Genomic DNA, 133,642 nt, shown 5'->3' on the forward strand with positions numbered 1-133,642 from the left:
TCTTACTTTTACGAAACAAAGAATAAGGGATGCGAACCAATTCCCATCAACATGATAAGAAGATTTGCGCGACTTTATCGAACCGTTCGGAAGAAGAAACCCATTCTCTTCCGGTCGTCGCAGACGTAATATGCTGATCCATTAAGTATTCCACCGCGTCTTTCACCCCCGTCATGGTTTCCACTTTGTCCTTCGTCCCACCTAGATCACGAACCTCCACCGGATGCTGGGAATAAATCTTCCTTCACATTTGACTTGCAAATTTCGTTTCGTTTGAAATCCGAATGAAAGCTGAAGTATTTCCCGGAAGCATTACTTCCCTCTTTTTTTTCGCTCATCAAAAAAATCTCCCTTCGTCGTCAGCGAGCTGGGCAGAATAAATGGAGTGCATCTGAGTGCAGCGAAAGTTTTCATCGAGGTATGGTGCATTGATTCATCAAGTTGCCATGGTTTGCGGTTCCGAAGCAAAAGTTCAAGCGCGAACGAGTACGCAAAACGCACTGCATCGGTTTGCAAATTGGAACGCAATGGGAAGCAGGAGGCAAATGACCGAGTAAACTCCACTGGGACGCAGACAAACGACAAGCAAGTGCACTCCCAGCCATTAATTAAATTGGATTAATTGAGATCATAAGAGACGCATAAATAATGCTGCACACAAACGGTGGCGGCTTCGCCGTTTGCATTTCATTTCCCGAGCGCCATTAAACGGTTGGGAAAGCCGGTGGTGCGCCGGCAACCACGCATCGCACGGGGCGTCTCCCGTGGCGTGAATTTTATGTTCCTATTTTAAATGAAGAGCTCAGTTTGTCACACCTTGCCGGATTCACGCGGCACGGTCCGTGAGTGGGGGAAAAAGTCGGTATGAAAATGAGAAGAAGACGATGGAAAACACCCTTCGAGTGCACCGGCCACGACTACAACGACCGACAAAGCCGACCTGGGTTGGAGACCACCAGAAACTGGTGGTCACAGTCAACATACCGTGACCGTGTGCTGGCGCGCCATTGCTATTCCCACGTGCACCACGGGTTGCCATCGCCTCTGGGGAAATTCGCAACTAACACACACTCATATGCGCGCTCATTTTCCTACCCGTTGGGAAGATGCTGCCGCCCTGAAGGGCTGGCCATGCGGTATGGTTCAACGACACGGTCACGCTGTCCGTTATAAAATCGCACCCCTCAGAAGCGAAGAGCGTGTGACGCTCGCTCCGTCTGTCTGACAAGTCTGGACGGGCGATGTCGCGATTGACTGCACATTTTGCACCTTTGGCCGGCGGCCAACCGCTTTTTTTTGCGAAACGCGTATCCAAAGATGCTGAAACACACTAATGCGTATTAAAAGGAACGTTCAGAAACATTTAGTGAGGCACCAGGCGTCTCCATTAGATTGTCACACATTTTCACAAACGTTGTAAATAATTACCACTTGTGTTCATATTTTTAATTTAACCTTCCATCCTGTTACACGAAAACTATAAATTGTTGTCTCAATTACAAAATGGGTAAAACGATATTTTTCAAATAAATAACATCGTCTATTAGAAAATCATTCAACCGAAGATTGATGCGTTTATCCACTCGGGCGCTAACTCGGGCCCCGTACAACCTTAAACAGCTGAGGACTTTTACTTTATTTCTATATTTACTGCACCTATAAATAGGAGCCATCATTTCGGACAAATTGAACTTGAAGCGCCCGAGCGGCCCGACGTCTTGGCGTGGTTGAAAACAACGTACGGTGGCGGAATATTTTCCTTCTCGGTACACTCCCCGGGCTGGGTGTGGTGAGTGAGGGAGGGAGTGGGAGGATGGCGAGCACGGCACGGCAATTGCACTGCGAAACGGCCAAGGTGCTTGCTTTCGTTCCAAACTCACTTTACATTTACTTTACAGCCGCTGCGCGCCAACGACGGATTGTTTATTGTCGGACCGTAACCGGATTTTCACGATCAAACTGTTAAACGATTTGTTTCTCACCCACTCCGTCGGGGCCCTCTAGGGGACCTACTTTACGCTTCTCGCGTGAATGTTATGAATTTTTTCCCTTTTCCTAGCGTGGATGTTTTTTTCCCTTCGCTCCTTTTGAGTTCCATTTCAGAGTTGCCGTTGCGAGGAGTGATTGGAAAGAGAAACAGCGGATGCTGACTCTAGTTGCCACTCGCCACCGATGGGTTCTAGTGTGCTGCAAACTGTCGTCACTTGAAAGCACCAGAATGCAGTACCCGACGGGATTGCAAACGGAAGGAAAACGATGGCAAAGTGCATTCCGGCAAAATCGAATTACGACGTGAAGCTGTTTGTTCAAATGTTTCACTTTTACCGCGGGCGCCAACGAAAGTCATTGCATCGCGACGCGTTCCGGGAGCGTAAATAGAAGTGAGCAAATTTTCGAAATGCAATGAGCAGCATTTCACCATTTTCACCATTACATTGCTATTATTACAGGGTGGAAATAAGAAATTCCAACGCGAAAGTGCTTCAAATGCTGCAGAGCGTTTTTCCCCAAAAAGGTCGCTTTAAGCTAAGAGAAGAGAGAATCATAACAAAAAAATAAGACATAAAGAAATCATAGATAAATAAAACTGTTACGGATACGTCATAACATAAATAAACTGATTCATCAAATATGCTTATCGAACGACTTAGTCACTGTGATTAAATAAACTGTGACTGTGAAATTTATGTTTGACTACAAATAATGAACCCGTATCGTAAACGGAACAAACATTATCTTTCAATTTGATGACTCATAGCTTTGGAAAGTAAACGAACCAACAAAATAATTGTTATCTGAAATTTGTTTTCCATTAGTTTGCGTGTAAAAAGGGAATTAGAGCGCTATCAAAACAACTCTACGCAGAATGATCCAAACACGCGACAGCTAAACAAACACCCCGGAATAGAATCACATCAACAAACGGCCACTAACAAGCTGGCTGCAGCAAATTGATTTAAACTGACACTTAATTGAATCAATAAACCAAACGGACCGACGCCCTCCGACCCTCCCGGGACTGCTTTTCCATATGTTTCGTTGTTGTTTGGCGGCAGCCGGTTGAGTGGTGCAATAAGGTAGTGCGCGCGTAAACGAATCCAATCCAATTCATTCCAAACAACCCCTAATTTCGATCCCGCGTTGACATTCCGAACGCACTATTTGTGGAACCGGGCATTAAGCAACAGCACGTGGGAAGCGGTCATTTAGTGAAAAATGCGGCGTTTGTTCCCTTTTTTTTCGTTGCGACACGGTGCCAAAAGTTGAAATAGGAACTGTCATCGGATGCATTCAAATGAGCACGCTGACACGTGACAACAATTTCGAACGCTCCGAAGCGTTGCTGAAAGATTGATGATGTGCTCTCGTTTGGAGCTATCGGGTTAACGGAGCCAGGTACAATTATTTTTCTTTGAAAAGAGTGACGTTTTATCAACTCGACCCTTTTCATAGAAGCTAAAAATATATTGAAAACTAGTCAATTGTTATCCCGTTCGGAACAGAAATTGTACTCAACAGTCAAATTTTATATTCATTTAACATTTCAAGACCATTTAGGTATCAAATTTTGAATACAAACACAGTTCACCCACCTATACCAATTTCACATGGCCAACTTTCTCAAAATGAGCCAATCTTAAAATGATTTATCTGTCTCTGCGCTCGAAAACCCAGATTCTCTTGCATCAACTCGCCGTTGGTTCGAATTTTATTGGCACAATCAGAAAATCCACTTTGGAACTAAGTTCCTAAAGCCAACATGCAAAACTGAGGAGAACTTTTATTTGGGCCAACAACCAATTTGTCGAGCCGACCCAGACAGCGGAGACAATTAGGTGACACATTCTAGGCCGAGAGAAAAGATGGATTAAGGAAGAAAAGAGTGGTCATCGACCCCGTTGTGCCAAAGATCGAAACGTTTCGCTGTTGAACGATAATTCAAACAGTTAGCCAACGGGACTAGCCGAATCGATAAATAATCATTGAAACCATCTCCTGGGTTGATATTTTTACAAGTTGATGAAATGAAAACCACTTCCATCCAAAGGCGGGAGTTTACCTGACCGATATTCTCTGGAAAATATTTACAGACCACCCAGCCTCAAGTAAAGTGACTGCACTTGGGTTGATGAAAGAAAAACCACTCCGATCTATTTACCCTACATAGGTTTTCCCGTTTTTCTTCCTCAACATTTCATTTTGCACCATTCCCGAAACCACACCTTGGCGGGGCCGCGTACTTCCGGTGCGCAGGGAAAAAAAGGAATGTTAAATAAACAAACACTTAAGAAATCCGATTCCGTTCCTCGCACGGTTGATCTACAATTTATCGACGAGGTGAGCTGAAGTAAAATCGAACGAAAAATTTATCCCCCCGACGATGAGAAACACGACGATATTTATTTTCGTTTGTTAACCACTTTCCATTTAAAAAAAAAGAGTTTTAACACAGTGTGTAAAGGAAAAATGGCAGCGAACAAGAGTAACAAATGCCGCGAGCATAAACGAGTGCTACATTTCATCCGGCATTTTTCTGGAAATAGCCGACGATGCGGTGATCGCGTAGAAGGAAAAACATAGCGTTCCTGTAGGTGGGCGATGGAAAGTCCGCCATTTACCTTCCCGGCCTAACCGAGCGATGGTAAATATTTCGAAATTTATCGACCTTTCGGTGGGAACAGGTGCGGGTTGAAGTTTCGGTTGGTAGATTTGGCCCCAATTCTAGGGATTTAGCTTAATCAGAATTTTGTCATGGGAGAAGAACCCGAAAGGCACTCAGTAGTAAGAAACCTTCCGTCTGCGTTAGGTCTCGGGGATTGCGGCCATGCATCAAGAAGATAGGGCAAATAATTGCTTCCTAATCCCTGGCGAGAGGATAAAGGCAACGTATCTCCTAAGCGGCCCTCCTCCTTTCGTAACGAAACAGTAACACCATCCACCATAGAGGAGACACGACGGAACGAAAGTGTCATTTCTGCACGTGACGGGAATCGTGATGGCGCTAGTGCGAATCTGGTCTCTTGCTTCGTTTAGCATCGTCTCGTATTGACAAACAACACAAGGGAAGATTATATCACTCGCCCCAGTGAAACAGAATGTAAGCCGAAGGCGTATTCTTATCGGAGTGGTATTAAAATTGTAAGCAAGATGGAGATTGAATCCACGCTAGGGGCTAGTTTGATGATCTGATAGGTAAATAATCCACATTTTCTTTAACTTCTTTTTCTATGCGATAGTATTTATTAAAATTGAAAATGAAGAAACAACTAAAATAAAGTTGTACTTTTAATTGGAATGTTCCACACTTTATAACGGCAATTATTGTAACACTTTTTCATCAATTTGTCGAACAGAAAGAAAACAAACATACTCGAATATAGAGAACATCCAATCGACTTACCTCTTCACTGTGAAGATAACATTTCTTTCAACATGTATTTTAGTAATAATCTCGACCAACTTTCACCATCCATCATTTCATCCTCTGTTCGAACCGCAGCACATAACCGCAAAGCTGACCACAAAGTGCTTCATGGAGATCACCGTTGGAATAACTCTTTTGCTCGCCATAAACAATAGTTTCACCTTTTACTTGTGTGGAGTATGTTGTTTGTCGTGGCAATTTAAAAACGATACCGTGGAAAAAAAACATTAAATTAAAAATGAAAATCATTCTCAAAAGCACGAACCGAAAGAGAGAGGGGTTGAAGTTGTAAAGTTCAAATTGCACATTCGACATGCACTGCAACGTAATAAGAAAGTCAGACACTGATGCAGAACCGAACGAGTGTGACTCATTCGACGAAGGTAACTTTCACCGATCACGTTTGGAAAAATTCAATTTATTCACCACCACTACTCGGCCGTATCGAATTGAATTTCAACAAACTACCGACATAATGTTTGTTCATCATAGTTGTACGTTCGTGACTTTATCCTTACACTACGTCGGCCCTTGCGTGCCGCGGTCAGAACGTCGAACGCTTCATCAAAAACCCTTCACTCTATAATTCATACGAGGATCCACCGGAAAAAACGCACCCGAACACGGAACACTCTGGTCGCCAACTGACCGGATCTCACAGCAACAACGTCGACGGCAACGCGATGCAACGACGGCGAGTGGTCGCTCTCTCGCGGTCCCGATAGATGAACGTTGGGATCTGAACCAAAACGCTGCACGCGCTCGCAACGACCGCCCGATGCTGACTGACGGCACGGTTTTGAAAAACTCATCGCCGTTTGCACGGTGCCGTCTTCCGGGAGTCTCCCGGCGGAACGGAACTGATGACGTCGACCGACTCACGACCGACACGAACACCGAACCGACTCGGGCCTCGCACAAGGCGGTCAACGGTACAGTCAAAACAAATATCATATGGGACGCGCCGACGCAACCAACCAGCAAACCCTCGAACCAACCCCGTTGTGTTCTAGAAGCGAGTGATTCGCGAAAACGTCGAGAGCGAAATCGGTATCTGCTCCGGGAAAGAATCCTTCAGACAGTTCACCGTGTTTCCACAGCATCGTAAGAACGTTGCACGTTACGAGCAAGTGAGAAAGAGAGCAGTTCAAACTGAAAAACATCTCGCAACGGAAGAAACCTAAGCAAAGTGTCTTATTCAACAAACGTTTGTTACCTCGACGATCGCCAAGGAAGTGTGGAAAATTCGTTCACTACCGATGCCAACCACAGGAATGAACTCACGGTTGGCTGTGCTTCGTAAAACTTTCTACTTCCATGGTGAGGGCGAATGACAGATTGTCACCGGTACGGGAACTACTTCAACTAAGGGAAGTAGACAACTTTCGTCGTGCTTGATTGGGTTGGTTTTTAACGCTTGGAAAGTTGAAAAATAGACTCGGTTCTATCAGCACTTGATTGATGCTGAGGAAGGGTTTATGCCGGAAAGAACCGAACATTGATTGAGTCACTTTTGCAAAAGTTTCATAAACACAAAGTACGGCCCTTTCGGATATAAAATTAATTAAAAGTTGCTTTTACCAGGGGTAGAAATTCAATTGTGTCATTTCACATTACGGTACTGGTGGGATATTTATGTTCTTCGAATTATTTTTTATCGATTCAAATAATGCCCTTCGAGAGTCTTTTTCTTATAATTGGCGTCGAAACCACCGGTTTAAAGGTTTAATTTCCTTTCGCTGCACGCCAACAACACGTGTGCGTGCACGCGTTTCCAGTTACACCTTCCCTTGCGAGCGATGATCAGCCCCTCTTCTTCATGTACCGGAAGGATACTCTATGTATTCATGAGCCACCTTTGTCCTTATGCTTGCGAAACTACTTTATTTTCACCAACTTTCCACCGGAACCCCACGTAGCCGCGTGCTCCGTCACATGTTTGCACTCACACTCGTCGAGTTTGTTCGTCATTTCGACGCCTTTTCCATCCGTTTCCATCGTGTTGTCGTCGCCGCTGGGGATGGAAGATAAATTGTTTACTTAACCAAACCTTCGTTTACACTCGCCGTCTCAGCCATTCGGCGGAGGAAGGAAATTGCTAAAACTCTACTTTGTAATGATGCCCGACAGCTTTGAAGGTGCGCACTACTCCACCACACACACACACACAAAAGGGGGTACGCATTGCAAACACCACCTACAAAGAGGTCCTTTTTGGCGCCACACGATCTTCAGGTTTGCCTTGCAAACACACAAATATGATGTTTAAAGGGTAAAATGACAGCTTTGAGGTGGTTAATCCGAGGGCCGACATCGAGCTTTTCTGCAAACAGCCTGTTTTACTCTACAACCACGTAAAGCGGTTGCTTGTCCCCGCACGCTACTGTTAAAAGTATTTTAGATTATTTTAGGAGAATTGCAATAACTCGAAGCTTCCTTTATAGCATGTTATCTGCCCAAAACAGTATTTATACTAAAGCTTTATACATTTCCCAAAACTGTATAACATTAAATAGGATGGAGACTGATTGAATATAGAAAGATGGTTGATTCAAAATAAAAAGATAAAAAATATTTAAATAAACATTTGTAAACACCAGTTTGCTTCTTGAAATCCAACGTCCTTGAAAAGACACATCCTAGAAACAAGTGTCCTCTAGTATTATAAATGATAATTCAAAAAAAAACGAATAAAAATATTTCAGTGCATCGTTGCATTCCTTAATTCAAGTTTCAAAAATCTCCTCAAAAGTAGATTGCTATACTTTATTGTATCAATACCAATACAATGGAATCCGATTTTCCACAAATTAACAAAAAATGTGCAATAAAATATAGTGCGATAATGGAAGTATATTAATCATTAGTTGAACAAAAACAATAGTTCACACCGATAAACTAATAAACTCTTCATTAATGTTGATTGCCTTATAACAATAAGCAAGCTGGAACAAAGAGTTGTTATTAAAAGTTTGTCGAAAAAAAAATCCAATAATATAATACAAAGGAAGAACAACCGATGACTGAGAGAATGAGAACGGTTTTCTCGTTGCTTTCCATCATACATATCGGGGGATCAATCGGTAGAGGATCTGGCTGGTTATCCCTGCGGGCCCAACGCGCCCCGCAAACCATCTAATTTATCATCCGTCAAGGACGTGGCGGAGAAAGAAGGAACAAACAAAAGGTTGGCGGCGAGATAAAGAAAACATGGGACGATTAATTTTCTACCCATTGAATGAGCCCGCATTGTAGGAGTAAAACAGAAAACGAAAAAAAGGCACACGCATCCAAAGTGAACTACTTCACGTGAGTGCGTAGAAATTGTAGTGTGCGCCCCGAGCGAAGGAAAGCATCGAGATGCAGACCGTTCCGGGGGAGTTCATGGAGCATTTGTCAACGTCAAGCGATTAAGAGGCAAGCACACTTCTTCCCTGGAGTCTGGTGGGAGGGAAAGACACTCTAAAGGTCTGAAAATCGATGGATCGGATGGATTTCCATCTCACCGTGACCTTGCGAATCTTTGTCACTAATCATGGTTCACATCCCAACCGTGCAGGAAAGCAGAACTCGCTCAGCCGCCGGCAACATTAGTGCGTCCCCCGTCATCCTCGGGATTTGTGTTGATCTGAACTTTTGCTTCATCCCTAAGGAGCTCGACGAGGTCAAACACGAACCGGGAAGCGTAACACATCGATGTTTACTGTTACTTCCCACGGATCTCGCCGCCCCTAGAGTCTGCACCGGTCCTTGCTAGTAAAAGTCCACTTTAGAAGTTATCTCAATTTGTCACGTTATCGTTTCGTCTATTGTTTCTCATTGCCCATTTCGCCACGGCAAGGAGTCCACACCAAGGTTCGCCGCATCAACCGTGGAACGCGAAGCAAGAAAAGTTGTGCTATATTCCGGGCACTGCGATACCATCAAACATGCTTCCTCCGGGACGCGATAAGAACTTCTTTTTCTTTCACCCCCCGAAAACGGTCGCTATAGTGAAGGAAACTAAGGAAAACTTTAAAGCGGATAAGAAGTGGAAAAGTTTCAACCGTACCTCGATTATTTACTTCCGGCCAGTTAAGATGAAACGATAACATTACAAGTGCGAAGTTAAAAGCGGTTTAAAATATTCTTTATACAGAGCTTTTGCGCTGGGGTAAATCGTAGAGTTTCTTTGATTGGCTTTACTTTTTGAATACAAATTACTCAGAATAACAATATTTTGTCAATGCCATTCAACATGATTAATTGTTGAAAATATGATATGAACAGATGTTGAAGAAAACAGTAAAATTCCATTATGTTGACGCCTGTTGAATGCCAAGAGCCCAATTCAGTTTAAAACAACGCACGGCATAGTCATCTGACATGATGTAAAACATAGCTGATCGAAGACTCTCAAACCAACGTGAGAATGATTTGAGAGTCCCTAATCAAAACATGACATGACAAGTGCACAATGGAAGGATGGAACGTTGAGACTGATGTTACCGGTCAGTCGACAGCTGAGCTGTGGCATAGCGAGAATCCGATAAGAACAGCTTCCTAAACCACCTGGTTTTGTCACAGTACGATTTGATTGTATAATTAGGTAAACCGTGACCAGTTCTAGTGTACTGTAAATATGGATGGACTACCCTTAAACCAACTATCCACTCTACGGCGACAAATTGTCTGGAACTATGATGATCCCATCCGGTAACCTTCACACCGAAAATCCCAACGGATCACGAGCAAACTGTTGGGCGCGTCCTTCAATGTCCTATGCGACTAGTAAGTCAACACTCGCTCACGTGTTCAGGGAGCTGCTACTACCCCTTACAAAGTACCAAAGTCTGAACTAGAGAATAGAAAACACCGAATGAGAATCGACCAATTCATCGTTGAGTCCAGAAAAACGTTTTCGGGATATTTCAAAATCAACCATTACAGGACTCTTCCCGTTTTCACCGTCATCATCCACTCCTAACCTCAAACCTACCTAACCGACTTGCAACCAGTAACATTGAACTCTTTCCTGGTTCGTTTTGTATGTCATCGGAACACTGGGAGCGTCTGTTGCCGACGATACTTCATATCCTAATTCAATTATCAATGGTAGTACATAGACCACACAAAAACCGAAAGAAAATCGATACAACTATCGATTTTTCAGCAGCTCATCTGCTACCCCGATGACGATAGCTTCCCACTATGTTTATGTCATTCACGGTAACCACAATTGAAAACTGTTCAAATAACAAAAATTCGATGTTTTAGATTCAATATTTCGAGATTAGCAATAAAAAGATTTAATCATCTTCTTTTGTGTTATATGCTTTTGAAAATAAATTGTGAAAACTGCTATTGCTTACAAGAACACTTTCCCTCGAAGCATGTATGACGCACCGGGAAAACTTCAGGTAGCGTTCCTCCTTCATGGTAACAGGTGGTACCGCAACGCCAAAGTTCATCAACCGCACATTATGAAACGAATAAATTAGCGATCCAAGTTCCGCCGAGCAGCACCTGCATCTTCGCGTGTGTTCGATTCCGTTCACAGCGAAAAAGGTTACGAACCATTTTCCCGGCAGGCAGCACATTACAACCGGTTCGCTAAACTCCAACCTCCGACTCAAAGAACACGGCGCCCGTTGATCGTGTGTGCACCGGTTGGAATAATTTGAATCAACTCGAGCACTCCACGTTGGACCGTAATCGTTGGCCCAGGATACAGTCTACAATTTCTTTCAAACAACCCTGCTCATCCCATCCCATCGCCGGTGGATTCCACAGCAGTCCAGGAGGGGTGGGGGGATTATAGATTTATGGGCATTTTGCGCCATCCCCCGCTGGTGTGTGGCAAATTATTCCCCTGCTTATGACACTTGCGATAATGGCACCAGGACGATTTCAAATCCAACGTTCTCGGAAGAAACACCACTAGAGATCCGATTTGCTTGGCAAATATCTTACGGTTTTACACGGGAATTCTGTTTAAAGGAGACACCAGAAAGGGGGGGGGGGGGGGGGTTTGTAGGAGGATTACAAGCTTTACATTCGCTATTGAAATACACGGCAAGGTGCGCCGATTTGCGTTTCTTCTTAGCATTCACCCAATAGGAAAAACTCCTCAATCTCTGAAATTCGAAGAATTTAATTAGTTGTTAGGCGCAAGACGGTTTGTTGTAGTTGAGTAAAGTAGATTTTTAAAGTGTATTAAATTTTGATAATGAAAACAAATCACTTCACGTTCTCAGATGGAATTCTTCATAACTATAATATTAATAACCTTGTGAGAGATTTTAAAATATCAAGCATGTGCAGAATTCAATGTAACAAACGTGTTGTTCATCATCGTTCATCGATTCATGATTTTTCAAGGACCTTAGTCATCGATCTGAAATAGATACCACGCATCCAGTGCTTGGTACGTCTAGCGGAAGGTATGTCTATGCCTTACTTCCGCACTGACTGCCTGTATGGCTTCGTCAGGTCGGGAGAAAGTCACTGTCGTTGTTTTCACTGGCAATTACAATGCCCAAGGTTGTTGCATAACTTTCGCGGTCAGCCTTTGTGTGTCTTCACGACCTTCCCTTCATGCAATGCGGTTTCGCTTCACTAAGCGAAACAACGTGTTTGTCCATCGGGCTTGGCTATAATAAAGATTGTGTTCACAACGTCGGGAAACGACATTGTTCAGGAGTGCCACAAAGTTTTATTCAAAATTTGTCTCTTTTTGAGTAGATAAATTAAATGGTTACCAATCAAAGTGGTAAAACTATCATTGCAAACAAAAAACCACCGCCATTAGCAATCGGAACTCCAGACGCTATCTGTCTGTCTTGCTGGGAAAACTGAATTTGAGCTGTTAATCTGATCAGATCTACTTCACCCGACAAACAAATCAAATAACGACCAGTTTGGCACCAGTTTTTCGTGAGCATTGTGTTGGCTGTGGCAACCCGGAAAACAGCTTCACGAACCGGAATCGCACGACGTCGGTCGCCCTGAGGCATCGAATGGAAACTTTTCCATTGCACACACCTTTGGAGGCCGACGGGTGGCTCCAGCTTCCCATGCTGCATTCCTTCCGGCACTCCGCTAACGAACTAATGAAGACAAATTGCGTACCATTTATTGCCGTTAGCATCGCCCATGGACCCGGTTCGATTGCACCACAACTCTATTGATTGCGGATTGCTTCCGTTTCCAGTCGCTTTTTGGCGGCAACGAAACACGCACACGAACGATAAAACTGTGCCCATTGGCGTCCTATCGATGCAGGTGCAACAAAGGCACTGGCGACTGCATCGAAACACGAATCCAAGAAAGCTACACAAATGTGTACTCGGCATGAACACATAGTCTGGCGAATTTAATTTCATTGTTCATGATTAACTAAATCATGTTACCGTCGAATCAGAAACTGTTTTAAATAATGAAAGAACTCATATGAAACTACACTTTCAAGATAATTAATTAGAAAAAAATTTAAATAACTACTCAATTGAAAGGGCAACTAAATTAAATTGGAAGCAACGGAAAATTAAAGCCTGATACATTGAAAATTGTTTGGTTTATCATATAGCCATATTCAAAACTCTACGGTCCAGTTCTACTAAAAGATAAAAATCTACTGATTTATTTTAGCCCCTCCTACTGTATAACTAAACCATAAATTAATAATGGCATTTCACCTTTGACCTATTCCATGCTCAAACGTCTTCGAACGAACCATGAGCACACTTTTTATGCTGAATGTGCCATTTTACTTTTTTTTTTTTTAATTTTACTCATCTCCCATATTTTGCCAAACTTCCCGCTTTTATCTCCCTTGTTGCAGCTTGGGTTTCTTCAGCTTTAAAGCACTCTAACATCAGCACTGTCTGTTTCAATCAAAATCCAATCTCCAATAAAATCTTCAACAACCGCCGCCAAACAACAACACACCAGATTGAAGAAGCAAGGAAATAAGAGGTGGAAGAAAATTTACTTTTCCGCCTGTTTCACCTCTGGAGCACATCTGTTCTGCCGGCATGATTCGTGCACAGGATGAATTTTAATCATTTATTCGCTTCGTCAACATATGCGGAAACTTTGCCTTTGAATGCGATTCATCTCCTTCCAACTTAAACGATCTTTTTTCTTATGGCATGAAATGCGTCAAACAGGGTTGGAAAGTTCATTCAACAAAAAAACGACAATTTTGTTTGACAACGAAAGATCTGGTCGAATCTATTTTAACACACATAAAAGATTCTGTGCTGAATGTTTCTGGTGACTCGTATTTTTAAACATCAAAAGCTTGCGAAAAGGAAATTCGATGTTTCCTTCAGCTCCCCTTTACTTTTTTGGACAAATGCCGGGTATTACAAGAGTATAGCAGAAAATTGTACATGAAATCGATACAGAAAATTTATAACTCATCCATCAATTATCATTGATAGAAACATGCTAATCATTCTTACACTACATGACAACCAATTAGTACTCGATTGTACATCCAATTTTAAACTTTTTTCAATGTTATTTCTAAAAATAGACAACAAGCCATGCATTGCCAATCATCGCCAAAGAAGTAACCCAACTTCGCACCTAACACCACCATCTTCCACCGAAACTCGAACGCCAAACTGCCATGCGGGAAAACGGGCTTCAGATGCTTAAAATTAATCACTTGAGTCGAATCCAACACCACCAGGCGAAGGTCGATGAATCTCGAAATCAGCAATCAATCACCGCACTGCGGCACCGTTATCACGCAGTGTGATCATAAATATTGAAAAATGAAGATTCTCCTCGGTGCGTTGTTCTTATGTTACACCTCACATAAACGAGTGGGAACTTTAATGTGGAAGTAGGAAAAATGTTCTCCCAAAGCATAGTCCCATCAGCTTTAAACATAACCCTCGGCATGGCGAGGAATTGACGCCGCGAAGCCACAAATTTGAGTGTGATTGATCCTTCCCGTTGCTTTATCAACATTATTGCACCCATCCCAAAGTTGGCCGACACCGAGCCATGTCTCTACACTACTCCCGCTATAATTGCTTCCTGTTCGATTGACGAGCGGAATATCTAATGCCGCCACTAAGGGCAACCCAGACCCTCCCAACGCAGGGGTTGGGCAGAGAAAGGCGGATGTTTCTTGTAACCGAACTTGGCAACTCACGCAATGTATGTCACGATTTGACACCTCACGCCCTGCCGAAGGAAACGACTGGGACCGGAAATTGAAAAAGAGCTAGAACCTTTCCGACGCCAAGACAACGGGGGAGTCACCTTTCACTGCGAGCCTCCCTCTCCCCACCGTTCTTGGCGGAAGACTAAAAAGCCCACCAAAGCAGCCAATATGCGGTGCCGCTTGTGGAGTACCGTAAGAGCTCCACCGGGATTGAAGATTAAAGAGAAAAGTTTTCCGTTCGGCACCCTGCTCCATTCGTGTGGGAAAGAAAAACCACAAGTGGCGCAGGAATGATTTGGCTGCTGAACAAGTTACGCAAATATTTGCACAACTTTTCACCTCGAAGGTGGATTTAAGCCTTCGCTTACAATGCGTTCTTCAAACGATCACATGAACATTATTTGACAAATGACCAATCGAAGGGCATTAAGAAGTGACCATCAATATTCAATCGAAGATATACTATATAGTGACCGAAAGTTAGTTAATAGAGACAGGGGTCTGGTAGCACCGATTTCCAATTTCATGGTCCGATCGAACCAGCTATGGGAAGTTGTGCTACTTCTGGTAAACAATATGGACAGAGAATTTTCAGAGCTTTCACTGCTATTTCCCAACAACTATTTCCCAAAGAACAAAAAATAATGGAGACGCCTGGTGTTCGGTAGGGAGTTAAATGGCAACACACGGTAGAACAATGTCCCAAATAATTTACGTTCCAAATGGTATGGTCGTCATCGTCTTTAAAAACCATTCTCTAGAGAATGGCTCACTCATCAATCCATTCATCCAACTGTTTTCCTTCCCTGGAAAGTGTTTCTTTCGTTTCAACCACGACCATATCATCCTTCTAAACACTATCGTTTTCTCTTTAACTTTTAATATGCTAGTAGGAGCAGCAACCAAATTTAATTACAGTCGGAAGTTGGAGAAGGGACACTAGAAGGGTTTTACAGGAACAAAGTAAGGTTAAGGAGACTATTTAAACCAACCATACAACCAGGATGTTGAAATTATCAGCTTTTGGAAACGGATGACAAATAGATACAAAGTGATAAAAATTCAATTTAGAGTGAAATGTTTCAGCTCAAAACGAAGTTACTGATCGACACAGGAAAGCCATTAGCGAAATGGTTAGTTGTCGAGTTCCGTTATGCACAACTGAAAGTGCATTACAAATACACGAGGTACCGTCGATAGGGCTTACTTGTATCTCCCACTCGCGTGGATCCTCGGGAATGCCTACGTGGAATAATAACAATCTAGCATGACTATTATATGGTAAAGGTGTATGGTACGGTAAAGCTATACCCGACTAGCAAAATATTTACGATGATATCAACATAACTGTGGTATCATGCAAAAATGTTTGGGATATAAAACAAAATTATTTCTCTTTGTTATACAACCATGTTTCGACTAATTGTTGACAATTTTATTTTATATTTTTCGCCCCTCACACGTCACATCACTTTTCACGAGTCATTGAAATAAACGCTTTAAACCTAATTCTACTTTCTCCCACACCGCCGCGAAACCACCAGCTCACCAGCTGCAATGGTTTCCCATCTTCAAACCAACGACACGACGGAAAACACTCTGTACATTCTGTATTCCCGAATACAACCAGCCGGTGATGCGGTGTAGATGGTTTCTTGATGAAGGCATATCCCAGGGACTGCCACCACACCAACTCAGACATCCAACTGCTGCCACCACGCAAACGAGAAAAAGGGGGTACAGTGTACGCCGCCGTTTATACGCGTATCGCCTTCCGGGTCCCATTCATCCGGTCCGTCCATCCGTCCTTCTATCCATCCATCATGTCGTTTATCGTTCCGGTTTACCTGCAAGAAATAGTGTGATCTAAACCTCAAGTTCACAAACCCATTCGATGGAAAGATGGAAAGAGCAAAGGGCAACCACAAAATCGCACACGCTTCCCATGGAATTGGTTGCGAAACGTGATCGTTAAGTGAGGAGAGAATGTAAATTCGTACTGTTGCTGTTATTCGCGCTGCTACCCGTGGTCGTGTTGCTGCTGGTGTTGCCCGTACCGGCACCGGAGGAGCCGCCGCCTACGCCACTGCCGCCAGTTGCACTGTTGCCACCACCGGTACCCCCGCTGCCACCACCTCCGCCACTGCTACCCGTGTTCGTGCTGTTACCGTTCGCAACGAACGGCGTGCCGAGACCGTACAGGTGACCAGAATATTTCGCATTATCGATATTATCCTCAAAGAACATCTAGGGCGTACAACCGAGCGCGGCACACGGTGATGGGGCACAAGAAAGAAAGAGAAAAATCAGAATCAGAATGAACGCGATCAAGTAATTAGAGACGGCTCCGATAATCTCGACAGTTGTCACTCGTGTTGTTTTCACGAACATTCGATGCGTGTATCGTTCTTTGGTCAGTAGATGGATTTAGGGTGAGGCAGGAAAAACACTGTTTGCATATGCTTCTTCGCTTTTCAGCTGATAATAATTCTATTCTACCGTTCCAAAATTCAAATAAATCTACGATGGAATAATTGCGCAAAACGTTATTTTAAATAGGTGTAAAATCCCTCGGAATTACGCGTTTCCACTACGGTTTTGTACTAATTGTATAGATATATCACATTTTTAAACGACCCTCTCTCCTTTGGTAGAGTATCGGTTTTTCTTGTGGAAAAGACAGCTAAATGAATGGACTGCCAGTACGCGATGCCGTCACGATGTGCAAATTCATCTGGCAGTAATGTATGTAATGACATGAGGCAAGAATATGCTACTCCTCCGGTTTCCCGTGTCGCTTCAGGCGGGTATCGATGTGGTTCAATGCCTGAAGCAATGACCGCTCGATACGCTCGGCACAGTGACACTCGAAGCTGCCGATACCGCTGCTGTTGCGGCTCTGATTCGGGCTGCCCAGCGAGTGCGGCTGCTGACCATCGAGAGCCCGCGAGCAGTCGTCGATTGTACCAGTTGCATAACATCCCTTCGTATGTACCTCACGCATTTTGAAGAAAGCCATTCCCGTAAGCAGCGAGTCCGAGCCGGCCTGATGCTGCGGACCGACGCGTCGCAATTCCAGCTGGTCGGCGACCTCCTGCAGACCGCCCTTCAGGTTTTTGCACGACTTCATTAGATACTTCACGTCATAGATGGTTGGGAAGTAGATTCGCAGCAGCTCGAAAAAGTCGCCCTCCTCCACCGGCAGGTTCTGGTCGGTGAGCAGCTTCAGCAGGTAGGCAAAATCGTATCCCGAGTGGAAGCTAAGCCACTTGATGTTATCCATCAGCACGATACCCGACGTGATCAGCAGCTCGGCGAAGTCCAACGGATCGATGCCGTCCTCCTCGTGCTTCTTGAACTGTATACCCGAGTTGAGTAGCAAGTCAATCGAGTCCTGTGCGTACATATCCTCGCTGAGATTGAACTTGAAGTTGAACTGCCATGTCGAAAAGCCGGCCGGCGTGCGCCCGTCGTCGTCCATGAAGGTTAGCCCGAGTTGGATAATGCGCAGCAGATCCACGTTACACCGCAAACACTGGTACTGGTAGTCCGCCGGAGACCGGAAATCGCCGACCGGACGGGCGACCACGCCCGGGAACTCAGTGTCCATCGCGACGTAATGATACTTCTGCACTACGTGGCGTATTGTGCGGAACTCTTCGTCCAGATTATGTCGCCATACATCCCGAATGCCACACTCTTCGTTTGTTTGTGGGTTCATGTTTCCTCCGCCACCACCACCTCCACCTCCGTGACCTCCGCCGCCACTAACTGCCGATGGCATTGCCTGTACGACATGATACAAATTGTGAATCAATGACGGAAAGTCATTCGCCAGTCAACGATGGCGGTCTTAAAGGATTTAAGCTTACCTGAACCTCAGTTTGCGGCTGTACTGTATGCTTCTTGTGTTCAGACGACTCTCTATTCGAATTGCGATGGCGCAACCTATCGACACCGGTATGACAATTGATCTCTTTCTCCTCCTTTTCGACAGTTGACTCCAATACGGAGTGCTGCTTCGGTGGCTTTTGTGTCGTTGAACCTAACGCAGGCTTAGTTGTTTCGTTACGACTGATAGTACTGTCGTCGTTTCGTAAATCAGCTGGGTAGTTTATTGTTCCAATATCCTTCGACGGTTCCTTCGCCCGACTCGGTGATGTACCTTCTACTATTCCTGATGTTGAACTCTCCGGCACCGATGGTGTTTTCTCGGCTGCGATGAGCGATTCACTTTCCCCTTGATCCGTCTCTTCCCGTATTTCGCCAGCGTCTTCGGGCAGGTCAACCGTTTCGTCAGCCACGGTCTTACCTTCTCAACTGTAACTACAAGGCCGCGGTTCAAGTGGACACTTTTCCCTCGCGTAGCAGCAAACTCGAACACTCCGTGATGCAAGGAAATTGTGCTACAGCAGCAAACAACCAAATATCCCTGTACAGGTTCTACTCAGCTCGTAGGACTTGCTTTTCACAACTGTTTTGAGACTGCAACACTTTACGCCAATCCGGAAGAGTATTGTTCACACCAACTTCTGATTCTTGCGCTGGAGGCCAAGAGATGCGGTCACTTCGCCACTGGTGCAATCTTCTCCGTTGGACATTGCAATGGCGTTGTAAAGAAACAGCGGGCAGCCATGTAAAGTGAAACAAAAAGAAAGTTTAACCAAGCACTCCACCAGTCGGTGACGCTCCTGTTACCCACCGCGCGTACAGCTTACGTCGCTTGTTCTTCGCACCCCAAACAACCGTTCAACTTTGTTAATGTCAAAAAAGTGATTTTCAAGAACCAAACCGGGTGTCTCCTTCATCCCAGCCAAGATGAGTGACGATTGTGAGGCTACTGTCGCCAAGAGCTTTGACATTTAGATGTGATAACTATGTTGAGTAAAAGTAGTGAAAATTCAAATTCATCAAGCAAAACCTCGTGGTTCATTTTATTTTAGAATAATAATTATGCGATTGCTTGCTCATGGATTCGACGGTCATCTATTGAGTTAACATTTTACCAACGTCTATCAAATATGTACACCAAGGTATCTATAAGGTTATTTTTTATACATTTTAACCTACTTTATCACCTATCCTTGATCGTCTACAATTTACAATGTCAATAAACTGTCAGTAGAAAACATTCGAATCGATTGCATTTGTAAGTAAATAAATACATTGTGCACGATATGGCGAACGAAATGGTTGTATTGTTCGGCAATTGTCGATTTTGTTTAAGTGACCACGATCTCATTCCTTTAGTAAAAGCTTGGAATAACGAGTCATCAATCCAAGATGTAGTCTATTACACTGGTATTGAGGTATGTTATCCAGTCCTCTACTGCAGTAATATCATTTTACGTGATATGTTGTTACTTTAGCTTACAGACGACGAGCAATTATACGCTCCAATCTGCGACAAATGCTGCCAAGTTTTGGAAAAATTCGTCGCTTTACGAACCACGGCGTTACAAAATGAATCCACGTTCAAACTGCTCTTTACGGCACATATCGAGAGATTTAAAGGCGATCCCATATCGATTGGAGCAGATCAAACATTGTTCACGACTTATTCGCACCACGATTCCGTTGAAACAAATCTAATCGAAGATGATATGAACAGTCAAGAACCGCATTCGGAAGCTATAGATGAACCTTCCTCTTCGAATCTAGTTGAAAGCGATGATGCATATTCCAGTGAAGAAATTTATAAAGAACAAGACAACTTCGTTGAAAAGAGTGAACAATCTGCAGAAAACAAATTGAACAAGCCCAGAGAACTCTGCAATATATGTGGAAGACTGGTATTTTCTTACAAAACTCATAGTTTTACACATACCAAAGAGAAAAAATATTCATGCCCCTATTGCCCGAAACAATTTTCAATGACACATTATCGGAAGCTCCATGTACAAACATTTCATGAAAAGAAAATCTTCAAATCCTGTGAAATATGTGGTACGGACTTTATTCATCGCAACACCTACAGTAGTCACATGGTAAATAATTTAGTTTAATGTTAACAAACAAGGCCGGTGGAGGGATCTCCTTCGCCGATCTTGTTTTGATTATATTACAAACCACACATCATTTTTGTTCGCAGATATCGAAACACGGTATTGGCAAAAAGTACGAGTGTCAGATTTGTTCGAAAACCTACTATCGGTCCTCTCACTATACTCAACATTACAGAAGCGTGCACGGTAACGAAGAGTTTCCATGTACGAAGTGCTCCCTGGTTTTTAAATCAAAGTAAGATTTGTTCGCTTATTTCCTTTCCGACATTCAAGAATGATTAATGATGATCTGTCTGTTTCCTTTTTTCCTCATTTAGAGATAATCTACGAGATCATCAATCGGTACATTCAGACGAGAAACCTTATGGATGCAGCTTGTGTCCAAAACGTTTCAAAAAACGGGAAGCTAGAAAAAACCATGAACTTACACACAGCGGCATACGATTTTCATGCAGCCTTTGTGAAAAATCGTATCGGTACAAAACCTTACTTACTATGCACTACAGAAAACATCATGAAGGTACACCACCCGCAGAAAATAACTAAGATGATAGCGACACATAAAATTATTAGAAAAAATAATAAAATAAAAATCAATTCATCAATCATTTGTGCTTTCCCAACATTTTCATTTTTGTCGAATCAATATGTATTTGATTTTCTCCCACCTTTTAAGGTTGCCGATTTCAACACGATTAGCTGTTCCAAATACCATATTAATTCCATCATCACAGGATATTGCTTCACGATAAAAATCATTCATTAAATACAGATCAGTGCGCATTTTTAGTTATCAAAGCATTTACATTACATACATCAAAGTATTCTCTAGCCGAGCATATTCACGATCGTATAACCACACCCTAAGCACAAACAATTCAATCAACTTATCGGTGACATTTCTGGTACCTTGTTTGTAAACAAATCCTCCATGGTGAAAACGGCACACCATGGCGAACGCAGTTTGTAAAATTTTGGATATCTGCCGGTTTTGCTTGCTTCATGATGATTTAATTCCTATCACGCAAGCTGTTGCTTCAATGGTAACAGTTCAAGACATAGAAAACTTCACTGGGATACAGGTGAGCTCAAATGTTTTCCCTTTTTCGTGGGTGTAACGTTGTTTTGTTTTGCAGATCACCGATGAAGAACAGCTATCTTTTGCCATTTGCAAAAACTGCTGCAAAGTGTTAGAAAACTCGGTTGCTTTCCGAAACATCTGCCTCAACAATGATGTGGTATTTAAACAGTTGTTTTCTGTGGTAATAGAGAGTATAAAGGAAGAGGAAAATGAAGATTCGACACAAATACAAGATGACTCCTCGAACTTTGAAAGCGATGATCAAATTGGGGCAGAAGGACCATCATTTGATGCCAGTTATTCTAGTGCCAGTGACGCTGAAGATGTGCACTCAGCTCCCGTAGCAAGGCCAATAACGAAAGGACTTGCGAGTGCGAAAGCCAAGGGCAAGGCTGACGAAAAACCAAACACTTCTACCGAACATAAAATTGAAAAAGAAAAAACAGTTTGTTATACCTGTGGCAAACTTGTTACAAACCTACCAAACCACATGATACATCATAACAAGGAAAGGAGGTATAGCTGCCCACACTGTCCGTTAAAAATGTCAAATGGAACGAATATGAAAAAGCATATAGAGGCTGTGCATGAAAAGAAAATAGCTAAATCTTGCGAATTATGCGGTGAAGGATTCATTCACATGTCTACTTTCGTACGTCACATGGTTAGTAGTGGAAACGGAAAGAATCTTTCGGAGCGAATCTTGTCTCTACTAATAATATGGATAACACTACTAATAACTCTTTCAGACAATCAAGCATGGCATCGGCGGAACGTACGAATGTAAGATTTGTTCGAAAACATTCAAGCAAGTAGACAGATACAGACATCACATGAACAAATGGCATAAAACTAGAAAGGAACACAAGTGCACGATATGCGACAAGGTTTTCAATGGGAGGTAAGGACAGTAAAAAAAACATTAATGAACGTGCATAGCTGAAGATTAAACAATTATCTATTACCTTTTAGCCAAAGACTCAAAATACATCAAAGCGTGCATTCCAACGATCAACCTTATGCATGCAGAATATGTCCAAAACGTTTCAAGAGTAAGGAAGCGAAAAGAACGCATGAAATAACCCACACCGGAATCCGATTTTCATGCACTCTATGCCAACGATCATATAAGTATAAAAATCTTCTTAATAGGCATTACCGGTACGATCATGGAGCTGAACCATCTGTTGATAGCGACAATAATCGAACATAAATCTAGTTTATTTCCGATCTGCGTATTTCATGTAAACTACAGAAAACTATGTATCTTCAATATACAGGTAAAATAAATGTTTTGCACATTACGCAATTGATATGATAAACAATATATTATCGGACACGGATCGATTTTCTATCACAAATCTATGGCGTATGGAAATTATATGTACATTAGCAGGAAAGCGAAGGAAGAGGTGTTGGCGGAATTTCGCATAACCTCGGTTATAAAACGGTTTTATAACGTCAAGCTTGCATATCAAATAATACTGATGCATGGACTAGAACGTAATGCTAAGAGCATTGAGAAGTTCAGATATATTTTAAAAAAAACCATTTAAAACAACAAAAATCGTTTTTAGCGAATCAATCTGAGCGGGCTCTACTTTGTTAAATTGCTTCGAATAGTGCTTTTATCCAATTGTGAAAACGATTATGAAAAATAAGTTACGACTTATCATAAAGGCACGTTGTTCTTGAATTAAGATAAGTTTTAACAACTGATTTACTTGGGAGACGCCATGCAATTACCAACATGGCATTTAAATGCTGGCTTTGAGCGCGAAATCCTCTGCTGTCAGCTCAAGTCACGTCTGATTGTTTGACATTAACGCCAATGACGATGAATGTTTATAAACAAACAACAGTTCCAAGATTGGAGAATGGAGAACACCACGCGTGAGATTTCTAATATTTGTCGGTTCTGTTTGTGCGAGAACGATTTACTTCCCGTTTCAAATGTGGCTTCTTCACTATTGACTATCGAGGAAATCGAATACTTCACCGGCATACAGGTGGACTTTCCTCATTTTAGCAATCTCTAGGATCTAATGAACTTGAACAGAATGTTTTGTTTTACAGATCACCGAGGAGGAACAGCGATCATTCGCCACGTGCGAAACGTGTTGCGGAGCAATAAAAAAAGCAGCTAGATTCCGAGCAAGTTGTCTGAAAAATGATCATGAATTCCGAGAGCTCTTTTCGGTACTCGTCGAGAGTGTGTTACAAGTAAAAGATTATACTTGGGACGTTACATATGGAGATGAAGTTGTAGAAGAAGGACCGATGATTGAACCTCATGAAACCAGCCTAATAACAGTTCAGTTAACTGATGATAATATTTCACAGTTTCCTTCAAGAAACCTTATATCAGCAAACACCAGTCAAAAAACAAACTTCTCACAATCGGATGATGATTCGGAATGGGAATACAAGCGGCATATAAAACAACTTTGCCCTATTTGTGGCAAAATGGTAACTAACGTAGGTCTTCACATTTCCAGCATACATGACAAGGTAAAGAAATATTCGTGTCCTCACTGTCCGTTAGCAATGGCACTTAAAGGTAATTTATCAAGGCACATAAATGAGGTCCACAAGAAAAAAATTATTAAAACATGCGAACAATGCGGCAGAGGTTTTTGCAATAAAAACAGCTACTTGAGTCACATGGTATGTACAAACTAAATCGAACATTCTCGTAAAACAATTGAAAGTGACTAATTTCTCTATTTTACAGACATCAATTCATGGAACTGGCGAAAGATACAAGTGCCAGATATGCTCAAAATCATTCAGTCTACTATCATCCTGTAAGCAGCATATGAGAAGTTGGCATCTAAATCAAAAAGAGTTCAAATGCACAACTTGTAGCAGTACATTCAAGCTAAGGTTAGTTCTTCATCGTTAACTTCAAATGACCTACGTACTACTACTGTATGTATCTGTTTTACTTAGCGCAATAACTAATAAGGGTACGTTTTTTTTTTGCAGAACACAACTAACCAACCACCAAAAGGTGCATTCCGATGAACATCCTTTCGCTTGCAGCATTTGTCCGAAACGTTTCAAGAGTGGTACTGCAAAAAAAAATCATGAGATAGCGCACTCTGGTTTTCGATTCAGCTGTGAACTTTGTACAAAGTCATATCGATATAAATGTCTTCTAAACATGCACTATAGAAAGGATCACGAAGGCATGATACCTTCAAAAATGAACAATGACTCGAATATAGCCGAGTTCGAGTCAGTGTCGAGTTCTAAAGACAATTAATAAAATTAGCCTAATGAAATAAGGAAAAAGTAAGGATTCAAACATAGAAACTAAATCTTTTGCAATTTATTTTACTAATAGTTTTTTCTTTGAAAAGCCTAGAACGAGTTTAAAATCGCTACGTTAGCGATGTTAACGAGTTTTTTTATTAGACACCTCTCGCTTTAATCCAATGCCGGTAACAGTTCACGAATAAAATCATTTTCATCAAATCGTTACTAAATCGTTCTTAACTTTAAAAACCCAATTTGCCATAAGGATATTAGTTTGCTTTACAAATTAGCTTCTGTGACTCATAGAACACTGATGAACTTAAACAAAGGATGTTGTTATATTAATATTAAACAATTTAAAACAGGTAAGTTAATAATGAGCGCTGGGGCTCTCCACCTCGACGGCGTGGGTTCGAATCCCAACCGAGACCGGACCCTCTACGGACCCTGTACGAGAGGACTGACTATCCACGTACACAAAGGGAAAAAATCTTGTAAGAACAAAGACGGTCGTTACGCCAAGAAGAAGAAGTTAATATTGATTTGTTAAAACATTTGAGGGTATTACAATTGGGAGCGCGGAAACGATACACTTCTCGACACTGCCCCATACAAAAGGTAAACAACACTTTGAAAAAAGCGAAAAAATGGCTGGCCGTCTCGACGATCCAAAACGACGCCACCTACGTGTCGAGACGATGCGCGGAAACGAAACGACGCGGCTAGCCATTTTTTCGCTTTTTTCAAAGGTGTTGTTTACCTTTTGTATGGGACCGCGACGAGAAATCTGACAGTTCGTATCGTTTCCGCGCTCCCAATTAAAATACCCTCAATTAATTTACTCTAGTTTAGAGATGCTACCTGCAACTTTATTTTTGTAGCGACCGTGTATCTGCACCTTCAGATCTAACCATCTGTGGATCTTGACATCAACATCAGTTCTAGCAAATTGTTTATAAACAATCTGTACAGCCTACCGATGGCGTCCACCACGCGTGAAATTTCCAATATTTGTAGGTTTTGTCTCTGCCAGGATGATTTACTTCCTATATCTAAAGCAATTGATTCAATCTTTACTGTTCGTGATATAGAACACTTTACTGGCATCCAGGTAAGTTCGTTCTGATGATAAAAGTTCTTGGTTATTATGTGACATTGTTTTGTATTGCAGATCACAGCCGATGAATTATTAGCTTTTGCGATGTGCGAGAGTTGCCAAAAAATCTTGGAAAATTCAGTCACATTTCGCATCAATTGTTTGAATAATGATTTACTATTCAAAGAACTTTTCTCAGTGCTCATCGAGAGCGTGAAAGACGAGTCGAATACTATTACCGACTATGCAAATACAAAGTTGGATTGTACAATGATTGAAATTCGGGAACAGGTTGATACAGACGCTACACGAATCGATATTGAATCGATTGCGAGCGATCTTGGAGACACAGACCAAATGAGTTCAGGGTCAAATCTTCAAAATCAAAATGTAATTCAAGCTTTTGAATCGAATACAAGTGCTCTTGGAGACACAGATGAAACCAATGCAGAAGTTAAAAATGGTCAAATCAGCAGAAATTCAGGAAGCCAAAACAAACCCGATAAACTACAATCTTATGCAACAAAAACGCACCTGATACAAACATTTTCTAATAAGAAAAAACTGTGCCCTATTTGTGGAAAATTGATAATCAATATGCTGCCGCACGTTGCCCTGCATGCGAAGGAAAAGCAATATGCTTGCCCACATTGTAACGTGAAAATGACTCATAGAGAGAATATGAAAAGGCACATAGATGCCGTGCACCTAAAAAGAATTGTTAAATTTTGTGAAGAATGCCGTCAAGGATTTATACACCAAAAAATGTTCGTACGACACATGGTAAGCTTTGGGGATCTTAAGCTTGGCATTCAGTTATTAATTCATGGGGGCGGGATATTTTTTTTTATTTTCAAGATGTCAGTGCACGGAATTGGTAGAACTTACGATTGCACAATATGTTCAACGACATATAAACTGGAAGCTCAGTACAGAACTCATGTAAACAAATGCCACAAGCCTCCCAAAGAATTTTTGTGTACAAAATGTAATATGATATTCAATAACAGGTAAGTAACATTTCTATTTCTTTTTAATGATTCTAGAATAATATGAGATATTTTTTCCAGAAGAAACTACGTAGTCCATCAACGTGTGCATTCTGACGTTCAACCTTACGCCTGTAGTAAGTGTACGAAGCGTTTTAAAAGTTCGTATGCTAGAAGAACGCACGAGTTAACCCACACAGGAATTCGATTTTCATGTGAGCTATGTGATAAGTCGTATCGGTACAAAAGTCTTCTTAATATGCACTATAGAAAGGAGCACAACGGAGCGAAATCTTCAGATATTTATGATGATGGTGAAGACGAATAAAGTTGTTTCAAATGTCGGGATTAAACCCGACCCAAACAGTATTCCATTAAACATGGATTAAATTTCAAAAATCATGTGCAGTACATAAAAATAAAAAAAACGATAAATATACATTTCAAACCAGAACGTGCGCTTATGTTTCTGTTATTCCTAAAATACGCTTATCGAATAACGTTCGAACGTGTGTCAGGACCTTAAGCTTCTTTCGTTAAAATGTCATTGAGGAATTCCGGAGCAGGTTTACCTATCGGTAAACAATGCCACAAATGCCCAATTCACCACAATGCCGAATACAACTCGCAACATTTCCAGTATTTGCCGATTTTGTTTGGCCAAACACGGTTTGATTCCAGTTTCGAAAGCAACAGCTCCCCGACTTACTATCCAAGATATAGAACTGTTTACTGGTATTCAGGTAAGCTCTATGTTCTACGAAAAACCATTTGGTCATTGACATTGGTTTGGTTTTACAGATTAATAATATGAACCTACCGTTGTTCGTAATATGCGAGAGCTGCCGAAAAACGTTGGAGAACTCAGTTAAGTTCCGCACCAGTTGCTTAGCCCAGGATATGGTGTTCAGACAGTTGTTTTCCATTCCCGAGGATATTGTGAAAGACGATGTTCCAGCGCATACGGTACACCCACAAGATGAGTTATTGAACTTCGAAGGTGTTAGCCGAATGAAAACAGAAAAAACATTGACTAGATACAACCTATGTAGAGCAAATGATCCCGCATTAGTCGAGCGAACGATCACTGGTTCACATAACATGCATACTAAACAGTATTCGCAAGATGAAATAGAACAGGAAACAACGAACGAAGACTTTACAGCTGATCAAAACCATAGCGAATCGTTCACTGATACGAAACAGAATGCAAAGCAGCAGCGTAGAAAGATACTTTGTGTTACATGTGGCAAATTAGTGAGTAATATCTACCTGCATGATAACGAGCAGCACTCTAAAGAAAAAATCTATGACTGTCCGCAATGTCCGATGAAAATGACGAATAGAACGAACATGAGAAGACACATAGCGACGGTACATGAAAAGAAAATAACGAAAACGTGTGACCTATGCGGTGGTGGGTTTGTACACTTATCCACCTTTTCTTCTCACATGGTAAGCAAAAACGTAAAACAGTTAATGTTTAAAAGAAAGTACTGATTGTTTTGTTTTCTTTTGAAGATGTCAGCACATGGTATTGGCAAAACATACGAATGCAAGTTATGTGAAAAAACGTTCAAGCAGCCTGCCGCATACAACAAGCATGTCAATAGGTGTCACACGCCTGCGATAGAGTACACGTGTAAAATTTGCAATATGGTGTTTCATCGAAAGTATGATAAACCTACAATGTTTACTTCATCCATGTGACATTTTTTTCCTTCCACAGGAAAAGGCTCAACATTCATCAACGCGTGCATTCCAAAGAGCAACCTTACGGCTGCAATATCTGCTTCAAGCGTTTTAAAAGTTCTTATGCAAAACAAACGCACGAATTGACGCACACTGGAATTCGATTTTCATGTGAATTATGCGATAAATCCTACCGTTATAAAAGTCAATTGTCTCTACACAATAGAAAGCATCATGATGCTGTGTTTCCGCACCGGTGAACAGTTAAGATAAAATGTGTTAAGGCAAATAAATGCAGTATAGACCGTCAGGAACTGGAAATAATGTTGTACATTCTATAGTTAACGAATAAGTAAATCAATTCAATTGCTAAGTTGAAAATTCAAAATTTCAGCCCCCACCGAGCGTATAATGTAAATTATAATTTAAAACAGCTATTTTATAACTGGTTTAAGACAGTGTATTGTATGTATTGAGATTACAATTAATATCGACTCAATTTTTCGAAAATCATCAAAGCATGACGAAGAAACGCTTGAAACGCAATGGTTTCCCATCCATCGCACCTTCAATATTCTACTCCCCTTGGCTGTTTGACAAAAGAAAGATGTTAGTAAACAATTGTGTTTCCCCCTAACCATGGCGGAATCAATGGGTGAAATCGCTAATATTTGCCGGTTTTGTTTGTCTCAAGATGGATTAATACCTATTTCGAAAGCTACCACTTCCCTTTTCACCATTCAAGATATGGAACACTTCACTGGCATTCAGGTAAGTTCTTTCAACTCGACGAAATGCTTTGCAATACTACAGCATTGGTTTTGTTTTGCAGATCAACAATGTGGAACAGCTATCGTTCGTGATGTGTGAAAGCTGCTGCAAAATATTGGAAAACTCAGTTGCTTTCCGCAGTGCTTGTATCAAAAATGATATTATATTCAAACAACTCTTTTCAATACTCGTCGAGAGTGTGGCAGACGATGTACCGGAATCCATCATGGATATGAAAGATGAGTCTATCTCATTTGAAAGCGATGATCAAATCGATACAGAAAAATCCATCATTGATGACTGTTCATCAAGTGCGAATGATCACGAAGACACTGAACGAACAATGCAGAGGAACATATCGTATAATAACAGGGCAAATTTGCAAGATCCAAATACAGCAATGGTTGCAAAGTGCAGTAGAAAAAAGAGGAAGATGGCGAAGAGAACCAGCCCTAAAGCACTATGTCCCATATGTGGGAAATTCGTTAAAAACATCATTACTCATGATAATGAAAAACATACGAAAAAGGTGTATCATAACTGCCCACATTGTCCTCTAAAAATGGTAAATCATTCCAATATGAAAAGACACATAGAAACAGTACACGAAAAGAAGATTATTAAAATCTGCGAAACATGCGGAGAAGGATTCGTTCACCATAATACGTACAAGTCTCATACCGTACGTAAAAAATCATCAAGAAAATTTAATGAAGTATTTATAACACTTTTTATCTTCCTAGATGGCACAACATGGAATTGGTAAAACATACGAATGTAAGGTATGCATGATAACGTTCAACCAGTTTGCCAGCCATAACAGGCATATGAATAAATGGCACAGGCCAGAAAAGGAGCACACATGCAAAGTTTGTAGCATGGTTTTTAAATCAAGGTAAGTTTTCTCTATGAGAGCTTATGACTTTAAGCAGCAAATTATGTTGGTACTAATAAGCATTCTATTTAATTCCTTTTTCTATTTAATGCGGAAAACAACAAAGCCAATCTTTGAGAATCCACCAACGTGTGCATTCAGACGAGCAACCTTTCGCATGCAGATCCTGCCCAAAGCGGTTTAAAAGTTCTTGCGCGAGAAACGCGCACGAATTGGCTCACACTGGAATAAGATTTTCCTGCGAACTTTGTCAACGATCCTATCGGTACAAAAAATTATTAGCCATGCACTACAGAAAAGATCATGACGATGAGCTACCATCAGAGCATAACAATCATACTGAAAATGTGTAAAATTCTGCTAATAGGGATGAAATAAAAATCATCATACGTATATCGTATGGCTTCAGAATGTACAGCACTATGAAAATCCGGTTCTCAAGAACCTTTAAATAATTTTCCTCCAAGCTTTTCGACGTGAAATAATTATGTATGCTGAAATCAAAACCATTTTTTTCAACAACTATCCAATTTAAATTCAATGAAATTGGTAGACATCGTCGATCCGAACCATTCGACACGCCACAAAAAAAAAACGCTTAAAATCATTGCACTTTGCAACAACGCACCTTCAATATTCTACTACCCTTGGCTGTTTGACAAAAGATAGATGATGTTGGTAAACAATTGTGTTTCCACTAACCATGGCAGAATCAATGGGTGAAATCGCCAATATTTGCCGGTTTTGTTTGTCTCAGCATGAATTAATACCTATTTCGAAGCCTACCGCTTCACTTTTCACCATTCAAGATGTGGAACACTTCACTGGCATTCAGGTAAGTTCTTTCAACTCGACGAAATGCTTTGCAATACTACAGCATTGGTTTTGTTTTGCAGATCAACAATGTGGAACAGCTATCGTTCGTGATGTGTGAAAGCTGCTGCAAAATATTGGAAAACTCAGTTGCTTTCCGCAGTGCCTGTATCAAAAATGATATTATATTCAAACAGCTCTTTTCAATACTCGTCGAGAGTATGGTAGACGATGTACCAGAATCTATCATGGATATGAAAGATGAGTCTATATCATTTGAAAGCGATGATCAAATCGATACAGAAAAATCCATCATTGATGACTGTTCATCAAGTGCGAATGATAACGAAGACACTGAACGAACAATGCAGAAGAACATATCGTATAATAACAGGACAAATTCACAAGATCCAAATACAACAATGGCTGCAATGTGCAGTAGAAAAAAAAGGAAGGCGGTGAAGCGACACTACACTAAAGTACTATGTTCCATATGTGGGAAATTAGTTACAAACATCATTACTCATGATAATGAAAAACATACGAAAAAGGTGTATTATAACTGTCCACATTGTCCTCTAAAAATGGTAAATCACTCCAATATGAAAAGACACATAGAAACAGTACACGAAAAGAAGATTATTAGAATCTGTGATACATGTGGTGAAGGATTTGTTCACCATTCCACGTACAAGTCTCATATCGTACGTAAAAATTCTTCAAGAAATTTTATTGAAGTATTTATAACACTTTTCATCTTCCCAGATGGCACAACATGGAATTGGTAAAACATACGAATGTAAGGTATGCATGATAACGTTCAACCAGTTTGCCAGCCATAACAGGCATATGAATAAATGGCACAGGCCAGAAAAGGAGCACACATGCAAAGTTTGTAGCATGGTTTTTAAATCAAGGTAAGTTTTCTCTATGAGAGCTTATGACTTTAAGCAGCAAATTATGTTGGTACTAATAAGCATTCTATTTAATTCCTTATTCTATTTAATGTGGAAAACAACAAAGCCAATCTTTGAGAATCCACCAACGTGTGCATTCAGACGAGCAACCTTTCGCATGCAGATCCTGTCCAAAGCGGTTTAAAAGTTCTTATGCGCGAAGAACGCACGAATTGGCTCACACTGGAATAAGATTTTCCTGCGAACTATGTCAACGATCCTATAAGTACAAAAGTTTATTAGCCATGCACTACAGAAAAGATCATGACGATGAGCTACCATCAGAACAAAACAATCATACTGAAAATGTGTAAAATTCTGCTAATCTGCATGCAATAAAAATCATCATACGTATACCGTATGGCTTCAGAATGTACAGCACAATGAAAATCCGGTTCTCGAGAACCTTTAAATAATTTTCCTCCAAGCTTTTCGACGTGAAATAATCAGGTATGCAGAAACCAAAACCGTGTTTTTCAACATCCATCCAATTTAAATTCAATGAAATTGGTAGACATCGTCGATCCGAACCATTCGACACACCATAAAAAAACGCTTAAAATCATTGCACTTTGCAACAACGCACCTTCAATATCCTACTACCCTTGGCTGTTTGACAAAAGATAGATGTTAGTAAACAATTGTGTTTCCACTAACCATGGCAGAATCAATGGGTGAAATCGCCAATATTTGCCGGTTTTGTTTGTCTCAACATGAATTAATACCTATTTCGAAGCCTACCGCTTCACTTTTCACCATCCAAGATGTGGAACACTTCACTGGCATTCAGGTAAGTTCTTTCAACTCGCCGAAATGCTTTGCAAGACTACAGCATTGGTTTTGTTTTGCAGATCAACGATGTGGAACAGCTATCGTTCGTGATGTGTGAAAGCTGCTGCAAAATATTGGAAAACTCAGTTGCTTTCCGCAGTGCCTGTATCAAAAATGATATTATATTCAAACAGCTCTTTTCAATACTCGTCGAGAGTGTGGTAGACGATGTACCGGAATCCATCATGGATATGAAAGATCAGTCTATATCATTTGAAAGCGATGATCAAATCGATACAGAAAAATCCATCATTGATGACTGTTCATCAAGTGCGAATGATAACGAAGACACTGAACGAACAATGCAGAAGAACATATCGTATAATAACAGGGCAAATTCACAAGATCCAAATACAACAATGGTTGCAATGTGCAGTAGCAAAAACAGGAAGACGGTGAAGAGAACCCGGCCTAAAATACTTTGTCCCATATGTGGAAAATTAGTTATAGACATAGTTAACCACGATAATGCACGACATTCGAAAAAGGTGTATTATGATTGCCCACATTGTTCTGTAAAAATGATAAATCGCTCGAATTTGCTAAGACACGTAGCCACAGTGCACGACAAGAAGATTATTAAAACCTGCGAAACTTGTGGGGAAGGATTCGTTCACCATAATACGTACAAGGCTCATATCGTACGTAAAAAAATTGAAATTGTAATGAAATATTAAATTTAATGAGGGATTTTACGACACCTTTTTTATCTTCCTAGATGGCACAACATGGAATTGGTAAAACATACGAATGTAAGATATGCATGATAACATTCAACCAGTTTGCCAACCATAATAGGCATATGAATAAATGGCACAGACCAGCAAAAGAATACACATGCAATATATGCAAGAAGATATTGCCATCAAGGTAAGTGTTCTTTAACTAGGAAATTATGTTGATACTTGTAAACACCTAATTCTCTTCAATTTCTCTGAACAATCAAGCAAGTCTCTGAAAAACCATCAACGTGTGCATTCAGACGAGCAACCTTTCGCATGCAGATCCTGTCCAAAGCGATTTAAAAGTTCTTGTGCGAGAAGAACTCACGAAATAGTTCATACAGGAATAAGATTTTCCTGTGAATTATGTAAACGATCCTATCGATACAAAAGTCTATTAGCCATGCACTACAGAAAAGATCATGACGATGAGCTACCATCAGAACAAAACAATCATACTGAAAATATGTAAAATTCTGCTAATATGGATGAAATAAAAATCATCAAACGTATAACCTCATCAGCTACAGAAGGTACAGCACAATGAAAACCTGGTTCTTAAGAAGCATTAAATAATTTTCATTCAAACTTTTCGACGTGAAATAATTATGTATGTTGAAACCACAATCTTTTTTCTTCACAATCATCCAATTGGAATGCATTGGACATAAGGAAACAACGCCGAACCGAAGCATGGGTCGGAGGATGAATAAACGCTTAAATCACGGCACTTTGTTGCACCTCCAATATTCTACTACCCGCTAGGCGATTTGACGTTTTGAAGAAAGTGTTGGTAAACAATTATACCATCCTGCTATGGTTATGGCGGAATCAATGGGTGAAATCGCTAATATTTGCCGGTTTTGTTTGTCTCAAGATGGATTAATACCTATTTCGAAAGCTACCACTTCCCTTTTCACCATTCAAGATATGGAACACTTCACTGGCATTCAGGTAAGTTCTTTCAACTCGACGAAATGCTTTGCGAAACTACAGCATTGGTTTTGTTTTGCAGATCGCCGATGAAGAACAGCTATCGTTCGCAATGTGTGAAAATTGCTGCAAAACGTTGGAAAACTCGGTTACTTTTCGCAGTACCTGCATTAATAACGATGTGATATTCAAACAGCTCTCTTCTATATCCTTTGAGAGTGTGTTAGGCGAAGAAAAAGATGAACGTTTAACAGTTGGAAGTGAAGTTCAAATTAAAATAGAAGAATCTCTTATTGATGAATTGTCATCAAGCACGAATGAATCAGAAGATTCAAACGGAATGATGGCATGTCCAACAAACGAAAAGTACGCTCAACATTCGAAAGGAACAGTGAAAAAGGAAATATCTGGCGATAAACGCACCAAGTCGCCAGAGCTAAATCCAACAAAGATTTCAGCATTCGGTGAGAACGATAAAATTCAGAAGAGAAAAAGAGGAAGAAGAAGAGTACATGAAAAGAACCTCTGTACTTTTTGTGGAAAATTTGTGACCAACATCTTTAGTCACTATCGAGAACAACATACAAAAGAAAAACTTTATGATTGTCCATATTGCCCTATAAAAATGACAAGCTCTGGAAACATGAAAAAGCACATAGCGTTAGTGCATGAAAAGAAAATAACTAAAACTTGTGAAGTATGTGGAAAGGGGTTTGTCCACAGAGCAACATACTTGTCTCACATGGTATGTAAAAAAAATTAACTAACTGTTACGAATCATTGTCACTATTGTGTTTCATTTTGCTTTTTCAGATGGCAGAACATAGTATTGGTAAAACATACGAATGCAAGGAATGCTCGAAAACGTTCCAACAGGTAGTTTCTTATAGAAGACATGTCAACAGATGGCACAAGCCATTAAAAAATTATGCTTGTAATATTTGCAACATGACTTTCAATCTAAAGTAAGTACTTCTTCCAAGCATCATTATATGTACAATATAAGTAATACCTTCTTTGTTGCAGAGTAACACTCAATGGCCATCAACGCGTGCATTCCAACGAGCAGCCTTACGTATGCAGAACCTGCCCGAAGCGTTTTAAAAGTACTAGTGCTAGGAGAGCACACGAATTAACGCACACTGGAATTCGATTTTCATGTGAACTCTGTGATAAATCGTACAGGTATAAAGGTCTTCTTAATATGCACTATAAAAAGGATCATAATGGCGCGATACCTTCAGAAAGCAGCAATCATGGTGACGATAGGTGAAGTTATTGTTTTGAATGGAATAAAGCTCATAAACGTGAATTCTACACAAATAAAAAAAAATTGTTTTACCAAATTTGACGTGATATTGTGACCAAATTATTACCGTATATTGTGCAATATATAAATTTGAAGGTTTGATTATTCCCCAATCGACAAGTATCGATGACCCCCGATAATCGGCATTCTTTTATAGTTAATTTTGATTTTCAGTTCTTTAACTTTACTTAATACGAAATAGCCACTCATTCACCATCCAATTTACTTTCCAAAGCCAAAACGGAAATGATTAAAATTTGCAAAATTTGTTAAAATAAAGGAATCTGTGCCAACTATGGCACATTTATAGTTATTTGAATTTTTGATTAAACATTTCACGTTAATTTTATACGCGGAAGCATCTATAGGGCACGTGATGAAAAAACGCTTAGATCACAAACTGACCGTGTGACGAACGTTCAATAGGGGACATATGAGAAAACATGTTTTCTTTGAGATGAAGATTACCAAATACGTATATTTAAAAATTGTGGAACACCCGATACTCAGTATTCTCAAATAATTGGTTAAAATCTTTAAAGAAATATACTGAAAAACGCTTGAATCGCATCACTGGACATGTAACGAACCTTCAATTTTCCTATACCCTTTGGTCGTTTCATACTTCAGGGCCTTTATGTTGGTAAACAATTATACTTTCTAAATACCATGGGGGAATCAGTGAGTGAAATTTCCAATATTTGCCGGTTTTGTCTGTCTCAAGATGGATTAATACCTATTTCGAAAGCTACCGCTTCCCTTTTCACCATCGAAGATGTAGAACACTTCACTGGCATTCAGGTAAGCTGCATTGCCTCAGAAACCTTTGCCTTGGTGAAACTACATCATTGGGTTTGTTTTGTAGATCTCCGATGAGAAACAGCTATCGTTCGCAATGTGTGAAAATTGCTGCAAAACGTTGGAAAACTCGACTTCCTTCCGCAGAACATGTACCAATAATGATGTGATATTCAAGCAGCTCTTTTCTATACTCGTCGAAAGTGTAGGTGCCGATGTAAAAGACGAATCTTTACATATTTCAAGTGAAGATCAATTTAAAATAGAAGACTCACTTATTGATGAATGGCCATCAAGTGGGAAAAACCCCGAATACACTGACCAAATTATGGATAGCTCAACAGTTCAAAGATGTACCGAAAAAACGAAATTGAAAAATCTAAATCGAACAAAAATATCAAACAAGTTGCGTACGAAAAGAGCGGGTTCCAAAAAAAGACATCTATGTTCTATTTGTGGCAAGTTCGTAGCCCACATCAGTTATCATAACAATGAGCAACATACGAAAGCAAAACTTTATGACTGTATCTATTGTCCTAAAAAAATGACTAGCTCATGGAATATGAAAAAGCACATCACGTTAGTGCATGAAAAGAAAATAAGTAAAACTTGTGAACTATGCGGAAAAGGGTTTATTCATCCACATACCTTCAAGACTCACATGGTACGTATGAATTATATGCAGCTATTAGTGCATAAGCACTACTAATATGTTTTATTTTCTTTTCCCAGATGACTGAACATGGTATAGGTAAAACATACGAATGTAAGGAATGCTCAATGACATTCCAGCAGAGAGCCTATTATAAAAGACACATCATCAGATGGCACACAGTCCAAAAAGATTATACATGCACAATTTGTAACATAACTTTCAATCAAAAGTACGTTCAGTTGAAGCTATGGTGCGAGTGCTCAGTACAAATTATGTCTTTTATATTTTCAGATCAAAACTAAACATTCACCAACGGGTGCATTCTGATGAGCAACCTTACGCATGCAAAACTTGTCCAAAGCGTTTTAAAAGTCCTTATGCGAGAAAAACACATGAATTAACGCACACAGGAATTCGATTTTCCTGCGATCTCTGCAAACGATCATATCGGTATAAAACTCTACTAACCATGCACTACAGAAAAGATCATCATAATGTAAAAATTACTGCGGAACAAAATAATCTTAGCCAAAATGTGTAAGTTTTGATTATGTGTATTAAATAAAGTTCACAAACGTAGATCCTAAGTCAGCTTCATAATAATGGCCGATGTTCTCCTAACGGCTTTCTTAGACGTTTGAGATTAGTTTCCCTAGATGTTGCTTTTACTTAATTCGCATTTGTTTAAGTTTAATCGGGTCGTTAGAAAATCTCCGTTTAATCAGCGAACGTATAGGCACCACTTGAGTGTATGGCATGTTACTCATAAAGAGTACACGTGCACGACTTGCAGTAACGCTTTTTTTTAAATTAACCTTGTCCATGTAAAACATGTTCAAAGCACTGGAATTCACGAGTTAACTAACGCATGGGCTCGATTTGCATGTAGACTTTGCGATTTTGGAAATGAATGTAAAATGAGTTCAATTTCAATAAAGCAACCTGGAATAGAATCTTTTAAATAGTATGTTTAACTGATATATGGATGTGTTTAATGAAGACAGAAGAATACTAGATTGAACATATCGTCATGGTAACTTTTCTCGTTATGCTTTACTGCAATAAACGAATTTTTTAAATTGGTTCCTATATGCTGTCAGTCTCTTTGCTTTGTTCTTTCTTCTTCTTTTTACCGTTTGCTGGCAGTATTTGACATTCAACAACGCTAGGTTTTTGTATTTTGGAATCTCAAAAACAACATCATTTTATCATGACTGCCGTTTCACTAGAAATTTCAAACATTTGTAGGTTTTGTTTGTGCCAAGATGTGAATTTTTTGGTTTCTTTAGAAAAGCTGATCGATACGAAATTCACCATAGGAGATATAGAATACTGTACTGGCGTTCGGGTAGGTTAGTAGCACACTTTTAACATACAGCCGCAATTAATGTTACTTGCTTGTTTTACAGATCCCGGAGGAGGAAACATGCATTTATGCGATTTGTGAAACTTGTTCCCACAGTTTAGCAACATCAGTGTCCTTCCGTTTCCTGTGCTTGAAGAGTAATATTCTTTTCAACCAGCTGTTTTCTGAATCTAACGATAGGCATAACGTCGAGGAATCCAATTCTACAGACGACAGTGATCATGCTAAAGTTGCTACGCTGGAGATAGAAATTCTTGTACCAGATGACCAAGTCATTAACAACACTGTAGAGTATCTCTCAAATGATGAGGGTGATTTTGACCAACAATCATTTGGCAGTGTTGACGAGTGGAGTTTGGTCGAACCAAACCTTGCAGCAATCGATGAACTTGTATCACCATCAAAAGCTGCCGAAACCCGCGGCTCTATTGAAGCAGTTCGGAAAAGCAAACCAAAGAACCTAAGCAAACCTTCCAAGGAAAAGAAATCGAGTAATGTGTTAGGCAAAAGCAAAAAGCTGTGTGGTGTTTGTGGAGCCATGGTTTACGATTTAAAAAATCACATTCGAATTCATAGCAAAGAAAAACTACTCTCTTGCTCACTTTGCAATGCTAAAATGGCTGATCGCTCCAATCTGTTTAGACACGTTCAAGCGGTACATGCAAAGAAGGTTCTCAAAACTTGCGAGCTATGCGACAAAGGATTTACTTCATCCAATTCGTACATATCGCACATGGTACGAGCAGTTCAAAAGAGAGATTAGAAGAAATATTCACAATTCACTTCATTGTTAACTTTCAGCAATCGCAGCACGGAATCGGCAAAACTTATGAATGTAAAATATGTCTCAAATCATTCAAACATCCCTCAAACTATAAGGATCACTTCAACCGACTTCATCATGTTAAGCTGGACTACAAATGCCGAGTTTGTGGAAAGTTATTCAAAGATAGGTACGTCTATCCTCATTTCATTTCCGTAGTAGATTTGGCCTTTTAATTTTGATAAAGTTTGTCTCAATTTTATTTTAGAATCAGTCTAAAAACACATCGCAAAGTACATTCTGCATCGAAACCCTTTGGCTGTGACGAATGTTCGAAACGATTCAAAACTCGTTATTCCAGAAATACGCACCAGCTTACACACAGTGGTATTCGATACTCCTGCACGTTATGCACTAAATCGTACAAGTACAAAAATTTACTCAGAAATCACTGTAAAAAACAACATTCTTCTGTAGAACCGGCGCAAACCGTAGATACTGAACAAATAACTGTTTGAAATTGAAAATATGTTAGTGATCGCAATCTGCATTAGGAGGAAAATTGAATGTAGATTTTGTTTCCTTTTTTTTTGTTCAGAAACTCTTATCAGTATCAGAAAGGGATATTTTTTATCGAACGCAAACACAGATACGTTCAAAGATAAGCCACACTACCAAATAACCGTTATCGAAATGGAAAGCTAGCTTATATCTATCAACCGATTTGATGTGCCTTTAGTGGTTAGTGCTAGTTCAGCTAATGGTGCGATCGCATCATCGATCTGGAGGCCTCCATTTAAGTATCCGTATTTTAAATCCTCTTGTGAACCGCACACGATCCAGGTACCACAATGGGGCAGCGTGTTTCTCGAACGGACTTTGAGTGGGTGTACGATGATCAGCCGCACACCCGTCGCCGGCAGGAAATGGTGAAAAAGTATCCGCAGATAAAAAAGCTATTCGGACCAGATCCACAATTTAAGTACGTGGTATCCGCGATGGTGTTGACGCAAATCTTCATGCTGTATGTGATGCAAAACCAGTCCTGGCCAATGATCGTATTGGTGGCTTACTGTTTCGGTGGCGTTATCAATCATTCGCTGATGCTTGCTAACCACGAAATTTCCCACAACATGGCTTTTGGGTATGCGCGTCCCCTAGCCAACCGGTACTTTGGAATGTGGTGCAATCTTCCCATTGGTGTACCAATGTCGGTTTCATTTAAAAAATACCACAACCTGCACCACCGCCATCTGGCCGATGACGACCTCGATCCGGACGTACCGACCGTATTGGAGGCCAAACTCTTCTGCACCACGTTCGGCAAGTTTATCTGGGTGTGTCTGCAGCCCTTTTTCTACGGATTGCGCCCACTTTTTGTGAACCCACTGCCTGTGACGAAGCTGGAAATCATCAATACCGTTGTCCAGCTTACGTTCAATACGCTAGTTGTGCTTGTTTTCGGATGGCGGATGATGGCGTACCTGCTCATCGGTTCCGTACTGGCCATGGGATTACATCCCGTTGCCGGTCATTTTATCGCTGAGCATTATATGTTTGCGAAAGGGTTTGAAACGTATTCCTACTATGGACCGCTCAACTGGATCACATTCAACGTTGGATATCATAACGAGCATCATGACTTTCCGGCCATCCCTGGTAGCCGGTTGCCCGAATTGAAGAAAATAGCCCCTGAATATTACGAAACTATGCCGCAACACACTTCCTGGACGCGGGTTCTATATGACTTCATCACCGATCCTGCAGTGGGACCATATGCTAGAATTAAACGGAAGAGTCTCGATAAACCGAAAGCGAAACCTATGGAAACGATCAACCTGGTACATGATTCATGGAAGCACGACGTGGATCAGAAGAAAAGATAGGCTAGTACAATCAAAAAGCAACTCATGTGAATGCACGTAACATCTTTACCGTTTTGTAATAAATAATTCACACCTGATAAGAAAAAAAAGAGTCCCAATAGATAACGAATGCTCGGACGGCATTCAAACCCACGCTGAGTGATTATTGAACCACACGTTATCTACGACTATGATAAAGATGTGGGGTTGAATTGTTCGGATAGATTAGGCAGTGAGACCATTTCCCCTTGGTTGCTTCCATTATTTCGGCGAATACGAACGTTTTGGGAATTTCATTCACTCGTGCACTCTTTCATTACATCTTTGCTTCATGGGTTTGTTGAATTGGCTATCTACAAGTCTCTTGGAATAAATCAGTGAAATTAATAAGCAAGCTTATACTATTCTTCATTATTCAGTTGGGGAGGCGTGGGGGAATAATCTGTAGTAAAATTTTAGAAAACGTGCAGTTTGAAAAATAACTACCCGGTTGACAAAAATTCAAATTTTTTGCAGCTGTCATGTAGTACCAGCAAGTTTTTCCATGGCAGATTGCTGGGACTCTTGCTGGAACTACATAGTACCAGCAACAATGTCAATTTCTGTCAACCGGGTACTCAAATTGGTAGTCAACCAAGATAAATATAGTTTCGAGCAGCTGAAAAACAATTTCCTGCAATTGACATCCTCTCGGCACAATCTTTGAATAACAAACATTTGATGATTCTCAAAATTTGCCAGGCACGCAATTTACTATGTTATATCCCACTAGACCGTTTAGGAAAAGTCTAGCGTGTTCTGTCGATGTACTGATGTATTCGTCCGTTGGAGCATGTTCTCCATCCTCTAGCAACGCACTAACTATTTTTAGCGTCTTTCAAAATGCAGTGTCCCTGGTAAATTGAACTTCCACATACATGTTCTGTTACACATAACATATTGATTTAATTGAATGGATTTAACTTTGTTAATACGTTCCTCACGATTTAAAATATCAACTAGCATACCGAAAACATGAAAATTGTTCGTAAGCGATTGTCAAAAATTTCCATAATTTTTCTAATGACATCAACGCGATTTATTGTACTTACCTTGACCATATCTACATACTTGTTTTGTTCCTTGCAGTTGCCGGCTTGCAATTCGGTAAATTGGATTGCATAGTGGGAAAATTGGATTAGAGTGAATCACCACACTAGTGTGATTTTGCAACCAGCATTTGAACTTATTTTGCCATTTACCTCAAAGGAAACTAGTCGCAAAGATGGATTGCTGGCTACCATTGGAGTCCAACCCAGATGTAAGTACAATGTTCTGTGTAACTAATAGAAGGGAGCATGAATATTATGAATATTTTCTTCTTAGGTATTGTCCAAGTACATGACTGACCTAGGCGTGTCTCCGCTTTGGAGCATCGTCGATATATATGGAATGGACGACGAGCTGTTAGATATGGTGCCTAAGCCACTGAAATCGCTCATTTTCCTGTTCCCTTGCTCGAAGGCGGTAAGATGATGATGCATGAATGTGTTTTCTTTGCATGAACTTGTAAAATTGTTTCCATCATTGCAGCATGAGGAAAGACGGGCAAAGGAAGACGAAGAATTGAAGAGTAAAAATATCGTACATCCTGAGAAACTTTTCTTCACCCGTCAGTACATTCACAACGCGTGCGGAACCATTGCCCTGATCCACGCCATACTGAACAACCCAGACATCGAGGTTGAAGATGGCAGTGTCCTTAAGAAATACTTCGACGATGCCAAAAATCTTACTCCCGAAGAGCGCGGGAAACTCCTGAACAATAGCAAGGAATTTATGGAAAAGCACGAGTCAAACGCACAGGAGGGGCAAACCGCAACGCCAGATATCAACGACGCGGTTTATCATCATTTCGTGGCATTTGTGCATGTTGATGGAAAGTTATACGAGCTAGATGGAAGGAAGAATTTCCCGGTTGAGCACGGCAGCACGTCGCCGGAAACGCTATTGAAAGACGCAGTGCAAGTTTGCAAGAAATTCATCGAGGTTGATCCCACTGAAGTACGTTTTACTCTGTTGGGGCTCGCTCCAACTCAGTAAAACGGCTAAGACATGTCATCGTTCATAAAAAGAAAGAATGCTCTCAAGACGTTGCTGCTTTTTAAGCTTAACAAAATTCATTCATGGAATCTATAAACTTATCCATTGGAAATAAATCGCGCTGACAAAGCTTTATATGTATGGAATGCAAAATATTTATTTCCTCTATTATCTGTTTATGAGAACATTTACTATGTTGCAACAAGCAGCATGTATCTGTTATGAATTAGTGTTCCATGTTTTTAAAATTAGACTGTACAAAATAGTCTGCTATGGCCATCACCACCGAATTAGGATTACCGCTGGGAGCATTCACCATAACCGACGCATCCGCAACATACAAATTTTGTATGCCGTGAACTTGCAGATTAGTTGAAGAAACAACCGAACCTTCACTGCTACTGCCCATTCGGCATGTTCCCACCGGATGATAGATTGTGTGGGTAACGGAACGGATATAGCATTCCCAATAGTCATCGCTGTCGTAGCGATAGTTCGTACAACCGGGAAATGGTTTTGGGTTAAATTCCAGCTTCATCTCACGTGCCGATTGCTGTTCGGTTAGTTGTTGCAATATACGAATACCTTTAAGTAAAACATCTACATCTTTCCTGGCGGTTAAGTATTTGGGATTAATAATTGGTGCATCCCACACGTCTGCACTTCGCAGGATTATTTCTCCTGTGCTTTCTGGGTGCAGTAAAATAGGCAAAACGGTGACCATCGACTGGCCAGCTCTTAACAATGGCTCAAAATAATCTTTCCACACACTCTCCCGAAAATTGACCAGCTTTCGCAAGTGAACACCTCCGTCGGAACTAATGCCTGCCGGTAGTACCATAAATTGAAGATCACTGCTGTAGTTACTCCCAAGAGAAATGAAACCCACTGCTTCACAGCCACCGAAAGCAAGTGATGAGTGATGTGGATTTTGCGAAAAATAGCGCCATAAGTTTTGCGGATGTATTAAGTTGAGTGGCGATAAGTTTAACGTTGACCCGGAAAGCATTAACTCTGACCCTGTGCCTATGTGGTCTTGCAAGTTTTTCCCTACGAGCGGGAGATCTGCAACCGATTCAATCCCATGCGTTTCTAACTCAGATTTCGGGCCGATCCCACTGTGCAGTAGTATTTTGGCGGACCCCACCGTACCAGCCGTTAGAATTACTCCTTTTCTTGCATACACGTCGATAGTTTGGCCGGCCTTCGAGGCACGCAAGCCCTTCGCAACGCCATCATGGACGATAACTTTCTCCACCAAACAGTTTGTCACAAGCTCATGACCGGGTCTGTGAAGTACCTCATAGCTGTGGCTCGTAGACCAACGTCTTCCATTGTTTGTCGTTAGTAACGGCTGGAAAAATGCATGTTGATTAAAACCCATTTCTCGGGCGGAATTCATGAAAACTTCTCCAAGTTTGGTATGGAACCCTCCTGCTTCGACGGAATGTGCTTTGGACCAAGAAGTTTGTTCAAAGAATTGCATAAAACGTTCTAAATCATAGGGTTCTTCGAACCAGGTAGCAAAATCTTTCGGCCCAGCTATATAGTGCACCATATTATTAAGCATGTGTGTTCCACCAACAACTTTTCCTAAAAAGAAAAACATGCCTTAGTCGATCAGTGTTAACATATTGCGTTTAACTTACCCATTGGCCAGAAACTTTTGTTTTCCTGCATTGCCCAGCAGGACTCGACCTGTGATTCCGTTTCATACTGCCAATCATACTCCGATCCTTGGATAAGAGGCATAAACAGCGGAACATCCATGAACATGTTCCTCATAGAACCGGCCTCCAGGACCAGTACATTGGTTGCAGGAATGTGGGAGGCGATCACCGATCCGGCTGTTCCAGAACCAACGATGATATAATCATACATTGATTTGCTTGGCAACACATGGCGGTTGCTAAAGCTGGACACATTGTACAACACGTTTAACAGATACGTTGCCACAAAAACGCCTACCGTATAGAAGCAAACTATGAAATAATAATTAAATAATGCAACATGCATGGTTCTATTTTAGTTTTAGCGACACATTGCGTTGCATTGTTGGGAAAACGATTATTTATTTGTAATCCATTCGTTGTCAAAACTGTCATTTCCGGCCCATCTTTATTGAGTATTCCTGGCAGCACTGGTCACGCTGCTACATTCGAAACGATAGGATAACGGAATTATGCAATAAATTTAAAGAACTACGAATACGAAAGTTTTACGACAACGATGGGATTTTTATTAACTTTTTCAAGGTTCATATTGCGTCAGTCACATATGTACTCCACCCTAATCCTCGTCGTCGTCCTCATCGTCACTAGACTCATTAAGCCATTCCACAAATTTAGCGAATGCGCTTCTGAGCGATTCATCCTCGACTCCATCGTACCAGCGGATGATAACCTCCTCGCTTACCAGATCGCCCTCGTAAAGAAAGTGCATCAGTTGTACGAGTTTTGCACGAATAATTTCGTACGACTGGGACATCTCCTCGAACGCCTTCAAGCAGTCGAGCATAGCGTCCTTGTCGCGGATGTAGTTCTTGAAGACGATGCCGAAATATGCGAGCAGCTTGCGCAGCATGCCGACTGTGTTCGTCGCCACACCCTCCTGAACGACCAGAATCTGCAAGATTGCTTTCACCACGTAAAAATTCACCTCACCGAGCGACATGTTGTACGCATAGCGCGACGAGTTGATCTCCAATATTAGATACTCGGCATTGGTCTGCTCAGCTAGACCGCGCTTGAGTGATTCCACCACCTCCGAAAGAAAGATGCTAGAATCCTCTTGCACCGGGCTGGGCACACCACTGGCCCCTTCATCGTCCGACAGCTGGTAGATGGACGGGGAGTAAATCGAACGCAACGGAGCAACCAAAGCTGGCTGATTAAACAATTCTCGCACCTCTACGTCATCGTCCGAGTCGTCGGATTCGTCTGGCTGTTCCTCTGGTACGGTGTACGCTCGCTCGGCCAGCTTTTGCGACCCCTCTCCCCACTCGTCGTCTGGTTTGTCCGCTTGCACCAGAACCTTCTTAACCGTCATTCCACTCGGTAACTCTACACGCTCCCCGAGCACCGCTCCGTCACTGATATGACATCCGGTGCCCACCGAGGCACCACTGGCGATGATGCAATGGTCGAGCACACAATTGTCACCAACGATAGCGCCGTCGAAGAGGAAACTGTTCCGAATACGACACTTGCGCCCAATCTTGCAGCCACGCCCGATCACGGACTGGCGAATGAAGGTGTCCTCCTCGATTTTACTGTTCTCGGCAACCGCCAGATCACCGTCCAGTTCGCAAGACCGGCTCAAGTGCACGTTTCGATGGCGATAGATGTTGTTGCGATAGTACTTATAGTACGGGCACACCTGACTAATGGCCATGTCCGGCACAAGCGGATACACCCAGCGGTTCATGATGTCCAGCGAAACCATATGGTACGTCTGCCAGTTGCACACGCGCTGCGCGTACTCCTCCCGGCCCAGCTTAGCCACGTAGATGCGGCTGTTGAGAATTTCCTCGTTAATCAAAACTCCGTTCACAAAATCATCGCGCGTCAGGAAGTCAAAGTTATCCGCGAACAGGGGCAATGCGGCATGGCTACAGATTGCGATCTGTGGATCGAGCAACCCATGGTACACCGTAACGTTCCGGTTCGACACGAACAGTTCCAGCGGAAGCTCGAAATTACGCTCTTTTTGCTGCTGCTGCTGCGTTAACCGCTGATGGTGAAGCAATCGGCGCGTCGAGGTATCCATCACGATCATCACCTCGTTGCCGGTGCGCAACCGCTGCACGGTATCCTTGTATACGACCGTCATCGCCGCACCTCGATCCATCTTTAACAGACGCTTGTGCTCCTCGAGCAGCGTTGTCAGGTTAGCGTTGGTGACACTGTCCACCCCAAGCAGAATAAAATTACCCCGGATGATGTGGCGCGCTTCAAGATCGCGGAGTGCCTCTCCCAAGCACCGGCACGACTCCGAGCTGATGATCGTGATCGTCATGTTCATCGACCAGGTGCACTTTTCCGCCTGTCGTTGATGGATGAATCGTTTCACTTCATTGCTGTGGTTGCTGCAAAATATGATCACCTCCTCCACGCCATGCCGATTCAGCACTTCGAGGGTGTACTCGATCAGTGGCACATTTACAATCGGCAGCAGCGCCAACGGCGACGCGCTCGTAAATGGGAGAAAATTGTCATTGTATGAATCGGCTATCAAAATGGCCTGTACGATTTCCTCATTTTCGATCGATTTACTCATGGTGCTCGGGATGGACGGAACACAACGTTGCAGCCTTCGATACCGCTATGAACTGCAAATAGAATTGTTTGGTGATGAAACCAAATTAACCAGGAATACTGAATTACTTATGAAACTTGCATTACTACTTCTTGCTAGTGATTGCGTGCTAGTGGGTAACTGCAATTTTGTTAATAATCAATTCATGTCCCTACCTAGCAAAACAACAGCGGTACAGAAAAAAGTTTTATGCCGACAACTCGTCGGGCTAGGATGTTGAGATTGATGTCCATTTAGTGCGTCGCCGAAAATTGATCTAGTACTAAATCAAACTTACTTAAAAATACCCCAAGAAAACGGAGGGCTGAAAACGATAATACCATACCTTGAACTTAGGTTGGGTTCGCATCAAAATGATCCAAACTTCTGTGTTTCGATCGGTTTGGAGCTACGAAATGCACGTAACTTGATGTTTTGATATTTTGATACAAATGCCACGACTCGCGGACCATTTGGACGCAATGTCAGTTATGTCAACAACACCGAGCGGTGGTTGAAGCTTTGGTAACCTTGTTTGAAAACGGAATACAGTAGGTCCCCACAGTACGCTATACTCGAGATACGCGAATTCGCAATTACGCGATTTTTTACAACTGACAGCTTATAGCGTTGATTGAGCTTTTTTTGACACATGACACTTTTTAACAGAGATATAATGAGACAATAGAAAAAATGGAACACTTATTAGTGATTAGGATAGCAAATATGTTAAATAAGCGGTTCCCTCTGAGTGTAAACTCTTCAATATGAGGTATAAACGATATGGCAGAGGCTAAAACTCGATATACGCGATGGTGTTCGGTCCCAAACATTAGCGTACTGCGGGGACCTACTGTATTTCGTCGAACGTGACATTCGCATTGCAGCTGAGCAGCGGCGAGGGTGTTGTTTTCCTGCTTTCTTCTCAGCTGGTGAGTAGCAACCCGGTGACCGACGTCTCTGCTGTCATCGCTGCTTTTGGAGATAGTGAAATTAATTCGCCGAAAAGGGTGGATGCACCATTGTGAAATTTCTCTTCTCGGACAGGATTAACGAAGATTTGATCGGCTGTGGATTTGTGAGTGAAATCGGTTACACCATACAGAATGGGCCAGCATGTCTCCAGGACGGACTTCGAGTGGACGTACACGGAGGAGCCGCACGCAAGCCGGCGTAAAATGATTCTAGAAAAGTACCCGCAGATCAAAAAGCTGTTCGGTTACGATCCCCAGTTCAAGTGGGTAGCGAGCGCAATGGTCCTGACACAATTCGCTATGCTGTTCGTCGTGAAAGACCAATCGTGGAAAATTATTTTTCTCCTGGCCTACTGCTTGGGTGGAGTGATCAATCATTCGCTTATGTTAGCATGCCACGAGATAGCACACAATCTGGCGTTTGGACACGCGCGACCGATGGCGAATCGATTGTTTGGCTTCTTTTGTAACCTTCCGATCGGGTTACCGATGTCGGTATCGTTCAAAAAGTACCATCTGGAGCACCACCGTTATCAGGGCGACGAAGTGATCGACACGGATCTTCCCACATACTTGGAAGCGAAGCTGTTCTGCACAACGCTTGGCAAATTCTTCTGGGTGTTCTTGCAGCCGATGTTTTACATCTTTCGTCCGCTCGTCGTGAATCCTAAGCCACCTCAGAAATTGGAGCTGGTCAACGGTGTCATCCAGCTGGTGTTCAACACGATAGTTGTGTACTACTTTGGCTGGAAAGTGATGGTTTATCTGATCGTCGGGTCGCTACTAGCGATGGGACTGCATCCCGTTGCCGGGCATTTCATTTCCGAGCACTACATGTTTGCCAAAGGCTTCGAAACATACTCCTACTATGGTCCACTGAACTGGATCACCTTTAACGTGGGATATCACAACGAGCATCACGATTTCCCGGCCGTCCCCGGGCGATTATTACCCGAAGTGAAGCGCATCGCGCCAGAGTTTTACGACAACATCCCGCAGCATACATCCTGGACACGCGTACTATATGATTTTATCACCGACCCCACCATAGGACCCTACGCTAGGATTAAGCGTAAGGCGCGTGGCTTGGACTCGTAAAGCTGATATTATAAGCAGGTAAGCTGTGAACCAATTCCATTATTCTATCAATCACATCGACAACTCAATTATCTAACTGTGATTGACCGTACAGTCAGTATATGGCGCTTGATATCAGCCGTTATCATGCCCTTGATCATACCGCCAGTAGTGGATTCGACCAGTATAATTCCCATGCCAGACAATGCGCCGGACCATAAACGAGTTTCTTCACTGTTCAGATAACACTCAAATCCCAACCCTTATCAGTACCGAGGGACAGCTGCAATGGTCAACCTAACGTGTATGCGTGTGTTCTAAAGTAAACATTTCGCACCGTGGCGAAATGACTCATAATTTAGAGTGCGGCCCTGCCTTAGGCTCACGTTTAACGAATTATTCGTTCCAAATGTAGTGTCTCACGTCATGTGGCACATTTCAGATTTTTACATTTTTTTCTTTTGGTGAACCTTATTTCAATTATGAACTCATTAATGGCTAGACGATTGGCATTTACTTGGGTGAATATGTGACAGAAATTTCAACACATGCTAATGCCTAGGAAAAATACCACTATTGAATTAGTGTTTATTATCTTGATGAGTTCTTCGATGCTTTCGGGAATGTGAACGGTATGTTATCTTTCTAACAAAATGTGTAAGGTACCGAATGATCAACAGTTTTGAATGCAATCGGTTGAGAAGTTGGTGACTGAAAACCAGCCTTTTGCGACATACAAACAAATGATTCATATACTTTTATCAATGTTGTACGAGTGTTTGCCACCCTAACGCAGGTGCTCTTCTGCCTATTTAAAACCGGAACCCAGATGGGACAGATGGCGCAGAAAATTCAATTTTCATGTCACCGGAAAGAAGTAGTAATCTCTGTTATCCGCAGGTGTTGTGGGCCGTTTATCGCATGACGGTTGTTTGTTAGCCAACATTCTGTCCATTGATCACGCGTATAGCATCTGTATAGATAATTTAATTAAAACTGCTTCTCGTTTCTCTTTGCAGATTTAAGGAGTATACATATTGTTGTACAAGGATTGTTGGAGTTGAGAATGGTGTTGACTTATGATGATTATAGCAAAGATCTACTATTTGCCTAGGGCAGACAACAAAAAAAGGGACAAAATCAGAAAGGAGGAATCTAAAAAGATGGATATATTTAATGAGTATTGAAACAAATGTAGGTACGTATATCTACATTTGCAGGTTTACTTATCACGAGGGTGTTACGTTTATTTTACTTACACTTGGCATTCGAACGCTACATGCTGATGCAAAATTAAGATGCTTAATGAGCAAGAAAAGCCTAAGTTTCGTTTAAATGCACTAAAAACAAAAAAAAATAAATTGAAGGCATTCAGCTTTTGAACATCAAGCAGTTACCTCAGTCCCTGCAACATCCACTAGCAAAACACATACCAAGCACTCAGGATCGATGTTCAGTATCCGTGTCATAGGGCATTCAGTCAAATGTGTTTTGAAGTAATATTGAAGTATCTTTAGTATTGAATAAATAATCATGATGAACAAAGAGCCCTTCACAGCACAGAAATGGGCTTGTAAAAACAGAATATAAGATGGAGAGTTCTCGTTGCGCTTCTATTGGTGTGTCGTGGTAGCAGTTAGATTCATATTAGTTTTGGAACGCATTTGGGTATACTACACAATTTTGATACATTTATAACAATAGTGATGAACCGTGTCCATTCATAATTTTTGGCTGAATGTGCTGTGCTAAATGTCAATAAATATACATTAAATATAACAAGAGATTGTATTCTCATTTCAATTGTATTTCCTAATTTAGCAAATTGCTTTCAGTTCATATAAAACATACTGCACAAAGTTCATTGATTGAGCTCAAATTCTCGTAAAACGTATGTATAAAAAGTATGTTTTTCTACTAGGTATTTTCACATTCTGGATGTGCCATTCGCATGTGCCGGAGAAGATTTTTTTTCGCTTTATAAGGTCGTCGGCAGACTTCGCACGGAAACAAAGTTTGATTGTTGTGTACTATCATATGTTTATCCATCTGTTCGCTGTAAGTAGAATATAAAGTGAGTTATTTCAACAAAACACGACGCTTTTGCTAAAGGCATCTTACACGTTGGGAAATTGTTTATCACAAACGAGGCACTTGTACTTTATTTTAGGCTCATGTACTCTTTGCTGGTGGATGCGAAGGTATGACTTGCGACCGAACCGATGGCCACACTGAGGGCACTCGTGTTTTGCGACCATGTGTGTTTCGAGGTGTTGATTCAAACCTTGAGGACTATTAAACTCACTGTTGCACACGGTACATTTGTAAACCCGTTCCCGGGTGTGAATGTTAAGGTGCATGAGGAAATTTGAGCGATGCACAAACGACTTCTGGCAATAAGGACATTGCTGTGATCGTATATTCAAGTGCATTCGCCGATGCTCGGTTATAGTGCGTACAAATTTGTTGCACAAGTCACAAAATGTATATTTTCTTTGTGCTTGGAATCTGCCACTTTTCTTTGGTAGCAGATCACTGTACCACGCTTCATCAGTAGGTTCGAATAAAATTCCATCGTCCGTAGAATGTATTTCATTATCCTTGTCGTCGAGGAACTGCACCTTCCGTAGAAATAAGACACTATCCAATTTCTTTTCCACACGTAACTCTTCCACAGGTTCTATTTCAAGCTTCACTAAGATTTGTTTCTTATTCTCACTATTTGCCTCCATTGCATGCCTTTTTTTATTCGATGCAACACTGAAGCAGTGATTAAAATGCTTTCGTTTTTCCTTTACGAGATGGTAGAACCATCGTTGCAAGGAAGTTTGTTAGTAAACAAATCGAATGACATTCCTACCAGACACAGCTTATATTTAGTAACCTTGGAATTGCATAAATTCGACCAGTACCGATTGATGTGCACACCAAGTGTGCTTTTGAAAAATTAAACTGAAAATACAATCTGAAACTGAACAGATCTGTAAAATATTCTGGCCGACCCAGCTCGTAAAGTCCTATGAGACTGGCCCGATGTACAGAGATCGTACCTCTTCTGTAGGATCAACCTAGAAGATCAAAGGATAGCGTAAAAGCATATTGATAAATGTATATTTAAATCATCATAACAAATTAAAAAGCAGTACTAGAGTTTTACAAGAATACCGCACATAATTTTTTAGCTGAATATCAGCATTATTCTTATCCTGCTCAAAGATAAGCATTATATTTGGCGCACCTACATTATCACAAGCTCCGTAGATGATCGCTATACTAGAAAAGAGCAATTATCGAATAAACCATTCTTATTCACATCGAACAGCTTCAAGCTAGTAGTCTCTAGCTTATCTCTTGATGGACGGCGAATTAGATATAAATTGCTCCTTTGTGTCTGCATTACTGCATTCTTTACTTCCTACTTCCACAAGACTGTTTTCCTGCTGGTCTTTCTTTGTGTTCGATCCACTAGTTTTAAGGTGCGTTTTCATGTGAACTTTGAGATTGTCTTTTCTATTGAAAGGGCGATTGCATATTCCGCAAACGAATGGCTTCGAGTCTGTATGAACGAGCAAATGTTTCCTAAGCCTGGTCCTGAAACGAAGAAGATAAAAACATTCAAGTGGAAATTGAAATTGGAATTGATTGGTCCAGAATTTGATACTTACTTTGTTAGAAACACCATTTCGCAAAACGTGCATTTAACTTTTGGCTCTGCTGTATGAATAATTTTATGCCTTGCCCATGATGCTGTGTACTTGAATGTTTTTCCGCAAATGGCACATTGATGTGCATTGATTGTTGCATGCGTTTCCCGATGTTTCCCTCTCGCCGTCGAGCTAGGAAATTCTTTATCGCAAAGGTCACATTTGTACATTTTCTCACGAGTGTGTAAGTTTATGTGATTTTTTAGATTTGAGCAATTACTAAAAGCTCTTGGACAGTGCGGGCACTGGTACGGTCGTTCGTTGTTGTGCCACCGCATGTGAGCTGCCATATCGGTGCGTGCCATACCGCAAACCGCACAAATTTTGGGCACAATCCGTTGCTTTTCACTCTTCGGACTTATCGGATTACTCGTCTGCCCATCACTTTTATTGTTGCGTAACTTTGAACGTCCTTGTCTCTTCTTAATCTCCAATCCATGGGTAGATTCAGCAGCAATGCGCTGGCGAGAAGAAATTTTCTTTCCACTCTTCCTGTTTGAATTTCTCGAATCAGAACGTTTGTTTGTAAAACATTCCTTCTTAGCTAATGGCCTTGTTTCTATCTCTGTAGCTGCAGATTCAGAGTTGTAATCCTCCTTTTCCTCTGTATCCTTACATTCAATGATGGGTATTTCATCGAGATTGGTTTGCTGCTGCGGAATTACATTCAATGTAGTGCACACAGTATTCTGAGCAATGCCGGGGACATCGGACGTGAACAATACTTCATATTTTATCTCACGCTTCAGGCAAAGACGCTCGTTTTCTAAACATTTTTCCCGAAAAAAGTGCCATTCTCTGATAGTCTTCAAACAATCTATGCATATTAGTGCCCCGATGGGGGGTTCATCAATCTAAAAAAGAACAAATTTTAAAAACAATACATCTACGAACGATATCACAGTAATGCAAACAACGTACGGTTATGGCCAAATAATCCTGAATGATTTGGACGAGTGAAAAAGACGCTTCTTTTTCTGTGGAATATAGCGCATGTATAGCTACACTTGAAAGCTTTCTATTCGTATCTCCACATAATCTACAATAGGGAGCCATGTTTTGTGTTTACTTTTCAATGTTTTTCTCTAAATATTATAAACAAATTCTTATTTGTTTGCCAACAACAGACTACCCAAGGACCGATAACAAGATGCCAGACGACAGAATTGATTCTCAAAGGAGCTAAAAAGTAGGTTGTTACAAGAAGAAAATTAAAGTGATTTTAAGTTTGACACAGTAAGGTATTGTGTATTAAAACTTAAATTTTAATATTTCTAGATGTTTTTCTGAATATGTGTTCAGTTCAAATGAAAACTAAAACCCCACCGTATTACAGTAAAATTAAGAAAAAATCACTTAACTTACCTAATATCGCGTGTTCTTGGTGATCAGAGCCGGGATTTGACATTTCTTTCAGCACGCAAAGGTAGTAGGAAAACAATATTCTTGGACTGATCACCATGGCCTTTGAAACGCAAGATGATTTCGATATCTGTAGGCTTTGCTTGGGTCTGAACAATCTGACTCCTTTATGTAAATTAGAAAACGCCTCGTTCACTATACAGGATATAGAACACTACACTGGCCTTCAGGTAAGTTGGTCTAATTCCATTGCATGGTATGCAGTTTTTCATTCAACTATTGGTTTTCAGATTTCGCCAGAGGAACAATTGCTTTCTGCAATATGTGATCAATGCATTACAGTTATGCAAAACTCAGTGGCTTTCCGTGCTACCTGCTTGAACAACGACAATGTTTTCAAAAAACTCTTTCACATTCGAAACGATAATTTGAAACTATCCATAGAAGATTCGGACAATTATGTTCTGGACGAAAGTGAATCGCTGGAAGGCGGAAACTACGAAACCGAACCCGTTTTACCAACATCGAATCATGAAGTATGGTTTTCTGAAGATGATGAAAGTTCAGATTTGATTGATAGAGAAGAATTGGAAACAAAAACTACGGAAGTAAAGGATCCAGCTAAGCGAAAGAAAAGCATGAGACATGAAAAGAAGCTGTGTGTCTTATGTGGCCGACTAGTGATCAATCTTTACGGACATATAAGAAACCATAACAAGGAGAAAAGGTACAGTTGTCCGCAATGTCCAATCAAAATGAATAATGAAACAAATTTGAAAAGGCACATAGAAACGGTGCATGAAAAGAAAATAGTCGTACGATGCGAACTGTGTGGAAAAGGATTTACACATATAAACATTTTAAAAGTACACAAGGCAAGTATTGATGGAATGATTATTTAAGTGGACTTTTAAAAGAAACATTCTTCTTCTTTTGTATAGACCGCGCACCACGGAATCGGCCAAACATACGAGTGCAAGATCTGCGCAAAAACTTTCAAGTACCCATCAAGCTACAGAAGTCATGTAATGATAAAACATGGCGTTGATAAACCCAAAGAGTTACCGTGTAAAATTTGTAACCGGATATTTTATTTGAAGTAAGATTTCGATACCCTTAACCTCAGTGATCCACATTAAAAATTTCCTTTTAATTCCCAGAAAAACTCTTCAAACACATCAGCTTGTGCATACCACTGACCGACCATATCCTTGTGACTTATGTCCAAAGCGCTTCAGGAGTGCTTATGGCAGAAATATTCATCGGTTGACCCACAGTGGAATTCGATTTCCTTGCACAATGTGTGATAAATCATTTGGATACAAAAACCTGCTCGCATCTCACTATAAAAGTGTCCACCCAGATACAAATGTTAAATTATAACAATAAAATCTTCTAGACAGTTGACCATTTCTACATAACATAGGACATCTTGTCCAGGACACACGCAAGCAAACGATAGCATAATATTCCCCAACTTAACTTTCGGACCAATTTTTCGAATTAAATGGGTTGAAATTGGTCAGTGATTGGTAATCTAGTACCGAGCCACTTGCTGTAAACGATTTTTGACAGTAAGGTACTCGTTGCGACATAAGCGTGGGTAAATAACATGGCGAACGCAAATTCCCGTTTAAAGGTACCCAATGTAATAGACTGTCTGTTATGTTGTTATTGTTTAGCTAAATTCCAAACAATCGTAACAATACCCCATCATGGCCGCTGGAACACGAAAACCTGTCGAAATCTGTAGGTTTTGTTTGAACCTGGATAATTTGACGCCCTTATCGAAATTAGCAAAGGCTTCGTTCACTATCCAGGATGTAGAACATTTTACTGGCATTCAAGTAAGTTGGTGATTTCCTACTTCTGCAGTACACTTTCTAAACCATTACCGTTTTCCAGCTTTCGCCAGAGGCAAAACGGTTGTCTGCAATTTGTGATCAATGTACCGCAGTTGTGAAAAACTCAGTGACTTTCCGAACCAATTGCTTGAAATACGACATCTTCTTCAAAGAGCTGTTTAGTAGCGAAAACAAATGGAACCTAATGGAAGACAACAGTTCCGAACAGTCCATTGAATTCTTGGAAGATCCAAAGAACTCGATCGAAACTGTATTGATCAAGGGAGAAATTGACGAATTGGTAACGATCTCAGATGAAGATGAAGATAACAAAAACACAGAAGAAATCCCAAAACCAATCGATGGAAGAGAAAGTGAAACAAATGCCACTGTAGCAAATGTTCCAACGAAAAAGAAGAAAATATTCAGACACAAACCACAATTGTGTGGTGTATGTGGCAAATTTATTGTGAATTTAACTGCACATTCTAGAAATCATGACAAGGAGAAAAGGTACAGTTGTCCACAATGCCCAGTTAAAATGAGCAATGAAACCAATTTGAAAAGGCACATAGATACGGTGCATGAAAAGAAAATAATAATTAATTGCGAAGTATGTGCTATTGGATTTACCCATAAGAACACTTACTTATCTCACATGGTACGTTTTTATATGTTTATCGCATAATATATTTTTAGCAGCAAACATTGAAAGAATTTTCCTTTTCTTTACTTTTAGATGTCGCGTCATGGAATTGGCAAAACGTATGAATGCGAGATCTGCAATAAGCAATTTAAATACTATTCGACGTACAATTCGCATGTGAATACATGGCACAAGAGAGTAAGAGAATTTGCTTGTTTGACTTGTGGCATGAAATTCAAAGCAAGGTAAACTATTTAGACCAATCCACCATGTCTTGATTAGTAATATTCCTCTTGGATTTCAGAGTCGATTTGAAAAAGCACCAGCGTGTGCATTCTTCCGATAAACCTTATGCATGTGAGCGGTGTCCCAAGCGTTTCAAGAGTTCATATGCTAGAAAAATCCATCAGACAACGCACGACGGAGTTCGATTTAAGTGCACCATGTGTGAAAAATCCTATAGTTACAAAAGCCTCTTATCTATTCACTATAAAAAAGATCATTCCGATCAACTGATAGATGCCTCAAGCGTTTAAAAGTTGGATCGAAGTCAATAAATTACGTATAATTTTTCTTCTATTTCTAGGACATATTCGAATCGTAGAGTTTAACTGCTGATAATAAACGGATAGAGCATGAAAGCCATGAAAAATAAAAATAGAATTTTTAGATGTCGCCTCGAAACATTTTATTTATTGGCTGTACACGGAGAGGCAATCTTCCGCAAGATTGCTAGGCGATGTATCATCCATATGGTCGTTGGAATCGCTCGCGGGACTATTGTTGAACATGTCTGTTGGTAGTTCACCCTCTGGAACTACCTCGGGCAGTTTTTGACGCGACTCCAGGTGTCTCTCTATTTCTTCTTTCGTAAGAGAACTTTCTTGCGACGTGGTGTAGCACTGTGCGGATCTGAGCTGACCTGTGCTAGCAGCAGACGATATCTGCAGATTTGTCGGTTTTATTAACGAACTTCCTGGCAGATGTGAGCGATAGGAAGCGTTAGGATGTTGCCTTTCTTGGGGAAGTGGCGCCTGTTGTTTCTTAGCTCCTTTTTTGCTTCTTCTAATTTGAGCACCAGGAATTTTCACTGGCGCACCACCTTGCGTTGAGGTTGATTCGGTTTTACGCCGTTTTGAAGTTGGTTCTAGTTTAGATGAATCATCCGAAGAATCGGTCAGGTCGTTATCGGATGACGAAAGCTCTGGCCGTTCGTAAACCAGCAAGCGATCGAGAAGAAATGAGCAGTCTCGCGTTACTTTAAGCAGGCGCCGCTGACTGCTCTGCAGATTGTTTTGAAAGTAAACATTTTCCTAAGAATACAAGAGGAATATCTATAGAAGCAAAGTTTGGAAGCAATCGCACCACGGGAATACTTACATAAACAAGAACTTTAACTTTTCGCTTTAAATCCTTATATTTTCTTTTGTAATCAATGAAACGATTACCAGAACCTTCATCTTCACTGTTGTCTTCTAGGCCACTACTCTCGTTTTCGTGTTCAATCAGTTCGCTATTTTCAACATCACCCAAACCCGACTCTGGCACACTTTGTTGATTCGTTTTACCTTTCATGTTTCTACAATGTCAGCCTCTCAATATTCAGCAGCACTAATTTATTTCTGCAAATATCGTACACAATCTTCTTCTTCTTCTTCTTCTTCGTCGAGGATTTACACCAGTAGGGCTATTGAATCCAGCTTCCTGGGCGTTCGCAAGCTAATCTGGTGACATAGACCTCTATTAATGTTAAAGGACCGGCTGCTAAGGCCATATATCCGTACACAATCCTTAGCACCGCAAATATGGCAGTGTTCTGTTTACTATCGACATCTGTTTACAAACAGGGGCTGCTCTGTTTTCTCGAGACAATTTGTCAAAATGCATGACCAGAGTCTAGATAGATTAGAAAGTTTCATAAGCTTCTGTCAATGCGCGGTATTCCTAAAAAAAACGCTTGTGGGCCGATTTTCTAAAACCGGCGTAACCGCTTGGCTGTCGCGAACCCCGCCAGAATTTCATTTTATTTCGTTAAATTGATTTTTTCTGCCGTGAACTATTACTGCATGCCCACCAATATGTGCATTGTAAAATTCGACTACATTCGGAAAGCGTCAAAGTCGGCTTCACACTTTTGTGCGCTTTTTGCAGTTACAATAGTAATTTGTCAACGCTTTTTGAAATCCTCAACAGTCCTCCAAATGAACAAACTACTTAAGTAAGAAATCATACAACAATATCATCAATTATCTCAGGATTGAACTGCTCCATCCGTTTGGGCAGACTATAACATTCAATTGCTAGATGTTGTCTCCTGGGTTTGATTGTGCTTGCGATCGTGTATTGCTGTGTGCTTCTTAAGATTCGATTTTCTGTAAAAACCTCGTCCACAAACCCCGCAATTAAATACTGCTCCGGTATGTTTCTGGAAATGATATCGTAGCTCCGCACTGGAAGTTGATAAGCGAATACAGATAAGATTTTTTTCTAAAATTGGAGAAAACAATTTCTACAATGGTGAGACTTACTTTGAAAAGAATAACATTTTACACTCGCTGCACTTAATCGCCGGTTTCTCTACATGTTTCCGTGCATGCCGAGCGTACGCCGTTCTTTGATAGAAAGACTTTCCACAATGGCAAAGAAAAACTTGATTTCTTGTGTGCGTCGCCAAATGCTGTTTTAGGCCATTCCGCAATGCGAACTCTTTGTCGCATATGTTGCATTGGTACAATTTCTCCCTGGTGTGTATATTGACGTGACTTTTGCAGTTTGATGCGTTTCGAAAAGCCAGCGGGCAATAAGGGCAAGTGTAGGGGCGATTAGTACTATGCGTTTTCATGTGTTCGTACATATTTTTCCTAACTTCGCCACAAACAGTGCAAACTCCGGCACGCATGTCCTGCTTGTTCTTCCTATGAATCTTTGGTTGACGAGATTGTTTTTTTGGCTTGGTTTCGATCACCACACTATCCTGCGCAGGATGTTCAAATTTAACATCCTCCAATTCCACACTAGCCTGGTCATCATCCGCTTCGGAGACTTCTACCGAGATTGCAGCTTCATTACCATTTAGGGATCCGGGTGCGTGTTGATCACCGATGGGTGGTTCTGCTTTGATACTAGCACTACTCAAAACATTAGAAAATAATTCACGAAATTTTTTATCATTTTCGATGCACGCTTTTTGAAATTTGTGCCAAGATTCAAGTACGTTTTGGCAGTCTTCGCATAGCATGATATCAAGTAAAAGAGCGTCGGAGAGTATCTGTGAAACAAGAACAGCAATTGTTATCCAATTGTTACGACTGTAATTCGGACAGAAAACTTGTTACCTCGAATTCAATGTATCGTTGAATTAACATACAGCTGTTTGAATTGTTTTTCGTGCTGGAAAGCTCCACAGCATTGCTATCTGCCTGGAGACAAAGGCGACAAATGGCTAATTCCATGTTTGCAGAAGTTAATCTAGGGCCATTTAATCGAAGCGTTTTTAATCGCACACGATCGCACTGTTCACAGAATTAGATGTTTGTAAATGATCACTAAAGTAAGGTATCTTTGTTTTGCTTGGCAGTTCGGCAACCAACATCGCATTGTCAAAATCAGCTGGCGAAGTAAACATTCAATCATAGCGCCGGTAATTCACCCATTTTCGCAATCATCGAGTTTAAATTGTGCATATTTGTTCAAAAGAAGTGTCTGATGTAAAAATGATCTTCAGAAATATGTTGCGCGTAGTAAATACCAGCCGTTATTTCCAATCTCTTCGGAAGGAATTGCGAACAACCGGCAATAACCCGTGGATGCTCATAGCTGGTAGAAGAAGTTGCTTTACTTCGCAGGCCAACAATGATGCGCTCAATATTTCTGACGATAGAATACAAAAGTATTTGGAACGCCTTCGACTTGAATATTATTCGCTGAAGGTACAGGAGCAGCGTACGAAGCAGAGTATTCAACGAATGCTACTGTTATCAAACGTTGTGGAAATGTTCGAGCAGCGCAAAATCATTGTGGAAAATTTAACCTCTCTCAAAGAGCTGAAGGAAGATAAGGATGATGATATGCAACAGCTGCTCAAAGAGGAACGTGAGGCATATGGTAGTATCCTGGTGAGGTTGGATAGCGAAATCATGAACGGCATACTTTCAATGGACGACGAGGAAGACTATGGATCGCTGATCATGGAAGTAACGGCGGGTGTCGGCGGTCAGGAGGCGATGCTATTTGCTAGAGAATTGTTCGATATGTACTGTGGCTACGTTGACTACAAAGGCTGGGATGTCGAAATGCTGGATTGCGAGGATACAGATATTGGTGGAACGCGCCATGCGACAACTATTATCAGTAGCCCGGAAGCTTACCGTTACTTGAAGTACGAAGGTGGCGTCCATCGAGTGCAACGAATTCCGGCAACAGAAAAATCGGGACGAATACATACCAGCACCGTGACGGTATCCGTCATTCCGCGGCCGGATGACTTCGAGGTTGACCTTAAGGAGAAGGACCTTAAGATTGAAACAAAGCGCGCCAGTGGTGCAGGCGGCCAACATGTTAACACTACGGACAGTGCAGTTCGTATCGTGCACCTACCAACAGGTATTGCGGTAGAGTGCCAAACCGAACGATCGCAGGTGAAAAATCGTGAAATCGCTAAACAAAAGCTGGTTGCTAAACTAACGCAGCTCGAACTTGAGGCCAGGTTTAGCAGCACTCAGGCGCTTAAGAAGTCACAAGTTGGACAAAGTTTACGCAACGAAAAGATCCGCACGTACAACTTTAACCAGGACCGCATTACCGACCATCGGGTAGAGGGAGGTACCGTTCACAATTTGAAAGGTTTTCTTGAAGGTGGCGAAGAACTAGATTCAATGATTGAAAAGCTCCGGCGTGCGCAAAGACGTAAACAACTTATGGATATAATTCAGCGAGAATCTTAATATGCGGTTAGCTGTATTCGGAAGTAGTCTGTTACATAAATATACTTATTTTACTGATTCAAAGAAAACCGGCTATTTATTGACGCTTCCCCATCCTCCAGCTTGACCCAGTTGCGTTACGTGCTCTCGAACAGCTCGATCTATAACATTCTGTATCTCGCGGCAACCGCTAAGTGCCGTTTCTAAAACTTTCGGTAAATGGTCGAGATGAAACCGTTGGGACATTTCCATGAATGCAATTTTACCGCTACTTGGGAGGGATGCAACGGTGAGTGTGGGACCTCCACTTGTTTCCTCCAGATGTGAAACATCCATTAAAGGAACGTTTCCATTCGCTAGCGAAGCGGTGCAAGCGCAGACGTATTCCTTGAGACAAATGCCGGCATCAATTAGGGCTAGTGTGGCCGCATTCACCGAAGCACAGTAGTTTCCTCCGTCCGCCTGCAGCACCTCGATGTAAACATCGATCTGCGATCGTGGGTATAGTTCCGTCTTGATAGATGCGCTCAGGGCTTGCTTCAAATGGATGGTCATTTCTTGTGATTTCCTATCACCCCGTGGCCTCTTCTTTCTTTCTCCGGTAGAGAATGTTGCCATACTGTACTGGCAGTTCACGGTCACTTCTTCGTGGCTGCCTTTCTTGGACGAAGCTTGATGTGGACCATAGACGGCGGCCAGTACTTTCGTGTTGCCTTGTTCAATGTACGCACTGCCATCTGGTTGACTAAACACACCTAACTTACACTGTATATGGCGTAGTTCGTTAGCTCGGCGTCCGTCTAATCGAAGTCCCTGATCGGAAAGTAATTCCATCACGAAACAGGACGTACAATTTTCTGTAAACCTTTGAAACGTTAACGCAACGTAGATACAGCGTAAATATGCCGGGTTAATTTGGCTTTTGTTTACCTTTTTGACAATTGCCAACATGTGCGTCGCTTTCTACGACACCAAGAACTTGATAAAGTAGGTAACGTAATTTATTTAAAATTTTATAAACCTCTTCTTATCTTTATTCTTTGGGCTATAATTGACGTTTTAAACATTAGGTTTAGTTTATTAACTTGATCAACAAAATTATCTTTACATAATGTTGAATACTTTAGGGTTTTTCCTTACAGCGAGCTCTCTTCAAGAGGATACAGAGACCGGGTACGTTGTAGATATTTGAAAGATTTCAAACATTTGGCGGTTTCCGACCGTTATATATTTTTAAATACATCTTAAAACAATTCCGTGACGATTGATTTAAGATTCGAGTTCACTTTATCGTTTCAAATTTGAAAAGAATAATAAGGATTTATTATATATTGGGGTCCGCGACAGCCGAGCGGTAGCGCCGGTTAGAAAATCGGCCCATGAGCGCCGGGGCTCACCACCTCGACGGCGTGGGTTCGAATCCCAACCGAGACCGGACCCCCCCTGCACGAGAGGACTGACTACCCACGTGCAACAGGGAAACAAGTCTCGTAAGCCCTTAACGGGCAGGCATGACCAAGAGGTCGTTACGCCAAGAAGAAGAAGAAGAATAAGGATTTAAATGTGAAACTGATGCAGCGATCCATAAATGAATACTTGACGTCGAATAATAGCAACGTAGCTAAAGCGCTTAACACGTTGTGTTGACTAGTCAGAGACCAATAACGTATTGATTCGAATCATGAAAACGATTTTTTTGCAGAATGAAAATAACCACGTGTATAATTTCTTTCGCCCAGCTTATATATTAAAGTCGCAATATTCTAATAAATTTTCTGGTTTATTCCTCATATTCACTATGAGTATAATTTCTTCGGGAATAATGCACATTGCTTCCCAAATGGATGAATAAATACTTTGCGGGATTACACACTTCTTGATGAATCGCGACATTTAAACATCGGTATCGTCAAAAAGCAGCCACCGGACGGTGATTCGATCACAATCAGTTGTTTCGTGCCCGTAGTACGTTCGTCCGTGGACTGTACACACCGACCTGGGCCGGCGACCGATTTTCCTTGCCCGGGAACGGCGAGACGATCATCTTTTTCGGTGTCTTTGGGCTGGCGGTAGCTGATAGAAACTTGGACGAAGTATTCAACTTCTGTGGAGAGTCGAACGAAGAAAGTTGCTGCTGCAAGTTGATAATCGTGCTCTCCTGCTTTCTGTTCAACTCTTGTAGCTTGGCAATTTTCTGTTGGTAAAGAAATCAGTAGATTAAAGTTGGAGTTGGACATAAAGGAACAGAGAAACGAAATTTAAAACGTACTGCTTTAAGTTGCTGTTGGTCCTTGCTGGATTCGACATTTTTCACATTTTGGCGGTTATTTTGGTTTTCTTTTCCAATGTCTTCAGCTATGCATAGCGTCTGCTGAGGCTGCTTAATCTATAGTAAGAACAGAAAAAGAAGAACGATGAAATATTAGTAAAAAGTCTCACTAATCACATGAAACAGAGTATCCTGTAATGATCATACCTTATCATTCATAACCGATTTGCAGCTCGGATCGACTGGCAGAATCCCATTTCCGTCGACCATCAATTCATGGATAGTTTCCAGGGCAGAATTATCGGTAACGTTTGCGCATACACCTTCCTGTTCGAGCTGGTTGATGATATTTTCAATCAAGAAATTGGGCACCAGCCGCTCGTCATCTTCCGACTGAACCTCGGACGGGGGCTGTGGATTTTGATTTTCGTTCTGGTTATTGTACTTCTCAAACTGTTCACATTTAAACCGGAACGTCATGTTTTCGAGCTTGATATTTTTGTTTTCATTCTCTAGATCGAAAATTTTCTTGTCCTTCGTGTCCAACTCGATCCGCGCCAGCTCGATGCCGTTTGCAAACTCATCCAGCAGTGCCTTCAGGTCCTGAATGTACGCTTCCCTGGCGTCGTGCTTCTTCTTGAGGTCCTCGTACATCTCTAAGTAGCGTCCCATGCCGGCTTCCATCCGATCGCTGAACAGCTTTCCGATCTGGGAAACCGTCAGGATGGCGTCCTCCTCGGAATTCATCAACTTTTCGAACACAACCTCTTTCTCGCGCATCTCCTTCTCGAGCAGGCTGGAGGAGGCACGCAGCGCTCCAAGAACCCGCTGGTACTCGGTGATCTCCTCGCGCAGCTTGTTGTTATCCGTCTCCATTTCGGTCTTGTTGCGCAGGACCTGCTCCAGTTCGGCCTTTAGCAGCTCTACATCGCTGTCCGATTTTTTCAGTCGCTCCATCAAGATGTTCACGGTGGAACGCGTGTTGTTGAGCGTCAGCTGGTAGTTGTACTTCTCCGTTTTCACCCGGGAACATTCCAATGCCAACTCACGCAGCTCCGCCTCTAGCTCGTCACGAGATTTTCCACCCGGTACCTGCAATTCCAGCTGCAGGCGGCGCTCCAGCTCCGCTATCTTGCACTCGTTGTCCTTGATTACCTCGTTGGAAGCCTCCCAGAGGGTGCGCAAGTCACGCTTCTCAAACTCGCACTGCATGATTTCCGTTTCGGCAATTTTCTGACACTTGTCCAACTCCTTCTGCCAGTGTTGCTTCTCGCTAGCGAGCGCCGCCGAGATTGATCCCTGGATCGATAGTTCCAGCGCCTTTACGCGCTCCTCGTTCTGGATGTCCGCGATGCGAATCTTCTCCTCCGCCTGCTCACCGATTCGCTCGATTTCACGCAGCTGGTCCTTCTCCAGCTGCTTTATCCGGTCGGAGTGTTCCTTGATTAGCTTCGACTTCTCCAGCACAAAGATCGATTCACACTCGCGGATCTTCATCTCGTTCAGCTCGGTTATGGTGGCAATCTGCTGCTCGTACTTCTTGACCGTTGCAGCCAACTCCTGACTGAACTCGTTCCGGATGTCGGCACGCAAATCGTCCATCTCGAACTGGCGCTCGTTCAGTTCCTCCTGCATACCCGCAACGATGGCGTCACGCTCGGACAGGGACGCCAGCAGCCGGGCATTGTCCTGCTTCAGCTGATCGATCTCACGGATCGTGTTTCGACCTTCCTCGACGTATCGCATCATGTCCTCCTCGGCCTGGGCTTTGAGGTATCGCACCTGTTCCTTCAGCTCACGCCCCTCTACAATCAACTCATCCAAACTGTCCTGCATCGCCTGCACCTCGTCGCCCTTGCGTTGCAGTTCCATATCCGTTGCTTCGAGAATTTCGCGAAGTGCGCCCGTTTCCTCGTTCAGGAAGAGATTCTCCCCTTCCATGACATCGTGGTCCTCCCGGAGCAGCCGGTGCGACTCCAGCAGCTCATCGTACCGGATCTCCAGCTCCACCTTGGCATCGTGCATCTCGCACAGTTGCTTCTCGTAGCTCTGATGCAGTCCTTGAATTTCCCGCTCGTACTCCTTCACCTTCTCCAGACATCCCTCCGCAATGTTCTGCAACAGCTCATCCGCCTTCGTGATGCTCGTCAGCTCGCGCTCCAGCAGCTCGATCTGGTGGTCCTTTTCGGCCAGCAGGTTCAGCCGCTCCACTTCCGCCCGATACTGCTCGGCACGCAGCTCCCGAATCTTACCCTTCAGCTCCTCGTTTTCTTCGCGTGCCTTTCCGAGTGCCTCCTTATTGACGTCGATCTTGTTGTACAGTTGTACGATCGGGGGCAGCTTGCTGATGCCACTTTCCATGCTCTTCTCACCAGACGCACCGGACGGCTTCAGCGGGTCCTCTGCGGCAAGGCGATTGGCTTTTTCCTCCTTACCGGACGCTTTTTTGGGTGTCAGGTCGGAGATGTGCTTAAATTTGAGCCGACGAGGCAACGAAGGTGTCCGGAACAGACTTAGGGCACTTCGGGTCGTTTTAATCGACTCAGCGTCCATACTTCCACCGACCTTGATTTTATCTTCCTTTTTCAATTTCTTAGGCACATCTTTCTCTTTCGGTTCCGCGAACGCCGAAGGAGAAGAAACGGCTGCTGAGGAGACAAACGAAAAAGATGGAAAAATGTGTTACCAAATGCAATTGTTCAGTGCAGTGTCGTCTTTTCGTCGAATTCCCGCTGTGTGCGTGCGGGCACGTGCCATGTCTTGCGACCCTTCCAACTCCTTGGGTGACCCCTGTATTGTGTATGCCTTTGCCTTGGTCGTCCTCACGACGACGTTGGCGTTATCTTCAGGCCGGGTGCTACCCGATGTTTGGGCAGATGTTACAAGGACACGCTTCAGTGCAAGCCGTGCCACTTTTCGACACTTCAGTTTATGACTTCCCACTGTGTACCGGGTGCGGCGGGCCAACTGCCCGCTCCCCATAATAAAACAACTGGCGGCAAAGTAAAGGTTTATAATATTTCCTCCAGAAAGTTGTGTACCCGATGGTACTTCTTTCTTTTGTTTTTTTTTGTTTCTTCTGTTCATCGCTTTCCTGATTCCTTAGGAAAGACGTACCATAGACCAATTAAAAATGGATACGACAGTCAGCTATTTAAGACGACAAGAATGAAGCGATTCTTCACGTCTCACACCCAAATAATGCTAGGGGTTCCACATGGTGCTTACGGGTTCAACAAAATGTGACACTCCTTTCCTGTGCAGTTTATACAAAAACACCAGTTCTCCAGACGAACCATTAATCATACGCTCGAAGGAACCTTAGCGTGACGCCCGAATCCATTCTTGGCGCAAAGAAAAAATGACCCGAAAGCTCGAAAAATAGTTCCAACCGAATCATCTTTAAAAAAAAGCTATATGTTTTTCAAATGAACGCCTGCCGGAAGTACGCTGTCTATGGCAGCACTTATAATTATGTTCAACGATCGTGTGCACGTGACTCGATCGGTTGCTTTCTTTTTTAACGGTTTTTTCTTGTTGTTTGGGGCTATTTCGGTTGCTCTAGAAGCGAAGGACGAGATCTTAGGCAGATAAGCCTACAGCGGTCAACACATATCGCGTGCTTCAAAAATGCAAGCGGCAACGCGACGCGTGTACAAATGCCACGCGACACGCATGGAGGAATAAATTAGAAGCAATGAGCACCTGCAAGGATTTCCTTTTGTTTTAATCAGTGGTCATTTAATCCCACGTTGCTCGAAATTTTCCCCATCTGCTTTTTAAAAAAATAATTTTGAAAAATTGTTAATTCTCCTTAATTTTGAAATTACGTAATATCGAAGCATCCAACTTGCTTCCCAGCCCAGGGTGTTATTCAAACACGTAGCATTCCTGTGCGCATTAGCATTACAATGTGTTTCTGCGAGCGATTTCGGCGGGAAAATCGTTCTGCCGACGTTCTCACGCTCATGCAGCTGAACTCTAGCCGCCTTAGAAAGGACAATTGCACCATCTAGAAAAGCAAAGCGGACGTAATCAACCGGAGCTGTTGCGTTTACGCTATGATGAGGGGGAAAAAGATCCTCATCGAAAGGTCCGTTACCAAGGGGACGCATACTCTTTTTCTCACACAACCAGCAAGCGTGACGCGCAGGAAATATCGGTACGATTCAACCCCTATAGGCAGTATGATTGGGAGGAAAATAACTAAATGCTGGTGCGTACTTTTACTGTTTCCCTTATAGCGATCACGAAAGGAACTTTTATCCAAATAGAGTAGACTTACCTGGCACATCGTTAAATCTCTTCAACTTCGCCTTTGAAAACGACATCTTCAACATTTATATAGATTTTTGGGACAGATTAAGGTAAAAATAAAAGAGGCGAAACGCAATTCAACAGAAGAAACCGTTTTAACGAACAAAAGCAAAACTTAAAAACATTCACAAATCCAACGTTTGGGGATAGTTTTTGTTAAACAACAAAACTTCCAATGGGGAGCAAACTTAACAGCGAGAAAATTATGCCACGATTAACTTTTGCACAGATTTAGGCGACGATCGGTTGGTTTTCATTTGGTGTTCAGTTCGAAGGAATCTTAATTATCCGATCTGCTACGATCACTTTCATTGTTCGACCAACTATTTCGATTTAAGACCACTAGCGAATAGAATAATTTCTGAACGTGCAACACACTATCGATTTCCGAGGATTTTAAATATATTGTATGAGTACAACCCTTTCCGTTTCATTTGTTAATGTTTGTGAAGTAACTAACTGTGGAACAGATTAAAAAATTTCTTTGGAAGTTTTCACTCATTGATATGATTTTATAAAATTTTTAGTTTCTTTCATCCGCGCGCGGACTTCTTCCCCTAACCGTTAACGTTAAGCTCGTCCCTAATAAACACTGCTGCGCAGCACTGCGTTCTTGACAACGGTTCCGTTCCGAATGGCAAGGCGTCCGTTAGGGCAACATTATTCGCAGGGGTCCTGAACGAGCATTATGCTGTGCTCACGACTACCACTACACTTCTTTTCAGGCACGATCCATTATATACAACACACAGGTATGGGCCCAGGAAGGATAACTGGTTGTATACAACAAGATCGGCAAAGGGCTTTTTGATACGAAAGAAAAGAATCCCGACGACACCTTTTTCTTGGCGCGTGTGCTAAGAAATCTCCCCCTTTAAAGTTTTTAACCTTTTTGCGAGGGGACGTTTTCTCTTCTTAGTATTATTATTATTTTAAGATTACTTTCGGCGCGAATCCAAAAACCGTTTTGATTTTAAAACAGCATGCAGAGCCACAAATTATGACTCGAAACAGTTAAGTAAAACATTTTCACGAATGTAGGTGTTGAAATGGTCTGTTGTGTGATGTCTGTTTATTGATTCTGGTCGCCTTATAGACTTTTTCTTATAATTTTTTATCAAACGAACATAATAAAGTCTGAGGGGATACGCAATCAGCAAAAATTAAGTTTAAAATGTTGTCGAGCCAAAATAATAAAAAATACAAAAATACAATAGTGACAAAGGCAGCTGGCGGTTGAATTTGGAGGGAAATCCCGACTACGATCTTATCTTACATCGTTCCCTCTGTTTCCTGCCGTGTGCCGTACGGAAGTGGGTAACATAAATAACGGCTGGGTTTCAATCACATAAGACGACTACTGGAAGCATAGGTGCTGATTTCTTCAAGACTCCGCGCAAAAACCAGTCCGGACCGCATTATACGGCTCGTAAAGGATAAAGAAACGTTTATATATTTGTTAGGTACAAATCAGCTGGTTTGAGCCCTCTGCATCTCTGTCCCTTTTTCCTTAGGAACAATGACAAAAGCATAACCGAAGGGAAAACGAAAAACGATAAAGGAGGTAAGCAAAGAACAGGATCAGAAGGATTCGTTGCTTCTTTGAGACGAAGGGTCAGGCGAATTGGATAAAGGGAGGGATAAGGAGTTTATGTCGGTTTCAAATCTACGCGTAAAGTAGGCAGATCAGCGTGTATTAAGCGTATGTATAAATAAAAACGTGAAAAAGTTTTACAATTTACTTGAAGAAACATTTAAGTAGAAGAATGCTCCCAACTTTACCTAAAGTTGATTAACAATTTTAGCTGAATGTTGCACATTTACATGTGTCTTGAATGAATGGAAACTGAATGAAATGGAAACAATACGGTGTATCAATTTTCTTATCATATAACTCCATCTAACTTATATTTCAAATGATATACTAGGAAAAGGAAACTGTTTATAGGTATCAAGTAAATATCGTTAATATCCTGCTTCGGCAACATTATCGATGTTCATTTTTCTTCTAATTGTTTATCTCTGCTAATAACATGCTCCTCGAACTTGACCATGTATGTAGTTCCTTTATGCCAATGAGCAGTGACGTTGCAAGTCTAAGATAAAAAGATTAATAGACAACAAATGTATCATAGTTGAAATAGTTTCCGCAGGATAAACGATCTATACTTACAAAACCACAATTGGATAGTACACCTTGTACAATGCCAGCGACAAATGTACCACAGTTTAGAGACCCCTTATCCTTGGGAACACTAATAAACTTATTGACCAATGGTTCTTTTTCTATGATGTAGTACGTACATTCATCGTCGGTGGCATGCTCCAGTTTATCAGCTTCCTTGCCGAATAAAGTCTAAAATGCGAAGGAGAGGTTGATACAATGTTCAATCTGATAGTGCGTCTTGTGTCTTTGCATACCTTCCAGAGGGTGGTTTTGATAAACAACAGCATATTAATCAGCTTCGTTTCCCGCTTCGAGTTTCGCTCACGGACGAAATATAGATCAATAATACGACTTCCTACATCCTTGCCCATATCGTGCAGTCTAGCAGAAACATGTAGGTCCGATTAGTGCCGTATGTTGAAAATATTTGAGTCATAGCGAAAACTTACTTGTTTTGTAAATCCGGAATTGTACTGGCACGGCTCTGCGCATACTGCACAAGCTCGGAAAACAGAAGGGCGTAACAACTCAATGAAACTTCACCTTTACCACGACTTAATGGCTTATCTAAAATACTCGCTTTAGGACGAGTAGAAAGGTTGAGGTTTATTTTCTCCATGTTTTGTGGGGCACTTATTCCTCCAAGTTCAGTTTTCGGGCAATTTACTGCACTAAACAAAAAGGGTTTGTTTACAAATAGTTTGTCACGCTGTCATGTTGTGTATAATTTCACAGAATGAAATATTTCAATTGACGTTTCTATTGCTGCCAGTTTTGAAGTTTAAAGAGCTGTCAGCCGCAAGAAAACATAAATAAAACCACGCTTTCGGACCAGCAGTAAACCGAGAACCATGCATAGAACAACCATCGCAAAAGTAACAAAATTCTCTGCTGACGAGCTGAAACAGTCTGCAAACGATGGTGTATCGTGTGTGACTGAGGTGCAATCGAATGAAATCCTCAGCTTACGGCCACGTGACTGCGAGCACATCGTGAAAGGTGTGCGGCGCTGCGTGATGGACAAAGTTGGCCGGTACCATTCGAAGGTGCATGGTATCGTGCTCGGATATGCAAAGATCCGCGTCGAGAATACACTGTCCGCATTTCGCACGGATAGTCCGTTCCTACATGTGCGGGCGACCATCGATTACTTCGTGTTCCAGCCCCGGATAGGCTCAACGCTGCGTGGTACGGTGAACTACGTCTCGAAAGAGTTCGTTAGTGCCATGATTTACCAGGTGTTCAACGTTACTGTAAAATTGAACGGGTATTCCAAAAAGCATGGTACAATAATTAAAGGAAGCGAAATTTCTTTCATAATCAATGCGTGTGACATGAAGAGTGAAATTCCCATCATCGACGGAGAGCTCGTTCATACCGTATCGGCCCCAGCTGTACGTATCAAGGAGGAGCCATCAACGGCAAGTGATGATGCCAATGAAGATTCCGAACCAGATAATACGACCGATAAGGGCGATCTGCACAACGGAATGATTGAGGTGAAACAAGAAGGAAAACCTAAAAAATCCAAACGGACCAAGGATGCGGTAAACTGTGACACCAGCAGCTCTGCAGAAAACGGACACGTTGAACAAGATCCTATGATTGAGGAAGGTCATCTGCCCTACGATACGACTAAGGTGAAAATTGAAGGTTCTGAGAAAAAGTCGAAAAAGAGCAAAAGAAAGCAAAATGAGTCGGAGGAGACCAACAACTCAACTGTTGTTGAAGATGATGCACCGAAAAATGGAGACCATCGTTCGCCAGAGCCTGATAAGGACGAACTCATTCAGTCCCTCTTTGATGATATGTTTGGAAATCTGGATGAAGAACCATCAGCCAGCAAAAAACAGAAGAATAAATCTAAAAAGGAGTCCAACTCCAGAAAGGAGCAAACCAGAAACGGTGTTACGTTAGAGACATCTGATTTGGTTGATGCTGAGAAGTCAGTTAGTAATGAAACGCCGCATGGTAAAAAAAGGAAAATTAGATTTGATCTTAACGATACTATTACGTATATCAAATCTGAGCCCACTGAAGAAAAAAAGAGGAAGATCAATAAATAATGAATGCACCGGTGCTAAATCGCATGAGTTCAATCAATATCAAGACTGAGAACAGTATAGACAAGCAATTTATAGTAATTCATTTCATATGTCCTTATTTTCATTTTTCTTTAGTTTATTAGAATTATAAATATTTGCTTTTTACAAATATCTCTTCATTTTCTTTTATTCACTTATCCACGGTCCATTCTCTCTATCTCGCTGTCGGTCTTACACACCACTCCATTTATTTCTGCTAGCTTATCCTTTTCGCTGAATACGGTAGCGCTGCTAGCTTATCCTTCTCGCTGAATACGACGTTTACTTTTATCCGTTGCGATCATTCCGATCGATTTACGAGTGGCATATTCATTGTAGAGAAAGAAATCAATTGAAAAAAATCCTCTCATTCCAATTCATCTCTATTCGCACAACGAACTCTTCGTCGGCTGCCACCGTCCGAGTGAATAATGTTTAAGATTTCATTACATTTCCATTCGTTCTATGCTAGGTAATAAGCTTCTTTGTTTTTGTTTTTTTTTCGTAGATGATTAAGTAGCTGCATGACTAATGAAGTATACAGCATTTATAATTCGATGGTACTTTAGTCGCACTTTCCCGCGATTCTATTCTAAACGTTCTAACCTGGTTCAACGTACCATCGAAACATGTTTTTTTTTTTGGTTTTCATCTTCACTATTCAGTGAGCGATCGACACAAATTTGTTGGAAAAATAATGATTTTCATTTAATTTATTATATCTTTCAGCGACTATGCACTCACATTAGACTCTAATACCTCTTTTTTACGGAAAGTTTTGCGACATTTCTCGACAACAGTACAACATGAATATTTGAATTAGAATACATACTTTATGCGTCCATTGCCGTCCAGCTCAGCCTCCAACCAACGTTTTTTTGCACTTTTTGTGCATTACATATTGGTTGTTCCTGTTCCGTCTATTTCATCTGGGTTTCAACGGTTATTTTTTCATCTCGGTCATCTTCCTCTTGACGCCGGTGTTTTATGCTGTGTATGATTCATTTTACCTTTTGTACCCAGATTACGGGGTGTACGTGTGTATGAGTATAATTATTCTTAGTAATATTATATATATTCATATATGTATATATATAATATATATCTAAACGATAACACAATCATACCGACTTCCTGTCACCATTTCGGTTGGTTTTACCTTGTCCTTGGTTTGATTCATGATATAATAGCGATGGCGAGCACAGGACCGAGTTATGCATTCAGTATTCAATCCATTTCAAAGGATCAATCGGACCATTATTGAGCCCTTACAACAGTCCGACCAGATCCTTTGCCAGCGTTGTTTCCTCTTCCAAATAGCAAGTTTCTCTAAGAATTGCCTACCGTTTACCTGCATCTTATATGCTTGTCCATACACTATGGCTGGGATAGTGCGTGATGTACAATGTAAGGTATAATAGAACCAAGTCTTGCCCCCTGCGCAACCGTACCACAAGCACAACGGAAACGGAATATGAAAAAACTAACACGTGCTTATTTTGATTCCATCAAAGAAGAAATTCAAGCATTTGAGCTGCTTTCCATTTAAAAATAAGCCATGGTTGGTTTTTTGGTTTCGTAATTCTAAAAAACAAACTAGTTCCTCTCTGGAACATCTCTTACTGTAGCTTAAGAGTTTTCCAGCTCGCAATAAAACATACGAACACTCCCGAATGGCAATCAGATCAGATCCGCGGAAATGCTGTGTTGCTTTCCCGTTGGTTTCATTAATTTTATTTTTCAATCGACACTAACCGGAGGGATGACGAACCCATCGGCAGTCGCCGGTTCGAGTGTCGGCGGAACCCCTAATATCGCTTTTCATTAACGAAATAACATGTAGATCTTTCAGTAGGAGCGACTCAGTGTAACGTATAAGCGGAATTACATATCCGCGTCATAACAGAAACGAAGATATTTTCAACAACATCTATCTCTGGTTGCCACCAGAACTTTTGGCGTTCCTATTGGCGTAGAAATTGATACATGTTGTACACTATTTTTATACATATATATATATAATAAAACAGTAATAACCGCACCGATATCGATGTGGGTTTTTGGATAACAACCAGTTATACATCTCTGCTCTTGTTCCCGAATCCGACGCCATCGGTTTTCGAAAAGAAAGAAAAAACCTAATTGTATTATAGAAAACCCGTGTACTTTGCGTACAACTTATTCGTCGCTACTAGCCGCACTCTTTCTCCTTATAGTACTAAGTAAAAAACAAACAAAACAATCACATAATTGTATTCTTTTCTTTTCTTCACATGACACACTTTCCAGTATTTGTTTGCTAGTTCTCTTTCTTTGATTAATTCCATACCGCAGCGCTGTTCTAAAGGTCCAATGGGCACCAGGAATGAAATCATAGTTTTACGAACGTTTAAGTTAAGGATTGGTGCCAAAGCGAAACGTCTCACCGGATGAAACAGAGATGGCCTTAAAGTAATCTAAATTACGAGAGATTTCATTTCGATCCTTTTATCGCTTACACGCACCCAAACCGCGCCCTTCATTCGCTGTTCTCATCTTAAAGCCACGACAATCATAAATTTTATGACTGTGCATACATACCAGGGAGAAATTCTATGTTTATTACAGCCAACAGTGCTCTCCAAGCCGATCCACAACTTATGTCCCGAAATTACCTGCAAATGGATTAATGGCTATTTTCATCTTCGTTGATTCGTGTGTGATTAGGGTGTTTTTTTCTGCTCTAGGAGAACCACTTTCTCGTATTTTCTCAACCATAATCCTGCCTCACAAACAACACGACGACCATTTTAATCCACACATCATTTCTCGTTCTAGAAAGGGGGTGTAATTTTTTCGCACACGTTAGCCACTATAAATTGCGGATCATTATCGCGCGGCGCTATTTTCTACCAAGTTTCATTGTCATTCTAAGTAGTTTTTCTGTAGCAAAGTGGTTTATGAAGTTATGTATTGAGAGTTGAATTTCTTTTTCTTTGTATTTTTACTTTCATCTGCTGTGCTTCTGGCAACAATCGATGCTGGAGGGGTGTCAGCGGTGCAGGAAATACCCAACCACATTTGTCCTTTTATAATGATATTACGAAACATGGACACTGGTAGTCAGCGCATTCCACGCTATATCTTGTTTTCTACTTGTTTTCAGTTTTATTTGTATTTCCTTGCGGATTTTTATTAGCTTCACTCGACTTTTAGCTTTTACTGCTGCTCCGGAACGTTTGCAGGCATGCGGCTGTCTGTAAGAAGGGAAACACAGCTCTTCTTTTACCCAACAAAATGTGGGTTTCGTTCTGCTATTGTTTGCTTTTCCATTTCCATTTTCATTTGTAAATGTATTTCCTCCTTGTATCGGAGTTTCGTTTCTCTTTCATTCCATCCACTTCCATCCGTACTTTGTCATCAAAATTTTCTTTCTCACTCGTTAATCCACTCGCTTAAACCTACTGGGAAACAATTAGGCAACGCGTCCGAACTATGCATGACATCTTCGTTCATTTTGATCTCCTTGGTTCCGCAAACATGGCCTTCCGACGAACATCATCGTCTCCCCCTTCTATAGCCCCCGCGTGTACCGCACACGACATCGGTAGACTTGCATGGCGCAGCGATGGCGCTCGTTTAAACTTTGGTTAATTAGCGGGTGCCGGGCTACGACACACTTTTTTTTAGGATTGGTGTTGTCTTCTGCTTCACTTCATGTCCCCGTCCGTCTTAATCCTGCATTTCGCGCGAATACCTATAATTTATCCTTTTCCGAGATTTCTTGTGTTTCTTTGCTATTCATTTGTGTACTCTGGTTATCTTTGACTGCTGTCGTCCTATCGTCGGTTCAGCACTTTTCGCACCACAATTGGAATGGGGGAGAGAAAAACTCGACAACAAGTGGGTTGTGGGAGGCTTAAGCTTCAAGATTCATGTCATTATCACCACTACGATACGAGTGACCACCACGGAGAAGGTGGTGATTTGTTTTATCAAACTGCAAATGCTACTCCTGGGTGTTTGTGTGTGCCGAAGTATGATGGACATTTTTGGAAATTTTGCATCAGTAAATGCCTTTTTTTTTCTTGTGTTGTTATTTCTGTTGCTGCTGCTACTGTCTCTCCCTTGTGGCGTAATGGTTTATTTACGGTGAAGAGCTGCACTGCGGCGGCTATCTATAACGAGCACGGAGCAAATGGACATTAACATGAAATTTTCGGCATTTGACCTCAAAAAAAAAAACCTACCAATCCAGCCGGTTAATACTTGTTAGGTTGATGATCTTGATTGGATGTCAAATTTGCGGTTTGTGCTTGCCTCCGCACAACCGACACGAGACACCGATCCAGTGGCAAGCGCGTAACGGCGGGTAGCACCAAAGGCATGGCACCAGCAGGGAAAGCAATGCCAAACCGATCCACCTGGGAAAACACAAAAAAAGGTATCCGTGTGAGAACTGTGGTACGGTCCACAGTTTCGCGTAAATGTCTCACCGCTTCGTGCACCCCGATTCTCCGGTGCAAAGGCACGGATGAGCTGCAGTTTCGCCCTCCGAGTCCTTCATGCAATGATAAAGCATACAGCGGGCACACGGCATCCCGGATACATTTTCGATCGCCGTCCGGAAGCAGTCCGGTGCGTAATCGCACGAACCTTTGTGGTTCCACTCGTCGTTGTAGAACTCCTGACAGTATCTGTGAAATGCAGAGAAAAATAAACGTTGGTTTGTCGTAGTTTCAAAGTACTTAACTCAAGTAGTGTGTATCAAACATTACCTGCACCGAAGCCGTGTTTTGATTAGCGTCCCTTCCTTCATGATCGGCGGTACAGAGGTGGCTCCAATACTAGCCGCAGCGTCCAGGGCGTTCCGTTTCTTGAGACTGGAAGTCGAGTCGCGCCGCCCACCGATGAGTGATCCGCTGATCGGTGGTTCTTCGATGACCGGATAGTTATAGTCGTGCACCTTCAAGTGATAGAAATTATACTTTAGCTTGATGTCGCACGGCTGCACGGCGGACCAACATTGTGCATGTCAACGGAAGGAAGTTTTGAGGTTGCGGATGATGGCACGGTGCGGTGCGGAGCAGCACAGCGCATGCCGCAATTAACGGTCGATTGTGTCAACCATTCAACATCATTTTCAATCAACAAATCGTGTTTTGTTTGTTATTTGTTTCGAGGGTAGAAGGACGTATGCATGCACGAAGAAAAAGAGAAAAACGAATTATAGAGCGAACGCCTTTTCTCAGTCGAATGGCAAATTAAGCGTGACCTATTGCTTCTACCTCTTTTGTCCATAAACCAACGAAACACTACGGCAATACGCTACCCTGAGAAGGCCATGTTCACTGACCTTTATACAAATCGCGACGATTAGATAATTTCCATATTCCTAACTATAATACATAGCAAGACTCTGAAAAGCTTCTGTATATAGATATTACAATCGATAGCAGGCTAGTGAGTACAGCAAACTTTCCGAGGAACCCATCGTACACGTTTGAGATATGTAGAGTTTACATACGTTCTAGTTCCCAGCCTACCTCTATTCATCTACATTGGAGTGCTTGCTTACTCTACTGCATCTTAGAACTTGCACTCTACTAAACGCGGCGCACACTAGATGATCTCAAATATATCCTATACATTTGGTATGTATGTAGCTGTCTTTTAATCTGGCCTGTCTCTATCTGTCGTTGGTTTTTTTTGTAAAAGCAACTTGAAAACAAGCGATAGACGGAATAAACCACCTATAAAGTTCCGGTGTAGGAACCAACTGGATACTCACGTCGGTAATCTGAACGTACGAATAGTTATCACCAGGTACTAGAGGAGTCACTTTTTCATCACCAGGCTTACTGCTGCTGATCAACGGTGATGGTTTATCGCCCGATATGTATTGAATACTGGATTGCTGCTGCTGTGATTGTTTATCGACGCTATCTAAAAAGGGGGACAAAGAGACACAACATCAGTTTAATCATAACCACATGTGATTGAAAGGTGCACTGATGTGCACCCAATACGTTGGGACCATTGGCCCCGAAGGGGGTTCATTGGGCAAAACTGGGTGACTTACGATGACTTCCACTGCCTTCCGAGTTGGATCGTGATTCCGAAGGTTCAATCGGTAAGTCCAGCGTCTGGTTGGAGGATGTTGATGCGGCCGGGCGAGAAAGTGTAGAAACCGGACCAAACAGAAATAGTGTAAGTTAAAATGAACCGATGGTACAGTGGATTATATGCTCTACTCTCGTTCGCCCTAACTGGTACGACCGGACTGACTTTAGCCTTTTTTACGGGCTTTGCTAAAGCAGCAACACCTGCTTCCGTTCAGTATCGCCGACTAAAGCGGAATGGCACCGCTAGGCTAGCCCGCATCGGGTCTACGGAAGGCAAAGCCAATGCGTGTCCTACCCTCCCGAGAGTATCGCGATCGGTTAGCCATTCCTTTCCCCCCATGGGGAAGGATTGTTGGTTACAACACCTACCATGAACACGTCGTCTTCACCAACTGTTTCGTCGTCATCGTCGTCGTCGTGGTTTGCATGATCCCCGGCACCATCGGGAGTAAGCAAGCGTAAAGAGGACATCGCATCGATGGGATGATACATGGTGTAGGCAGTGGCGGAAACAGCCGTAGTAGGAAAAGTAGTAGTAACATTTGGTGTCGTTGTATCATCCATACCTACAAACGTTTAGATAACGGAAGCAAACAAGTGAAGCATTAATAAGATTGACTTTGGTAACCCCATTTTTGGACACGATAAGCAAAGTACATGAACGAACGAAAGAAAACGAATAACTATAAACTATTACTCAATGTCAACTTAAAGTTTACTCATACAGAACATAACATGTTGGAAAGTCTTATTTCACGTAGGACATTCCTTGTAGGTAGCCTGGTACGAGTCTACCGGAGAGGATGGGGGTTGGTGGAAAACCCGGGAGGAAGCCTTCCAAGGGCAGACGAAATGTGTTTTGGCCAAGAGGATCCTGGGAGGGGGAAAATACGAAGGTTTCCTACTCAATCTTACGTAACGTGAGCTAAGGGGGATAGTCTTCCCAAAATTAACGTCACCGGGACACAGTTTAATTTGCGTGACAGTTGCGTGGTTATGCAGGACCGTTTCCCCTAGAGTTTCTTTCCGGACTGACCCCTGAAGGAATGGTTAAATCTCCAGTTGACCGTTACCGAAAGGGACCCAGTGCGACTCCGGGGAGGCCAATTATGGTACCAGGTATTTAATCCACTTTATGCTCCGGCCAGAAGCGAGTCAGTAAAGCGAACACGTTTTACATCTTGCTGTGTGGTATGGTGGGCCGGAGTGTTATATATTTGTAATTAAACATTTAAGCATATAATTAAAACTAAATTTAGTACACAAGGGCAAAGGACAGGGCCAACTATGCAATATTTTGGAACAACGGACAAACGAAACAAACTCTACATTAAACCCAGCAAAAAACTGAAGCAAACACATATTGAAAGGGCAACGATACAAACAGAAAATAGGACGCTCCATTTTAGGCAGCAATAATTCCTCGTGAACTTACCAGGTGCGATCAGTGTCATGATTAGTGTCATCGACATAGTGTAAAGCAGATTGGAAGCATAATCGGTGGCGATGATAAAACATTTCCGTCGGGGGTTCGATAAGGTATTTAAATTGCGCACGTATCCAACGCAAGGATGTGAAAGAAAGAGAGAAAGACAAGGTGAGCCAAACAAAAAGGACACATGAACCTTGATGTTTAAAATGTTATTGGACATTCTGAGGCAGCATTGCGAAATTATCGAGAGTTGAAATCAGGATTTGGCTGGCGCCGAAAGGAAACCATCGATTCGCTAGTTTTGCATTCTCGTACTCCCAAAGTTCCCATTCCTATTTCCCCCCACTGTCCCCTTGATGAAGGCACAGGTGAGGACAAAATCAACCAGGCTATGAGCCTAGAGAAGGGTCTCCCAATACGGCTGCTTCGTCCTCCCTGTTCGGTATCCTGTTGTTTTGTTTGTCTCGTTTCGCTGCCGATGATTGGTGGGAATAGGATGTCGTATGTCGTCGTCGTTGTCACGCAGTCTCATAATGCTCACCATCAATGAGGTCATCGTAGGCACGGATGATTCCCTTGTCGAAAGCCCTCGCATCGGCGGCCGTCTGAAAGGTGAGCCCGTTCCGTTGCTTTCCAGCGCGCCAGTGGTGGAAGGTAGGCATGACTTTGAAGTACTGCAAGTCTCTATTTATAACACAACTTAGTATAACCTAAAATTAGACAAACAGCCAGTGGAAACCGTGTGGGGTTCCGGTGGAGCAAAAAAAAAAAAGAAGGGAAACATTCATTAGTTCATCGAAAAGTTCTGGAAAAACGGGTTAACGATGCGATGGGGGAAGCAGGGGTACTTACGGTTTGGTCAGATATTCTTTGTCCGTAGATGATGTACTCGTGACCGCCACCGTCCGGTGGCAGTCGGGCGCGTTTGCGGATGGAAACGTTCGCCAGGCCACCGCCTTGCAGTGGTAACCAACCTTCCGTGCTTTCATCTCTGGCCATCACTTGTGCGCGTACTCTAACTAAGAAATCACTGTGAAATAAAATGGGAAAAGACGCATGGAAACGGTTAGTCCATTTGCAGTAACAGGTCCAAAAACTATCATTGAATGAATCTAACAACATTGAATGTTTGATACATAAGAAATATTTTATTCCCTCAGTAATTCCCTGTTGCATTTGCAACGTATTCTTAAACGGTGGTGCTTGCATCACATTTGCTTCCGATGACGTTCCATCGTCATCAATGAAAGGGTTCACAGGTTGCGCGTCTCCTATCCCGGACTCCCCCTCAACAACCATTACCAACTAATGAGAAATAAACATCCTTTCAGTTAAATGTTTACCCTCCTACCCTGAGGTCACATTTCCCGAATGCACTTATGCTCTCGGACCAACAGCGATTCCTCCCCACCGTGCCTTGAAATCCGCTCTTCTTCCCCCTTCAACCTTCATTGGTCGTCCTTGTTCAACGTGGCCACCCGTCCGTCTCTGGCTCTGGCTCGAATGTGCGCTTCCGTGCTCTGTCCATTGCCCCAAAGGACAGTGAAATTACCATCATCGTCAGCGTCATCAACATCATCATCCAAACGGCCAACTAACCTCCTCCCCTCCCTGCCCTTCCCGTTGACGGTGGCCTTCTTCCTTCTGGTGCGCGAAGCGAAGGCCAGAAGGGAAAACCACTGTGAAAAACAGTACAGACGCGATGGGAGAGAAGGGACACATTTTCGAGCGCGCACGACGCATCGCGCAAAAACATTCCGAAAATAATCCCATTCATTCTTTTTCTCTAATTTTCATTGATATGCGTGCTTCCGTGCTCCGTGGTTCCTTTCTCTCTCTTTATGTGTGTGTGTGTGTGTGTGTGTGTGTGTGTGTGTATGTGTATGTGGGTATGCGCACTCGCGCTCTGGGTTTTTCTCTCTTCTGGGGAGATGACATGCTCGCGGGGGGTTTCCATCGGTTTCCTTCGCGGATTGCCCCCCAAACCATCCCCATAAACATTCACTTACATTCACGAAAACCTAACTGTCCACCGTGTCCCTCCCTAGAAGCGGAAGGAGGAGGAGGAGAACCATCCCATGTCGTGAATCGATTCGAAGGAAAACAAACGAAAACGGCTTGGCGAACGGCTGTTGGCCACCGAACCGGAGGGTGTGTTGGATCATCATCTTTCCATGTGTTTTATATTATAGAATGGACGGCCAGGATGATAGCTGAAACCAGCAAATCTTTATACCGGGAGGAAAGATACTGGTAAAACTTGCAGAAACAAAATCACACATTGAGAGAACCTACCATGTTCTTCAAGCTTCCCATACAGAACAGAGAAATAGAAAGGATAGAATACTACGACCTTGTGGAAAGGGAACCACAGATGAATGTCGTAACTTCCGGCCCCAAAAAGGAGTATTCGAACATCAAACAACGCACGTCAACACAGCGTTTTATATCTCACCTAGCAACCCCGGCAGTGTACGGGTAAATAGACAATTCGTCGCTTTCTAGGATCTAGCAGTAGGCTAGCATTGTTTGATGTTTTACGTACACTGCCGGGGTTGCTAGGTGAGATGTAAAACTCTGTAAGATTCTCGTACTATTTGTTACGAAAAATATAAAGAAAAAATGCTGGCCAATGTTCAAGTTCAAGCATGAAAATATAAAAGTAATTTGATTTTTATCAACTGCATGTAATACCATACACATATGGAACAAACCGTCCATTCAGTGGCCTTTTCTTTTCGCCAACGTCGAACGTGACGGCGCCAAGCGGGAAGACGTTGCAGGGATTCCGACGACAGCGAGGAGATGTACACGGTCACACTTCGCTACACGTCAGCAAGTGATCGTGACGGAGCTGCCTTTAGCCATCATCATGTCCGGTGTTTCGACCGGTACTCCATGCCCACGACGACGAACGCGTTCATTCATAAAAGATCGCAAAGATCGGTCTCTGACCGCAGTGGGTAGAAGGCGATGAGTTGGGTCAGCAAAGGGCCGCACCGTAAGAGAGCATGATTTTTCACACACACATCCACGTCGCCTACTACATCCGATTCAGTGTCCGATGGTCAAGTGGGAACCGAAAGAGGCAAGATCCGGGCGACGCGCGTTCGCGAGATATTATTAATGATCACCATTTCCTGAGCTCATTCTCATCGCATCGCGAATGGTTGGTTCACGAGTTCTGGCGGCGAGGGTGTACGAGCCCGACTGACATTTGCGTCCGCTCGGCGTCATCCGCCGCGTAAGGCCACGTGCGCGCATAGACGTGCGTCTGGGGATCGTTTAAACACGATCCTGCCCCGCCAAAGACAATCCAGTGACCGCAGTCAGGCACACGCAGACGCGGGACTTGGTCGGACTACGGAAGAAAGCTTGCACATCAGGGCGGGAAAGGGAAAACCATTCCCTTCGTATCCCTTCCCTGGGCGTCCCTTCTTCTTAGCGCGCCAATGAATCACGCCCGCGCGCGTCCTTGCAATCAAGATCAAGCACATTTGCCAACTATATTTAAGCTTGGTATTTAACTTTATGACCGATCCCAATCCCATTTTCATCCTCTGCTCCCTGTGTGAGGAGGTACTTTACTTTAACGAAAGTAAAAAGGAAGCGATTAAAATATCTTCCCCTCCGTATCAATAACACCAATTGACGTCAAACCGCGTGAGGCGATGACTTGATGGCGATTGGATAAGATCAGCAACGAAAATCGTCGGCCCTCAGGAATCGTCAATAAAAATTGCATTGTTTTGTCCCCCGTTTAAAACACATGAATCGTACAAGACATAACCTTTCACATTGAAACATACGAAAAGACAGCAAACGTACCAACATGCAATTGAGAAGTTTTCAAAAAAATAGAAATTGAAACTGTACAGTTCATAAAGTCTAACGAAAAGAAAGAACGAAGTAAAAAAGTGAAAGAAAACATCGAATGTCGAAATCAACGACGCGATATCAGTTTTTAACATTTTTGGAAAAAGGATCTCAGTAACAAATGGCTAAGACAAGTTCAGATATATAGAATCTGAACGCATTGCATTAAATTAATTAATCTAACTGATTGAACGAGTTGGCCATGACTTTTTGCTGATTCTTTGTTCTCGCCAGATCGATACGCCAGACCTGGAGATTCATGTGACTTTGCCGAATCATAAAGATTTATGGAATGTCAGAAAATCGTGAATGTCTAGAGATTCGAAACTCTGAAGATTCATTGAGACGAGCCACAACTCCTAATCTGGATGTGGAAACGCGAAAAATTCTTAAAATTAACAAAAACAAATAATAGTTCAGAAACATTGTCCATTGATTATTCCCACGGCACTGATCATGACGATGGTAATGATAATAATGATGATGTACATGATGCACATGTAGGAGCACATGGAGCAAGCTGCAGCACGGCGACGACTAGCAACAGTAAAGCGTTGCCTCTGCCCGCTTCCTAAACACTGCTCTGTGGGCCGCCGCCATGACACTGTTGGTCGCGGAAAAAGCCTCCTCCGACTCCTGTTGGCCTAGTTTCGTGGCGGGCGGCTGGCGACCAGTTCAGTTCAGTGCTTTTCATTCTTTACTCCGTGCCCACTGGCCCACGCGAACGTGTCGGTGTACACGAGGAGCCTAGCGCAGAGAGGCGAACATGGGAGGCCAGCATTTTCTCTCAATGACTGAACTTCGTCGTCCCCGCGCTCTGCAGGTGTGCCATCATCCCGTCTCCGGGGAAAACCCTTCGCGGGATCAAGTGAATGACACGTACGGTGCTGAGCGCGGCGTGGCACGGCGCGACGCGGTGAGGTGTGCTGTATTTGTCCTGCCATTGAAAGGATTCACGCCACGGAACGGACTGAGGAGGGATCTTTTTTTTCTCTTCGTTTCGTCATTCTTATTCACCAAACTGCACCCAGTTTCGGTCTCACATGTTGAGGTGGGCGCATTCGTGCGAATTATGGCGATGGATTCGTGCAGCTTCGTGTATCCTTGAAACTATCTCCATTTCGCTTCTTCCTTTTATTCCTTTTGGCATGCGTAGCGCATGTACAACAACATTTTTCACAAACAGACACGAGGAGTTTCATCCATCCATGGTGTCGTTGAGCAGATATTATAAAACCAAATTTAAAGCAAGTAAAACCCATGAAAATGTATCGATAGGAAGAATTGTGCGAGGTCATATACTCGGAAATTCGCCAGATTTATTCGATCTAGTATTTAATAAAAAAAACCAATAAAATGGCAAGATTCGGCATGCCATTAGAAAATATGTTAGATTGATTTCAATTTGATAAACGGGATCTCTGAAAACCAGAACCTCATGATCGACACGATAATAATGATCATAACGGTGATGCTGATGATGGCGATATTGATGGCGAACAATTACAGCAGCAGGTTGAGCAAGAAACGACCAGTCAAAGGACCCACCGACAACCGTTGTATATTTTACTCAATGAAATCCAGCGACAATTTGCGGCCGTTTGCGCTCATTCATAAAAAAACGAATCAAGTCACGCACACTTCCACCCAGATCTGGTTCTGCCAGCGCGATGGTGTGGCATCGTTATGTTGGTTGCTCGCTCGGAAAGCCAGAGAAATGCTAGAGAAATTCACATCGTCCGCGAGCATACATTTTCGTCCGCCGGACGGATCACCACAGTGCGAACCGTCTCTTTCGCTCTTTTGCTCCTGCTTCTGTTGCTCTCAGGGTCAGGGATTGCTAGTAAGGACTTTTGGTCCCTCCCACACCACCACCATAAGGTCCTTATGAACTCAGGTGAAACGCATGGTGACTCTGCGCCTAGTTTTCCCTTAACTGATCGTGTCGTGAAAACTTTCCAGAAACTGATCAACCCACTTCAACGCATACATTTTCCAGCCACCTTGATTGGTGGGAAAACTGAAAGTCTGAAACTGGGTCAGGTTTTTTCTTAGGAATTTAGAACGCTGTTTTACAGTAAATTTCAGTATAAAATTCATCTGCTCTTCTGTACGTAACACAATATAGGATTCTTGTACACGCTTGTACAACACGCTCCCACTAACTTCCAATGGTGATTATAATATTAGCAACGATTGTAAACAATGCTAGAGGACATATTTTATGCTGAAAAGGGTTTTGATGATCTCCTAGGAACGTTATAAAACATGCATACCAAGCATGATGGTCGAGCATCATTGTGACAACACACGGGGTCAGGTGTTTTAGGGCGTCCGACGTTCCGAGTTGCGTCCGACGGGCGCGCGCGCGCGTGCACCCACATACACGCACAAACAATCCCACATCCCCGTTGAAGCACACCAAGGGAACCAATAAATATATCGCTGTTTGTGAATCACGCACCGTGAATAAACACGGCACCCAATGCACGAAACGATGAATGATTTTTCCGTTCTCTCGGAAAATGGCCCTTTAGTTTTCCAAGTTCTCTTTCGCTCCTGGTCTCTCGTCGCTACCGTTCGCTCCTGGTCTCTCTGTCTCCCCTATCAGACATGCACAGCAAGGATTCCTCGATTGTGGAGCTCGCATTGATGGTGGCGCTATGTTGTAGTTGCCAACAACATCATGCTCTGGGTAGCTCTTGAATCTAGTGGTTAGTGTGTGTTGGTGGCCAACCCGGCTAGAAGGCTGAGAAACACATACACCACCATTGGTTCCATTGATCTGTCGTTGGGCCGCGGTGATGATGGTGGTGGTAGTGGTAGGTAGTCCTTTTCCGTTGCTCAATGGAATCAAGGACTACTTTGTTCCACTTTTGCCCGTTGATGCTTGACTTTCCATTCATTTCGTAAGCCCCGAGAAGTAATCGATCCTCACTAGTTAAGGCCACCTTCTGTGCACATTCTCACTCTGTTCGGTTAAATGTACAGCAAACATGCAACCCTTCGTGAGGGACTAGGTGGGGCTGGTAAATGGTGGTCGGAAATACACCGTTCTTACAATGATTTATCGCTTTGTATTTCAGTAAAGATGTAGCACGTTTTTCTAATGTGTTTGTACTAAGCTGTTTTAGCTGCAATAATTCATCCATCTAGTAACGTTCATATGCCATTGTTTCTATGCTATTGCTTCACCTCAGATAAGCTACAGCTCTCTGTATGGGTGGATGGATGTTGGTGACCATATTTCTTTATTTTCGGTGAGTCTCAAAAAAGGATATCCCACTTTTGTGCAACACGACGAGAGAGAGAGTGAGAGAGAAAGGAAGCGAATGGCAAACAGGGAGAGAATGTGGGAGTGTAGATCGAGGAAGAGATAAACACTCCGCTTTCGGAGTGCGATAAAACGCCAGGCGTTTCAGGATAACAAGAGAGCGAGCTAAAAGGATGTAACAGAGAGGGTAACAACGATGACATTAAGTAGAAGTTTCCAAAAACAGAAAAATTAAAACGATGGGCAGTTACCACTGGGAACCAACAAACTTTCAGTTTCGTTGTTCACCACGGCTTGGGGAAAATGGACGTCTATATCTACCATGGAAACTAGAGAAAACAATCATTTGGCAAAAGGGCTAGAAGGTTGTATCTACTAAAGTATGCTTATGGCCTGCCGAAAGCAGGTGGTTGGGGGCGTTGGGCGACAGACACTTACTCTTCATATGCCTCGGTCATGGTTAGAAATCTCGAATATACTAATATTTTGCGGTCTCAACACTGTTTTCACCATTTTTGTAACTGCACATGGGCTCCAAACCGAGCGACGACGATCGACGACGACGACGACGACGACAGTGGCGGCGGCGACGGCGGCGGCGGCGGCAACGATGCTGGAGGATGTAGCTGCGCAAGTTGTCACTTTGCGTTAGCAGCTTCCGTTTGCTTCACACTGCTGCCCCACTCCTCGGTGGTGGCCCTCCCTCACCACACACACCCACACCGCACCAATATCCACCGTTTGGGGCGATCGTTGCCGTCTGAGATGCGATCCTGCAAGCAGGCAACACAGGTTTCCTGCTGCGGTTTTCCGTTTCCGGGACGAAGACGTACATGGGGAGCGTTACATTCAGTTGCGTTTCGGAACAACAGCAGGTCCAGGGGGACGGGGTTCAGCAGCACATGCACGGGAAGATCCTCACGCACGGTCCCAACCTTCCTTCCTTCGCTCTATCCCCGGGGGTGGCGTAATCCAACTGTCACCGAAACACCTTCACGATTAACAAAAGAAGGGCACCGATGCTAGCACTTCTGTTGATATCACTTAACACTAATGTATGGCCCTTCCTCGTTGCCCCTGGGCACCTCCTGGGTATGCTGTTTAATTAAACCCTCACGCGTTATCGCACGGACAACCCCCCAATCGCACCTCTATGCACAGACCCCTACACACAGCCAAACAGTTACACACACACACAAACGACACACTGCTAGGGCTGCTTCCTGCGCCGATCCAAGGGAACACTTTTTGCATGGCCTCCTACTTCATGCTGGTCCAACAGTGATCCTTCCAGCAGTGATGCATAGACGTTCCAAGCACGGACGCACAACAAATGAAACTTTCACGGGTTTCGAGCGGGGCCTGACCTCAACCCGATTACGTTTTTTTCACGGGGGTTTCACTACGCAAAATGGAAGTACTTTTTGTTGCTTCACGGATTGCAATGAACACTACCACTGTGCATCCTTTGCATCACATTGTAACGATGGGAAAAAAAACCACACGCCAGGACCTTCTGCAAAGGAAGACACACAAAATAACAATAAAGCAACAACAACACTCACCACCACCCTTTTTTCTTCCTTAAACCAACATTTCTCTCAGCGTTTGTGTGTGCGTGTCTGTGGGTGTGTATGTGTGTTTGTGTATGTATGCAATCGAGTGTGTGTGTGTGTGTGTCTTGTATGTGTGGGTGTTTTGGCGTGACAGCTACAAAAAATGAAACTTTGGAATCAGAAAAATCCGTGCCGTACGCGAAAGGGCTACACAATGCACAAATTGTGGGGCGACAACAGCAATGCTCCTACACCCGTCGCAAAAGTTGGTCGAAGCACCGTGGTTGCCACCATCAAGGGTTCTCGGGGATTTTTTTCTTTTCCTGCTCAACGATGCTGTCTCCGCTCGGTCTTTGTACTTGTACACGCCCGTCCTGCACCACAGAGCACTTTGCTCTGTGGCGGTACAACACACGACGAAGTGGGCTCAACGCACAATACGCTGCTGCTAACTGCATTGCCAACTATTGGTTTACTGGTTTAGCTACGCACAGGCATACATGCACACATATTCAGCGCACCGAACACTGAAACTCTGGCAGCCAGGATTCGGAAACAGGACACACCATATCAGCACGACCGAAGGGACTAGTTTGCAGCAACGAGCGTCCAGGACCTCTCTAAAAAATGAAGCGACTCCAACCCACTGGGTAGTGTTGGCAAAATTGGGATTCGGAAGATTCGAAGATACGATCCCTAGACGGATTCCAAAAAGATTCGAATCCCATTTGACGGATTCTAAAGATTTGATTAGATTGGGACTTAAAAAAGATTTGATTTCTTTGGGACTCGCTCCAGACACGAGGTGAATCGAATTAGTCACGTATATGGCATGTTTTTATTTCGGAGAAAGTGAGTTATCGGTTGTGAATTGATGGGGGTCTCACAATTGTTTGATGGGTTAGGATTAGGATTCGGGGATTCGATTTACCCACCACTAGAATGAAGCTACAGCGCGCCAAGTATCAACATGCTTCGAAAACCTTGGCCATAACTTGAAATACTGCCGAAATAGTTAATTTGTTAATAACTTTTTATTACCTGGATCTATGTTGGCAAAATACCCCCCAAATGCAAAGTCTTTTCAAGGCACGCAACTTTGTGTAACAAAAGGTCTTTCCATCTTGTCTAGTTTTTGAGAATGAACAAGGTACATAAACCTCGATTACTAAATTAGTTAAAATGTTGCCAATTTATTAACAACGTTTGATTCTTTTAACCTTAAATGAAAGGGCTTTCAATACACGCAAGTTTGTCCCACCTAAAATGTTACCATCATTTCTTGTTTTTAAGAAAAACACATGTGTGGGAATGGGTTCGCCCTTCGGGCGAAAAGGTAAAGCAACCTTGATTTGAATTCCGCTTAAAAAATAACTCAAGTTATAAGAATTGTTAGTTTCTTAACCGATTTCCACTAATGGCCCCTCAAACGAATGGTCTATTCAAGTTAATTCAAGTTAATACATGTTGACTCTCTGTTGGCATACTATACGTTTACGAAGCTAGTAAACGTGCTTCCGCGAGAATTGTTCAAATGTTATTTTCTACGAAATCCGTTCTTTTGATACCACACCGAACTAATTAACATTGATGGTTCCTTGAAGCGGTGACGCCCGATAATACTTTCACTCAGCAAACTTTCGGATAAATTTAGCTTAAACACAAGATCGTGCGAATGTTAAATTACAGTATTTATTATCATCGCCGACTACCGCAGGTTAATTTGTGTATATTACAAATTACGATCGAATAAACAACCTTCAATTTACAGTTGTCAACTCACAGGTGTACTAACTGTCCACCTGTAAATCGCTGTTAGTGTTACGCAGAAAAGAACGATTAAAATTAGAGAAAGCCTTATCCTAGCCCCACCCGTCATTCGCAACTGGCCGGAGAAGGAAACTAACAAAAACAAATAAGTAAAATACCTTCGATCAATCACTCAACTTGGAAACACTTAGCCAAACATTGCCACTTTCGAAAGCGACACTATGCATATTATTTGTAGTAAAGAATTGTGCTTTAGTCAGTTGGTGCAAAGTTGCAAATACGAGATAAAGATGTAAAGTTCGCTTCTCTTTTCTTTTGTTTTTGGTTCCGTTGTTGAATCTTAAAGAAACACTGTCGTCTGAAATCTTTATCACGTTGGCACGCACAAATACCATGGTGTTTTGTGCTTGTGTGACTACGTCTCGTCCCTGAATCTACAAAAGTCCTCCTGTTTTACTGTTTTCAGAGCACTCATTTTCTTCGAATGTGGCTGATTTGATAGTTTGTTTTAAAAAAAAAACGATCACAGGGGCAAATGTATCCTCGCGGCGGCATACATTTTACTTATCAGGCTGAGAATGGCCACTTGGCGAATTAGATTGATCGTCCGTCAGGAACTGCTGCTGCCGTGTGGGAGTTTGCGAAGCCGAATTCGACGAGGGTTCCGAGTCTGAATCGGTCATAGCACCTCCACCACCATTGCGGAAACTGCCCGAGGACCGCATATGCTCGTGCCCGAGCATTGGCGAAAACACATCGATCGGTGGATACACGTGATGACGTCGCTGGCTGCCACCACCTCCTGCCGCACCGGCATAATAATGTTCATCGTTATCCGTGCTTCTGATACTGGCCGAGTTGGGCGTGTTTGAAGCGGACCGGCGATACGATCCACCGCCACCACCACTCGTTGCCATCATCTCCGAAGGAGGCGACCAGGTGGTCGAGTAGTAGAGTGGCGACGCGAAGCAGTAGCTTCCCGGGCGATGATTGTTGCCAATATTATCGTAACTCGGCAGATAGCTGTCCGTTTGACGCGGATTGTAGTACGGAGAGGTACAGGCGAATCCCCCACTACCACCACCACTGCCACTACCGCCGCCGCCACCACCACCACCACCACTTCCACCACTACCGCCAACGTGTGAGGGGGTTGATGGCTGCCGATAGCTGTAACTCGGTGCGTACGGGGTCATTGCACCCCAAATGCAGTTGCCAGCCGTTTGCGAAGCGGTCACAATGTCCGTGTAAATACCGCGATGGTTTTCGTACGGTGTTCCCGGATGATACGTATCACTCCATTTTGCCTGGGACGGCGTGAAATCACCTTTTATGTAAAGCTGTGGGTAGGAAACATAATTTCATTAGACTAATTCTCTTTATTTGCTCTGCTTAGGTTTCGTTCCCTTACCTGTATAGGCCTTCGAAAACCTTTGCTTAAATGGCGCGGTATCCCCAGCGGATAGCTGTGACTAAATCCAACCTCGGGACTGAGCAAGTAATCGTGGAAGCGATTAGGAAAGAACTCAATGTTCTTATAGTTTTCGAAAATAGTTTCCTGCGAATAGAGCGGAAGCAGATAGTTAACGATAAAATCTAAAATGTTGTAACCAACACGCCGAGGTGACATACCGTTAGTTTTTTCTTCTTCTTATAACTGGCCCAGTTTTGGGCTTCCAGGATGAGTTTACCACCTGGCCGGAGATGGTTAAACATCCTTTTGAAAGCTATTTTGAGACCCGCATCCCCGTAGTTGAGGTGAATCCATTTGGTCACGGAAAGGCACAGTATCAGATCGTACTGTTGGGTGTCGTTGTTGATGAACGACTCATCTTTGACAACGTAGTTCATCTGTTGATTGCATTTGATAAGAAATTGAAGCCGTTATTACATAAAACCATTGAACGACTTTCTGTCTTCAAACTCATAAACGTCCTACAAGCATTTTCTTTAAAAACATCCATAATTCATTCGCGTTTATGTGTTGAAAGTTAAGCCGTGGGTACCATTCTCTTACCGTTTTAAACCGAACATTATGGGGGAATTTATTTTCCGGCCTTCCGATGTCCATCTGATATTCCTTTCCGCTCAGATTTCCCATCGTAAGCGGAAACGAGATGGGAAAGTAGTGTGCGTATTCTGTTTTCCCCCGGCCACCGGCGGTCGCTTGGTTAGCGCTACTACCGTGGCGTAAGTGATGCTGGTGGTGATGTTGATTCTTCTTCTGATGTTTCCCACCGAACTGCTTCCGGTGACGTTTCTGCCTTAAGCGCTGCACCAAAGCGGAATGCTTTAACTCAAACTGTTTAGCTTGCTCCGGATCTTCGGCTAATAGCTGTGGTTCGTCCTGCCCAGCCGCTTCCCCCAAGGTGGTAGTAGCCGGTTGCTCCGTTTCGATTTTCGCAACATTTGCAACGCTTTCGTCAGGATCGGTCGCAACCGATACAGAATCGGAAGACTTGATCAGCCCTTCAAGCATCTCATCGGTACCACCTGTTGCTCCGTCGTCAGTGCAACTCTCTATCCTGTCTCCTGCTGGTAGTTCCGGTACGTGCATGGGTGTCGCTAACGGTGCCGTGGCCGCACTAATGTTTGGTGTCGGTAGATCTTCATCCTTTAGTTCGTGCTCGTGCTTTTGCTGCCTATCGGAGGTGACGGTGGCACTTGCTGTTGATATCGCTCTCCGTCCGGCCATTGCAGACATGGTCTTCTTCGGTAGCCGCACGTAGTTGGCCAGATTTTTACGTGCTTTCGCAATCAACTTGCCATCCACGTCGATGCCGGTGATTGTTTTCGTGTGCAGCATCTTTGCTACTGCGATTGTCATCAGGCCAACGTTGCAGCCAATATCCAGGATATCCTTATCGCGAAACAGGTACGGGTTGCGCAAAAACACCTTCAACCGCACGTCTATAAACTCGTTCAAGCTATGGTAGCCATAGTAACGATCGTAGTTTCCATAGTGATATCTACTCGAGGCTGCAAGAGCCGTCAGCGGACGAGGAATGATACTGACCGTGCCACCGGTACGCTCCCCTCCCCCTTGGTGCTCTTCATCAGTCGAGCCTGCCGGTTTAACCTGCTGAGTTGCCAACTCTTCTGGGCCCCGTGCAACATCCGTTGGCAGCCCAACACCAACCGCCCCACCACTAGCCGAAAGTGAGTTTGACCTTTCGACCGATTGATGACGATTTGTGTCTAGAACAATTTGTGGAGCATCGTTTGCAGTACCCCCCTCCCCGTCGCCATGTTGCTCTTCGGTGTTCGAGGCAGTGGAAAAGGTGCGTGTCCGATTGCGACCGGCACTGCCTGCCGCTCCGCTACCACCTGCGTTCGCTGGCCAGTGCGCCCGTTTCCAACCGCCCGGCTGTGGAATCACGGGACTCACGATCTTGTCCATCGAGTCCATTCGCCGGAGCTTGTTCTTGGTGCTGTTTGTACTCTCGCTGGTGCGCCGCTTCCGCCCACCAGCACTTTCGAGATCGAGCTTGAGGTTTCGCATCGCTTTTTCCCGCTCGCGATCCAGCTGGTCCGGTTGTGTGACGTTTCCGGTCGCAGTGCTTCCACTGGCACCAACGTGCACACTACTGCCAAACCCTGCTAAAGAAGATCCTCCAGCGCCAGGACCAGCAGTGTAATTACTTTGCTGAACTAGAAGACCACTCTGCTGGTGCTGCTGGGCTAGATATTGATGATGATGATGATGATGATGCGAGGCACCCGTGTCCGGAAAGGGAAATCCATCCGTCGCCAGCGGATTTCGTGAATCACCACTAGTGGACTCGCCAAACTTCTGTCCGATGCCAGTGAATGACGCCTCTTCTGCGGTGGCCGCCTCTTCCAGTCCCTGCCCTACACCCTCCCTGCCTTCCACCACCGCGCCCGTTGGTGGAGGAAGCTGATCCGCTGCCAGCAGAGGCGGTCCGTCCAAATGTCTGTCCGTAGCGGTACGTGATTTGCGCTTACGTTTGTTGCGCGGTCGCTGCTTCCGTTTCATTGGTGAACACAGTTGCATCTCGTACTCAACCGAATCGACCGGATCGAGCAAATGCAGCGGATCGTTAATGTTCGGCGGAATGATCACCTCGATCTTCGCCTTATAGTGCGGCGGTGTCGGTATGGGGGACGATTTCGGTGTGACGGCATTCTCGGACTCGTTCTGGAGGCTGTTGAGATTGAGCGGATCGGAGATGTTGCCACCGAGCAGGAACTTTGTCGGTGGTACGATGCAGTCTTTGCGCGGGCGCTTATCGGGGAGAAAAAACTTCGACACGGACTGGAGCCGCTTGTTCCGCAGGCCCATCGGGCTGAGGTTCTGCTGCTTTGAATGTTTGCCCTTCTGTGATTGTACGGCAGCTAGCGGCTGTGGACCGCCATGACCTTGCTGCTGTTGGGAACCGACGGAAGATGTTTGTTGGTGTGGGTGGGACCCCTGTTGCGCTATGCTGCTCGACTGCAGAGTAGATTGTGCATTGCTCTTGCCGACGCCCTGATGAAGTTGATGAAAAGATCCGGGTTGCTCAGATTGCGGTTGATTTTGGGTATCACCAGAGGCCGGTAACGTTCCACCAACAACGCCAGCTACTCCTGGATCATCTTCACTGGCCAAGATACCATTGTTCGAAGGCATATCCTCATTTCGTCCTCTCGCCGTACCGGCTTTCCGATCTAGGCCGCCTCCCCTTCCCCCGCGGTACTTGTTAGCTTTCCACTTCTGTTGCTTCTTCTGCTTTTTACCTCCTCCATGCAGCTGTAGTTGTTGCTGCTGTTGGTGTTGATGCAACAACAGTAGCTGCTGCTGCTGTCGTTGTTGTTGCTTTTTCTTCCGGTTGTGAACTCCTCCTCCGCCTCCACCACCGCCACCACAACCGACCATCATTGTTCCCGCCATTCCCGTCGTCAACGTGTTGCTAGTTTTGGGTCCTCCACAGCCTATGGGTGGTCTGGCAGCTCGATGGGCATTGCATCTTCGGGTTTCTTCGTTGCTTACATCGCTCCCTGCTGCGCCTCCCCCACCGCCACCATCCGCAGCGGAATCGTCATCCGCCGAAGCCACTGTAAGCCCTTCCATCGTAGTCCTGGCTGGGGGACAAATTTATCGACGAACCGAACGATTGATCTGCAAAAACCCAAAGCAATACCATGTTATTTTAGAAAGATTCATTTGTCATCCACGTGAGCTATTATAGACGTGATCTAATTCGTTGATGTTCAAATATCAACTATACCCGACGATCAGCTTATTTAAAATGAAAATACAAGGATCACTAAATCCAATTGGCACCCTCCACACTTAATCTTGTGGATAATTTCGTTCCTTGAAAAGACTAACAAAGATTATATTTGATTCGAACCCATTGCAGAAATCATCCTGCTAATGCCTACCAAAAGCGCTTAAGCGATTCAGGAGGGATTAGCCCCTCCACGTCGATATCGAGAATATTGATGCACACGCATTGTACTCAGCGTTGACATTCATTATTTATAGATGCACCGAATGCACGTTTTACGTCGAACGTTGCAAGGGCCTACCAGGCCCAAGAGGTTAATTTAAAAGAGTCCTCACAAGAAATCCATAAACAATGCGAATGCGTTTTCAAATTTCCAGTTGTAACGGAAAAGTGTCCGTTGATGCATGATGTGCACACTACAAGGGTAAGCAAAATACGCCACGCAATGCGCAAACAAGCCCATTTTTCCATCTGCACAAAATTTGGCAAGACGATTCGAAAAAACCGGATGCTAAATAAAGCATTGCCAGCTAATGCTCCACCGTTTATGTATTGCTATCAAAACAAGTCCGCACGCCAGAGTGATCGAAGGAATAAAACGTGGAAAAGAAACGGCACTATGCAAGTGGACTGCTGTTCCCCCTTTCATGTGGCTCGCTGAATGCTGTACACTCTCTGTTGACTGGTTCCACTTTTTTCCACCAAATGTGTCCAGATTTTTTTACCACCAATTGTGCCCCATCTCTGTCCTGCGCCAGTGCAAACGTAGGTTCCATCTCTGTTTTGGAACCTCTGGTTTTATGCTTTTAGCATGAGACTAACTCTAACCTTTCCGTAGAAGATGCGCGCAATGAAAATGTATTGCCAAAAGCGGAACAAAATCATACAAACGACGGAGGTACGAAATCAAGTAAGTCCACCTTGGTGATGAGGAACGTGTCACATTGCCGCGTACGATATAAATCTGCAAGCCGCATCCTAAATGCACAACCCCCCGCCTACAGGGGGGATGAGGTGTTTTAGTCACAAAAAAGAATATTCAATATATGCACTAGTGATGAGTCTTACGATTCTTTTCACGGATCGACCCGGAATCGAGTTCGTCCCTAGAAGAAGCGATTCCGGGTCGACTGGTAGGTGCAGCGAAGCATATGCTAGTTCGAGATGATAATAGCCTTGTCTCTTGTACACCAACGCAAAAATGTTATACTCCCACCACCGCCATAAATTTTTCCCCATCGCGCCCCTTCTGCTGCCGCGACAACCGAGATGCTTAAATGCCCCGCTTCGGTTAAGCAGCTCTGCGGCGGCAAAGCAACCTACAATACGCTGGGGGGAATAGCGACAAGCACCCGTCCTACAAACGCGTACTACAAGACATATATATACCTTTAGCGCGCCATTCTCAATCAAGAGGGGGAGACTGGGATTAGCAGAGGCGCGGTTCGAGACCCGCTGTGGCAGCTCGAGACATGAGAGTGTAGAAGGAAGAACAGATAGAGAGGATTCCAACAGGGGTTTTCTTTTTCAGTTTTACTGATTTTGATACAGCTTTCGGAAGCAAATCTCTTAAACTATTTGTATGCGGATTTGGCAAGAATTTGCTATGATTTGTATGAGCTCCACGTTCGTGTTCCAGGGACGGGTCGATCCGGACTCATTGGAATTGCCACTACGACCCGAACCGCTCCGGATCGTTTACGGATGGCTCCGACCCGATTGGTTCAGGTCGACCCGCTCATCGCTAATATGCACCCTTCTCACGCGATACGCTCTTTCTATCTCTATCTTTCTCGCCTGCTTTCCCGTTCTACCATTTCACCAACTCCCATCACTACCGAAAATAGTTTGCACTCATTTTTGCATCTCGCTCATTCCTTCTCGCTTGTTTGATACACCAATGCGAAACAGATGCCGCTCATTTTCAACACGACAAACAGAGCGAGAGAGGGAAAGAGAAGGAGAGTATCAGAATTAAAGATGTTCCCCCCCTCGCCAGGTTGACCGAAAGGGAGGGTACTAGTGCAGTAAATTCACATGCTTTTCAACTGTTTAAGTAACGAAACCGGAATAACATTTTCTTCCGTTGTTCGTACTGCAGTGTCACTAAACTAATACCGTCAATATTTGCATGATCTACAATTCTCTGGTATAACTTAATCACTAACCTTTTTCGATACACACAACGTACACTGTTGAAGAAAACTTTCCAAAACACACTACTCCTTCCGTTAAACAGGACTCAAATCCTTTGTGTTGTGGATAGATGGCTTAGAACCGTTTGTTGTTTATTCGTTTTTTTCACAGTGTTCTTCTTTAACTTCGCAGTTTAGTAATGTCTAAATGATGAACTTTTTTTCACTTCAAAATGCCCGTACATAAAAAGCGAGCTGTCACAATTTAGCTGCTTGCCCTCTCTCTTTCTCTCTCACACTGATGGTTTGACATAAACCAAAATCAACAAAACGCTGCTGTACGTTGCGAACGACCAGCCCATCAAGAGAAAAACACTCAGCAACGCCGTGCGTGAACGTCCTTCCACGACCGCTGCTCTTAACGAACTAAACGTCGCGTTCGGACCTGACACTTCGTCGCGAAACTAGGTTCGCACCGTTCCTGGTACTGGAATGACACACCCAGTTCCAAAACTGAGACGTAGAAACAATAACAATCATTTTACATAGAAATTCTACTAATAGAAAGATTTTCGTTTCTCGACGACGTTAGCAATGATATTTGTGTTTTACTTGTGGAATCAAATGCAAGAAGGTTCGCTATTCTATTCAGGGAAGGAGCTGTACGCAGGAAGTGCGCACCTACCCATCGAACAAAGGAACTCTGAACCCGCTGGACATTTGCGAACAGTTTTTGCCTTTCGTTTAAAACAACAATAGACCGATGGAGAAAGCAATATGCACGGCAAGTCACGTTTTAACCATGTTTTCTGACTTTTACATGAATACTTTACCATGCAAGTTTGTTTCTGCGAGTGTTTATTTCCAATGTATCCCACAATAACCGTTAAAACCGGTTTTATTTTTCGGATTTCCAATGACATGTGCATAATGAGGTTACTTGATGTGGCCTAACTTATAGCTTAGTAGAAACGATCTTGGGTAATATTTAAAAATGCCGTTAGCATAGACATATTTCCTCGCTTTTTGCATAAGGATGAAATTCAATATCATTGTCCAGAAAAATACCCTATCAGGTTACTTTATGAGAATCCCAGCTATTTTAGCTCATGCAACTCATAGAATTAGAATGACTAAAGTAACTTCTCTAATGAGAATGCACCAGAAACAATAAAGTATTGATTGAACAGATCATGTTAGTTGGTTCAGACAACCACTTCAAACCCTTCCCAAAATAAGGAAGGAGAGTTGAGTCAGGTGAGGACTCGGTAATAAACGGTTTTGGATACAGTTTCTTAAAACATTGTAAACGGGTGCTTTCTGCAGAAAACATGCTGCAATCACCGCGATCAGCCTCGGCTCCATCAAGCCAAGCTAGCCCGTACATGCCCGTCAAGAAAGTGTTAAGATCAAGATCGCTCAATACAATAAAGGAGTCTTCTTCTACATTAGGAGTGTATAAGATTTTGTCTTTTGTTTGTTCAGATAGTCGTCATGTACGAACATGGGAAAAGTAGCCAACTAATCAAAACATTTGAAATAGGACTTCAATCATTAAAACACGTCTATTTGTTTTTTGGTACTTACATAAAGTTCATCTTTTATTTGTTAACACTAAAATAGCAATTCATTATCATGCCTGATAAAAGTTCGAAATTAAACATAAGTTCCTGCCTGAAGTAACAGGCAAAGGAAACTTAAAAATGTAAATGTTACATCTGAACATTAATCTTCATATTATAAAAGAAGGAAGAAATTGTGAAGCTGGTCGCACTTACTTCATTTCTAATTAGTTCTAATGAACTTGAATGACTCCTGACTGCTCATAATCGGTTCCGGAAAGATTGTTTGTACACTTCAACAAAGTACGAATCATCGATTATATCTAAACTGAACTTGAAATTGTAGACTGCGCTGGTTTAGGAGTTATTGGTTGATTCATGTAATGCAATAGTTACCACTGTACTCTATCAAATAAATCATATGATTGATAGTATCTGTTCGCACTCGGCAAAAAGTATAATCACCCAAAAATGATTAATTCTCGCTCTACTCAGCGACTTTCTTCTTCTTTTTCTTCTCCTTTTTCGATTCATCCGCTGCTCCTGCTTCGCCCTCTTCCGCTGGTACCGACTGATCCATCGTCTCAGCGCCAGCTTCGTAGTCCTTCTTGTCCTTCTTCTTTTTCTTCTTTTTTTGCTCTTCTCCATTACCGGCTTCCACGGCTGCAGAAGTGTCCATCGTTGTCTCGCCAACACTTAGCTTCCGCTTACCACCACCAACATCCTCGGAGGCAGCTCCATTTCCGTTGGCCGCACCACGGTTGAAGTCCGTGTAGCTAGTTAACCAATCTTTCGGGGTGTTTTCGTTCGGCTTACCATATTTGTCGAGCTTGCCGGCAGCAATCAACTGCTTCTTCATCGAAGCCTTTGGCCCAAGACCCCACTTGCGTGGGTAAGTGTCGCGCTCCATGATGACGCGCTTGATTTTGGCTACGACTCCATGATCGCAACCAGCCATCGTGGCCGTGGTCATGAGAGCGATCGCCAGTGCAATAGCTTCACCCTTGGTGGTTACGATCACGATCTCTTGATCGAGCTCGATACCATCCTCATAGCGTAGCACGCCGGGCAGTAAAATCTTTGCCCCATAGCACACGGCATTCACCGAACTGTCCTTCATCATGATGCGCTTGTGGCCAACGAGCAGCCCCTCCAAGGGTTTAACCACACGGCGTAGCATCGTCTCATCCTTATGGTTTTCGTACAGATACTGCGCGTCAAGGACGTCATGCATCGTGACCATACCATCCTTCTCCGACTGTATGCCGGAGCGGACGCGGCGAAGCTCTAACATCTGCCCGCCCACACCAAGCACCAATCCGAGATGGACGCACATCGTACGGATGTAGGAGCCAGCTTCGCAGCTCACCCAAAACACTCCCATGTTGCGCTTGTCGTCGTAATCCAGCAGTTTCGAGTCGTATACGGTTCGCACACGAAGCTGACGCTTGACAGCCGAAATCAGCGGCGGCCGCTGGAACAAGGCGCCGCGGAGCTTCTCCAAACCCTGGGTGACCTTCGCCACCTTCTCCACACCCGAGTGAAGCTTGAAAACCGCCACATACTCCTTGCCAGCGCTTTGCTGACTCTTTACCAGTCGAGTGGCACGATCGATGCATACGATCAGGCATCCCGTTACCTTGGGATCGAGGGTGCCAGAGTGGCCCGTTTTGTCCACCTTCAGAATCTTCTTAATCCACGCTACAACCTCGTGCGAGCTAGGATTCGATGGTTTATCAAGATTGATGAAGCCGCCCGTAACATAATCCTTAATCTTCCGGTTTAACGGGGATGCTCCGAACGGAAGAGGAGTGTAGTGATTGGTCCGCACGTTCAACCGATCAAAGTTCTTCAGCAACAAAGGCCATTTGGAAGTGTCCAGGCGGGCGATCGCTTCCGAAGGTTTGAGCTGAAAATCGCCAGTACGCTGCAGTTCGCCCAAATTTGCAATCTCTTCCGCTCCCGGTTCCTGCTTGACCTTCTTCTTCTTTTTATCCTTCTTAATAGGCGATACAGGAAAGTCTGGAATATAACACGAATGTTACAATTGATTCGACACCATTAAAAGTTGAAACCACACAATTCCGCCAACATTAGTATTTTTCCACACACTTACCGACTTCCATGATGAGTAGAAACTACAAGTTAAAATGCAATATACGATAAAATTCGGAAATATCCGTAAAATGAATGCAGAGCGCAGCAAGTGCTTGTATCCTCGACGACCACGCGTTTCACTTCGACCACACGAGATCCCGGGTAAGTTGACAATCAACTCGACTACTTTTGGAGGTTAGAAAATGAAAGAACAGAACCATGCTTACCAAGTAGCTATTCGCTAGAGCGAGATGGTAAGAGGTAGCACATGGCGCTCGAAGGAACTTTGTTTTTGTGAGCCGCACAAAACCGTTTCAGACCGGTTGATATGACAGCTGTCGAAAAAGGCTTGGTAACCGGTTTGACATCAGAGTAGTCCACGAACCGGTTCTACTTAAAAAGAACTACCCAGCGTTCCAACTAGTTCTTGTTTAAGGAACGATTGAACAAAACCATTTGTTAAACAACAAAAAGTTAGCTTACTTAATTTTTTTCAATGTAATTAATTATAACGCAGGCTTCATTGATATGTTCAATTCGCTACGAAGTGTAGAATAGCAGCTATTTTTGATTGTAGATGTGACGTTTAAATGACATTCCCATCGCTACAATTGTGCCATCGATGACTTGTTCATGTCAACCAGCAAAAAGAAAAGTTTGCGAATTGCTAGCAGCGCTTTTTGGACAACGAACAGCAAGGAAACTCATCTAACCCACCTGCTGAGCAAACAAAGTTTCGCAGGGCGATTTCTTAAAGGAAATTGTCCCAATAGTGCTGATCGTTTTCTGCCTACTTGTGGGTGGGCGTTTGTTGGTAAATAGTTGGCATTCATCACCGGAGGTACGTAGGCAATGGCTTGATAACAAAACCGCTACCAGGATAAGTGTTCCGCCCCTCGAGTGTATAGTGGAAATGCATTCGGTGTTAGCCAAATACGCAGTGTAATTGATGAGTAATTAATTAAACCATTGCCCCATTGATTATGCCTAGCAAATGAAATTGAGTTTATCTTTCCATGTATGTTAATAACGAAAAGTTTCTCTGAAGATCGACTAGTTCGCGGTGGCATCGCTCAACAAGAAGTCTTGTGTTCCTACATTGCGCTACATTTATTGTGTAAACGGCAAAAGTATTACGTACGTTGATGTGACGTGAACACAAATTCGTCAAACCTAAATAAGCAATGAGTGAGCAATGTTAGGATTCGCTGCACTTGTTAGTTAGTTTCTGTAACGATTTCCGATAACAATCGTTAGCTTTCGCATGTGTATCTAACTTGCTTGTAATACTGTCGTGCACTGCTACCCTAAGCCAAGGAATGCCTGAAGTAAAAACAAAAGTTATAAAATCACGACTTATCAAACATTCATCTTAGTAAATTAACACCACGCGTGCGAATTAATTCGTTTTTTTTTTCAATCGAACTGAAGAACCATAGCGGACATTGTGCAGTGACACGCAGACGCCCGCATTGCCATGGGGGATATGGCGAATTTGGGGAATAGCGCAAAATGAAAAATGAATTATTAATTAACTTTTACCTTCATCAAACCCAATGCCCCTTAGCCTTTAAAAGTGGTCGTTTTTAATTGAATCAATCGCCTCGATGCGCTTTCTCCGAACAGTACAGTAATGATTTATCTAATGACATTCTTTTTGTTTCATTCTTTACTATCAACGGTGGCCCGTTGGTTGACCGCAACGGCAGACTCGAGCGGAGCGAACTCATACGCAACGATAAGAAACGGAAGATAAGAACGGGAAAGGCCGGACGTCACTGAACTGAAAGCGAACGGCTAAAGCTTCTTGTGGCCTAGTGACAATAAGCGTTAGAAAAACGTTGGGAAGGAGAAGTACCGGGCAGAAGTAAAATGAGCAGGAAAAATGAGACGGAGCGGCAGAAGCAGATACAGGAAAAGTGTCAGATGCTGCTGACCAAGATGCTGCGGGACGATGACAACAAGTACTGCGTCGACTGTGATGCCAAAGGGCCCCGCTGGGCTTCCTGGAATTTGGGCGTTTTCCTGTGCATCCGGTGCGCCGGCATCCACCGTAATCTGGGCGTACACATCAGTCGGGTGAAGTCGGTTAATTTGGACAGCTGGACTCCGGAGCAGGTGGTAAGTGATCGATTAGTGGAATGGTTTGTACTCAAAAGTTTGTCAATCGGCCGTACCAAACGGAAGGGAAAAGAACCGTAAAAAGTGAGCGAGAGAGCCGATTTTGGGTATAAACACGTGACATCATCGTCAATGTCGAAGGATAACGAAGGAAACCCTTAAAAAAATAGAGAAATAGGTGCCCATGCGCCGTACCTATACTGTCGTGATACGAAGCCGGCATAGTTTAATTAATTACGTTACCCCCCCTACGAGAAAGGTGGGGGTAGTTTGGAAACATACTAATTTTCTAATGTTTTTTTTTTCGCGTTAAGTAAGAACATTAATTTTTCCAAATCTCGTTTTGATCGATCGATTTTTGTTGAAAATGGTTGCTACATATTGTATCATGGAATTGTGAAACCAAATACCATTAAACCATAGTCATAAAATTACATGCAAACTCAACCAAGTCGGATTTTTTTTGTTAAAACGACCCATATGTTATTGGACGCTGTTTTTTAATGCCTAACTATCTATTTGTTTAACCTTGCTCCATTTGTAGGTCTCACTAGAACAGATGGGTAATTCGAGAGCTCGCGCTGTATACGAGGCTATGATACCGGACGGGTTTCGTCGACCGCAGACTGACTCCGCACTCGAGAGCTTCATCCGGGCGAAGTATGAGCACAAAAAGTATCTCGCGCGCGAATGGGTTCCTCCGCCACCGCCCAAAGTGGACTGGGATCGAGAGATCGACGAGGAGATCGAAAGGCAGAAGCGTAAAAAGAAGTCCAGTTCATCGGCTGGTAGCGTATCGGGTGGCGTGGGATTATCACTGTCATCTCCCCTCGGCGCCGTTGCCGAGAAGAAGAACACCGCCTCGAGTTCGCATTCGTCGGGCGGTACGGGCTCGTCGATGGCATCGGCTGGTGCGGCCTCGGTGCCAAAGTTGAAGGCACCGGCCAGTAGCACGAAGCAGTCGAGCCGGAATTCCGGCATAAGTATTCCCGCCTCGGATGGAACTTCGTCTCACACACCAAACCTCCCGAGTAACGGTGGTGCAGGGACAACAGTAGGGTCGAACGCAAGTGCCGGAGCTGATTTGCTGGGACTTTCGCTTGGCGAGGGTAGCACCAGCAGTAGCAGTGGTAAAATGCCAAACGGTCCACAAGCAACAAGTGCTTCAACCGTGGAACAGAACAACGGGCTGGACTTGCTGGAGCGAAAAAACACGGAAACGGACGATCTTGCCAAGGCAGAAGCGGACTTTTTCAATCAATCGGGTTCCGGCGGAGGCGCGGATATGAGTGGAAAGTTGACAAAAGATAAAATTATGGCACTATATGGTTCGGGCCCAGCTACAGTTGGACCAGCTATAGGCGGCGGTTTCGGCGCAGCAGGTGGAGGATTCGGTGGGTTTCAACAAGCTGGCAGCACATTCCCTGCGGCTACAAATGTTCCGGCATCGGCCAATTCATTCGGTGCATTCCAGACGTTCCCCGGAATGAATGGAGCTTCGACCGGTGCTGCTGGCCAAGTGCCGGTCGCATTCCCGCTGATGGCAGGAGGCGCCGTTTCAGGTGTGCCTCCGGGGCATACGATGATGTACAGCAATGCTCCCATGTTCAATCCTCAATCGCAACCTCCGCAACCTCTCGGGATGGTGCCACCACAGTATGCCGGAATGCCACCCCAGTACGTGACAAATCCTCTCCTGCAGCAACAAAACCCTCAGCAACAGCAACAACCGCCGCTAGGGATGGGTTTCCCGCCCATGGCTAGTATGCAACAGCCGGCGATGCTTGGCGGAGTAACTGGTGTACCGGCTGCCTTTGCCAACTTTTCCAAACCCGTCCCGCAGCAGCAGCAACCAGCAGCGACCAGTGACAAACTAAGCAATCAATTCGGTAACATGAATTTGCGCGACGTGTGGCAATAGAGTGAGCGGGGCAGTGTGTCTCTATGTGTCATCGGAAACATCGGAAATCGGCCAAAGCGTATCCCGAATCAGGGGCTGGATTTTGGCCGATTGACTTAAAACCAGCCGGCCAGCAGTTTAATGACGAAATTCTCCATATATTGTAGCATATGGCAAACAAACTATTAAGCGCGGATATCAGATATAGGGCAATTACTTATTTAGCAAAAGAAATCGAAGCAACGATACATAATATTCACTCGTCGCGTCTCTACTTCGGTGTCCACTGGTGTCCAGAGAAAGGAGGGATGGTATCAACCTTATTCTTTTTGAGTTTATTCAATCCGACTGGACAAAGTCTGAATCTGTTGTTCTATTGCAATGGTTGCAAACTATAAAGAAACGGTGCAATGGAAGAAACTAACGAGAGAACAGGTAGGTGGTAAACAAAACAGGAAAACGTATAAGAAAAACAAAACTATATAGATTGTAAGTGCACATAAACATGTTAGAACGCGAACTATAAAAGCAGCCGACAGATGGAAACGACGTTCAGTGTTTTTTGTTTTAATCACTACAGTTAATACATAGGAACGTATTCTAAAGTATGTCTAGCGTGGACAAATCTGCGGCATTAAGTGCGTTTCTATTGATAGATAATTTAATGGTCAATGATAACTAATAATGTGCAAGGAGGGGGTTCGTACGTTAAAATGCAATTGTAATCGTCTACATCTTTAAAGTAACGAATAGGAAAAGAATTAGCTCATGGCATCGGTACAGGAACGGAATCGGAAGGACGAGCAGGTTGAAGAATGAATTAGAAAGAGAAAATTTATAAAACTTTGTATCTATTATTATATATATTTATATTTTAAAAGCATGGAATGATACAGCATAAGAAACCTTTCGGGGTAACTAACGCCGAAGGGCCGATATGATGTTATGGGTGGTAGGAAAGGACAGCAAAGGATATTTGGAAAAGTATGCACATTAACAGGACTGTTCGATAGAACTTACTTTCCACGAAATGTTTGACTACAGATTGTAGAACGGCGGTAGATAAAAGTGAAAAAAATATTTGATTGTACTCTAGTGAAAAAGCAAAAGCAAAAATGAATAAAAAGTATTTCCCCGCGGTAGCAATCGGGTAGGCGATAGCTATTGCGGACAATTATATTTAGTTGTGGAAATAAATCCATTTATTTTGAAATTATTTATCTGTCCAGCTTTGAAAAAAGATTTACGATTCATTGTCGAATGAAGAGAAATAATTAATACTCACACAACGTTTATCATTGCATTGTGCACACACTGATTTATTTCTGCCACGCCTTGTTGATGGACGTAGAGACTTGAGGATAGTTCATTTCAAAGCGTCAAATATTGTTTAAAACTTATTTTAAAAGCTACCCAGTCCGAGCGGCTTCCGTCCGGGCCACTGTTCCTTGGCGTATTTTTTCTTTTTTGGTTCGTCCGGCGCTTCTGGCACTTTCTCGCTTATTTTCACTGTAGAAATAGAAAATCGAGAAAAATTCTAAAGATTGAAGTAAAATAAAACGAGCGCAAAGACCAACGTACCACTTTTGCCGGCGCCAGAAGTTGATGAGCCCGGAACGGCAAAAACAGGTGCTAGTGTGTCTCGCACAGCTACCGGGGTTGGATTTACATCCGGCGCTGGGTTGGGCAACAATATTCCGAGCTTTGTCGTTAGACCACTTGGCGTCGTGTCCATGTCGAAGCTTCCGAAGTGCCGAGCATCTGTGGACGAGCCATGTCCACCACCACCGCCATCCGCCGGATCGATACCGTGATAAAGACTCTGCGCTACAAGACTATTCGACTGTCCGTGCTGGCCGTGCGCTGTCATGTGGTGGAAGACGGCCGTTTTCAAACCACCGGACGGCGAGGTGACGATGCCCATACTGTTTTGTACTTCCATTTTGGCACGCTTTGGTACCGACACAGGAACGATGGTCGATTGAATAAGATTGCGGAAGCGTCCGATTGAAGGATCAATGTCCTCGGGATTTATGATTATTTCGTCCTCATTAAAAGCAACTCCTTTACGCTTGTTGCGTTTGTTTTTCTTGTAGTTGCTGCCGCTGTTTCCGACAGGTCCACCACCGCCACCTGCACTAGCACCAGTGCTTGTATCGTCGGATATTCCTAACATTGAAATACGGCGGTTGTGTGCTGTGTTATATTCAGTAAGGTTCTAAAACGATAAAACAATGGCTAGTTATTGTACATGGTCGGAAAAAAATGGCTTTTACTTACATCCAGTTCGGTTTGACTTTCTGGAAGTCCCAGAAATGTACCGTCGCTGGTGTCCATCATAGGAATATCTTCCATAATGTTGGTTCGCGACCCGACAGTTGGCCGTTCACGAAGAATGTAGTGGCGTGTCGAGGCGCCGAAACTGAACTGGCTGTTGATCTGTAGCTGGGTTGGCTTGTTGGCCTCTAGTCGGACAGAGCCAATGAATGTTCCGTGTGCTACAATGTAATATGACGAAAACACTCAGAAACACTTCGGGTAGAAGTTGGATATCCCCAGCTTGCTGCCAACTACTTACTGCTGCCTAGATCAACTAAATAAGCAATATGAAGATGTTTGTGATATACAAATGCTGAATGGACGCGCGAACAGGAAGCATGGTCTATGCAGAAATCATTCATCTGGGGATTGCGTCCAAATAGATAGCAACGTTTTTCGTCGATCATCAGTTTTTGGATCAGTTTGTCCTCCTTCATTACATCGAGATGTAAGCCAGTAGGCGGTTTTCCGGCCCTAGGATGAAAAGCATTTTGTATGAAGTGCTGCAAGATGGGAAATAACAACACTGATGGGACAACACCCTTACCAGGATGGAATTTCATAGTGATTCGACATCGCAGAAGAGATGGTGAGGATTGCATTCGCCGTTTAGCATGTTATAATAACACAACGGAAAATTCTGGTGAATTTGATACTTTTTAACCTTTTGGGGCACCTCAAAGAAATTAGCTATGTTTTCATCGCAGAATCGGGATTCGGAAGATCCGAAGACTCGATCCCTACACGGATTACAAGGATTCGAATCCCAACTTGACGGATTCTAAAGATTTGAATCGATTCAAATTAGATTACCGTGTAAGGCTGGTGTCATTGCTTTACCGCACGATGTTTTGTCGGACGAAAATGTATGGGATTTGACAGCTGCAGGCTTCGCACGATTTAATCGTACGATAAAATCAAAATCATTTGATTTTGTCGTGCGATTTTATCTGTCAAACTGAACTTGGTTGTATAAACTTGAATTTGCGGCTTTTTTCTCGACCACACAACAGAAAATAGTTGTTTGTATACAACGAATAAGCAGCAACCATGGTGGACGTCCGCATTGATGAGGAAAAATTAATTTTATTGGTGCAAGAGCGCCGGCATCTGTGGGATAACAAAGATTCTAATTATAAGAATAAATACGTGACATCTAAAGCATGGAACGCGATTGGAGCTGAGCTGAAAGTGCATGGTATGTATTATTCGATCATCACTAATACCGTGATCCCAACAACGAGGCTACTCCGTACCGTCGATCTAGCCGGACACAGTTGTTTTATATGTTAAACCAGGACGATTCAGTTTATTTTTTGTATTGAAGCATTAGTTATTTCATATTGTTATAAGTTATTATGTTCAATGCGTTTAAGAAAGCATTTCAGTTGCAGATGCAGTATTTCAGGTCGCTTGGTGGCAGATAAAGGAGGTCGGTGTAGGGATGATGGGGCTGCAGCTGGACACAGTTTTTGATATATTAAACCAGGACGATTCAGGTTGATTTTTTATTAAGGCATTAGTTGTTTCATATTGGTTAACTATGTTAAAAGCGTTTAAGAAAGCATTTCACATGGTGCGGTGGCAGATAAAGGTGGCCGGTGTTGGGATGATGGTTAGTTTTGGAGAGGGTTTCCAAACAATAACTTTGTTGTATATACATAGTTCATATGAATGCAGAAAGTGAAAATATAACATATGTAAAAAAAGGTATAAATGGTTGATGAATAATTTGATGCATTTGAAAGAAAATATTAAAATTTAAGAAACTGATAGAAAAACATCAATGGCAAAATATGGAAGATGGGATCTGTCAGGTATGTAAAGACTACTTGTATAAATGAATTCATTCTAAACCTACGGTAATATATTTACAAAAATTACAACTACACAATGAAATACTCTACTGCTATATCTACAAATTATAAACTATACATAATTCATTTATCAAATCTTGAATTCATTACATTACCTAACCATTGTATTATCTAACCAGAAAAATAGTTTTTAAAAAAATCCCTAATTTCTACGGCCTGACGCGAGGAATGGTTTGCCCTATTAGAGTTTGCGTTGCAGTTTGCTATTACTATTTCCGGATTTGGGATTGTATCTTTCAAATCAATACAAATATTGTGTAATAAGCAAACTGACTTCACTATTAAAGACACATGCTCCGGAGTTACTTGAAGCTCGGTTTTCAGGCATCGCCATTTGGCCACAAGCAAACCGAATGCGCATTCTACGCACCTTCTTGCCCTACTCAAAGAACTGTTGAATAGTATTTTAGATGCATCTTCACTCTCTGGATAGGGCCGAAGAAGAAATGTTTTCAATGGGTATCCCTGGTCCCCCAGAAACACGTGGGGCATGTTTTGTGAAAAACCTGGAAGAGGTTTTGGGTCCGGGATGTTCAGGCGGTTTGAACTAATCAGGTTTAGCAATGTTGATGAATTGAAAACACCACTATCGCTACGGCTTCCATACTCGCCAACATCAATCGTAATGAACTTACATTTTGCATCTGCTACAGCTTGCAGATGCAAAGAATGAAATTTTTTGTAGTTAAAATATTGACTACCGGAGCTTGCCGGTGCTTTCATTCTAACATGTTTCCCGTCAATGGCTCCAATGCAATTTGGGAAATTCCATTTCTCAAAGAATTCCTTTTCGATTTTTTTGAATGCGGAAATTGTAGGAAAAGGCATAAATTCCTCGTTTAAAACGTTCCAAATGGCTTCGCAAGTTTCATATACAATGGCGCTTATTGTGTTATGGGCCATACAAAATGAGAACGATAGTGACTTAAAAGTTATTCCAGTTGATAAGAACCTAAAAATAAAGATATAGAAACAAATAACATAGTAGGTTAGCCTAAGTATTTAATTTAAAACCTTTTTAATATTTAAGTCGAAAATATTACGTGATTTTAAAGAAAATTATTTTGTTTCAGGGATCGTCGCACGGAATAAATGGCGCAACATGCGAGACGCATATAAACGTAATCTTGAGAAAGAAAATCAACCATCTGGGTCGGGATCAATATCGATCCGATATAAATATAAGGATCAAATGAGGTTTTTAGCTGACAACCTCGTTTCTCGGCCCAGAACGGGAAACTTAGAAGTAGTGGAAGGTATTAATACAAGTTACTTTGATTTTGGTATTTTCAGAATTAAAATATTTCTTATGTTTTTTCTACAGAGTATCCAATAGAGTACTTAGACGAGAGTCTTGAAGAAATAGTTGAAGAGGAAGCGCCGCAACCCATTAAAACCCCGCATAAAACCATCCCCACACAAAAAAAAAGGAGTGACGCTGTAATTTTGGAAGAACTTGTGGCGCTTGAAAAAGAGCGTCACGAAATTATAAAAAATAAGCAAGAAAAGAGCGCTAACTATTATTTCATGTTAAGTTTAGTTCCTCTTCTGGATAGCTTAAGTGAAGAAGATCAGATGGATGCACGGGAGGAAATTTTATCATTTACTAATAGAATTGTAAGAGAAAAAAAGCAAAACGAACTAATATAGTTTCATAGTTGTAAATATAGTAAGTTAGTAGTATAGTAGTATATTCGTAGTAATAAACATAGTAGTGTAAATATAGTAGTATGTAAGAAAAATTCAATATTTTGGAATGGTTAAATGAAATAAAATGAACTTATTAACGGGTGCACCCGTTCAGCCGGCTACCCGGGTAGATTTGGAGTTTTGTTTTCAAATAACTTTTTAATGGATTGTCGTATCGGCATGAAACTTTTAGTTTTCAAAGGAATTTAAATATTCGCATTTTTCGGTTGTTACTCCATAATCGATCAACAGGCCTACCTGGGTAGTCCATACATTTTGTATGGGATATTTCGTTTTTCTGTACTTCACACCAAATATGTTTTCATGTAGATGTCGGGTAGAATGTAGATGTAGAAATTACGGGTAGGACGGTTGAACGTTCTCGTAGGTAACTATGGTTTAACGGGTGGCGGTTAATAAATCGTAGTATAGTGTAGTTATTAGCATTAGCATAGTAGTTTAAAGTAAAGCATGGAAGTATGTACAAATAAATCAATTTAGTGAAGTGGTCTTGATTACCTGAGAGTTACCATCAGTCGTTCTTCTGGAAAAATGGCTGGTGTGTGTGTTGGCAACTTAAAGATGAGGTGCTCTATCTTTTTCAATATGAAGAAGAATGTTTCCTTGGACATCCTCATATATTCAAAAAATTTGCCTTCTTGCTCCAACAGCTTCGGAAAAAGAGTGAAGTATTCTCCGTTTTGCTCTCGATGTTTCCATATCTCGTTAGTGTCTTTGCGCTGTTTCTTTAGCAACGTATAGCGCAAAGAGAAGCTTGTTCCAAGGAGAAGCTCTGTCTCAGAATCCGAATCCATGCTACAAATATTTTAAATTTATTTAAATTATTTCTCTTCCGAAGCAGCAGAGGAAATAGGCCAGATTGAAAAGCTGTCAGAAGAGCAGAAAACCAATTTCGACAAATGTGAATAACCAGAAAACTGGAACAAAAGGTGTTGCAAAGATGGTTTTACAATTTACTATGATATTTTAACCGGTAGAAGTTAATACTTATTAAGGAATTAAAGGAATGTATGTGAACAAATGTGTATAATGAACAAAATGAAATCCAACCTAGATTTAAGTAGCTCTTTTGAATTTTAGTATATACTCAACTATAAACTTACCTGATTTTTACTTAAGATGAATAAAAAGGAAATAACGCAGAAAGAATTGAAAAAAATTGAACGCAGAAATTTAATTAAAATAAATGGGCTAGACCGTAATCTGTGACCTTTCTACTCCAAACAAATTTACCAGCAAAATTTGTTTATTATTGTTATTATTTATTTTACACCGGATTTTTTTAGTTGTTTGTTTACCTTGAACTGTCAAAAACATCGGACGCAAATCGGACGAGCAATGACACCACTTATCATCGTTCGTGCGACAAAACATCGTGCGGTAAAGCAATGACACCAGCCTAATGGAACTACTTGCAACGGTGAAGCTCACATCGTTGTGATTTGATGGAGATTCCAATTAGGATAAATGATTTCCAGACCGGCATTGGTTTACACATCGTTTTACGACTGTTTCTTGGACTGGGACTCGGATTTGGGGATTCGGTTTACCTACCACTAGAACAAAACTGTCAACGAGCTACGGTTACTTTGACTAAGCTAATTGCTTAAATTAAGCTTTGATAGACGAACCTGGTTGGAAAATGAAATATTGCAAACTTCCATCGTGGAATAAACAAGGCAGAGAAAATGATACATTTTATTTTTTCGGTAAAAGAGTAAATGAGGCCCCGGGCTAGATTCTCCTCTTCCTGCTGGTTCACATTAAGCGCCTGAAGCTATGCAAAGCGCGACGCATGCATACTTTTCAAATATTTGATCGCTAACGGTTCGCTTTAAAGACCATAACGGTTTAAACTAATCACGCAGTGGAGGTTGAATGCGGGTTAATATACTTTTACATGTTAAGTTACTGTAAGTTACTAGTAACTAAACTATACCACACATGATGGACAGCATGAAACAATGAGTTAAGCCGCAGAAATGATTTGGAAACGGCGGCGCGCCCGCAGCGAGCGCAGCGAGCGGACTGCGCTAGGTCTACCGAAAAAGAGAGTTTGTTATAGTTTTGAGAAATAAGGGGGGCCCGTGGGCCCCCCTCATACCGCACCCCTAGGTTGATTGCGTAGCCGAAATTAACGGTACACACTACGGTTCAAATACTCGTAGGTTGAATTTAACGAATTAATGTATCACCAATTGCATACATTCAGTTTAAACGTCCACAAGAGGTGTAGCCACGATCGAAAACATGGCGGCCGGGGCCTCATTTACTCTTTTACCATTTTTTCTTCTTGGCGTAACGGCCTTGTTGGTCTATTGTCCATTAAGGGGTCGGCATGACCTCTTTCAAACTGAAACTATCTGAAATATTTCAACCTTCAAGCTCAAGCGTTGCTCCAAGGTTACTTTTGACAATGCTTCAATGACCCTTGGTCAGGAATAATGGCCGAAGTAGCTAATTTGTTAATAACTTTTTAGTGGCTTGGCCAATTTAAGCACCAGACCCCTCAAACGAGAGGTCTTTTGAAGACAGATAACTCTGTACGACAAAGACTGTTTCGTAATTCTCAGTTGAGGCGTAGGTACAGCCACGACCAAGGTTTTTGAAGCTTGTTGATGCTTGGCGCGCTGCAGCTTCGTTCTAGTGGTGGGTAAAACGAATCCTCAAATCCGAATCCTAATCCATCAAACAATTACGAGGCGATGTAAACCAATCAATGAAGGTCTGGAAATCGTTTATCCTAAACTGAATCTAAATCAAATCAGAACTGATAACTCGCTTTTTCTGCAATAAAAACATACTCCACATTTCCGTGAGGTTTATCGCTGTAAGTAATTCTGGTGATCTTGAAAATCAGTTTACGTGTGGAAACGATCCCAACGAGAAATTTTGGCGTCATTTTGATGTAAAAGAATTCTCTTGAGACCTGATCGCTCTTCTTTTCAGAAGTGTTTTACACCTTCTTTTGCAGCAGATTTCCTATGCAATTTTGGATGTAAAACACTTCTGAAAAGAAGGGTAAAACAATTCTCTTGATACTTGCGGGACACCGCAAAAGAGAACTGTTTTGACAACGTGACTGTGCAACGTGTTTATAACACCTATTTCTGGCTATACGCGTAAAAAACGTATACCCATTCGTAGTAGATTATATGAGCTGGGTTCAGGATATCTTTTCTTTCCCAAAATAATTATTTTCATGCAGGAAAATATTTTTGATTGTTTTATTATTTTGATACAACGATAATATTATATACATATCGTCCGGTTCGGAAGGCAATCAGGGGAAATGTTCAGAAATCGTCCGAGGCCTCCTCTGGTTCGTGCTGGCAAACAGCGACCACGGATCGTAGCAGGCTCCTTCGATGTACGATGTGCAGCACCACTCCGTCATGCCCATTGAAAACACGTAGAATGCATTCATGTTTATTTCAAGCCGCTTCTTCCTCCTTGTCGAGACACTGAAATGTGTGAAAAGTGCGGACAAATCATCATCAGTAAGAACTCTCTGCTGTGGGTTCTTACACACGTACTTACTGTCTGGTGCGAGTTAACCCGGCCCCGGTTAACCACCCCGAGTCGGTCGATCCAAGCGCTGCTATACCTCTTTCCACTGCGGTGCCTCCCAAAACAAATTATTGGTAGGTTATGAGGTGTCCATGCCTACCAACAATACACTTGGCAAGGTTCTTTTAGGTAGGCATGGATACCTTTGGTAGGCAAGTGCAGCAGGGTTCTCCTTGGGATGTCCAAATGTGTGCTCAATGTAATGGAGAACACCTCAGATCTCAGCACAAAAAACTTAATTTAACATGTCCAATCCATTCTATTCCGCGTTCGATTTGAGTAAACTGTTCTCATTGTTGTCTTACACGCTTTCCAGACTGCACCGTCGCGTAACGCGACGTCGCCTGACAGGCGCTGAAATCCATGCAAAAAAAACCTAGCGCGGTTCGCGCGACATCGCGCAAGGTTTTTTTTATATGGAGTTCAGCTCCTGTCAGGCGACGTCGCGCTGTAGTGTGGACCCCGAGTTATTGTTTCTAGTGTTGGATTTTGCATCAACGCCCAAGGGTGTTAGAGCTTGCATCGACGTCCAATTGTCAGCGCTGCTGACAATCAATATGTATATAAACTATATTTGACTACTTCGATTGACAGCATGATCATTTGAATAAAACGAACTTTAGTTGACCTTTGACCGTCAGGTAGAACGGAACCCTCGTGTAGTACACTCATTTATTCAAGCTCAGCCAACATCTAGAGCGACTCGTTACGTGACTAATTCGACTCACCTCGTGTCTGGAGCGAATCCTAAACAAATCCAAGCTGATTTGAATGCCAATCGAATCATATCTTTAGAATCCCTCAAATGGGATTCGAATCCTTAGAATCCGTCTAGGGATCGAATCTGTGAATCTTCCGAATCGCGGTTCTGCCAACACTACTCCGTTCACTAGTCACTTCGTTCTCAGTATCGATGGCGATCAGACGCGTAGCAGCTGGAAAACGGATGGTAAATTGTGTGTAGTTAAAGCAAATAATGTCGCATTTTGTGTACGATTACTCTTTTGCACGGCTTGCACGGTTAGCAAAATGTATGAACGTATAGTGTGCCAGTTTCGGAAGGTGTGATATTGGCATTTTGCGGTGGGAAAAAGTGTCAGCGCGTAGGTACATCGTCCAACGCTGTATGCCAACGTGACCCCTCGGTCTGGTTGGTTGGCTGTTCGTGATGGTGGATATTACCAAAATGAGAGTGCGATGGAAGAAAGCGATGTATTTTTCATACCTATCTTGTGGTCTACCAGTTGTTTGACGAAACGGAAACGCAATCTGCCTATAGTCGGTCGATATTAGAATGCGGGAAGAAAGGAAGCTCAAATTAAACTAAACACTTCGCCGTCGTTGTGTCATTACGCCTCGTAGCGCGTAATGAAAAAAAGTGCAGCATTCCATCCGTTCGAATGAAAATAGAATCAAAATTGTCAGAACCTAAGTGGGCCATCGCTGCTTTCGTGGATTAAATGGCTCCATAGAATAATTGAAGCAGCGGTGAATGTGGAAGTAGAAAAGATTCTGTTGCAGCAGGAAAAGTGGTCCAACAACGGCGACGGAAAAGCTGAATCCTAGCCTCCTAGGGCCGACTTTGCTGGAAGTCAAATCGATAGATAGAAAAAGGTGTAGCTGCCGGTTGTTGGTGTCTTGCGGAAAGAAGGGTAGGCGAGGTTGCAAAAGTGTGCGGTAGCGAAAGTGGCACCGGTTTTTTGTTCCCTCCGTCTTCGCATTGCTGGCGTCTGGTGTAGTTGTGTTGATTGGCGCAAGGAATTTCACCTCGTAGTGGACCAACAATCTGCATTTGCATACCGCTGGCTGGCGGTGGATGGAAAAATCTTTCTCCGAAAGAAGCAAGACAGCTCGGCGCGTGGTCGGCTTGCTTCGTCACAACCGTGCACGGGTCGGGAAATCGGTCCATGAATGAAAAGTGAGACAAACGCGACAGAGTAAGCGAAGAGCAGGCCATGCACACGGTGGTGGTACGACTTTGGTAGTTCGCGTTTACGAAGATGAAGGTTTTTTTTTTCTTCTCCGCTAACATGACTGCTTGGCGGCGGTAAATGATGGCTTACCCTTCGCTCAGGATATGTGGGAGTGTAATTGGTGTGTGCGGGCTGTTTTCGTTCCCCCAGTGTGCGCGTGGGAGGAGTGAAGAGCGTTGTGTCCTGCGTTCTCTTTTGAGCCGATTTCTTTTGTCCACCCGTCGGTCATGGAACGCACCGCGCGCGACTTTGATCGTCACGAATCTCGCTATAACCCAATTCAGCAACTTCACCAAGTCACGGTTTGTGTACAGTGAAGTGGGACAAGTTCTTTGTACAGATAGCGGCCGTGATATGGTCGAGAAGAATCGGGCTGGTCGCCTTCCCGAGTGCTCGATCAGCGCCCTGTCAGGTTTCAGTTTCAAACAGCTTATCGTGTTACTTTTGTTTTGTTGTTGCTTGCCCAATCGAAAGAATTTGTAGATTACGCAGCGAGATTGTGCGGTTTGTTTTACTTTTCAAAATTTTTTCTAATCAATCCAATTATTTTTGCAGTATCAATAAGTAGCACGAATGGTTGTTTTTGCCAGTCGTGTCGAGTGTGTGTGATTGTGTGAAACATTAAGGTTTCATAGCGTAAAGAAGTGAAGCAAAAGCGCGTTTCCGAGAAGAGTGAGTAGATCGCGATGAGCAGCGATGAATGGCAGTGAAAATTCCGTAATTTAGCCGCATCGTTTCCCTCCCTCGGGGGGAGAGGTGTAGACGAGGGGGGAGAGCCGCAGATCTACTCTTTTTCGCCTCCAGAAGCTCCCCGGTGTTGGATCGTAGTATCGTATCGTAACCAAGTGAGCAGTTGTGAGCATCGAAACCGTGAGAAATAATTCCGTTTACTATACAAAAATAAAGAAAAACCCCCGGGTTGTGGGAGAGAATCACCGTAAAAGGAAGCTCTCAGACTATTGGTGGGCGTGTGTATGTGTGTGTGTGTGCAGGAAGAGCCAGCGAGGACGAAAGCAAGGACGATACTTTAGCAGCACCCTATACTCACACCGCCTGCCGGCCATAAAAGGTGAGTCAGATGGAGATAGAAAAGTAAGAAGAAAAAGTCTTTAAAAAATGTCTCACTGTAACTTGGGAAAAGTATAATCACCAAGGATTTGCAAGGATACAAAACATGTTTCCGCACGCGCGAACATTTTGCTTTATTTTTCCCATGCATGCTGATAAACGCACACAACGTCAGACACATGTTTTGACAAGTTGGCGTTTGTGTATGTGCCTGCGTCGGCCATCTTCGCCGTGTAGCAAATGTCATTCATGTTTCATGATGGATTTTTTTTGTTTTTCAATTTCCACTATGTCTGGAAAGCATGTTTCTATGCTTTAGTTAAGAATACTCCCATAAACCTTATAAAACAGGGCACTGCGTGTTTCTTCGATCTACGGTAGCCACACGTATTTAGACAAGCAATGGAAACGTTTGTGTACGTGAAGCCCTTGGCGTGTATCCGCAATTATGCCGACGATCGATATGGAATGGATTTGTTCCTTATCTTTGCGGGAGACTTCGATGAGTTTCGTTGGTTCGTACTAAAGCATGAAAATCGTTTTATTTTTTCCTGTTCTCTTACCCTATTACTATACATAACTTGTAAATTTATGTGACGGCAAATGAGCTATTTGCAGCGATTTCTCAATGTCACAAGAGATGTTACCAACGTCATTAGCAAGCTCTCGACAATAGCTGAATAATTAAAATGCCTTTGGCCGGGTTTCTTTTCCCAACAAGCCAAAGGCCTGTTGGATGGAATACGTTATCCAATTGTATTTCTTGTCCGTTGCAGTTTCCATGGTTTTCGTCGCAATAGAATTGAGTGCCATTGCAATCGGCAGTGATTTGCATACACAAGATGGTCGTTTATTTTTTTGCCAAAGGTGTACACCATGTCTATTGTTTCGCTAGAAGGTCACCTCTTAATCATGATGTATTGAGGTCTTCAAAACGTGGTTTGACCATTTTCCGTTGATTGAATTGGAAATGGCGCTATCGAAAGCTTTTAAATCACATGTGGCGTCGGTAAAACAATTGCGCTTCTCTAAACAAATCAAACGGGAAAAGAAATGCCCGGTACCGTAAGATCGCGTGTGGTTTTGTAAGGTGCGTTTTTTCTTTTGCTCTTTCTGAAGAGAAATGTATTCATTCATCTTAACCACCAAACGCTGTTTTCTTGATCGTTTACACCCGCACCATTGTGCGAAGGGTAAGTCCTTTTACATGGCTTGAGTTGCGTGGGCTTACTTTCCGCTAAAACATCACCCAAGAGCGCTTCGTAACCGTGGTGCAATTGAACGAAGAAGGTAGAAGTCGATAAGCAAACACGGTTAATCGTGGTTGCAGGTTCATAATTCAACAATTATTACGACGCAAAGTGTAAAAATAGCGGGAGCGGTGGTAATTTATTCGTTCGTTCATTAACAGTTTTTGTGAGCCATTGCAGTGGGAAGTATTTTTATATGGATTTGATATGTTGCTTAACTTTTTCACGTCAGTTTTGATTCAGACCATACCTATTATCGTTTGTCTTTTCAGATCAGCTTCCATTAGAAATTTAAAAGTGCGTTTACATGAGCTCTTCAGTACTTGTAACTACTAGAATATTATTCAATCCTGGATGGGGAAAAATGCACTGGTTTAAATATAAGTTACCAAACTAATGAAATTTCCTACTTACGAAACAAAATCAACTCTAGGATGTATATACTTGAGCATCGAAAAGTCACAAATGAATAATTTTTGACATCCTTTCGATATTGTATTGCGATCAATGGTGTAAGAACTTTAATCTGTTTAATGGAATAACCTTAAAAATTTTGGTTTTGGAACAATTCTAGGGAAGCAAATATGTTAGGGAACTGTCCTATTGAAATTTGGGGGTATTTTTGCTTGGATTGAAAGCGAGAAATCAATGTTTTTCGTTGATGGGGTCATCAGGTACTACCTTTACCTTTCTCACCGCATGAAACAAGATCGCAACGAGTATTGTTCGCTCTAGGTAGATTGATTGGTTGAGAAAGACTGCGAAGGGAACGGTTTCGTGACGCTTGCTGTTCGAACAACCCGCGCACATTTTAACTAAACCGATCTCGTTTGGTCGCACGGCGTTTGGGTTGTTGTTCTTTGACGCGATTTGCTCACCGCGGATTGACCAGCAGTTACCGTTTGACGCGGGAACTTGTAAAAAAGCGCCGTCAGGTTCGTGCTAAGAGGCTGAGGCTGTTGGGAGGAGGGTCAAAAACGTGCGTGTGTGTGACCATTGGACACATCGAGCTACGCAAAACCGCGGCCTCCACGTTACAGCGAACAAAGACACTACGTAACGAGCATCGCTACAAACCGCGACGTACATGTAGATGATAGAATGAGGGCTGGTAGGTGAGCGAGGTGTTGAGGTGCTAGGTGGATATAGGACAACTAGAAAATATTGTGCCTTTGTGCTTGTTCGCCGTTGCTTACGAATGGCTGATTAATCCAGTTAATTTGTTAGAATGGTTTTGTTCTGTCCGAGGAAGGAGTCACCCTCCAGTGTATTCTAGCTACGATTCACGATGCGATTGGTTGGTCATCTCACCTATCGCGGGTGGTGGTGGTAGTGAAGTCATCTGTCAGCCTCAAAGTACGCCGCGACTCGCGAGTGCGCAATAGAATGCAACTAACCTACTTTCGACAGTCTGCTGTCTAGAGTTCCGATTCCCTCTCGGTTTGTTTTTTTTTTTGCTGCCTTTCCCATCTTTAAAATACATGGTTGGCTCTCACCAAAGGGATTCTAGCGAAAGGAACCGTTCCCGAACAGATGATTGTAGGAGATTTTCGTTTCTTTCACCACCTTGCTGCCATTGCGCAAATCATGCGTTTAAACTCGAGTTTGAGTCTTGTTTATTCTTCGACGAGTTTCATTAATGTGTACCTTTTACCCGGGGTTCATTTAAAATGATTAATAAATGGTTTCGAATGTGAATATTGAAACTATTATGATATTTCGTCCAAAGATGTATTTTGAGACATGCGTAACACTTTGCTCAAAGATTCGGATTCGTTCATTCTCTGTGTAGAGATTCATTGGGATCCCCAATCCTGATTCAGAATGACTAGTCCAAACGTTAGGTGATCTCCCAATGTCGTGCTCCATTTGTTAAATATACCATCCCGGCGTGATACGTTCACATTAAGCCCGCGACTCTCCCGTAAGTTATTTGAACATATTTTTAGCTCTCCCCTTACCAAACACCCGGGGAGGGGAGGAAAGTGCGACTGCCTTTCCAAGGAAGGGGGAACAGTTTCCAAATTTAGACCCTATACCTCTCCAAGATCGTGTGTTCGAGGCCACAACACCGCGTTGGGGGGTGTCGATAGGAAAGGAAGACGTGTGGAAGGTCTTTCCTGGCGATCGACCCACAGGTGAGTGGGTGTGAATATTTTCTTCCCGATAGTCACATGCATAAAAGAAAAGAAAGAAAGAAGACAGCGAATTAGCACTCTGAAGTGTGTGGTTTAAGAACATTGGTTATACCACAACTCTCTCCCGTGTGACACGAATATGAGCTCTTGGTGAGTAATGTGAATTTTACCGTTCAGGTGTAAATCATAGAGGAGGCCGATTCCTTGCAAGTTTTGCCAGAGAAAATATAATTGTTAAGAAACGATGTGTACACAAGAAACTGTTTTGAAAAGCTCGTAGAAAACAAAACATTGATGTTCGTTCTATTTATGACGGTGAAAAAGACAAATAGATGAGAGATTCATGAATCTTTTAAAGAGAGAATCATGAATCCTAAAGTTTCGTTAATGTAAAAAGAACAGAAAACTGAAGACCAAGAAATAGGTAGATACTCCATTCTGTTTTGGGCACATGATCCATGCCAATGAAAGAATCATGAAAGATTCATGAAAGGTTCAGGATTCATCATTCAGTTTTCGAAAGATTCATCAACATTTGAAGATTCGAATCCCAAAAGATTCATGAATCAATCTGAATCAATCTTAGGTGAAAGATTCATATGAACTAATCTCACCTAATGGTTCATAAGGTACAACACTAAATAAAATGGTTCACTCCATTGCAATTCAAACCGCCTGGCCTCGGTCCCCATCCGAACGTCCTTGTCGTCGGAAGGATTTGTATGCTTTGAATTAGAATTTCAAATCAGCCAACTTCTGAATGGATTTTTACTGCCATCCGCAACGGAAGCGATCGCGCACCGATGGGCGATTAATTAAAACAGTCATCCATCTGCCATATTCGATCGCGATCGGCGTCTTATCTGCTGCCACTGCCATTGGCGATCGTGCACGCTGCATAATCTGGCATCCTAATTTGTCCCTGCGGCGTTAAAAGGCTTCGGCTTTGCCGGTATTGCACTGCTGCACCGGTCGCTGGTGACCACCACAACAGGTTCGTCGGATGGCCATTAGCAAGCGCACCTCGACAAGATCTTTGTAATGAGATCTCCACTCTCCCCGGGTTTGGTACCGCCGCAATCTCGCCCGATCCGGCGATCGAGATTGTGTGCAACGCACGCAGACAAATGAGTACAAATGGTGATTGAGTCCCCTCCCGGACAAGTTGGGCCAAGATCTCGCCACGCTCGTCACAAATCGCGATTTCCATTTTCGGCGCACGTGGCTGAAACCCTCCCTGGTTTGGTGGGTGCGGGGTGTGGGGATGCCCCCGGTAGCCTCAGGTGCATTCCATTTGCGTTCCTTTGTGCAGGAAGTGTTTGCTACTACTGCACCAAGCTGTGATGCACGAAGGTGAGGTGGAGAAGATTCCACTAGTTCCAGTTCACTCTCTGTGTATGATCGGTGCATCTTCGACTCTATTTAAGTTCCCGGAGTGGACGTTTCTTTGCTTGGATCACGTGAGCGAAGTTTGAAAAACAGAGTTGATTTAATCTTTTATCCGAGATTAAAAGAAATTGATCTCTAGACATTGATGAATCTCAAAAAGTTCATTAATGATCAAAGATTCCTAGTTCTCCAGGATGAATTTTGTGTCTCTATATCTTGTTTCTTATAAATTTCAAATGCAGAGATACCAGATTCATCCAAAGAGTCATTCGGATTCATTAATCTTAATCTGAGTTACCCAACTCTACTGAGAAACCTATGTCTACAGTCTCTGGTGGATTGGAGAACAAATATTTGGCGCCTAATGTGCATCGGATGACATTTGTTTAGTTGAGAATCGGTTTGTATAATGTGAATCCTTTTAATAAATCACACAAGGTTCTGATTAACTTAATTGTCTGTTGTTCTTTTTCGCAAATGCTCCATCTCGTAAATACGGTCGCAGTTAAGACTCCCGTCCCAGTTCAGTCGATTGGTGGTAGGTCGTTTGTTTCAGCAGATGTTGGACTGTTTTATTTTGCGTTTTGTGCACAATTTATTTATTGATACACCATCGACGACTTCACACATTTGTTCGTTTATTTGACAGGATTTGTAGGCCCCGGTGCACAGGTTGTTTGCTGGACACTGCCACCATCGCCGGACCCGGACGAAATCTCCCGTGAGCTCGGGAACGAACCGTCCCCCGTGCGTTGGTCGGTGTTGAGAGGGCAGGGCAATAAAATTGATTTTTATTCAAATTGCGAGTGTGACCTCGACGAAGTCTGTTCGTCCGTGTCCATCCGCCCACGCCGGGCCTCGCGGACACATTTTCTTTGTGTTTAACTCGCAAAACCCGGTTGGCAAGTTTGATTCTTACTTCTTTTCTCTCTTGGCCCCACCAGCGGCAGTGTCTTGCAAAATCAGCCACAAGATGGATTGATTTGGTTCTGCACCATCACCGGATCCGCTGGAAAACATTGAGAGATAGGAAGGAGGGCGGGGATTGGGTTGGGATGGGTTCGCAAGGGGCGGGATTTATTGACTCGATGCACAAATGCGGGATGTAGGATTAATCGAGACTCTGTTAAATTTGCAGATTTCAAATTTCCTTGATTCGGTGCTAATCTTTTGGCAAATTCCAATAGGATTTAGATTGCGGTACGTGAATTTGTCACGACCACAATGGCGAAATTGTGGATAGTCCAGCTTCTAGGATGAGTCAATATTTTTATGAACTCGTAATATTCCTTCCAAAGGCTGACGCATATCGATCTTCTCACTTATTTGTTATCTTCTCACTTATATTACACACAGTTTGAATACGGATTCATGAATCTTAATGAATGATTTCTAGTCTCCTAAACGTTGCTCATGAGGTCGTTGATTTCTGATGAAGCCGAGTTGTGTTTGTTTTAATTTGTTTGAAATGATTATTTATGAAATGACCACGTGCTGTATTAATTTTTTTTACCCTCGACCTTTACGACGTGCCCCCTTCTGTTGGTTGATTTTTCATGTTCCGTAAATATTGTTCTATTTTATTCGCATGCAAAAAAATACCCCATTCGTGTGTGGATAAAGTCGATGACTAATTTCGCAAACCGTGTTTGTGCCAGGGCGCTTTCGGGCACTGCGTCTTTTAGTTTGTTTTGGTCACGCCGGGTGCGTACCGGCCACTTACACAGTGTTGTACGATGACCCCCGTAGCCACTCCCACAACAACAACAACCAACATCTCACCATCGGCGATGGAAAACAGATCTTGAGTTTGCGAGTGTGAACAGCCTTACGTAGCCTTGTGCGTCCCAAAGGCGCGCGAGGCCACACGAAAGTTCATGGGACGCCCGAACCGTGACTCATTCTTGAACCGATCAGAGGTTTCGAGCACACTTTACCAGTGCGTGACGTCACAACGAGACACACTCTACTCAAGATTCGATCTCGGTACGCGGAGGATTAAAAAACGAGTCAGCTGTCACTCCGAGAGAGGTTAATCCACCGCGTTTCTTTTTTTATTTTGTGTTTGCAGCGCGGATGATCAGCATCGTCGTGTGTACTAATAAGGACGGTGGTGTGCCACTCGAGAAAAGGATGGTTGAGAAGGTAAAACAAAACCAACTGGCACCCGTTGCAAACGTTGGCAAATGGGAGGATGATGGACGAAGGAAGCCATCAATAGCCAGGTTTGGGAGGCAAATATCGTTGGACTTGGAGTTGGTTCACTTTTCGATTGTGTATTTTGTAGGCCCTTCCAAGGTGTGGAGTACGTCTTCTGAGTTGCGTGAGAGAACTCCACCACCAACAATGGATGACTGCTACTCGATGACACTTTGTTAAGTGTGGCCCCTTTTTGCAGAAGGAAGCGGGCTTCCCACAGTCCTAGTGTCCACCGCTTTGTTGAGGTGATCTCAACGGAGATGGTTGATGGTGATGTGATAATACGCGCCAACATTACACCATCAACGTGTACACACCCGATTTTTTTAAACGATCCGGATCACATAGTCGCTCCCCAAAAAAATAAAAAAGACACCGGACCGACACTCTGTCCCACCGGCATGACGCAATCGTCAAAGGTGCGTGTGTACATCCTAACAGCGTTTTATCGTCCGGCACTTGAACTCATTTATCTTGTGGAACGACGACTGGTGGGATTTTCCGATTGACACTTGATGCAGTCGAATGGCGGCGCCCCTGATTCACCCTGGGTGACGAAATCGATCAACAGCATCGGACGGAAAATAAAACCCGGCCCAAGAACACACGGCCTTTAAAAAACTCAGAGTCCAACGACACGACACCGACGACGACGGTGGTTAGGAGGAAGTGTTAGTTGGCGTTCTTATGTCACAAAACCGGCCCTACACTCTACCGCGAATGCTCGTGAGTTCTCGAGTGGAGTAGAGTTTTTCCCCGTCCTTCCGTCATCTGACATTTTCGTAAGTCCCTGGGGCGGAAAACGACAAGAGAGGAGTCCTTGCTCTGCCAGCTATTTTCATGTTCAGGCAGGGATTTGTGCGCTCGCCTCTCCCATCTTATTCCTTCGTCTGGCCATTTTCACCAAACCCCGAACACCCATTGGTGGTGGTTGCATTGTCACCTCGTTGTCATTCTTGACGCCGGCTCTATTCACTTTTGCCGTCCTCATTTCCTTGAGATATCGTACCGTACTCGTTGCGAAAGGACGACTGTACTGCCATCGACCGGGCGAACGCGCGGTTGGGGCAAGGAACTGTTGAGGGAGAAGGTCATTACACCTTGCATTAATAGCGTGCAAGATACCGAAGGAACTTCCTTCTTGCGTCTCGTTTGTTGTAGAGTTACTATTGCAATCGAGTTCTCGTTTAGATAATGGATTTTTTTTTTCTGTCGTTAGTTACGTGTTCTATTTGTTTCATTTGTTCTATTTTTAGCACAAGTTAGTCTGTTGGGTTTCAACGTTCAATTGAATGTAAACATCTTTGGCGACCCGAATCAATGCGTATTAAGGCTATTTGTTGTGAAAGGTGGCGAATAATTAAAGTATTTTCGTGTCTTTTACATCACCACTGTTGTTTTCGTTACACAATTTACTGAATGCAAAAAGAAATTAGTGATTTTTCACTCTTATCCTCACTTTGTCTGAAACCATAATAATCGTATTCAAATAGTTTTTTTAGTAGTAGTCCAAATAGTGGAATGCACACCAAAGTACGGTAACTTTTTTTTTAAAGGTACATATATATTTTTGGAAGTTACGAATTACGAAAAAGCTTATCTATCACTGACACCGGTGGGACCTTCGCGTCCCAATCTACCTTTTACTTCGATCCATATTCGACCGGTCGTTTCCGCTATCTCGCTTCATGGGCGATAAACGCATGCACGTTACGAACGTTAGCAACACAATTTGCGTATGCATCTCTCGTTCTCCTCGGGCCCGTCTCGTGCCCGTTAGCGACATTTTGCGAGCACACGCCTCAGAATGACGTCAATCGTGTGCTTTCCTATTCCGGAATCAGGTGCCGAATGGTGCCGAAACTCGGGGGTGTCTATTCGATAGGCACAAATCTATCGGCTCATTCTCCCGGGAATCGCGGCTTTTGATAACGGGGATCCGCGCGTGATGTCGACGTGGTACTTCTGGAGATCTGGAGAGAAAGTGAGAGTAAGTTAATGTCCCACGAAAATAGGATGCAGATTCATACCCCCCGAGTAACGAGATGACAGAATGTGCTTGCATGAGATTGCACAACTGTCAACACCTGCTTGTATGTTAGTGAGCATCTTCCGACATTAAAGGCATTGGGATATTGTGCGCAAATGGGTAAAACGAAGCTGTATGCAAAGTGTACATAAGAATACACTTTTACGAGCCTTTGTTGTTGTGCTGGACTCGAATTGCGCCACAAGTGCACGTAGCAAAAGGCGTGCCGGATGTATCGCCGAACGCTTTAATTGTCCTCGATGGATAAATCTCGACCTTCCATTAGGAAGAAAAGCGAAAACATTGCACGGGGCACGTACTTTGATGAAATGCGAATGCAATTCGATCGCCTAGACACGCTTGAAGTCGTGGTTTTCTTACTGGGTCTTTCGGAAAAGATACAAACTGTGTTTGGGTGTCCTCTACGGGAATGAGGAACAGGAACTACACCAGGCTGAGACCTGTCCAATCTACGCTTTTCAGTAGAGCTTATGCAGGTGTTTCGTTTTGGTTTTGGTATGGTAAACGGTCGATAGAGCTCCCAAATTCAATTGTGAAGGCTCGAACAAGAATGACAAGTTTTTATTTGATATGCCGCGTCAGGTTTTTTTTGCGGCGTCTTATAAATCGATACATAAGATGGTGGGTTTTCTACTTATAAATTTCCGTCGACGAATACCACAAATCATCCGACCATTATGGTTCAACATAACACATAGCATAACCAAGGGTTCCTCGAGCTTCGCACACGTTTTCGTTACAGTGAGCGTTGAACTACTCTTGTATACCGGAATGCGATGGCAATGTGGTGTTATATAGTTGAAGCAAAATTTTTAAGCCACGAAAACTCACCTATATCCTGAAACAAACCAACATTTTTAACATTTGTTTAACATTTGTTGCAATGTAAGTTTGGTGGATTCTTCGTCAAAGTACATGCCGCTTCCGTTTTCGGAAAAAAGCATGACGCAACGAACGCAAATCTGTACAATCGTTTGAGAAATTCAGTCCTCTGCTACTGAGGAAGGCGAATAGGAAAACCTACCCGGCAAGAAAAGAAGTGATCGGTCGATTGTGGATGCATAGTTTATGAGGCGCTGGTTGGTTTGTGGCAAGGGTCAATTGTGTGGAAAATTCCCTTTTTCCGCAAGTCGAGTCCGCAAAGTAATGGTTCAGGTGGCCCGCGGTGGTTAGGCAACCAAACAATGTGTACGATTTTATGCCTCACATGTTTGCTATTTTTTCAATATTTAAACGTTAGTATCCTAGTGTTTAGATAACGCTTGTTATTTCGTGTACACAGATTACGTTGTCTATCTTTCCTTTTATTTTATCGTTGTTAGCTCTTAATCCTTCCTATAAACTCCATAACAGAACTTTTAACTCCGCTGGATACCTCGCCGAGGCCATGGAATTTGCGGAAGTGGTCAGTTGATTCTCCGAATACTTCTGCTAGAAAGATCGGATACTGGCGCGGTGTGTATCGAGTTGGAAAACAAAACATAATATAACAAAATAAACGATTTCAGCAGTGTCAGCTCATCGTGTTGACGATGGCGTCTGCTAGAACCACCCAAAGTCTGGTCATTTTTTCGAAGCACCTCAGGGATATGGTTCATTCGTCTTCATCCGGTTTACGGACGCGAATGGCTTCGTCCGGGGGAGGAAAAGATTGACACATCTGTGGCATTCACCACAACCTGGGCCAAATGGCGCAGTTTTCCTCATGTGTTTTTCTCTCCTCATAGGTTGTTTTTCTGTTTGTCTCTGTTTTAAGCAAAATCCTTCTTGGAGTCTGTGGTTTATTTTTTGGTCCGGTCACCCGTTCTGACTGTATACCGGCAGTAGTCTGTCTGCATTATGTTGCTGTCCGTTTATTTATTGTTCATTAGAAGAGCGAAATTTTGTCGATGATACGGGGGTTGGAAAATCTGTGTTTTCCCAGCGAAACGACGAGTACGGAACGATTTTGTGTGTGATTTTCCGGCGAGGGGCTGGCAAATGTGTTTCCCTCCCCGTTGTTGATCCCAGCCAACTGGTTCTGGGGGGGGTTTCGCTTATCCAACAACCCACCCACATACACACCCCCAAAGGTACTTTGGACTCTGGTGGTTGGTTCGGTTCGGTTTGGTTTTAAAAGCAGACCCGTGCCAAAACACAAACCCGAAAGAGCCGGGGTGTCCTCCCGTCGTTGGTTCGATGGTTTGTCAGTTCACCAACAAATCGGCATCAAAATTGCAAAACATGAGATGGCGAAAGTATGTGTCTCTGTACCATGCCTTGGTGCAGAATATTGTGCTGGCCAATGCAGTGGTAGCCAACAATTTTGTTTGTTTGCCTTCCCTTGATGCACACCTTACCTTGCCCCAACATTTCCGCGCACACGTCGGGATATTTTTCCTATCTTGGTTTTTATTACGCTACACATCCGGGCTCGTAGATCGTGTTTGAAAACCACATCCTCTGTACTGTTCATCTTTAAAGCAGCATTATGTTGCTGGAAAACGATGAATGAAAAAGTTTTTTTTCGGTGCGGATGGTCAACGGGATTTGAACAGACAACGTACCTATAGTGAGTCGTGTACACTACCACTGAACTACAGAGGATCCCCAATAAGGAATGAACTAATCGCGAGCATATTTAATTACGATTTGTTGTTCGCAATCTAGTTCTACATACCAAATATTGTTTTCCTACTACATATGTATGATACTTATTTGACCAGTATCTGTTGCCTTGCTTGCTCACCGACAGGTCGCGTACTTGAACGTTTTCGTTCAACCTTCCTCAGCTTCATTCTCTCTCCCCGGGGGAATTAGGCTTCGAAAAGGAAACGACTTTGCTAAAGTAAACCAAACACACAGACCTAAATAGTGCTGGAAATTCACTTTCAGGGCACGTTCGCCTTCTCACCTTGTGTGTACCAGGCGCGCGTGTGTTGTCGCTTGTTGGGTTGGTTCCACGAAGCAGAAGCGGCGAAAGAAAAAGAGTGTTGTCGTCGTTGCTGCCGGTGCAGTTTTGCTGCATCTTGACGCGGATTGACACTGCAGCAAAACGCGCCGTATTTATCATAGCGCAGGAATGCTGTGTGTGTGCCTGTATGAAGTCGTCACGATACTCTGAAAATAGATGCAATTAATTTAGGTTCTCCCCGTGGCGTGCCATGCACACACACACACACACACACACACACGCACGCACGGATGCACACGTGTGATGTGGATGCCGCCGCGTACTACCAGTTGATTATAAGCCTGTTGAGAGCTCGGTTTAATGGTGCGCGCTTGCTTGCTTGCCCGCCCTGCCATTGCTAGCTGGTGATGGTGTTTGCTTAGGGCTCAGGTCTGGTGGGTTTCCTGGCTCAAACTGCGGTGCATTTATGCCACGTTTTGTGCCACCCCCAGACCGCACCCGTCATCCCGTCCACTCTTCGCTGGTAAGGAGTATATAATGAAAAACAACTAGAGAATGTTGAATGTCTAACCGCAGGAAAAAAAACTGACGCTAGGGAAATTACAGAAAGAAAGGGAAAAGAAGGAAGGATGCGGTCCAGCAAAACCACCCTTCTCCTCCTTTGCCGTCTCATTTACCCATCCATCGGTGGAAGGGCATACCTTGACGTGGTGTTGTTTTTTTTTTCAATGAAAAACTCGAGGGTGGTAGATACTCTTTGCACGCCACCACTCCCAGCTGCACCGCGACAAGGAAGGTAAAACGGTTGATAAGGCATTAGACACGCTTGTCGACGCGCCGAGACTTTTCCTTCGCTCATTGAAACTCCGAAAGGTTGGAGGGGGTGTGTGGTGTCGAGGATTCCATTCAATCTGTTCACTTTGGAGGCCGGCCGGTGTCGGTATGGGAAGCCGACAAAGCTTAGCCCAACCCGGGCGGATTAAATGCAATTTTAATTAACCTCACAAACTATTTGAAACATTTGCCATTACCGCGTTGCGATGATTGGGGAGGGAGGGGTAACGAGAGGGACGCTGGTTTGTTACAAGTTGAGAAGAAATGCGTTGCGGTGTCCAGCCACACGTGTGTACGGTCGCGACCAACGGCCTCAATTAACCTTCTCGCATGCCTTACATTTTTGAAACCGAACACCGGTGGGTGTCCGTTATTGTTAAATTCCCATTACTTCCAGCACATTCGGTATTTTTATCTTTTTTCCTACAACACCGTTTGTTTCCTCTTTATTTACCAAAGCCATTTGATGATCTGTAATGTGCTAAACGGTATGACATATCTCTCCCCATCGTGTGTCCATACCTGGAGCGTGCTTACAAACGCTCAAACATCTCAAATGTCAGATGAGGAGGACGGTCGCTTCGCGTTTCGGTTTGCATCATTACTTTTTCGCTGTCCGCGCGGCGACCATTCGCTTATTTTTCCGTTGGAGCACGACGTTGGAGAAACGAGGCGTGTTTATGGGCGCTTTTAATTTCGCTAATTTCGGCTTTTATCAAAGTTGTGTAGATTGGAGAGGAGTAGTAAAAAGGCCAAAAACACAAACAAAACGCCTAAACGTCTACACATGTTCTGTGTTATGATTATTTCGTACTTTGCGTTCGTTTGTTTATTTAGTTTTTATTTCTTCTTGTTTTTGCGCTATTTGTCTCCGGATTTTGGTAGCAAAAACATAAAGCGATCGCATTAAAGTAAACTGACAAGAAAACAAGGTGGTATAATAATAGCTCGGAGGGCGTGTGTGCTTTGCGTAATGATGATAATTGGGTTTCAGCAGTTCGTGAACACACGATATGCGGCCGTTTGATCGGTCGGTGGAAGGGCCGGTGGCCTGTGGTCGGTGGATGGTGAGTAATCAGCACTGAAAAATTAGCGCCTTGCTCTGTAACAGAAAAGGAGAACGTCGATTTTTTCTTGTGTACTTCGATATCCAATGTCGCGACTCAGCTTGCGAGAAGAGGAGTTTTTTTGTTGTTTAAATCATCATAGAGGCACGCGATCGTGTTTTTTGTTTTATTTTGTTATTCATTCCGCAATGATCTGCCCCCGAGCTGACGCGATCGCCATTTCAAATCTCATTAACCCGCTCAGTCGCGCGACGAACGCTTGGGTGAGACACGATCCTCACCGATCTGATGAAATCCGTCTCATTTGCTTCACGCCTCGCTTCTCGCGTTCGCCCCAAACCGTGCCAATTTCCCCGGATCCCCGGTGCGAGTCTCGTTGCGGCTCTCGTGCAGCGCTGGTTCAGTGGAGGTATTTTTGTTTTCCTGAAGTTTTGCGACGGCCAGAGGACTGTTTGAGTTATAATTATCCTCCAAACATACTGCGCGAAGCCGCGATGATGGATGCTGTGTTTGCAGGAATGAGACGCCCGAAGCGGTGCGATTTTATTTTGCCATTCACTCATGCACTTGCTTGCTCACGCCTCTTCGAGCTTCGACCATATGATGTTGATTCGGGCGCCTAGGTACTTGTGTCGGATAGTAGTTTGCTCATTTTTCTACTACCTAGCATCTCCTCTTGGTGCCTACTCGCAGCACTGTTTGTGTACGTGTGCCCTCTATCACACATACACCATGACTCATCCAGTCCGTTTTCAGCTCGCCGTTTGCAGAGATGGAGATGCTCTGGGGTTTCCTTTTAAACCGATTACAGAAAACAATTCGCGCAAATCGTGGCCTTATAATTATCTCCCGCGGTTTCTGCTCATCCACCTCCGTACAGCATCTCTCGCAGCGCCACAATGCGCGGAATATAATGGTCTGTGGCAGCATTTTCAATTTTAAACGGGCAACTCTTCACACTAGAGGCTCTACGCTGAGTCGCTCGCTGTATGACATTACTCTTCGGCACGTGCGGCATCGCAATGCGGCCTTTCTTTTGGGTCAGTGTGTTACTGCGTTACAGCGCCATCGTTGATGAACACATGAGAATTGCATTGCACAAAGACAAATAATT

At 42.9% G+C, this 133,642-nt stretch overlaps 30 protein-coding genes across 33 annotated transcripts; 17 read left to right on the top strand and 13 right to left on the bottom strand.

Moving 5' to 3' along the window:
• Nucleotides 1–16,024: 16,024 nt before the first annotated feature.
• On the bottom strand, nt 16,025–19,345 carry LOC131289927 (CCR4-NOT transcription complex subunit 7). 2 transcript variants are annotated; one of them, XM_058319276.1, is made up of 4 exons: nt 18,461–19,345; nt 17,584–18,375; nt 16,589–16,835; nt 16,025–16,435 (listed from the first exon to the last, which is right to left on the bottom strand). In XM_058319276.1, the coding sequence occupies exons 2-4, from the start codon at nt 18,370–18,372 to the stop codon at nt 16,419–16,421; spliced, it is 1,053 nt and encodes a 350-aa protein (XP_058175259.1). In that variant the 5' UTR covers nt 18,373–18,375; nt 18,461–19,345; the 3' UTR covers nt 16,025–16,418. The 2 variants fall into 2 exon arrangements, with proteins under 2 accessions (XP_058175259.1, XP_058175258.1); XM_058319275.1 differs by having other exon boundaries at nt 16,025–16,454.
• Nucleotides 19,346–21,537: 2,192 nt separating this feature from the next.
• On the top strand, nt 21,538–22,579 carry LOC131288066 (zinc finger and BTB domain-containing protein 17). The gene is made up of 3 exons (XM_058317165.1): nt 21,538–21,675; nt 21,730–22,338; nt 22,424–22,579. Exons 1-3 carry the CDS (start codon nt 21,544–21,546, stop codon nt 22,577–22,579), a joined length of 897 nt encoding a protein of 298 aa, XP_058173148.1. The 5' UTR covers nt 21,538–21,543.
• Nucleotides 22,580–23,541: 962 nt separating this feature from the next.
• Nucleotides 23,542–25,116, top strand: LOC131287908 (zinc finger protein 227-like). Of its 2 annotated transcripts, XM_058317002.1 has the most exons (5): nt 23,542–23,683; nt 23,751–23,897; nt 24,173–24,341; nt 24,409–24,560; nt 24,663–25,116. In XM_058317002.1, the coding sequence occupies exons 2-5, from the start codon at nt 23,845–23,847 to the stop codon at nt 24,940–24,942; spliced, it is 654 nt and encodes a 217-aa protein (XP_058172985.1). In that variant the 5' UTR covers nt 23,542–23,683; nt 23,751–23,844; the 3' UTR covers nt 24,943–25,116. The 2 variants fall into 2 exon arrangements, with proteins under 2 accessions (XP_058172985.1, XP_058172983.1); XM_058317000.1 differs by having other exon boundaries at nt 23,548–23,683; nt 23,751–24,341.
• A 793-nt stretch (nt 25,117–25,909) lies between these two features.
• Nucleotides 25,910–27,436, top strand: LOC131285885 (myoneurin-like). Its single transcript, XM_058314739.1, has 4 exons — nt 25,910–26,046; nt 26,107–26,814; nt 26,890–27,041; nt 27,430–27,436. Exons 1-4 carry the CDS (start codon nt 25,915–25,917, stop codon nt 27,434–27,436), a joined length of 999 nt encoding a protein of 332 aa, XP_058170722.1. The 5' UTR covers nt 25,910–25,914.
• Nucleotides 27,437–27,631: 195 nt separating this feature from the next.
• On the top strand, nt 27,632–29,018 carry LOC131285886 (zinc finger protein 14-like). The gene is made up of 4 exons (XM_058314741.1): nt 27,632–27,763; nt 27,822–28,475; nt 28,542–28,693; nt 28,750–29,018. Exons 1-4 carry the CDS (start codon nt 27,632–27,634, stop codon nt 28,970–28,972), a joined length of 1,161 nt encoding a protein of 386 aa, XP_058170724.1. The 3' UTR covers nt 28,973–29,018.
• Nucleotides 29,019–29,351: 333 nt separating this feature from the next.
• On the top strand, nt 29,352–30,737 carry LOC131285887 (zinc finger protein 709-like). The gene is made up of 4 exons (XM_058314742.1): nt 29,352–29,483; nt 29,545–30,165; nt 30,227–30,378; nt 30,485–30,737. The coding sequence occupies exons 1-4, from the start codon at nt 29,352–29,354 to the stop codon at nt 30,729–30,731; spliced, it is 1,152 nt and encodes a 383-aa protein (XP_058170725.1). The 3' UTR covers nt 30,732–30,737.
• A 344-nt stretch (nt 30,738–31,081) lies between these two features.
• On the top strand, nt 31,082–32,522 carry LOC131285888 (zinc finger protein 596-like). Its single transcript, XM_058314743.1, has 4 exons — nt 31,082–31,213; nt 31,275–31,895; nt 31,957–32,108; nt 32,215–32,522. The coding sequence occupies exons 1-4, from the start codon at nt 31,082–31,084 to the stop codon at nt 32,459–32,461; spliced, it is 1,152 nt and encodes a 383-aa protein (XP_058170726.1). The 3' UTR covers nt 32,462–32,522.
• A 283-nt stretch (nt 32,523–32,805) lies between these two features.
• On the top strand, nt 32,806–34,318 carry LOC131285889 (zinc finger protein 54-like). The gene is made up of 4 exons (XM_058314744.1): nt 32,806–32,937; nt 32,999–33,619; nt 33,697–33,848; nt 33,926–34,318. Exons 1-4 carry the CDS (start codon nt 32,806–32,808, stop codon nt 34,170–34,172), a joined length of 1,152 nt encoding a protein of 383 aa, XP_058170727.1. The 3' UTR covers nt 34,173–34,318.
• Nucleotides 34,319–34,497: 179 nt separating this feature from the next.
• On the top strand, nt 34,498–35,946 carry LOC131285890 (zinc finger protein 14-like). The gene is made up of 4 exons (XM_058314745.1): nt 34,498–34,654; nt 34,716–35,378; nt 35,447–35,598; nt 35,660–35,946. Exons 1-4 carry the CDS (start codon nt 34,517–34,519, stop codon nt 35,904–35,906), a joined length of 1,200 nt encoding a protein of 399 aa, XP_058170728.1. The 5' UTR covers nt 34,498–34,516; the 3' UTR covers nt 35,907–35,946.
• Nucleotides 35,947–36,611: 665 nt separating this feature from the next.
• On the top strand, nt 36,612–37,006 carry LOC131285891 (uncharacterized). Its single transcript, XM_058314746.1, has 3 exons — nt 36,612–36,743; nt 36,808–36,957; nt 36,992–37,006. The coding sequence occupies exons 1-3, from the start codon at nt 36,612–36,614 to the stop codon at nt 37,004–37,006; spliced, it is 297 nt and encodes a 98-aa protein (XP_058170729.1).
• Nucleotides 37,007–38,605: 1,599 nt separating this feature from the next.
• On the top strand, nt 38,606–40,047 carry LOC131285892 (zinc finger protein-like). Its single transcript, XM_058314747.1, has 4 exons — nt 38,606–38,743; nt 38,805–39,497; nt 39,563–39,714; nt 39,793–40,047. Exons 1-4 carry the CDS (start codon nt 38,606–38,608, stop codon nt 40,040–40,042), a joined length of 1,233 nt encoding a protein of 410 aa, XP_058170730.1. The 3' UTR covers nt 40,043–40,047.
• Nucleotides 40,048–40,353: 306 nt separating this feature from the next.
• LOC131286635 (sphingolipid delta(4)-desaturase DES1-like) lies at nt 40,354–41,480 on the top strand. The gene has a single exon (XM_058315617.1). The coding sequence runs from the start codon at nt 40,376–40,378 to the stop codon at nt 41,408–41,410; it is 1,035 nt and encodes a 344-aa protein (XP_058171600.1). The 5' UTR covers nt 40,354–40,375; the 3' UTR covers nt 41,411–41,480.
• Nucleotides 41,481–42,528: 1,048 nt separating this feature from the next.
• LOC131286638 (ubiquitin carboxyl-terminal hydrolase) lies at nt 42,529–43,608 on the top strand. The gene is made up of 3 exons (XM_058315620.1): nt 42,529–42,689; nt 42,755–42,895; nt 42,962–43,608. The coding sequence occupies exons 1-3, from the start codon at nt 42,654–42,656 to the stop codon at nt 43,469–43,471; spliced, it is 687 nt and encodes a 228-aa protein (XP_058171603.1). The 5' UTR covers nt 42,529–42,653; the 3' UTR covers nt 43,472–43,608.
• LOC131286633 (glucose dehydrogenase [FAD, quinone]-like) lies at nt 42,967–45,523 on the bottom strand. The gene is made up of 2 exons (XM_058315614.1): nt 45,121–45,523; nt 42,967–45,064 (listed from the first exon to the last, which is right to left on the bottom strand). The coding sequence occupies exons 1-2, from the start codon at nt 45,485–45,487 to the stop codon at nt 43,698–43,700; spliced, it is 1,734 nt and encodes a 577-aa protein (XP_058171597.1). The 5' UTR covers nt 45,488–45,523; the 3' UTR covers nt 42,967–43,697.
• A 183-nt stretch (nt 45,524–45,706) lies between these two features.
• LOC131286632 (uncharacterized) lies at nt 45,707–47,797 on the bottom strand. Its single transcript, XM_058315613.1, has one exon. The coding sequence runs from the start codon at nt 47,747–47,749 to the stop codon at nt 45,761–45,763; it is 1,989 nt and encodes a 662-aa protein (XP_058171596.1). The 5' UTR covers nt 47,750–47,797; the 3' UTR covers nt 45,707–45,760.
• A 973-nt stretch (nt 47,798–48,770) lies between these two features.
• On the top strand, nt 48,771–51,119 carry LOC131286636 (sphingolipid delta(4)-desaturase DES1). The gene is made up of 2 exons (XM_058315618.1): nt 48,771–49,857; nt 50,838–51,119. Exon 1 carries the CDS (start codon nt 48,874–48,876, stop codon nt 49,837–49,839), a length of 966 nt encoding a protein of 321 aa, XP_058171601.1. The 5' UTR covers nt 48,771–48,873; the 3' UTR covers nt 49,840–49,857; nt 50,838–51,119.
• A 502-nt stretch (nt 51,120–51,621) lies between these two features.
• On the bottom strand, nt 51,622–52,558 carry LOC131286637 (gastrula zinc finger protein XlCGF7.1-like). Its single transcript, XM_058315619.1, has 2 exons — nt 51,940–52,558; nt 51,622–51,874 (listed from the first exon to the last, which is right to left on the bottom strand). Exons 1-2 carry the CDS (start codon nt 52,548–52,550, stop codon nt 51,736–51,738), a joined length of 750 nt encoding a protein of 249 aa, XP_058171602.1. The 5' UTR covers nt 52,551–52,558; the 3' UTR covers nt 51,622–51,735.
• A 432-nt stretch (nt 52,559–52,990) lies between these two features.
• LOC131285894 (zinc finger protein 679-like) lies at nt 52,991–54,930 on the bottom strand. The gene is made up of 4 exons (XM_058314748.1): nt 54,888–54,930; nt 54,444–54,499; nt 53,484–54,376; nt 52,991–53,409 (listed from the first exon to the last, which is right to left on the bottom strand). Exons 1-4 carry the CDS (start codon nt 54,928–54,930, stop codon nt 53,163–53,165), a joined length of 1,239 nt encoding a protein of 412 aa, XP_058170731.1. The 3' UTR covers nt 52,991–53,162.
• A 1,554-nt stretch (nt 54,931–56,484) lies between these two features.
• LOC131286634 (zinc finger protein 62 homolog) lies at nt 56,485–57,957 on the top strand. Its single transcript, XM_058315615.1, has 4 exons — nt 56,485–56,731; nt 56,790–57,389; nt 57,468–57,619; nt 57,679–57,957. Exons 1-4 carry the CDS (start codon nt 56,600–56,602, stop codon nt 57,908–57,910), a joined length of 1,116 nt encoding a protein of 371 aa, XP_058171598.1. The 5' UTR covers nt 56,485–56,599; the 3' UTR covers nt 57,911–57,957.
• Nucleotides 57,958–58,054: 97 nt separating this feature from the next.
• LOC131288145 (uncharacterized) lies at nt 58,055–58,973 on the bottom strand. The gene is made up of 2 exons (XM_058317258.1): nt 58,755–58,973; nt 58,055–58,687 (listed from the first exon to the last, which is right to left on the bottom strand). The coding sequence occupies exons 1-2, from the start codon at nt 58,947–58,949 to the stop codon at nt 58,067–58,069; spliced, it is 816 nt and encodes a 271-aa protein (XP_058173241.1). The 5' UTR covers nt 58,950–58,973; the 3' UTR covers nt 58,055–58,066.
• A 2,025-nt stretch (nt 58,974–60,998) lies between these two features.
• LOC131286112 (peptide chain release factor 1-like, mitochondrial) lies at nt 60,999–62,378 on the top strand. The gene has a single exon (XM_058314999.1). It carries the CDS (start codon nt 61,088–61,090, stop codon nt 62,315–62,317), a length of 1,230 nt encoding a protein of 409 aa, XP_058170982.1. The 5' UTR covers nt 60,999–61,087; the 3' UTR covers nt 62,318–62,378.
• On the bottom strand, nt 62,374–63,199 carry LOC131286113 (exosome complex component RRP41). Its single transcript, XM_058315000.1, has one exon. The coding sequence runs from the start codon at nt 63,128–63,130 to the stop codon at nt 62,390–62,392; it is 741 nt and encodes a 246-aa protein (XP_058170983.1). The 5' UTR covers nt 63,131–63,199; the 3' UTR covers nt 62,374–62,389.
• A 1,042-nt stretch (nt 63,200–64,241) lies between these two features.
• Nucleotides 64,242–68,905, bottom strand: LOC131288346 (putative leucine-rich repeat-containing protein DDB_G0290503). The gene is made up of 4 exons (XM_058317469.1): nt 68,851–68,905; nt 64,773–67,210; nt 64,566–64,682; nt 64,242–64,490 (listed from the first exon to the last, which is right to left on the bottom strand). Exons 1-4 carry the CDS (start codon nt 68,903–68,905, stop codon nt 64,242–64,244), a joined length of 2,859 nt encoding a protein of 952 aa, XP_058173452.1.
• Nucleotides 68,906–70,835: 1,930 nt separating this feature from the next.
• On the bottom strand, nt 70,836–71,726 carry LOC131288012 (trafficking protein particle complex subunit 5). The gene is made up of 4 exons (XM_058317108.1): nt 71,499–71,726; nt 71,304–71,430; nt 71,056–71,238; nt 70,836–70,978 (listed from the first exon to the last, which is right to left on the bottom strand). The coding sequence occupies exons 1-4, from the start codon at nt 71,666–71,668 to the stop codon at nt 70,880–70,882; spliced, it is 579 nt and encodes a 192-aa protein (XP_058173091.1). The 5' UTR covers nt 71,669–71,726; the 3' UTR covers nt 70,836–70,879.
• Nucleotides 71,727–71,868: 142 nt separating this feature from the next.
• LOC131285895 (probable DNA-directed RNA polymerase I subunit RPA43) lies at nt 71,869–73,115 on the top strand. The gene has a single exon (XM_058314749.1). The coding sequence runs from the start codon at nt 71,901–71,903 to the stop codon at nt 73,113–73,115; it is 1,215 nt and encodes a 404-aa protein (XP_058170732.1). The 5' UTR covers nt 71,869–71,900.
• A 2,179-nt stretch (nt 73,116–75,294) lies between these two features.
• On the bottom strand, nt 75,295–89,299 carry LOC131289290 (sprouty-related, EVH1 domain-containing protein 2). 2 transcript variants are annotated; one of them, XM_058318515.1, is made up of 11 exons: nt 88,258–89,299; nt 81,522–81,699; nt 81,211–81,379; nt 79,783–79,803; nt 79,607–79,668; nt 79,195–79,258; nt 78,904–79,058; nt 77,891–78,120; nt 77,609–77,809; nt 77,363–77,536; nt 75,295–77,290 (listed from the first exon to the last, which is right to left on the bottom strand). In XM_058318515.1, the coding sequence occupies exons 1-10, from the start codon at nt 88,275–88,277 to the stop codon at nt 77,410–77,412; spliced, it is 1,227 nt and encodes a 408-aa protein (XP_058174498.1). In that variant the 5' UTR covers nt 88,278–89,299; the 3' UTR covers nt 75,295–77,290; nt 77,363–77,409. The 2 variants fall into 2 exon arrangements, with proteins under 2 accessions (XP_058174498.1, XP_058174499.1); XM_058318516.1 differs by lacking the exon at nt 79,783–79,803 and having other exon boundaries at nt 77,891–78,078; nt 79,607–79,629.
• Nucleotides 89,300–91,045: 1,746 nt separating this feature from the next.
• LOC131290001 (7SK snRNA methylphosphate capping enzyme bin3) lies at nt 91,046–96,252 on the bottom strand. Its single transcript, XM_058319377.1, has 4 exons — nt 93,163–96,252; nt 92,778–92,996; nt 92,557–92,703; nt 91,046–92,485 (listed from the first exon to the last, which is right to left on the bottom strand). The coding sequence occupies exons 1-4, from the start codon at nt 96,214–96,216 to the stop codon at nt 91,706–91,708; spliced, it is 4,200 nt and encodes a 1,399-aa protein (XP_058175360.1). The 5' UTR covers nt 96,217–96,252; the 3' UTR covers nt 91,046–91,705.
• A 3,902-nt stretch (nt 96,253–100,154) lies between these two features.
• Nucleotides 100,155–102,199, bottom strand: LOC131289946 (H/ACA ribonucleoprotein complex subunit 4). Its single transcript, XM_058319299.1, has 2 exons — nt 102,190–102,199; nt 100,155–102,095 (listed from the first exon to the last, which is right to left on the bottom strand). Exons 1-2 carry the CDS (start codon nt 102,197–102,199, stop codon nt 100,561–100,563), a joined length of 1,545 nt encoding a protein of 514 aa, XP_058175282.1. The 3' UTR covers nt 100,155–100,560.
• Nucleotides 102,200–102,854: 655 nt separating this feature from the next.
• Nucleotides 102,855–107,404, top strand: LOC131289074 (stromal membrane-associated protein 1). The gene is made up of 3 exons (XM_058318272.1): nt 102,855–103,011; nt 103,880–104,291; nt 104,836–107,404. The coding sequence occupies exons 2-3, from the start codon at nt 104,043–104,045 to the stop codon at nt 106,210–106,212; spliced, it is 1,626 nt and encodes a 541-aa protein (XP_058174255.1). The 5' UTR covers nt 102,855–103,011; nt 103,880–104,042; the 3' UTR covers nt 106,213–107,404.
• A 2-nt stretch (nt 107,405–107,406) lies between these two features.
• LOC131289075 (nuclear inhibitor of protein phosphatase 1) lies at nt 107,407–109,216 on the bottom strand. Its single transcript, XM_058318274.1, has 5 exons — nt 109,058–109,216; nt 108,770–108,984; nt 108,472–108,689; nt 107,773–108,409; nt 107,407–107,700 (listed from the first exon to the last, which is right to left on the bottom strand). The coding sequence occupies exons 1-5, from the start codon at nt 109,084–109,086 to the stop codon at nt 107,594–107,596; spliced, it is 1,206 nt and encodes a 401-aa protein (XP_058174257.1). The 5' UTR covers nt 109,087–109,216; the 3' UTR covers nt 107,407–107,593.
• Nucleotides 109,217–133,642: the final 24,426 nt, after the last annotated feature.

This window comes from Anopheles ziemanni, chromosome 3 (assembly GCF_943734765.1).
Source record: "Anopheles ziemanni chromosome 3, idAnoZiCoDA_A2_x.2, whole genome shotgun sequence".
NCBI classification, from domain to species: domain Eukaryota; kingdom Metazoa; phylum Arthropoda; class Insecta; order Diptera; family Culicidae; genus Anopheles; species Anopheles ziemanni.

Excerpts from the sequence above, each read along its gene's own strand:
- LOC131286633 (XM_058315614.1), bottom strand. The coding sequence starts at position 45,487 with ATGCATGTTGCATTATTTAATTATTATTTCATAGTTTGCTTCTATACG. Across the intron at positions 45,065-45,120 it reads CAAAAGTTTCTGGCCAATGG|GAAAAGTTGTTGGTGGAACA; the intron begins GTAAGTTAAACG and ends TTTTCTTTTTAG.
- LOC131286637 (XM_058315619.1), bottom strand. The coding sequence starts at position 52,550 with ATGGAGGCAAATAGTGAGAATAAGAAACAAATCTTAGTGAAGCTTGAA. Across the intron at positions 51,875-51,939 it reads GATAAACAATTTCCCAACGT|CGAACAGATGGATAAACATA; the intron begins GTAAGATGCCTT and ends TTCTACTTACAG.
- LOC131289290 (XM_058318515.1), bottom strand. The coding sequence starts at position 88,277 with ATGACCGAGGCATATGAAGA. Across the intron at positions 79,804-81,210 it reads CTACGATGACCTCATTGATG|GTATGGATGATACAACGACA; the intron begins GTGAGCATTATG and ends AAACGTTTGTAG. Across the intron at positions 77,810-77,890 it reads AAAACACGGCTTCGGTGCAG|ATACTGTCAGGAGTTCTACA; the intron begins GTAATGTTTGAT and ends TGCATTTCACAG.
- LOC131286636 (XM_058315618.1), top strand. The coding sequence starts at position 48,874 with ATGGGCCAGCATGTCTCCAGGACGGACTTCGAGTGGACGTACACGGAG.
- LOC131285889 (XM_058314744.1), top strand. The coding sequence starts at position 32,806 with ATGGCAGAATCAATGGGTGAAATCGCCAATATTTGCCGGTTTTGTTTG. Across the intron at positions 32,938-32,998 it reads AACACTTCACTGGCATTCAG|ATCAACGATGTGGAACAGCT; the intron begins GTAAGTTCTTTC and ends TTTGTTTTGCAG. Across the intron at positions 33,620-33,696 it reads ATACGTACAAGGCTCATATC|ATGGCACAACATGGAATTGG; the intron begins GTACGTAAAAAA and ends TTATCTTCCTAG.
- LOC131286634 (XM_058315615.1), top strand. The coding sequence starts at position 56,600 with ATGGCCGCTGGAACACGAAAACCTGTCGAAATCTGTAGGTTTTGTTTG. Across the intron at positions 56,732-56,789 it reads AACATTTTACTGGCATTCAA|CTTTCGCCAGAGGCAAAACG; the intron begins GTAAGTTGGTGA and ends ACCGTTTTCCAG. Across the intron at positions 57,620-57,678 it reads GGCATGAAATTCAAAGCAAG|AGTCGATTTGAAAAAGCACC; the intron begins GTAAACTATTTA and ends CTTGGATTTCAG.
- LOC131285891 (XM_058314746.1), top strand. The coding sequence starts at position 36,612 with ATGGGGGAATCAGTGAGTGAAATTTCCAATATTTGCCGGTTTTGTCTG. Across the intron at positions 36,744-36,807 it reads AACACTTCACTGGCATTCAG|ATCTCCGATGAGAAACAGCT; the intron begins GTAAGCTGCATT and ends TTTGTTTTGTAG.
- LOC131288012 (XM_058317108.1), bottom strand. The coding sequence starts at position 71,668 with ATGGAGAAAATAAACCTCAACCTTTCTACTCGTCCTAAAGCGAGTATT. Across the intron at positions 71,239-71,303 it reads TCAAAACCACCCTCTGGAAG|ACTTTATTCGGCAAGGAAGC; the intron begins GTATGCAAAGAC and ends TTCGCATTTTAG. Across the intron at positions 70,979-71,055 it reads TACTATCCAATTGTGGTTTT|ACTTGCAACGTCACTGCTCA; the intron begins GTAAGTATAGAT and ends TTTTTATCTTAG.
- LOC131285895 (XM_058314749.1), top strand. The coding sequence starts at position 71,901 with ATGCATAGAACAACCATCGCAAAAGTAACAAAATTCTCTGCTGACGAG.
- LOC131286113 (XM_058315000.1), bottom strand. The coding sequence starts at position 63,130 with ATGGAATTACTTTCCGATCAGGGACTTCGATTAGACGGACGCCGAGCT.
- LOC131285890 (XM_058314745.1), top strand. The coding sequence starts at position 34,517 with ATGGTTATGGCGGAATCAATGGGTGAAATCGCTAATATTTGCCGGTTT. Across the intron at positions 34,655-34,715 it reads AACACTTCACTGGCATTCAG|ATCGCCGATGAAGAACAGCT; the intron begins GTAAGTTCTTTC and ends TTTGTTTTGCAG. Across the intron at positions 35,379-35,446 it reads CAACATACTTGTCTCACATG|ATGGCAGAACATAGTATTGG; the intron begins GTATGTAAAAAA and ends TTGCTTTTTCAG.
- LOC131285885 (XM_058314739.1), top strand. The coding sequence starts at position 25,915 with ATGGCGTCCACCACGCGTGAAATTTCCAATATTTGTAGGTTTTGTCTC. Across the intron at positions 26,047-26,106 it reads AACACTTTACTGGCATCCAG|ATCACAGCCGATGAATTATT; the intron begins GTAAGTTCGTTC and ends TTTGTATTGCAG. Across the intron at positions 26,815-26,889 it reads AAATGTTCGTACGACACATG|ATGTCAGTGCACGGAATTGG; the intron begins GTAAGCTTTGGG and ends TTTATTTTCAAG.
- LOC131285888 (XM_058314743.1), top strand. The coding sequence starts at position 31,082 with ATGGCAGAATCAATGGGTGAAATCGCCAATATTTGCCGGTTTTGTTTG. Across the intron at positions 31,214-31,274 it reads AACACTTCACTGGCATTCAG|ATCAACAATGTGGAACAGCT; the intron begins GTAAGTTCTTTC and ends TTTGTTTTGCAG. Across the intron at positions 32,109-32,214 it reads AGCATGGTTTTTAAATCAAG|CCAATCTTTGAGAATCCACC; the intron begins GTAAGTTTTCTC and ends AAAACAACAAAG.
- LOC131288066 (XM_058317165.1), top strand. The coding sequence starts at position 21,544 with ATGGCGAACGCAGTTTGTAAAATTTTGGATATCTGCCGGTTTTGCTTG. Across the intron at positions 21,676-21,729 it reads AAAACTTCACTGGGATACAG|ATCACCGATGAAGAACAGCT; the intron begins GTGAGCTCAAAT and ends TTTGTTTTGCAG. Across the intron at positions 22,339-22,423 it reads CTACTTTCGTACGTCACATG|ACAATCAAGCATGGCATCGG; the intron begins GTTAGTAGTGGA and ends TAACTCTTTCAG.
- LOC131286638 (XM_058315620.1), top strand. The coding sequence starts at position 42,654 with ATGGATTGCTGGCTACCATTGGAGTCCAACCCAGAT. Across the intron at positions 42,690-42,754 it reads CATTGGAGTCCAACCCAGAT|GTATTGTCCAAGTACATGAC; the intron begins GTAAGTACAATG and ends TTTTCTTCTTAG. Across the intron at positions 42,896-42,961 it reads TGTTCCCTTGCTCGAAGGCG|CATGAGGAAAGACGGGCAAA; the intron begins GTAAGATGATGA and ends CCATCATTGCAG.
- LOC131286112 (XM_058314999.1), top strand. The coding sequence starts at position 61,088 with ATGATCTTCAGAAATATGTTGCGCGTAGTAAATACCAGCCGTTATTTC.
- LOC131286632 (XM_058315613.1), bottom strand. The coding sequence starts at position 47,749 with ATGAGTAAATCGATCGAAAATGAGGAAATCGTACAGGCCATTTTGATA.
- LOC131289075 (XM_058318274.1), bottom strand. The coding sequence starts at position 109,086 with ATGTCGAATCACTATGAAATTCCATCCTG. Across the intron at positions 108,985-109,057 it reads CACTATGAAATTCCATCCTG|GGCCGGAAAACCGCCTACTG; the intron begins GTAAGGGTGTTG and ends TTTTCATCCTAG. Across the intron at positions 108,410-108,471 it reads AAAGTCAAACCGAACTGGAT|AACCTTACTGAATATAACAC; the intron begins GTAAGTAAAAGC and ends TTATCGTTTTAG.
- LOC131288346 (XM_058317469.1), bottom strand. The coding sequence starts at position 68,905 with ATGTTGAAGATGTCGTTTTCAAAGGCGAAGTTGAAGAGATTTAACGAT. Across the intron at positions 67,211-68,850 it reads GAGATTTAACGATGTGCCAG|CCGTTTCTTCTCCTTCGGCG; the intron begins GTAAGTCTACTC and ends TCTCCTCAGCAG. Across the intron at positions 64,491-64,565 it reads ACCAACAGCAACTTAAAGCA|AAAATTGCCAAGCTACAAGA; the intron begins GTACGTTTTAAA and ends CTTTACCAACAG.
- LOC131290001 (XM_058319377.1), bottom strand. The coding sequence starts at position 96,216 with ATGGAAGGGCTTACAGTGGCTTCGGCGGATGACGATTCCGCTGCGGAT. Across the intron at positions 92,704-92,777 it reads AGAAGAAGAAAAAACTAACG|GAAACTATTTTCGAAAACTA; the intron begins GTATGTCACCTC and ends CTCTATTCGCAG. Across the intron at positions 92,486-92,556 it reads GTTTTCGAAGGCCTATACAG|CTTTACATAAAAGGTGATTT; the intron begins GTAAGGGAACGA and ends TCCTACCCACAG.
- LOC131287908 (XM_058317000.1), top strand. The coding sequence starts at position 23,552 with ATGGAGAACACCACGCGTGAGATTTCTAATATTTGTCGGTTCTGTTTG. Across the intron at positions 24,342-24,408 it reads ACAGCTACTTGAGTCACATG|ACATCAATTCATGGAACTGG; the intron begins GTATGTACAAAC and ends TCTATTTTACAG. Across the intron at positions 24,561-24,662 it reads AGCAGTACATTCAAGCTAAG|AACACAACTAACCAACCACC; the intron begins GTTAGTTCTTCA and ends TTTTTTTTGCAG.
- LOC131288145 (XM_058317258.1), bottom strand. The coding sequence starts at position 58,949 with ATGAAAGGTAAAACGAATCAACAAAGTGTGCCAGAGTCGGGTTTGGGT. Across the intron at positions 58,688-58,754 it reads AAGTTAAAGTTCTTGTTTAT|GAAAATGTTTACTTTCAAAA; the intron begins GTAAGTATTCCC and ends TTGTATTCTTAG.
- LOC131285887 (XM_058314742.1), top strand. The coding sequence starts at position 29,352 with ATGGCGGAATCAATGGGTGAAATCGCTAATATTTGCCGGTTTTGTTTG. Across the intron at positions 30,166-30,226 it reads ATACGTACAAGTCTCATACC|ATGGCACAACATGGAATTGG; the intron begins GTACGTAAAAAA and ends TTATCTTCCTAG. Across the intron at positions 30,379-30,484 it reads AGCATGGTTTTTAAATCAAG|CCAATCTTTGAGAATCCACC; the intron begins GTAAGTTTTCTC and ends AAAACAACAAAG.
- LOC131285892 (XM_058314747.1), top strand. The coding sequence starts at position 38,606 with ATGACTGCCGTTTCACTAGAAATTTCAAACATTTGTAGGTTTTGTTTG. Across the intron at positions 38,744-38,804 it reads AATACTGTACTGGCGTTCGG|ATCCCGGAGGAGGAAACATG; the intron begins GTAGGTTAGTAG and ends CTTGTTTTACAG. Across the intron at positions 39,498-39,562 it reads ATTCGTACATATCGCACATG|CAATCGCAGCACGGAATCGG; the intron begins GTACGAGCAGTT and ends GTTAACTTTCAG.
- LOC131286635 (XM_058315617.1), top strand. The coding sequence starts at position 40,376 with ATGGGGCAGCGTGTTTCTCGAACGGACTTTGAGTGGGTGTACGATGAT.
- LOC131289927 (XM_058319275.1), bottom strand. The coding sequence starts at position 18,372 with ATGCCATCGGCAGTTAGTGGCGGCGGAGGTCACGGAGGTGGAGGTGGT. Across the intron at positions 16,836-17,583 it reads CTTTCTTCAAAATGCGTGAG|ATGTTCTTTGAGGATAATAT; the intron begins GTACATACGAAG and ends TGTACGCCCTAG. Across the intron at positions 16,455-16,588 it reads CAGCGCGAATAACAGCAACA|ATCACACTATTTCTTGCAGG; the intron begins GTACGAATTTAC and ends CTTGAGGTTTAG.
- LOC131285894 (XM_058314748.1), bottom strand. The coding sequence starts at position 54,930 with ATGTCAAATCCCGGCTCTGATCACCAAGAACACGCGATATTAG. Across the intron at positions 54,500-54,887 it reads CCAAGAACACGCGATATTAG|AAAAAGAAGCGTCTTTTTCA; the intron begins GTAAGTTAAGTG and ends TATATTCCACAG. Across the intron at positions 54,377-54,443 it reads AGGATTATTTGGCCATAACC|ATTGATGAACCCCCCATCGG; the intron begins GTACGTTGTTTG and ends GTTCTTTTTTAG.
- LOC131285886 (XM_058314741.1), top strand. The coding sequence starts at position 27,632 with ATGCCGAATACAACTCGCAACATTTCCAGTATTTGCCGATTTTGTTTG. Across the intron at positions 27,764-27,821 it reads AACTGTTTACTGGTATTCAG|ATTAATAATATGAACCTACC; the intron begins GTAAGCTCTATG and ends TTGGTTTTACAG. Across the intron at positions 28,476-28,541 it reads CCACCTTTTCTTCTCACATG|ATGTCAGCACATGGTATTGG; the intron begins GTAAGCAAAAAC and ends TTTCTTTTGAAG.
- LOC131289074 (XM_058318272.1), top strand. The coding sequence starts at position 104,043 with ATGAGCAGGAAAAATGAGACGGAGCGGCAGAAGCAGATACAGGAAAAG. Across the intron at positions 104,292-104,835 it reads GCTGGACTCCGGAGCAGGTG|GTCTCACTAGAACAGATGGG; the intron begins GTAAGTGATCGA and ends CTCCATTTGTAG.